This window comes from Meles meles, chromosome 9, assembly GCF_922984935.1.
Source record: "Meles meles chromosome 9, mMelMel3.1 paternal haplotype, whole genome shotgun sequence".
NCBI lineage: Eukaryota > Metazoa > Chordata > Mammalia > Carnivora > Mustelidae > Meles > Meles meles.
The window spans coordinates 111,498,522-111,642,700 of record NC_060074.1 but is presented as its reverse complement, the minus strand read 5'-3'; the positions used below and the strand labels follow the sequence as shown (position 1 = coordinate 111,642,700).

Here is a 144,179-nt window from a genome sequence, read left to right as displayed (position 1 = left end):
ATGTTCACATGCTCTTGAGGGAAATATGTCTTCTAATACTGTTAGGTGGAGTGGTTTGTATATATCTGTCAGGCTTTGTCCATTTATAGTCCTGTTTAGTCCTTTACTTCCCTACTTATCATTTTTCTGGGTGTTTGGTCCATCACTGAATGTGGGGCATAAAATCTTCAACAACTATTGCATAGCTGTCTATTTCTCCCTTTAATTCTGTTAATATATGCTTCATATCTTTTTGGGCTCTGTTGTGGGTGTGTATGTGTTTATAGTTGCTTTATTTTCCTGATGAAGTATTCCCTTTACCAGTATATAATGAGCTTCCTTGTCTTTTGTAAGAGTATTTGACTTAAAGTCTATTAGTCTAATATTAACATATCTACCTCAGTTCTCTTTTGGTTACTGTTTGCATGAACTACATTTTTTCATTTATTTACTTTCAACATATTTTGTTTTTGGATCTAAAGTATGTCTCTTGAAGGTAGTACATAATTGGATCATGTTTTTTTCAAATCCATTGTGCCAACACCTGTTTTATTTTTAAGATTTATTTGCAGGGGAAGGGCACAAGCAGGGGGAATGGAGGCAGAGGGAAAAGCAGGTTCCCCACTGAGCAGGGAACCCGGTGTGGGACTCAATACCAAGATCCTGAGATCATGATCTGAGCTGAAGGCAGATGCTTAGCCAACTGAGCCACCCAGGCATTCCCAATACCTGCCTTTTTTCTTTCAATATTTTATTTATTTATTTGACAGAGAGAAAGGTTCACAACTAGGCAGAGAGGCAGGCAGAGAGAGAGAGGGAGAAACAGGCTCCCCACTGAACAGAGAGCCCGATGCGGGGCTCTATCCCAGGATCCTGAGATCATGACCCAAGCCTAAGGCAGAGGCTTAAACCACTGAGCCACCCAGGTGCCCCGCAATACCTGCCTTTTTATTAGAGAGTTTGATCCGCATATATTTTGTGTAATAATTGATAAAGGAGGACTTACTTCTGCCCTTTTGCTATTTGTTTTCTGTATGTTCTAGATGTCTTGTGTCCCTCATTTACTGACTTCTTTGTGTTTTATTAATTTTTTTACTGTGTCTTTTGTGTTCTTTTGTATATTCTTTTAAGATTGTGGTTCTATGGTGATTACAATTAAAATAATAAATGTATAATAGTTAATTATTATTATTTATAAGAATATAATTTAATTGATACCAGCTAAACTTAAATAACACAATATATAACTCCACCTTCCCTTTTTGTAGTTGTCACAAATTATACCTTTATATATTGTGGGTCAAACAACATAGATCTGTAATTATTATTTTTTTTATTTATTTATTTGACAGAGAGTGATCACAAGTAGACAGAGAGGCAGGCAGAGAGAGAGAGAGGGAAGCAGGCTCCCCGCTGAGCAGAGAGCCCGATGCGGGACTCGATCCCAGGACCCCGAGATCATGACCTGAGCCGAAGGCAGTGGCTTAACCCACTGAGCCACCCAGGCGCCCCAGATCTGTAATTATTTTTATGCATTCATCTTTTAAATCATGTGAGAAATAAAAAGTGGATTTATTTACAAATCAAAAATTCACAAATACTGGTATTTTTATATGCCTGTGTAGTTACCTTTACTGGAGAGCTTCACTTATTTGTACAGGCTTCAATTAGTGCTTAGTGTCCTTTTGCTTCAACCTGAAGAACTTTTTTTTTTTTAATCATTTCTTGCAGGGTGGGTCTACTGGTAATTAACCCCTTAGCTTTTTTTTTCCTTTAAAGATTTTATTTATTTATTTGACACAGAGAGAGAGAGGTCAAAAGTAGGCAGAGAGGCAAGCAGAAAGAGAGAGGGGGAAGCAGGTTCCCCACCAAGCAGAGAGCCTTATGCAGGCCTCGACCCCAGGACCCAGAGGTCACTGCCTGAGCCAAAGGCAGAGGCTCAACCCACTGAGCCACCAGGCGCCCAACCCCTTAGCTTTTGTTTATCTGGGAATATCTTAATTTCTCCTTCATTTTTTGAAGTATAGTTGCACTGGATATAGAATTCTTGATTGACCATATTTCTCTTTCAGCATTTTAAATTGTCGCCTCCTTGGGGCACCTGGATGGCTCAGTGGGTTAAAGCCTCTGACTTCGGCTTGGGTCATGATCCCAGGGTCCTGGGATGGAGCCCCGCATTGGGCTTTCTGTTCGGCAGAGAGCCTGCTTCCCTTCCTCTCTCTCTGTCTGTCTCTCTGCCTGTCTCTCTGCCTGTCTCTCTGCCTACTTGTGATCTCTGTCTGTCAAATAAATAAATAAAATCTTTAAAAAAATAAATTGTCACCTCCTTGCATCTGGCTTTCATGGTTTCTGAGGAAAAACCAGCTGTAAATCTTGTGGTGCTCCATTGTAAGTAATGAGTCACTACTCTCTTGCTGTTCTTAATTTTGACATTGGTACTCTGAGTTTATCTGACTTGGATTTGTTTAGCTTCCTGGATTTTCATGTTTATGTCTTTCATCAAATTTGAGATGTTTCCAGCCATTGTTTCTTCAAATATTTTTTCTGCTTCTCTCTATGCCGGTGTCTCCCATAGCATATATTGTCTGCTTGATTGTGTCCCACAGGTCCCTCAGGCTTTCTTAACTTCTTTTTCATTCTTTTCTCTCTCTCTCTCTCTTTTTCTGTTTCTCAAACTAGACAATGAATTATCTTCCCCAAAGTTTGATGATTTTTTTCTTCTACTTGTTCAGATTGTTGATCTTTAGCGATTTTATTTTTCCATTCAGTAGTGTACTTTTCAGTTCTAGGATTTTTGTTTTGTTTCTTTTACAATTATTATCTTTTTATTGATATCCTGGTTTCTTTTAGTTCTTTTCTCATGTTTCATTCAGTTCTTTGAGCATATTAAAAATAGCTAACTCATAGTATTTGTGTAGTAAATTCAGTATCTGGGCTTTTTAAGGGATTGTTTTCATTGATTTGTTTTGGCCCTGTAAATTAATGATACATTCTTGTTTCTTATTATTTTTTATTGAAAATTGGATATTTGAATATTCTACCATGGTAACTTTGGAACTCAGATTCTTCCCTTCTGTAGGGATTTTTGTTTATGGTTGTTGAAAGCTGCAGTTGACCATTTCATTTGTTTATGCAACTTTTCAAAAAAATTTTTCTTTTGCAAAGATTATTCCTTGTCATGTATGGTATCTGAAGTTACTGTTCCCTTAGTTTATGTTTAGCTAGGGTTTTGAAAGCTATTTCCTTGAATGGCAGGAGTCAAAAAAATTAAAAATACAAACAGCTTTCTCCCCCAAGCTCAAAACAAAAACGAATAAAAAACAATGCAACAACAACAATAAACACTAATCACTTCCATTCTCTCTAATTGACTCTGTGGTATGACAGTCCTTCATCACTTGGCAAGGCTCTTTACTATTCTACTTTCACCTTCATTTCCTGCCTGTATGAAAGATCAGCTGGAGGTGGAAGCTGAGGGTATTCTCAGGCCTTTTTTGGTCATGTGTCCTGCTCTAGATATGTGTATGGATTTCTAAATTCTCCAGTATACATGTGCTTCCAGAATTCCCCAATTTCTCAATGAAACTCTTTCCAGTTTATCCTTCATGGCTATGGGTATTTTATTGTATATCTCAACTGTAATCTTTTCCCCAGAAGATACAAGGCTTTCATTTGACTTATGGCTTTAAGTGATGGTTGTCTTTTTTTGTGCAGGAAGCAATTTCTGAATAAGGGAAAACAGAGAAAATCAACTTGTGTCAGGCCTGCAGGTAGCCTCTAGACTCAGAACAGACAAACACAGCAGTTTAAAAATGAGATCCACTCTGCTCTCTCTGAACCACAGACCTGGATCCCACACTGCGATTGTAGGCTACTTTCTTTAAGACCACTACCAAACTCTAAGGGGGTGGCACATGGCCAGGTAAGATGTCACAACATGTTTCTTTTTTTTTTCAAATTGCCTTTTCATTGACTCAGTATTTATTTGATTATTCAGATTTCCTTAGTTTTTTAATTAATTTCTTTCTCTGTTCCCAGATATTATCCAGGGTTCCATATTATATCTAGACATTTATCTCTTTAGCCTCCTCTTGTCTGTGTAATTTCTTAGTCTTTACTTGTTTTAGATTCTTTTGAAAGTTTTTAGGAGTACCATTTATGTACTTTGTGATATGTCTCTCAGTTGGAATTTGTCAGATGTTTTCCTCATAATTAAACTTTGGTTATGGTTTTTTGAGAGGAAGGACATAGAGGTAAATTGCAATTTCACACATCACATCAAGGATACATTCTATCAACATGAGTTATCACCGTTGATGTTAACATTAATCAACATCAAAGCTGAGATAGTGTTTATCAAGTTTCTCCACTGTAAAAGTTATTTTACCATTACTCTTCCCTATTCCAGCTCCTAGAGTGGTATCTACATAAATGATTTGGAAATCTTCTTGGGAGTTTCTTTTTTCCCTATTAATTTACTAATATGTTCAATCCCTTATTTAAATAAAAATGCTAGTTACTTTATACTTTGGGTTGTAATATAATATTATTGTATTTTGTTGTTTAAATTGTTCTTTATCCATTAGGAGCTCTTTCAGTTGGTTCTTGTGGCATACCCCTGTATGGTTTTTTTTTTGAGCACATTCTTACTTTCTGGTGCTACAGGATGTTCTAGGCACTATAGGACATTCCTGTCCTACTCCTAGAATCAGTCATTTTCCCATTTTTAATTGGGTTTTTGTTTTAATTGGGTTACATTAAAAATATTTTATTTATTTATTTGAGAGAGAGATTGAGAGAGAGAGAGTCAGAGAGAAAGAGCCTGAGCTGGGGGAAGGGAAAAAGAAGAAAATCTCAAACTGACTCTGCACTGAGCATGGAGCCTGACATGGGTTTTGATCTCATGACCTAGAGATCATGAACTGAGCTGAAACCAAGGGTTGAACACTCGACTGACAGCCACCCAGAAGCCCCTTAGTTGGGTTACATTATAAGTGTTTTTTTTTTTTATATATTTTGGAAAGAAGTCCTTTATCTACTATGTGTGTTGCAACTATTTTCTCCCTCTTTGTGGCTTATCTTTTGTTTTTAACAGTATCTTTCACTGAGGAGAAGTTTTTCATCTTAATAGAGTTCAAATTATCACTTTAAACAAAATCCCATGTATTGTGCTTTGGTGTTGTATCTGAAATTCATCACCAAACAAATGTCGCCTAGATTCGGGGGTTTGCCACGCAAAATGAAATTTCTGGGCTTTATCTTGTTCAATTTACAAGCAGAATTAGATGAAGTGGATTACTCCGTCTTGGTATATTTTCTGTGCTTAAATTCTAGGACACCACACTTTCTTTTTTCCCTCCTACACCATGAGCCATTCTTTCTCAGTCTCCCTGCTGCCTTCTCCTTATTTCTTTGATCTTTTTTTTTTTTTAAAGAGTTTATTTATTTGACAGACAGAGATCACAAGTAGGCAGAGAGGCAGGCAGAGAGAGAGGAGGAAGCAGGCTCCCTGCGGAGTAGAGAGCCCGATGCGGGGCTCGATCCCAGGACCCTGAGATCATGACCTGAGCCGAAGACAGCGGCTTAATCCACTGAGCCACCCAGGCGCCCCATTTCTTTGATCTCTTAATGCAGGTGTGCAAGAGAGCTCAGCTTTATGACCACTTTGCTTTTCTATATACATTCACACTCTTAATGACTTTATTCAGTCCTGTGTCCTAAACACCATCTTTGTAATATTGACTCACAAATGTTTATATCTTGCTAGACCTCTTTTCTTAATTACAGATTCACATATGCCTGATTGAACCTCTAACTTGATTGCATCTGGAGCTTAGTTGATTTTAATCCAAACTCTTCGGTTCTACCCCCATGCTTGCATTTCGTAGAATCTTCTCATTTCAGTATGGGAAATTGCCCAGAGATCAGCATTTTCCTGGATGGAAATTAAAGATAGTAGCCATTTATGGAAATAGTCAAGGGCTTGTATGTAGGGGAAATAAGCATTACCTTTTGTAGTTGCTTTCTGTGGTAGATGATTTGCCAAATGACTGCCATTATTCCCTTTCCTTTTTTTTAAAAGATTTATTTATTTATTACACACAGAGAGAGAGAGTGCATGCATGAGTAGGGGGAGGGCAGAGGGAATGTGAGACAAGCATATTCCCCACTGAACAGGGAATCCAGTACAGAACTTGATCCCAGGGTCCTGAAATCATGACCTGAGCCAAAATCTATAGTCAGACACCTGAGCCACCCAGGAGCCCCTATTCTCTTTCCTTTAGATGTGTTCTTGAGTAGTACCTTCCCATACCAACTTCAGACTTGGCCATGTGACTTATTGTGACCAATGGAATATGATGTTGTATAACTTCTGAGCCCAAGCTTCAAGAGGCTTTGCAAATGGCTTCATTCTCATGGATTACTTCTCTGGGAGAACCATGTGAAAAGCCTGGTCTAGTTTAGTAGAAGGTAAGACATAGAGCAGATATGAGCCTTCTTAGCTAAAGCTCTTAAATCAATCAACTGCCAGATGTATGATTGAAGGCATCTTTGAATCTCTAGCGATAGTTGAGTCACTTGATGATTGTAGTCATATATATGTGACCCCAGGCTAGGCAAATAGAAGAACTTCCTGCTGACCCCAAGCCAAATGGCTGACCCACAGAACTGAACACATGAAATAGTTTTTGTATTAAGCACCAAGTTTTGGAGTGGCTTGTTATGCAGCAAAAGATAATTAGAATATGGGATTCCAAACAAATTTTCTTATCGTTAGCATCACACATGGCACAGTACAGGTTTGGAAAATTTTGGAGGATGTGTTCACTTGGCTATCACCTCCTTGGTCTGTGCTATGGGAGCTGAGCTATATTTTTGTTCAAAGAAAATTCATTTCATCATCTTCCTGTTCCCCCTATGATTTAATAAAGACTGCAGAGTTTCTTCCTATACGAATTGGGTCCATATTCCAAAACACCAGCCTGTGAACTTTCTAGTGCCAGTGTATCAAAAAAGGTCCCTTAGAGTCAGTGTGGGGGTGGTAGTGGGACCAGAGGGAGAGAGTCCAGCAAACTGCACAGAGTCTGGTAAATCAGCTTCAACTTCTTTCCTTGAAGAAAGGTCATAAGGCCTTTCTTACTGATGATATCTTCTTCCTTTCTAGGTACTTTTATAGTTCCCATACTGCCCTTCTAGGTGTTGGACTGATTTCTCTACATCATTCATTCATTCTACAAGCAGCTATTGAGCGCCTCCTTAGGGTCAGTCCCTATAAGCCAAACATCACAGAGATAAAAGACTTAATTTCAACCCCAATAAGTTGACAACTAATAAGATTAGTTAAGATCATCTGATTAGTAGAGCAAAAAGATGCATGGAGTATATTCGAGATATTGGAAGAGAGCAGTTAACTAAGACTGGCAATGGGTAGTCAGGAAATGTTCTCAAAGGTGATGGAACCTGGGGGAGTCCAGAATGAAATGGGAAAAAGAGTGGAAGTTCTTCACCCAGAAGGAGATTCTTGATTGATGGGGAAGACACACAGTGCAAATACATAACAACATGGGGAGGTCAGGGTCCCAGTCTCAGCCCCTGGCCACATGTCCTTTGCAGCAGACTTTGCCCATGCCCTTGTGTGGAGCTGTGGTCTGTTGGCTCTGGTTGGTGGCAGTATTCCATTGTAGGGCAATGTGCCATTTCTTATTGGCAGACATCCAGTTGTTTCACATTTAGATATGCTATAGGCAGTGCTGGGATCATCACATTTGAGCATATCGCTTGGTGCATGTATACACATATTTCTGTGATGAATATACCAGGACGGGACTAAATATGTTCGGTTCTAGTAGATACTGCCAAACAGTTTTCCAAACAAGGTTTCATTCATTCATTCATTCATTCATTTATTCATTTTGTGGAGAAACAATCTAATTTCTTCAGTGCTTTAACTGGAATTGTGCAAGGGCCTCTGTCCTCCAGTGGTCTCAGAGAAGCTTCTCATCAGCCCCCAAATCTGCCTGGTGAGCATGGGCAGGACCTGCGAGGGGTGGGAAGGAACGTGGAAGGGCTTTGGAGCCAGAAAGGTCTGGCATTGAATGCTGCTTCTGTCATTGACTCTATGTGGGGCCTGAGGAATCCACATCATTGTCCCCAAGGCTGCTTCCTCATGATGGGGTTAGGGTTAACCATACTCTAACAGGCTCATCGGGCTGTTGAAAAGAGTTAAATGAAGTCATGTGTACTGGGAGCTGGGCAGAGCACCTGCACAAGCTGAGTGGGCAGTGAATGGCCACTGTTAGTAATGTTGTAAATGCTTTCTGCAAGTGGTGATAGAGGAAGTGTGAAGGGCTTCCAGTTAAAGTCATAGGCTGGCCAGCAGTCAAAGCTGCTGTCATAAAGGTCATACACTATAACTCAGGTACTTGAATTGGGAAAGTCTCTGAAGTTTTCCTTCAAAGCCCAGTCCTATTTTACACCAAGTTCTAAGACATTTCTGCTTGTGTTCTCCTGGTTCACAAAGGATTCATAGAAGGCATGGTGATGTGGTGGTGGTGATGGTGGGGAGGGGTCTGCCACCCACTGACATTTAAACAACAGTGAACAATGTTAGCTGGCACTTGGCAAAAGGGAAAAGACCAAAAAAAAAAAAAAAAAAAAAGAGAGAGAAAGAAAACACACATGCCCATAGCCCATGGCCATGCATCTTCTTCTTCAAATACACTCAGTACAGCCATGTTGGTTGGGTAGAAAATCTTAAAAATGCTGTGCAGCCCCTTGGCTTCAGGGCATCCTTGGGCTGGCTGTGTTCATGGTTTTCCTGGTGTTTTGCCATCAGACTCCATGTCCCACTTGGTGCTTCATCTCACACATCTTGTGCTTGTACCAGGCTCTGAACTTATGATCCCTCTGTAAAACCCTCGGGTTTGTCCTTTGTCTCCTCTCACAACTAAGAGTCTCCTGGTGCAACCCCACCTACAGGCTGTCCTGATTCTCCAGTCAGGCCAGGTCATTAGACAGGCTGATGAGAAAAACAACGGTCAGTCTCAGTCTGTATAGGGGAGGGAAGTTGACCCTCACTGACAGAAATGTCCAGGAGAAACACATCATGGTAACCCAGAGAAAAGATCCGCAGTCACAGGGAAGCATGCTGTCGTGTTTAAGGTGGGATGCTAGAAGGCAGGGAATGCTTCGACTAAATAAAAGTAAAAAGAGATAAGAAGGTTTGAATCAATGAAACAGTTTTCTATTATTTGGCTTCTACCTGGTCATATTTGACCTTACAGAGGTATCATGATCTCTAGTCACAATTTCAGAAACTGTGGGCTTCTCCATGGTCTGGGAGCTGCAGGAGGAGCTGACTGCCAAGCAGAATGCTCCTACAGCTTGCATCAGACTGCAACTGTGTGTTCACATGCCCGAGCGTGAGACATCTGATATTTGGGGCCCTCTTCCTGCAGGATCTTTGGATCCTGAAGGAACAAGTCTTGGATATACCAGGAGATGCAGCAGAAGATGATAGGTATAAAGACTGGGTTGGGGACAGGTTGGCAAGGATCCCTTTATGAGGAAACCTCAGGGCACAGGCTGAGGATGGACGTGCTGTGAAATACAGAAGCCCATGTTCCCTCATTAGCTGTATTCAATATCCAGGGCTGGAGGTGAAGTACATTTTCAAAGAGGTGAACAAGTTAATCAAGGCAATTGACTTCTGCTTCTTGGCAGCAAGCAGGATACTGTGCCAGGATAAACAGCACTGACTGCAGGGGACAGGAAGAATTACAAAGGTGGTTGAGCCTTCCCATTGAGCTGAGATAGGAAGCCTGTAGGCCTTTGCTGCCTACACCATACTTGGATATAGGCGTTCTGCTTCACTTCTATGACTGGTGTTTGTAGGCATACCAGAGCACAACCTGTCTCCATGGCTGAAATACAAGCTGAAGCCAGGGCACTCATACAAGAGGGTGTTCCAGCTGGGTTGGGGTGAGGGTGTCCCAGACTTTGTGTGTTTTTGAGGAGACCAGTGAAAAACAGGTAGAGTGAAAGGACTTCCAACTGTTTGTCATAGGTCATTACAAGAAAACCGACTATTTCTAACTATAGCTAATCATTTCTTCAAAGAAAGGGCATTTTTAACACCAAGAGAAAGGAAACAATATCTCAAAATAAAGGATACTGTTTTTGTTGCCAAAACAGACTAAATTTCTGATTTTTGTCTTTTTCAAAAAATTTCTCCAAAGGTCACTGCAAAGTTCATTCTGAACCAGGACAGCTAAGACAATTCAGGCTGTCCCAGAGTCCAACTTCCTGGCCTCAGAAAATTTACGTATCTCTGGGCCTTCACCTCTCTGAGTGTCTTAGGATTGATCAGAGAAATTGAAGCAACAAGATGTGTGTGTGGGTGTGTGTATGTGTGTGTGTGTTCATGCTTGCATCTATGTGTACACATACACATGTATACCAAAGGCAGTCTGCTGGTAGAATCCTGTCTTGCTTGAAATTCCATCTTTGTTCCAGTAATGCCTTTAACTGATTTGATAAGGCCCACCCACACCATGAAGGGCAGTATGCTTTACTCAAAGCCCACCAATTTAAATACTAATTGTAGAAAAACAGAGAAAAACCTTCAGAGGAACACCTAGAATAACCTTTTGATGAAATACCTGGACACCATGGCCTAGCCAAGTTGACACGCAACATTAACCATCACACTCAATCTTCTTAACTTAAAAATGAAAATAATAAATAATCCATTTCACATAGATTGGTTAATAGGACTTGATAAAACGGCACACACAGGCTGCACCAGAAAGCCTGACCTGGCCTCTGAGGCCCAGCTGCCTCTGCTGTCCCTTCTCCAGACTTGTTGAACCCCTGCAGACAGGCACTGGACTCTGAGGTCTGGAAGGTGGGATTGTGTCTTCCTCTTGATAAGCCCTCCCAGAGGCCTGGCCCAAGTACCTCAGCATGCTGTGAGCCATGACTGCCTTGTGCTGTGGGACTGGCCTGACTTCTTTCCTGGATGCCCGACACCTCTCTACCAGTACAGACCTGGGCAGACAGTCAGTATGTGGGGAGTGGATGAAGAACTGGATGAGTGATGGAATTTTGGGACTCCATCTGGGGCTTTACAAGAGCCAGACTCTTCCTGGGGCGCCTGGGTGGCTCAGTGGCTTAAGCCTCTGCCTTCGGCTCAGGTCATGATCTCAGGGTCCTGGGATCGAGCCCCGCATCAGGCTCTCTGCTCAGCAGGGAGCCTGCTTCCCCCTCTCTCTCTGCCTGCCTCTCTGCCTACTTGTGATCTCTGTCAAATAAATAAAATCTTAAAAAAAAAAAAAAAGAGCCAGACTCTTCCTTTGCACCCACCCTTCGGTGCTTACTCCTGCCTTCACTGCCGTCAAGTGGGACTTGTGCTCGGTGTTCTGAGCAATCATAGTCACCTCTCTGAGGCCCCCTCTCCCTGGTCCCACAGCAGCTCCTGTCACTTAAAGACACCAGGTGTCTGCCCCAGTTGACCCTCCATAGTCACCCCCAACTCCAGGAGTCCCATCCAGACTCTTGTCTGGATGCCTCACAGAGGCATGGCATTCCGATTCACCTCAGGGGAACTTCTCCTCTTCCCCAGAATCTCCAGGATCCTCTTCATGATCCAAGACAGCTGCTTTGTGTTGGCCAATAACATGGCTTCCTGCTTTACCAGGGTTTTTTTCCCACCAGGCACCTGGCACCACAGCACCCTGAACCCTCTCTCCATCTTCACCGAGTGTCCACATCTCATTGGAGAAAAGGGAACAGATGACTTCATTTCTTTCTGTCGCTCTCTCCTAGAGCCCTAAATATTGGCAAGTATCCACCCTTCCCCCTCCTTCTGGGGATAAGCAGTATCAGGTTTAAGGCAATCCTCTCCCCTCCCTTCCCAACTGGCCCTTTTTGTCTAGCTGAGCATGGTCTGATGAAAAAAAGAACGTCTATTGTTTTGCACAAGGAGAGTCCAGGGAAGGCCTGGAGTGTTGAAGAGAGGGGATCCAGAGTGACCTGGTAGAGAAAGTGACCACTATGCCTTCGGAGCCAACAGCCAGAGTCCACACCATTTCTATAGATGGGAAAATGGACCCAGAAGGGGGTAGGGTGGGGGGGCCCAGGCCCAGTGCCTCTGCCACTGGAGGACCCCACCGTATTGCTGTAGTTCCTGTGCACAGCGATTGTGGACCACATCTCATGCAACTGTAGTCTTTGTTTGCAAACCTGTGACAGCATGTCCTGGGCCCCAGGCTCTGGGCCAGGCACCTAGTAGACCACCACTCAATAACTGTCTTTAGACTGACAAAGACCATTTTCAGACGGCTGATTCACATGTATCTCCATGTCATGATGGCAGCTTTTTGAGGCAGGGGCTGAGTCGTGTTCCCCCCAGTGTTCTTAGTCTGGCACATATTGGACCCAATAAGTTGCTCTGACGTTGCCATAGCTCTTCTGGGACAAGAAAATTGAATCCAACCAGGACAGAATAGTCAGCCTGCAGACATGAATCATGCACGAGGTGGCTGGAGGACCTTGAGACCTGCTGTGCACTGAAGGGCAGACTTAGCTAGTTTTTCTGGAAAAATCTGTCCTGATGGCTTGCTTGTCATTCCCATGGCAGTTCTTGTGGCCAGCTCTGCGCATGAGGTGCACTCTCCTGACACCTGCTGGGGTGGGAAGAAGTGCTCGTGTTTCAAACCTTCAACCCAGCAGGTCACTGAGTCACTAGTGTGATTCTCAGTTGAAAACTTGATGGTGTCTTCTTTCACGTCTGGTGGCCACTAATGGCTGTTCGATGATACTACACCTGATAACCCTGTCTTCTACCCTCCCTCCTGTAGAGGAGAAGCAATCTACCCAGGGGCAACCGGGTAGAGTCAGGGCAGGATCCCAGAAACTACCCACCCAACTGGGCTTCAAATCAGCTGACATTCTCCAGTAAGCTCCCTGTTCTTGTCCTGAGCCAGGAAGGACCACTGAGCCTGAGTGGGAGCGGCACCCGTCCAGGCATTGCTCAGTTCTGCCATGTCTTCCAGCCCTTCCACCCCCTCGGCTCCAAGCCTGCCCCTTCGGTGGTCCCTGTGCACCTAAGGAAGCTCTCAAGCCTCACAGCCTGGAACCTGGGTTTTTAGAGTTGTTGGGTTTTCTTGCTCTGGCCATTAGCCCATCTTTAGTGTGCTAGTCTAAAGCAGGAAGTGATTCTCATGCTGGAGCTGCTTCAAAATTACCCAGAGGTTCTGATTCAGGATGTCTTGCTTCAAACCAGACATTGCTTCTTCCATAGCATTCATTCCATGTCCCTAAATGTAAGGTCTGTGAGTGTAGAGATCCCTTATTCACTGTGGCAGCTCAGGAGAGGGCTGGACACCATATGGTATTTTTCATAAACAGATGTTCTTAAAACGACCGTAGCTACCTGCAGGGACAACTTGAGGGAATCAGGTCCTAGATGGGCTGGCATGGCCACAGGGCTCTCCTGAAATGAGCTGGCAGAGGCTTGATGTTCAGGCCCATAGAAACTGCTGCCAGCCCCAAAGCAGAGAGTCAGGCAGGCCATATGGCAGGGGGGATGTCAGGCTGGGTAGGCTGATGCCCAGGAGGACAGAGAGAATGGAGCCGGCAGCCTTCCTCAAGACTGCACCCTCCCTGAAGGCCCCCGCTGCTCATAACCCCTTCCACTTCCTTTCGAACTCTGGATTTCAGGGGTATGGTGGTGGGACAAGCAGCCCCTGATCAGATGGTGGAGCAGACAGAGGTCTTCTACCTGATGGTTGCTCCTGGAGACCCCCTTGTCATGGCTGCTGGGCTGGGCTGAACTGAATGTAGAACACCCAGCCTGCCCTGACCTCAGGGCCCCTCTGTAGAGGGAGAGGAAGGGAAGTGCTCACTGTGGGGAGTCCGTCTTCCCTGCTGGCCAGAGCTGGGGCTGAAGGCACTTTTCCACAGCACATAGGCAGCTGCTGCCTGGTATTTACATGGACCCCACAGGCCCCTTGTTCCCTCTCTTTGGAGCTGTGGCCTGTCTGATGGTCACCTTTGTTTTCCTCTGACCACTGTGGCCACCACCCTGACCCTCCCTTTACTTTTTCTCCTTAAGCATGGAAACAGGCCCCTCATTTGTGTCCCCAGTGCATAACTGACACTGTGACCGACATTTCAAAAGAATTCTCTGAGGCTTGGGCCTGGCCGGGGAACTACAACACAGTAGGGGAAAGGGTCACACTGTGTCTTATGCATGTGCACAGAACACCCAAGAAAGGACACATGGGACCTGTGTAGTCTGGGTCGGGGGGAGGAGGAAAGGGAGACTGGCTTTTTGATCTAAATTATTTGAATTGCGCACTTTGGATTTGAACCATATGCATGTATCTTTTTTTCCAACTCCACCAATCAATCAAATAAGCAAACAATAAACAAACAGGCACTACTGTTTCTATTATCTAGAAGCCCTTCATGGGGGCGTCTTCTTATGTCCCCAGGTCACCACCATAGAGAGTCCTCATGGGTCCAATTTTCCAGAACACTCTAAGTCTCCAGAACACTCATGAAGTGTCCAGCTGGCAGAAAGAGAAAGCCAAGGCACCCCATCCTGTCCCCTCTCATACGTACCCTGCTCTGCCCCTAACATTTCCTCAACCCCTGGGCAGATAGCTTCACCACTATGCAGTATAGCTCTTATTTCTCCATCCCTTCCTCTTTAGAAGAGGATTTATGTGTTACTTGCATAACCACAAGTCCCACTGAAGAGTTTGCTTCTGTTTGCAGAGGCCCACGGCCGAAAGCCAAATGAAGACAGTGCTGGCAGCATCAAGGTTGTAGTTTTCCAAACATTATAAGGAGTTGAGGAGGTGGGGGTACTCTGGAGACCTCAGTGTGCAACCAGCTCATTTGACTAATGAAGACACTGGGGGTCACAGAGGAGAAGGGACTCAAACTTGCCTTCCACTTCACCCAGAGCTCTGGTGGCTGTGCGGTGGATGGGGCTCTGAACCTGTCCTCCCTGTCTTCTGGTTCCACCTCCAACTCCACTTCTTGTTAGTGTGGTCCCCTCAGCACAAGTCACTGCGGAGTATTCTTGGGGCAAGTGGGGAGAGGACAAGATCAAAGTCCAACCCAAGCGGAGATGTGCCAGTCGGGAGGTACCACAGCCCTGAAGACATGGAATGTGGGAAATTGTGGAGGAGGAGTGAGTCCCTCCCCAGAGGGAACCCTGTGCTGGGGTTTGTGGTGGGTGCCCACACTGCAGGTGCAGAAGCAAGGGCTCTTGGATGTCGGAGGCTGGAGCTGTCAGCTGGCCCCACAGGCTTGCCAGCAGCAGCCCAGATGGAGCTTGCAGTGCTGTAAGAAACGGGGCTCAGCCAGGGAGTCTGGAAGGCATGTTGGCAGTCCTTGCCAAGGCTGAAATGCTGCACATTCTGCTCTGGGTCTGGGTGACGGTCTTTGAATCAAGTGTGATGACCACTGAAGAAGCATCCTGGGACATCATCCATCCATCTGTTTCTTTTTGGCTTTTCTGTGTCCCTTGGGGGCAGTGTTCTTAATCATGAGTGTTTTAGGAATCATCCGTGGAGTTGTTCTCCCCAGCATTGCCCTGCTGAAATCTACTTCAGGGGTTCTGATGCTGGAGTTGAGGTGACAATTTTGAAATTCTCCCTGGGTGATTCAGGTGTGTGACCCAACAATCCTCAAATCTGCCTCCTCCACACATGTCAGCAGCTGGAGGGCAGGGCTGAGTAGGCTGAGTGCTGGCTCAGAGCTCAGGATTCAGAATCTCCCTTCATCCCCACACCTCCAGCCAGAGCTCCAGCGGCTCCCAAGGTCCACTTGAGCCTGTTGCGTTCACCTCCAACACACGCTTCTCACTTCTATGTTCACCCTTTTGCCTGTGACATTCTTCCAGCTGCAAAGCCTGCTGCTTTTCATCCTAGGGAAGCCTCCCTGGTGACTTCATCTGATCCTTTGACTTCCTGCTGCTTCGACAAACTATGCCCTTGGGTGGACATTTGCCACATCCTCCTTCACAGTTAAGTCAGGTGACTCTCGCCTCTTATCAGGTCCTGCTTTCATTTCCTAGAACACCTAGTCAAAGTGTTACATTTACTGAGCAAATGAAATAGAAAAAATGAAAATGAATACTGGCAGAAAGAAGGAATAAATTAAAGCAGGAATACATGATTGTAGGCCGCCCCAAAAGAGCCACGCTTGCATCTGCCTTCCTGAGCCCCTTCTCTCTTCATGAAGTGGTTGAGACTGGGGGGTGGGGGTTCACTTCATTTAATTTATTTGACCTGCTCAGTGCTCACTGACTGACTGTAGCCAGCTCAGATAGGCCTCGTGAAGCTCCTCATTTTGCCATGTTGGCCCCGCTCTGTCGCTCAGCAGTTGTCCCCCTTCTATACCCAAGCATTTTCTGCTCTCAGGGCACTTGGGGTGACATTCTCAGGCCTGAGGCTCCACAGCCAGATTATCAACGACTCCTGCCTGCTTTTTCCAGTCGGCTGTTGCCTTTGCTAGCAGAGCTATTTATACTTTGTTGGTCAGCTGCCTTGGAACAGTGCATAGTAAGCGGTTTTGTCCCTTGGCTGACTTCTCTGCATGCTGTGTGGTGGAAGGGATTCCGAGAGGAGGTGGGGTTGACAGGGCCCTGGGGGGGAGGGCAGGCACCTGGATCTGTAAAGCTGGAGATGTGCTGGCATCTCACTCTCCAGAAAGTCAGGTTTTCCACCTAAAGTCTGTGTGTTCCTTAACAGATTCGTCTTGAGTCATTTCACTGGGGTGATGACAAGGACCTTGGAATTGGAGTATCCCCGGGTTATCCTAACTGGGTAGTGAGCTAGGTGAAAACCTGGCGGTGGGAAGAACCTGGTGGCTTTGGCAACTCCATGACCAGGTTAGATGCGAGCTGTTCAAATGTGATGCCCACCATCACATTGGTCGTTTTAAGAACATCTGTTTATGAAAAATACCATATGGTGTCCAGCCCTCTCCTGAGCTGCCACAGTGAATAAGGGATCTCTCCTCTCACAGACCTTACATTTAGGGACATGGAATGAATGCTATGGAAGAAGCAATGTCTGGTTTGAAGCAAGACATCTTGAATCAGAATCTCTGGGTAATTTTGAGGCTGCTCCAGCATGAGAATCACTTCCTGCTTTAGGCTAGCACACTAAAGATGGGCTAATGGCCAGAGCAAGAAAACCCAACAACTCTAAAAACCCAGGTTCCAGGCTGTGAGGCTTGAGAGCTTCCTTAGGTGCACAGGGACCACCGAAGGGGCAGGCTTGGAGCCGAGGGGGTGGAAGGGCTGGAAGACATGGCAGAACTGAGCAATGCCTGGACGGGTGCCGCTCCCACTCAGGCTCAGTGGTCCTTCCTGGCTCAGGACAAGAAGTGATGTTCCTCTGTGAGTCACTGCTTCCTTGTTCACTGAAGGGTGAAACCATACAACCCACATATAGTTATTATTAGGGTTACATTGGATAATGTGTTCTTGGCACACGTCATCATACTTAACACATAGTAAACATTGCATATGACACCTTGCCTTTTAGAAACCTTTCCCTCTGCCTCCACCTCCTCTGGCAGTTTGCGGCTGGTAAGAGGGAGGTAGTGACTTCTCTGAAGTAGTTGAGAGGGACTAAGAAAACACATGGTGGCAGGTGAAAAGCCGATTAGTAAAGTCTAATTTTTATGAGTAACAGTGAGAAGTCACGTTGAGGTGGGGAGGCCAACACTGCTAGATAAACAGGATATATGAATCTGTGTTCATGCCCTACCAGATCTTCCTAAGGAAAATGTACCTCTTGGATATTCACTAATTGTTTCCTAAAAGATTATGTTTCTATCTCTTAGATAATTTTTTTTTTTTCTGTTCTAAGAATGAGGAATTTGAAATTCCTGGCCACAAACCTCCAAGGGAAACAAAGTAGGATCTCTGCCTTTCAAAATAAAGCTTCATGTTTTAATTCTTCCTATATAGCATATAGATCCCTGAGTTCACCTTCTACAGGTAACAGAGAACCCTGCCCTTTGTGTACTAACTACTGAACTTACGTTTAAATTATTTGTGCCCACGATATTGATATTCTAGAGCAGATCTTGTAGGACCAAATACCAGAACGGTACACCAAGTGAACTGGGCAGAGTGTGAGAACCAACAACCATTTACTTCCTAACAGTGCCTTCAGCTGTATTGTTTTGGCACCAATTTTGTTTGCTTAATAATCATGTAAAAGCACTCTTTTCTTCAATGAAGTAACATACTCTCTCCCAAACTTCTTGAAATGCATGATCTTCGTGGTCTAGTTGTATATTCCATAAAGAAGCAGTGGAGAGGCTGTGATAAATGGCAGCTGACATAGGGCATTGGGTAGGGAAGTGAAGGGGGAGAAGGGAGGCTGAGGTCAGACAGGAGAATTCACCACCTGGAGTGAGCAGCCATCCTTTGCTTCCAGAAGGCCAGGAGGGACAAAAGCCCAATGTTTCTGGCTGTCCTAATTTTTCAAGAGGACCCAGACATCCAGATATGTATAGGATGTCTCCCAATTTCTAAAAGTGGGTAAGTAATTCAAGAGTTTTAAAAAGTCCTATGCAGGGCCACACCATGAGATCCTCAGTGAAATGTGGAGCTCTGTTCTGGAGGGTCACAGCTGGAGACTTGCCAGTTCCCTCTCCAAGCTTCTCCAAGAGCTATCCACGAGGATGCAGTGTGTGAAGGGCCAGATTACTCTGGTCCTCTATAGAATTTCATTTACAAAACAGGCTTTTCTCTGCTTGGTCCAGGTGGGGGTGGCGGTGGGCAGGCCTGCCTTTGTGCCATGTTGCCTGCGTCACCTTGCTTTGCTCACCATCAGGAGGACTGAAGCATGTGTCCTCTGGGATCAACTGAAAATGCCGCGGAAGTGCTCAGAGTTAGTTTAACTAGAACCAAATGTCCTCATCTATAAAGTGTGTGGGTGGTGGGTGGTGGGTGGTGCGGGCGTTTGTGAAGTCCTGTGATTGGCTCCATTTGGGTGACGTGCTTTGTCTGGACCAATCAACGTGGCCAGTGGGTGAGTAGGGTTGAACAGGGAGGGTTCTATATAAATTACAGAGGAGGGGCTGGCGCTGGCTGGAGCCTGCCCTTGAAGAAAGGAGAGGCTCTGAGCCGCCAGGGTGTGGAATTCCTGATAGTTAGAAACAGGCCCTGCCTGTCATGACTTGGATGTTTTTGTTCTCCCCACACATGTGTTAAATCCATAAGTCTCAGTAGGATGATATCCAGAGATGGGGTCTTTGGGAGGAAATTAGGGTTAAATGAGGTTGAAGAGGAAGAAGGAGTTTCCCTCTTTTCTTCTTAGGTTTGATAGCTGGGTCTATGAAATAAACTATGAAATAAGAGAAAAGATACACAAATATATTAATTTTTAGTATGTGCATGGGAGCATCACAGGAAAGAAAGTAAATACTCAAAAAAAGTGGTGATACTTAAGAACTTACACAGCATCTTAATAGGGAGCGTGGGGGAGGCTGGAAGCCACCGACAGCAGAGTAAATGATTTTGGAGAAGGATGCACCTAAGGAAGGGCCCTTAGAGGAGATGGGAGGTGTGATAGTCTCTGACAAAGTCTCTCTTGTTGAGGTGTAGACTTCTAGTTTCTTCTCCTATGATAAAAGTCACAGTGCTTCCCTGGTTCATACTCCCCTCCCCCTATCCCACCAGCCATGTATGACAACCAAGTTCCTTTGGATGAGGATCTGTCCTTATATAGATAGAGTTAACAGAAAGCATTTACTCTTTTTCTTTTCTTTTCTTTATTTATTTTCAGCGTAACAGTACTCATTGTTTTTGCACCACACCCAGTGCTCCATGCAATACGTGCCCTCTCTATTACCCTCCACCTGGTTCCCCAACCTCCCACCCCCTGCCCCTTCAAAGCCCTCGGGTTCTTTTTCAGAGTCCATAGTCTCTCATGGTTCATCTCCCCTTCCAATTTCCCACAACTCCCTTCTCTCCATCTCCCCATGTCCTCCATGTTCTTTGTTATGTTCCACAAATAAGTGAGACCATATGATACTTGACTCTCTCTGCTTGACTTATTTCGCTCAGCATAATCTCTTCCAGTCCCATCCATGGTATTACAAAAGTTGGGTATTCATCCTTTCTGATGGAGGCATAATACTCCATCGTGTATATGGACCACATCTTCCTTATCCATTCGTCCGTTGAAGGGCATCTTGGTTCTTTCCACAGTTTGGCGACCATGGCCATTGCTGCTATAAACATTGGGGTACAGATGGCCCTTCTTTTCACTACATCTGTATCTTTGGGGTAGATACCCAGCAGCATTTACTCTTTTTCAAATGCTTTTAGCTCAAAATAATTAATACAGCAATGTGGTTTGTTTTGGGGTGACATGTCCTGAATTCCTTCAAGACTGGGAGGATGGGGCCCCTAGATGGAGTCAGTGCCCTTACAAGAAGAGATCAGAGCTTGCTCTCTTTCACTTTCTCCCTCTCACTGTCCCTGTGTCCACTAGCTGAGGACATAGCCAGAACCCAGCCATCTGTAAGCCAGCAAGCCTGTCTTTACCAGAATCTGTCTGTGTTGGAACCCTGATCTCTGGCGTGCTAGCGTTCAGAGCTGTGGAGTTTAAACACAGTTTAAGCCTTCCAGTGTGTTTTATTTTGTTAGAGCAGCCCAAGCTGATTAATACACTGCCCCGGGTGAACTAGACTTGCTTGGAATTCAGCTCTTCAGCAGGAACTAACTACTGAAAATACTTTCTTAATGTGAGGCCTTGCCACTTACTGGCTCTGCCATCTTGGGTGGGTTTTGTTTTGTTATTTACATTCTGAATGTCAGAGCTTTAATTTCTCTAGTGAAGTAACTGTATTTATCTCTTTCCTCTTCACTTTTAATTCTCTTGGAGAACTGTATGAGATAATACTTATAGAGTGCCCAGAATAGCTCTTAGCATATTAAATAGTAGCTTGCCCGAGCTCCTGTTTTAATTATTACTACCATGGATTTTGTTGACATCTTTTTCTTCTGTCCTCATATCTTGGGGGATGATGACAGAGAGCTGGGGTTTGGGTTCTATAAATGATACCAGTGGCCACTGTAATCCACTTCTTTTCCTTGCTTTTGCCTTATTTGCTAACTCAGTGTTACTTTGGAGCAAATGTGGCATTGGTCATTGTGCCAAAGGTCCTGTAGCCCTTTGGGGAGATTGACAGCAGGGTATGCAGAACTTGGTGGAACCATATTTGACAGTGGTGGGGTGCTGTGATTGACTCGTTTCAGGAGAAGTCTTGTCCACTTGCACTGCCGGAGCAAAGCTCATGCTCTCATTCAGCCCAGGTTGGCTGAGGCCCCTCTTCATATTAAGTGGGAAGAAATAATGTTTCTTGGTTACACATCAAGACTGCAGCCCCTCACTTGAACCTCTGAGTCCTGGTAGTTGTGCTCCCAGCCTGCTGGTGTCCAAGAGCCCTCTACCTGCCTTGAGGAGGCAAAGACTGAGGGACATGGGGAATGTCCAGAGTCAAGCACCAGAAATGTCTGGGGAAGGAATTCCAAATAGGCTGAGGCCACACTGGAAAGGGAGTGGCTTGGCTTTTACCTTAAAGAATGAGCAAGGCAGTGATAGGGCATAAATGATCAACCCCCTGTCACTGGGGCTCTTTAGTCTCTGGCCTATGTTAGTTTAATACCATGTTCTGGCTTCTCAGCCCCAAACTGTCCATCATGTAATTTATTTTGTGATATTGAGGTTGGGGCTCTGCAGATCCTGGTTTTGCTTTGCTAGCTCCTGCTTGTCAGGGTTTGCCAATCAGGGCACTGTGGGGAGAATAGGTTCGTTCCTTGTGTCCCGTCAGTGCCCTGTGTCTGCTCCCCTTTCCTGAGAACACCTCCCAGCAGTGCTTGTAACAGAGCAGAGGCAATTCCTCCAGTGTGGAGTTTCCCACCATCCTCATCATTCTCTTAGACTCACCACTCCACCAAATAGCACCCCTCCTTAGATCCAGGCCCCAGGTCCCCAGGACTGTCCTGCAGGCTCAGACACCAGCACCAATGGTAGAAATTAGGAAGTTCAGGTAAAGATGGAGATGCATGGAAACTCTGTGTTCTTTAGTTCCTCAGAATGCAGTGTTTGTTCTGTCATGAATTACGTTTTATGTATGAGTGGGCCTGCTTCTTGGTTCTCTATTCATTTCCATTTGTCTCCTCCCCCTCCTGCCTGCTTGTCTAATTATTTGAAATTTATAATGATTCTTAGGATCTGATAAGGTAAATCTTCTCACTTAATTTTTCTTCTTCAGGAATATCTTTGTAATTCATACTCCTTGCTCTTCTTTCTAAACATTAGAAATAGCAGTTCAAGACACACAAACACAATACAACACAACAAACACAAATCCTCACCACTTCTGTGTATTTTGGTTGGAATGCATCGAAAACTAGGATTTTTTTGATTGAAGAATAATTGACGGACTATATTGTATTAATTTCAGGTGCACAACCTCATACATGTTATATATATTATTGACTATTCCCTATTGTGTTTATTATATCCCTGTGTTTTATGTATTTTATAACTGGAAGATTATACCTCTTAACCTCTTTCATCTGTTTCATCCATAACCCACTCCTGTCTTCTCTGGAAACCACCAATTTGTTCTCTGCATCTGTGAGTCTGTTTCTGTTTTGTTTGTTGTTTTGTTTTTTAGATTCCACTTTTAAGTGAACTCATGTGGTGCTCAATATAAGTGATACTAGTGGACTTTTACCTATTCCTAATCGTAAGGAAACACTTTCAGCTTGTCACTGTTATATATGCTGTCTTTCTTAGTCTGAATTGTTTCATTTGGCAAAGTGCCCTCTAGGTCCATGCATGGTTGTCACAAATGGCAGGAAAAATAATATTCGATTGTGTGTGTGTGTGTGTGTGTGTGTGTGTGCGTGCGCGCCACATCTTCTTTATTAATTCTTCTATCTATGGGCACTTAGGTTGCTTCCATATCTTGGCTGTTGTAAATAAGACTGTGATGAACATAGGGGTACATATCTCTTTCCAAATTAGTGTTTTCATTTCCTTTGGACAAATTCCCAGAAGTGGAGTTGCTGGACCATATAGTAGCTCTATTTTTAACTTTTAAAAGAACTTCCAAAATGTTTTCTACATTGGCTGCACCAATTTACATTTCCAACAACAGTGCACAAGGTTCTTTTTCTCCACATTCTCACCAACACTTGTTATTTTTGCCTTTTGATACTAGTCATTCTGACAGGTGTGAGATGATACCTTACCATGGTTTTGATTTGCATTTCCCTGATGGTGAGTGATGCTGAGCATCTTTTCATGTGTCTGTTGACCATCTGGATGTCTTCTGTGAAAAAATGTCTATTCAGGTCTCTGCCTATTTGTTTAATAGGATTCTTTGTTTTTTTAAAATATTGTTTTATAAATTATTTATATGCTTTGGGTGTTAACCCCTTATTGAATATGTCATTTACAAATATCTTTTCCCATTCAGTAGGTTGTTTTTTTGTTTTATTGGTGGTTTCCTTCACTGTGCAAAAGATTTTTAGTTTGATATAGTCCCATTTGTTTGTATTTGTCGTCCTTGCCAGAAGAGACAGAACTGAAACATATCATAAAGAGCAATGTCCAAGAGCTTACTGCTTATGTTTTCTTCAAGAAGTTTTATCATTTGGGGTTTTATATTTTAGTTTTTAATTCATTTTGAGTTTATTTTTGTATATGGCATAAGAAAGTGGTCCAGTTTCATTCTTTTGCATGTAGCTGACCAGTTTTCCCAGCATCATTTATTGAAGAGACTGTCTTTCCCCCATTGTGTATTCTTACCTCTTGTATCATAGATTAATTGACCATATAAGTGTGGGTTTGTTTCTGGGCTCTCTATTCTGTTCTACTGATCTGTGGGTCTATTTTGTACCAGCAACATACTGTTTTGATTACTATAGTTTTCCTCTAGTATCTTTTGAAATCCAGGAGTTTTGTTCTTTCTCAATATTGTTCTTTCTCAATATTGCTTTGGCTATTTGAGATCTTTTGTGTTTCCAAACAAATTTTAAGATTATTTGTTCTATTTATGTGAAAAGTGCCATTGTTATTTTGGTAGAGATTGCACTGAATCTATAAATTGCTTTAGGTAATGAGGACTTTTTTAAAAAGATTTTATTTATTTATTTGACAGACAGATCACAAGTAGGGAGAGAGGCAGGCAGAGAGAGAGGAGGAAGCAGGCTCACGGCTGAGCAGAGAGCATGATGCGGGGCTTGATCCCAGGACTCTGGGATCATGACCTGAGCCGAAGGCAGAGGCTTAACCCACTGAGCCACCCAGGCGCCCCAGGTAATAAGGACATTTTGACGACATTAGTTCTTTCAGTCCATGAGCACAATATATATAACTGTGATTCTTTAATGTCTTTTAATGAAGTTTCTAATTTATTCCTCTGAACTTTATACTCTTGAGATAATTTTTAGATATTTACAAAAGTGATATTTAAAAACATTTGTTGGTAGTGCATAGAAATGCAATTAAAAAACTGAGCATTTAATAATCTTGCTTAACTCTTTTATTAATGCAATAACTTGGGTTTTGTATATGTACAGTAAAATTATCTCCAAGTAATGACTATTTTGGTTCTTCTTGGCCAATCTTTATAACATTTATTTTCTTGCCTTTCTGTGCCACCTGGGAGCTCCAGTGTGATGTTCAATGTAAGTGATGCTAGTGGGACCTTTACCTATTCCTAATCTTAAGAAAACACTTTAAAAATTATTTAAATCCAACTTAATTGGATTTAATACTATACTATTAGTTTCGGAGTGAATAGAACTCAGTGCTCATTACATCAAGTGCCCTCCTCAATGCCCATCACCCAGTTACTCCATTCCTCCACTCACCTCCCCTCCAGCAACCCTCAGTGTGTTCCCTATAATTAAGAGTCTCTTGGGGGGAGGAGTCAAGATGGCGGAGAAGTAGCAGGCTGAGACTACATCAGGTAGCAGGAGATCAGCTCGATAGCTTATCTAAACATTGCAAACACCTACAAATCCAATGGGAGATCGAAGACAAGAAGAACAGCAACTCTAGAAACAGAAAATCAACCACTTTCTGAAAGGTAGGACTGGCGGAGAAGTGAATCTAAAACGACGGGAAGATAGACCGCGGGGGGAGGGGCCGGCTCCCGGCAAGCGGCAGAGGAACGGAGCACAAAATCAGGACTTTTAAAAGTCTGTTCCACTGAGGGACATTGCTCCAGAGGCTAAACCAGGGTGAAGCCCACGCGGGGTCAGCGTGGCCCCAGGTCCCGCAGGGTCACAGAAGGATCGGGGGTGTCAGAGTGTTGCAGAGCTCGCAGGTATTAGAATGGAGAAGCCGGCTACAGAGACAGAGTCGAGGACTGAACTCTCAGCTCGGGGTTACCTTGAACTGGTCGCGGGCTGGGTGAGCTCGGAGCGCAGCTAGAGGCTGGGGATACGGGAGTGATTGGGTGCTGTCCTCTGGGGGAGCACTGAGGAGTGGGGCCCCAGGCTCTCGGCTCCTCCGGGCCGGAGACTAGGTGGCTGCCATTTTCATTCCCGTCCTCCGGAACTCTACGGAAAGCGTTCAGGGAACAGAAGCTCCCAAAAGCGAACCCTAGCCGATTACTTAGTCCTGCCACCAGTAAGGGCTGTGCAATCCCGCCTCGGGCAAAGACACTTGAGAGTCACTACAACAGGCCCCTCCCCAGAAGATCAACAAAATATCCAGCCAGGACGAAGTTCATCTATCAAGGAAAGTAGATTCAATTCCTAAGACAGCAGCGCAATTCCGGAGGAGGAGAAAGCAAAGCACGGAACTCATGGCTTTCTCCCCATGATTCTTTAGTCTTGAGGCTACTTCAATTTTTTTTTTCTTTTTTCAATTTTTTTTTCTTTTTTCTTCTTCTGCCAAATTTTTTAAAACTTTTACCCTTTTCTTTTTTAACGTTTTTTGACTAGTTTATCTAAATATATATATTTTTTCTTTCTTTTTTATATTTTTTCTTTATTTGTTTTATTTTTAAAATTTTTTTCTTTTTTTTTTCTGAACCTCTTTTTATCCCCTTTCGACCCCCCACAATTTGGGGTCTCTTCTCATTTGGTTACAGCGCATTTTTCTGGGGTCTTTGCCACACTTTTAGTATTTTATTTGCTCCTTCATATCCTCTTATCTGGACAAAATGACAAGGCGGAAAAAATCACCACAAACAAAAGAACAAGAGACAGTACCAAAGGCTAGGGACCTAATCAACACAGACATCAGTAATATGTCAGATCAAGAGTTCAGAATGACAATTCTGAACATTCTAGCCGGGCTCGAAAAAGGCATGGAAGATATTAGAGAAACCCTCTCTGGAGATATTAAAGCCTTTTCTGGAGAAATTAAAGAACTAAAATCTTTTTTTGAAATCAAAAAAGCTATTAATGAGGTGCAATAAAAAATGGAGGCTCTCACTGCTAGGATAAATGAGGCAGAAGAAAGAATTAGTGATATAGAAGACCAAATGACAGAGAATAAAGAAGCTGAACAAAAGAAGGACAAACAGCTACTGGACCATGAGGGGAGAATTCGAGAGATAAGTGACACCATAAGACGAAACAACATTAGAATAATTGGGATTCCAGAAGAAGAAGAAACAGAGAGGGGAGCAGAAGGTCTATTGGAGAGAATCATTGGAGAGAATTTCCCTAATATGGCAAAGGGAACAAGCATCAAAATCCAGGAGATGCAGAGAACCCCCCTCAAAGTCAACAAGAATAGGTCCACACCCCGTCACCTAATAGTAAAATTTACAAGTCTTAGTGACAAAGAGAAAATCCTGAAAGCAACCCAAGAAAAGAAGTCTGTAACATACAATGGTAAAAATATTAGATTGGCGGCAGACTTATCCACAGAGACCTGGCAGGCCAGAAAGAGCCGGCATGATATATTCAGAGCACTCAATGAGAAAAACATGCAGCCAAGAATACTCTATCCAGCTAGGCTATCATTGAAAATAGAAGGAGAGATCAAAAGCTTCCAGGACAAACAAAAACTGAAAGAATTTGAAAACACCAAACCAGCTCTACAGGAAATATTGAAAGGGGTCCTCTAAGCAAAGAGAGAGCCTAAAAGTAGTAGATCAGAAAGGTACAGAGACAATATACAGTAACAGTCACCTTACAGACTAATAATGGCATTAAATTCATATCTCTCAATAGTTACCCTGAATGTTATTGGGCTAAATGCCCCAATCAAAAGACACAGGGTATCAGAATGGATAAAAAAACAAAACCCATCAGTATGTTGCCTCCAAGAAACTCATTTTAGATGGGAAGACACCTCCAGATTTAAAGTGAGGGGGTGGAAAACAATTTACCATGCTAATGGGCATCAGAAGAAAGCTGGGGTGGCAATCCTTATATCAGATCAATTAGATTTTAAGCCAAAGACTATAATAAGAGATGAGGAAGGACACTATATCCTACTCAAAGGGTCTGTCCAACAAGAAGATCTAACCATTTTAAATATCTATGCCCCTAACGTGGGAGCAGCCAACTATATCAACCAATTAATAACAAAATCAAAGAAACACATCAATAATAATACAATAATAGTAGGGGACTTTCACACTCCCCTCACTGAAACGGACAGATCATCCAAGCAAAAGATCAACAAGGAAATAAAGGCCTTAAATGACACACTGGACCAGATGGACATCACAGATATATTCAGAACATTTCATCCCAAAGCAACAGAATACACATTCTTCTCTAGTGCACATGGAACCTTCTCCATTATAGATCACATCCTGGGTCACAAATCAGGTCTCAACCAGTATCAAAAGATTAGGATCATTCCCTGCATATTTTCAGACCACAATGCTCTGAAGCTAGAACTCAATCACAAGAGGAAAGCTGGAAAGAACCCAAATACATGGAGACTAAACAGCATCCTCCTAAAGAATGAATGGGTTAACCAGGAAATTAAAGAAGAACTGAAAAAATTCATGGAAACAAATGATAATGAAAACACAACAGTTCAAAATCTGTGGGACACAGCAAAGGCAGTCCTGAGAGGAAAATATATAGCGGTACAAGCCTTTCTCAAGAAAGTACACAACCTAACCCTACAGGTAAAGGAGCTGGAGAAAGAACAAGAAAGAAACCCTAAACCCAGCAGGAGAAGAGAAATCATAAAGATCAAAGCAGAAATCAATGAAATAGAAACCAAAAAAACAATAGAAAAAATCAATGAAACTAGGAGCTGGTTCTTTGAAAGAATCAATAAGATTGATGGGGCGCCTGGGTGGCTCAGGGGCGCCTGGGTGGCTCAGTGGATTAAGCCGCTGCCTTCGGCTCAGGTCATGATCTCAGGGTCCTGGGATCGAGCCCCGCATCAGGCTCTCTGCTCCGCGGGGAGCCTGCTTCCTCCTCTCTCTCTGCCTGCCTCTCTGCCTACTTGTGACCTCTCTCTCTGTCAAATAAATAAATAAAATCTTAAAAAAAAAAAAAAAAAAGATTGATAAACCCCTGGCCAGACTCATGAAAAAGAAAAGAGAAAGGACCCAAATCAATAAAATCATGAATGAAAGAGGAGAGATCACAACTAACACCAAAGAAATACAGACAATTATAAGAACATACTATGAGCAACTCTACGCCAACAAATTTGACAATCTGGAAGAAATGGATCCATTCCTAGAGACATATAAACTACCACAACTGAACGAGGAAGACATAGAAAACCTGAACAGGCCCATAACCAGTAAGGAGATTGAAACAGTCATCAAAAATCTCCAAACAAACAAAAGCCCAGGGCCAGACGGCTTCCCAGGGGAATTCTACCAAACATTTAAAGAAGAACTCATTCCTATTCTCCTGAAACTGTTCCAAAAAATAGAAATGGAAGGAAAACTTCCAAACTCATTTTATGAGGCCAGCATCACCTTGATCCCAAAACCAGACAAGGATCCCACCAAAAAAGAGAACTACAGACCAATATCCTTGATGAACACAGACGCAAAAATTCTCGCCAAAATGCTAGCCAATAGGATTCAACAGTACATTAAAAGGATTATTCACCATGATCAAGTGGGATTTATTCCAGGGCTGCAGGGTTGGTTCAACATCCGCAAATCAATCAATGTGATAGAATACATTAACAAAAGAAAGAACAAGAACCATATGATACTCTCCATAGTTGCTGAAAAAGCATTTGACAAAGTACAGCATCCCTTCCTGATCAAAACTCTTCAAAGTGTAGGGATAGAGGGCACATACCTTAATATTATCAAAGCCATCTATGAAAAACCCACCGCAAATATCATTCTCAATGGAGAAAAACTGAAAGCTTTTCCGCTAAGGTCAGGAACACTGCAGGGATGTCCATTATCACCACTGCTATTCAACATAGTACTAGAAGTCCTAGCCTCAGCAATCAGACAACAAAAAGAAATTAAAGGCATCCAAATTGGTAAAGAAGAAGTCAAACTATCACTCTTCGCAGATGATATGATACTATATGTGGAAAACCCAAAAGACTCCACTCCAAAACTGCTAGAACTTGGACAGGAATTCAGTAAAGTGTCAGGATATAAAATCAATGCACAGAAATCAGTTGCATTTCTGTACACCAACAACAAGACTGAAGAAAGAGAAATTAAGGAGTCAATCCCATTTACAATTGCACCCAAAACTATAAGATACCTAGGAATAAACCTAACCAAAGAGGCTAAGAATCTATACACAGAAAATTATAAAGTACTTATGAAAGAAATTGAGGAAGACACAAAGAAATGGAAAAATGTTCCATGCTCCTGGATTGGAAGAATAAATATTGTGAAAATGTCTATGCTACCTAAAGCAACCTACACATTTAATGCAATCCCTATCAAAATACCATCCATTTTTTTCAAAGAAATGGAACAAATAATCCTAAAATTTATATGGAACCAGAAAAGACCTCGAATAGCCAAAGGAATATTGAAAAAGAAAGCCAACGTTGGTGGCATCACAATTCCGGACTTCATGCTCTATTACAAAGCTGTCATCATCAAGACAGCATGGTACTGGCACAAAAACAGACACATAGATCAGTGGAACAGAATAGAGAGCCCAGAAATCGACCCTCAACTCTATGGTCAACTAATCTTCGACAAAGCAGGAAAGAATGTCCAATGGAAAAAAGACAGCCTCTTCAATAAATGGTGCTGGGAAAATTGGACAGCCACATGCAGAAAAATGAAATTGGACCACTTCCTTACACCACACACGAAAATAGACTCCAAATGGATGAAGGACCTCAATGTGAGAAAGGAATCCATCAAAATCCTTGAGGAGAATGCAGGCAGCAACCTCTTCGACCTCAGCCGTAGCAACATCTTCCTAGGAACAATGGCAAAGGCAAAGGAAGCAAGGGCAAAAATGAACTATTGGGATTTCATCAAGATCAAAAGCTTTTGCACAGCAAAGGAAACAGTTAACAAAACCAAAAGACAACTGACAGAATGGGAGAAGATATTTGCAAACGACATATCAGATAAAGGGCTAGTATCCAAAATCTATAAGGAACTTAGCAAACTCAACACCCAAAGAACAAACAATCCAATCAAGAAATGGGCAGAGGACATGAACAGACATTTCTGCAAAGAAGGCATCCAGATGGCCAACAGACACATGAAAAAGTGCTCCACGTCACTCGGCATCAGGGAAATACAAATCAAAACCACAATGAGATATCACCTCACACCAGTCAGAATGGCTAAAATGAACAAGTCAGGAAATGACAGATGCTGGCGAGGATGCGGAGAAAGGGGAACCCTCCTCCACTGTTGGTGGGAATGCAAGCTGGTGCAACCACTCTGGAAAACAGCCTGGAGGTTCCTCAAAATGTTGAAAGTAGAACTACCCTATGACCCAGCAATTGCACTACTGGGTATTTACCCTAAAGATACAAACATAGTGATCCGAAGGGGCACGTGTACCCGAATGTTTATAGCAGCAATGTCTACAATAGCCAAACTATGGAAAGAACCTAGATGTCCATCAAGAGATGAATGGATAAAGAAGAAGTGGTATATATACACAATGGAATACTATGCAGCCATCAAAAGAAATGAAATCTTGTCATTTGCGACGACGTGGATGGAACTAGAGCGTATCATGCTTAGTGAAATAATTCAATCAGAGAAAGACAACTATCATATTATCTCCCTGATATGAGGACATGGAGAAGCAACATGCGGGGTTAGGGGGATTGGAGAAGAATAAATGAAACAAGATGGGATTGGGAGGGAGACAAACCATAAATGACTCTTAATCTCACAAAACAAACTGGGGGTTGCTGGGGGAAGGTGGGATTGGGAGAGGGGGAGGGGGCTATGGACATTGGGGAGGGGAGGCGAACCATAAGAGACTATGGACTCTGAAAAACAACCTGAGTGTTTTGAAGGGTCAGGGGTGGGAGGTTGGGGGAAAAGGTGGTGGGTAATAGGGAGGACACGTTTTGCATGGAGCACTGGGTGTTGTGTAAAAAAATGAATACTGTTACGCTGAAAAAAATAAATAAAATGGAAAAAAATAAAATATTATAAATAAAAAAAAAACTAAAAGCAAAAAAAAAAAAAGAGTCTCTTATGGTTTGCCTCTCTGTTTTCCTCTTATTTTATTTTTACTTCCTTTCCCCTATGTTCATCTGTTTTGTTTCTTAAATTCCAGCTTGTCACTGTTATGTATGATATTAACATATCAGGTTGAGGAATTTCCTTCTATTTATAGCTTGCTGAAGGTTTTTATAATGAATATATGCTAAACATTATCAAATGCCTTTTTTTGGTGTCTAACAGATAAGTCCATGATGTTTTCCTTTTGATATGTTAATGGATTATTTCTATTCATTGATTTTTTAAGTTAAAGTAACCACACATTCCTATAATAATCCAATGTTGTCGTGACATATAAGTTTTCTTACCTATTGCTGGACTCAGGTTGTTAATACGTTTTTAAGAATTTCTCACACCTATGTTCATAAAAAACAAATGGCTTATAATTTTATTTTTTTATACTGTTGCGGTTGGATTTTGGTGTTCAGTTTATGCTGGCCTAAAAATGAGTCCATTGCATTTTCTCTGGAAAAGTCTGAGTGAAATTAGAATTGTGTATCTTTTAGATATTTGGGATAGTGCATGGTGAAACTCCCTGTATCAGGTGGTTTCTCTGTGGGGTAGTTTTAACTATTGGTCAGATTTTTTTAATGATCACAGGACTACTCAGAATTTCTGTTTTTTAATTTTCCTCAATTAGTTAGTTGTGTTTTTCATGACTTGAACATTTTATCTAAGTTTTCAATTTTACTGGTATAATGTTTCTCATAATGTCCTTGTATTGCCTTTTTAATATCTGGAGGATTTAGAGTTATGATTTCTGTTTTATTCCTAAATTATTTATTTAGGCCTTCTCGCATGTTATTCTTGATTACTTGTGCCTAAAGTTTTAAAATTGGTCTTTTCAAAGAACCAATCTTTGGCATTCTTTTTCTCTCTATTGTATGTGTTTATTTTTTTTTTAGTTTATTTATTTTTTTCAGCGTAACAGTATTCATTGTTTTTGCACAACACCCAGTGCTCCATGCAATACGTGTCCTCCCTATTACCCACCACCTGGTTCCCCTAACCTCCCACCCCTGACCCTTCAAAACCCTCAGGTTGTTTTTCAGAGTCCATAGTCTCTCATGATTCGCCTCCCCCTCCAATTTTTTTTTTTTATAAACATATAATGTATTTTTATCCCCAGGGGTACAGGTCTGTGAATCACCAGGTTTACACACTCCACAGCACTCATGATAGCACATACCCTCCCCAATGTCCATAACCCCCTCCCCCTCTCCCAAGCCCACCTCCCCCCAGCAATCCCCAGTTTGTTTGGTGAGATTAAGAGTCACTTATGGTTTGTATGTGCTTATTTTTTTATTAATTTTTTTCAATAAGCAGAAAGTGTTTTTATTTATTCATTCTTTTTAAGTTTTTATTTTATTATTCCAGTTAGTTAACATACACTGTAACATTAGTCTCAGGTGTGTAATACAGTGATTCATCACTTATGTAAAACACCTGGTGCTCATCATGATAAGTGTGCGCCCCAATCCCCAGCACCTATTTCACCCATCCCCCACCCACCTCCCCCCGGTAATCATCAGATTGTTTTTTGTGATTAACAGTCTGTTTCTTGGCTTGTCATTCTCCTTTTTTCCCCTGTGCTCTTTTGTTTTGTTTCTTAAATTCTCTATGAGTGAATTCATCTAGTATTTGTCTTTCTCTGATTGACCTATTTCACTTAGCGTAATATTTTGTAGCTCCATCATCGCAAATGGCAAGATTCCATTCTTTTTTATGACTGAGTAATATTCCATTATATATATACCACTTCTTTATCCATTCATATATTGATGGACACTGGGGTGTTTCTGCAATCTGGCCATTGTAGATAATGTTGCTATAAATATATAGGTTCATGTATCCCTTTGGATTAGTATATTTGTATCTTGTGAGTAAATACCTAGTAGTGCAATTCCTGGATCATAGGGTAGTTCCATTTTTAGCTTTTTGAGGAAACTATGTACTGTTTTCTAGAATGGCTGCATCATTTTGCATTCCCACAAACAGTGCAAGAGCGTTCTTCTTTCTCCACATTGCATCATCGCCAATGTGTGTTATTTCTTGTATTTTTGATTTTAGCCATTCTGACAGGTGTGAGGTGATATCTCATTATAGATTTGATTTGCATTTCCCTGATGATCAGTGATATTGAGCATCTTTTCATATATCTACTGGCCATCTGTATGTCTTCTTTGAAAAAAAAGTCTATTAGTATCTTCTGCCCATTTTTTAAGTGGATTATTTGTTTTTTGCGTGTTGAGTTTGGTAAGTTCTTTATATATTTTGGATACTATATATTATTATATAGTATATATAGTATTATATAGTATATAATATAGTATATTTTATAGTATTATATTTTGCATATATAGTATATATATAATATATAGTATATATATTATTATATAGTATATAATATAGTATTATATTTTATAATATTATATTTTGGATACTAACTTTATATATTTTGGATAACTAACCCTTTATCAGATATGTCATTTGCAAATATCTTCTCCCATTCTGTAGGTTGTCTTTTTTTTTTATTTTTATTTTTTTTTGTAGGTTGTCTTTTAGTTTTGTTGTTTCCTTCAGTGTGCAGAAGCTTTTTATTTCAATGAAGTCCCAACAGTTTATTTTTGCTTGCGTTTCTCTTGCCTTAGGAGACATATCTAGAAAGAAATTGCAGTTGATGTTAAAGAAGTTACTGCTTGTGCTCTCTTCTAGAATTTTTATGGATTCAGGTCTTACCTTTAGGTCTGTAATCCATTTTCAATTTATTTTTGTGTATAGTGTAAGAAAGTGTTTCAATTTCATTCTTTTCCATGTTGCTGTCCAGTTTCCCCAATGCAATTTGTTGAAAAGACTGTCTTTTTCTCATTGGATAATCTTTCCTGCTTTGTCAAAGATTAATTGATCATATAGTTGTGGGTTCATTTCATTTCTATTCTTTTCCTTTGATCTATGTGTCTGTTTTGTGCCAGTACTATACTTTCTTATTTTTCATTAATTTCTGTGTGTTTATCTTTAGTATACTCTTTTTTTGCATTTTCTTTAGGTATGTTTCATTGTTCTTTTTAAGTCATATGTTTATTTAATTAAATTAATATCTTTCTTGTTCTTAATATGAATATTTAAGACTATAGATTTCTATCTATATATTAAATTAGAATTCCATTACATTTTAATGTGCAGTCTTTGTTATCTTCCAGTTTGAAATGTTTTCTAATATCCATTGTGATTTCTTCTTTGACTTGTGCTATTCAGAAATGTCATTGAATTTACATACAGTAATATCTTTGTTTGTATTTTCTTTTTTAGATTTTTTTTATTATGTTCAGTTAGCCGAGATACAATACACCATTAGTTTTTTATGTAGTATTCAGTGATTCATTTATTATTCATTTCTAACTTAATTACATGGTAGTCAGAGAATCTAGTTTGGAGATACCATGATATCAGCCCTTTACAAGTATTTGAGACATTTATTTTTTTGTTTTTGGTCTTAATATGTGGATAACTTTATAAATATTCTACATACACTTGAATAGAATGTGTATTTCTTAGCTGTTGAATGCTATGAATATTAATTGTCTATCTATCTATCATCTATCTGTTATCTGTCTAGCTCTGTTTTATCAAGATTTATGTGTTTTTCAAATCTTTTATGTGTTTGCTTTTTTGTTTTTATATTTTGCTTGATTAAGCTATTCCTAAGACGGTTGTGTCAATATCTGCTAAAATAATGCTGAATCTGTCTGTCTTCTTGTAGTTCCATCAACTTTTGCCTCATATATTTAGAGACTATATTTTTACATGCATACAAGTTTTTTTTTTTTAAAGATTTTATTTATTTATTTAACAGAGAGAGAGATCATAAGTAGGCAGAGAGGCAGGCAGAGACAGTGAGAGGGAAGCAGGTTCCCTGCTGAGCAGAGAGTCGGATGCGGGACTCGATCCCAGGACTCTGAGATCATGACCTGAGCTGAAGGCAGCGGCTTAAACCACTGAGCCACCCAGGAGCCCTGCATACAAGTTTTTAAGTGTTATATTAGCTTTTGTGGGAATCAGATATTTACTTGTCTTTTTTTTTTTTTTTTACTGTTTTACTTTTATCTTGTGTGTTGTTTATAGTGGTTTTCCTTTTCTATTTTGACAATCTTTTTTGTAGTGGAGAATTTAATAAACTTACATTTATTGTATTTCTGATAGAATTAGATTGATTCCCAATAACTTCCTTTGTGTTTTCTAATCTTTTCTGTGTTTTTCTTGCTTTCTTTTGAATTGATTGCATATTTTTTCTCATTCCATGATTTGCTTTCAGCTTAGAATTTATACATTTTTATGTAATGTTATTTAATATGTATATTTAACTTATCAAAGTCAAAGTTTAATTAATATCATTGTCATTTTCCCAAGTAATGCAATACCCAAGAACATTTTAACTTCCCTTTCTAAATATGGTGTTGATACTCAGTATTTTAGTCAAACCATATTTTTAACTTCATAAGACATTATTATTGTTTTATAAAGTATGCATTTATTTAGGTTTACTTATACATTTTTCACATATTTTGTTTATTATTTACTTTGCATCTTATAATTTCCATCTGAGATTCTGTCCTCTGCCTGAATTTTTTAGTGGGGGGGAGGGTAGAAAGAGAAGTAGAGAAAGAATCCAAAGCAGGCTTCACTCTGGATGGTGACTGAATCTTACCATCTGGAGATCATGACATTAGCTAAAATCAAGTGTTAGACATTTAATCAACTGAGCTACCCAGAGTCTGCTGAATTATTTTAGAATATCTTTTAGTGAGAGTTTCTTGTTCATCTAAAAATGTCTTTCTCTCATCATGTTCTTGAAGGTAGTTTTGATAAATATCCAATTTTGACAGTTTTATCTACTTTTTCTTTGAAAGTATTATTTTAGCTTTTATGGCTGCCTTTTTTTCTGTTGAGAAAGTGTCTGTCAAAGTAATTGTTAGGATCCTTTGGAACTTAATCCATTTTTTTAATCATTATTTCTAATACATTCTTGTTATATTCATTGTTTAGCAGTTTCACTATGATGTGCCTAGTTGTGGGTTCCTTTCATTTTCCTTCTTGAGAATCCTTGGGATTCCTATATTCTGAAGACTGGTGTCTTTTAATAATTCTGAAAAATTGCCTCTCTCTGTTTCTCTCCTCTCTTTATAGAAATCTGACTAGATGTATATTAGATCTCCTTACTGAATTCTCTATATATCTTTCATCTCTTAACCTCTTTTTCCATTTTTTTTGGGGGGGTATCGATTTTTCATTTCCTAGATGATTTTCACTCAGTACTTTGTAGGCAATCCATTGCTTTCTGATTTTCTTAGCTGTTGTTAGGATGTCATCTGCTAGCCCAATTTTTATTCTGTTGGAGGCAATCTCTTTTTCCCATTCACTGTGATTTTATTAGGATGTGTCAGGGTGTGAACTTACTTTTGCTTATCCTTCTTGGTTCTGAGGACCAGTTGTCTCTGAAAGGCTTTCTAAACTCTGTGTCTCCCTTTCTAGGTGAATACTTTTATTTTCTATTACTTGGCCAGATTCATCTCTGAGCCACAAGCCGGTGCCTCTCTCTACCTCTATTCCTTTTCTGATGCCACAGAAACATCTTCCTTGCTTCTGAGGCTGCTTTCTCTCTTTTGGGCTTTACTTCATATTACTATATGATGGATCTAAGGAGGGAATTAACTTGTACCATCTTGATTGGACCATGACTTCTAAAAGTACATAAAAATAATATTAAAAATAAATTAAATGAATTTTCTATGCTGCATGATCTTGGGGCCTTGATTTCCTTTGTCACTTAATCTGAAAAAGGGGTCCAGGCTTATATGCTATAGTGTTTTTGTGTTGGTGGATGCTAATGTGTTAGTAGGTGAATGTTAAGAAATTACCCAGGAAGAGAGGGTGAAACACCCAGGGAACATATTTGCATGCTATTAACTTCTTCTCTGGAGATAAAGTATTCTTTTTAATTCAGGATTTTTAAAAAGTAGTGGGAATTTCCATGGATTTGGCTTGTGGAAGGTGAAGAGTCCATCTTGCCCATCTGTCGTGACACGAAAAGTGATATTTCTAAATTTCAAATCTGGTTAGGCCTCTCCCTGCTCAGAGTCCTCCAGAGGGTCCCACTGATTATTGAGCAAAATGCACACTCCAGAGGGTCCCACTGATTATTGAGCTTGATCCTCAAGGCTATTAATGAGCATTCTTTTAGGACTCTGGGCACACCAGATCCATTTCTGCTCGTCACCCTTCTCTTTCTGAGATTCTCTTTTGTTAATTCAAATGCTGATAACTCAGTAATCTCAGTAATTACTACTTATTCTTTCAGACTAACAAGCAGAGTTCTTCCTCCAGGAACCTTTCCTGACCAATTTCTCTCTTCTTTTCTACCTCTTTCTTTGCCTTCCCCTGCTTCTCTCTCCCATCACACTCTCTTGGGTCATGTGTGGAAACATCCTGGGGTCCCCTCTGTCTCTGTATTCAGTAAGCTGTATTGACATTTTCAATTTTCTCTATATTACTGCCTACCTTTGTGACCTCCTTAATTCGTCCCTGTAGACCAAGTGTACACATAGAAGCAGGCACATAGTAGGGTCTCTGTATGTGCTTTGTGACTCAGAATGAAGGCATGTTCTCCTACCATGGTATACAAGTGGTGCTCTGCCATCGTAGGGCTCCAGGGTTTTGTTTTGTCATGACCCATGAACAAAGTTCCCTGACTTGGCTACTGGGCAATATCATTTTCAGGGTTTTCCATTATTCTGAGAATTGAGCATTGCATCTAGCTAGAATGTTTCTGGAAGGCAGTACGCTTCCCTCCTCCAGTGCCTCAACCCCTGCAGACATCCCGGGGAAAGCAGGGATGTCCTGAAGGAATAGATGCCTTGTGGAATATTTCTGAGAATCTGTTTGCCTGGCCTCTAAGAATTTGATTGGGAAAACACTTACCTCAGTTGGAATAACTGCTAGTTCTGTGGATAGAGATGCTGACTTGACTGGGTCAGGGTTGCAGATGAGCCCACTCACCTCATGCCAGACAGAGAGGGTATCTAGGCTAGAGCAAATCTCCTGCAGGCTCACAAGCCCCATGTTCCTAGAAACTCAGTGCAGCTCTTTCATTTCAGAATCAATACCTTCTGAAAAACTGTGTGGTGATTAAGTGAATGGGCTGAGGCCTGGGTTCAAATCCTGACTCTCTTCATGTCATGTTATGCAATCTGGATGGCCTTCTTAACGTCCCTATATCTCAGTTTCCTTACCTATAAAATGGAGTCCTACCTCAAAGGACTGTTGTGAGGATTAAATGAGTTAATAGATCATACCTAGTACATATTCAGTGATTAGAAAACTTAGAAAGGTTAGTCATAGCTCATTTTCAATGTATTGTGTTTTATCCAACAAGACCTTACCTCATCTCTCCTTAGTGTCCCCAACTGTTCAGTGAGACAGCTGGACTGTATAACCTCAACTGTGCCTTCTAGCAACAGGAGCCCTCAATTGTCTTCCACTTGTTAGCTTCGTGCCCAGTGCTTCCAAACATGGATGATATGTTCATAGACTAGTATGGCTAGGCATTGATCTAAATCACTTTTCACATGGCCTTATTTCTGGTTTGGACAATACTCTTGCCCTGTTTCTCTATTTGGCTCTAAAGACTACCCTTTCTGGGGTGATAACCTTCACTAGGGAATTCATAGAGGGATTTGTAGCCCGAGGACTCAGGGAGGAGGGTGTTCTGTAGAATACTCTGAATTTTATAGCGGAGCCAATTCATGGCTGAGGTTCATTTAATTTATACTGCTTTTTCCTCCCCCCTCCTGATTGTGTATTTTTTGTAGAGGACTTGGAAAAGCCCTTGATAGGAAGGAAATAACAGAAAATGATGACTCATACCTCTTACTGTTTGCTGTAGACCCCCTGCTTCTCTGGAGGAGCTGAGCTCCTCTGCAGTTGCTGGGATAGACGTCTGGTTTGCAGGTTCTCAGTGTGAACTCACATGCCACAGTGTGGACCCCTTGACAGGAGGTACACAGTGGGACAAGGGAGCCTATGAAGGTGCCATACCCTGAGAGTGAAGAGGGAACAGGCCACATTGAAGCTCTGGTCTTGGCCTCCCTAGGGTGAGGAGTCTCAGAAAAGCTTTCTTGATTCCTGTTCTTCTCTCAATGGTCTTAATACCCGTTCACATGCAGGTGGGCTTTCCAATCTCACCTGTGCCTTTTTAGCCCGACTGAGTTGCACTGGGTATATTGTGTAATTTAGTGTTTTCACTTAACATTATATCACAAGCATTTCCTGAACTTATTAACAATTCTCTGTAACATCATTTTATTGCTTCAGAATATCTAATTGCAAGTCCACATCATAATTTTTTTTTAACATTCCCCTAATGATAAACACCTAAGCAATTTTATATTTTCCTTACTGAAAATAGAGCTATTATGGGCACTTTTTAACTGAAATCCTGGTGTGCATTTCAGGATATTTTCTCAGAATAGACTTCTAGAGATAGAATTTCAGGGTCAAAGAATATGAACATTTATGAGATTCTTGGCACACTGCCAGAGGGACTGCCAAGTCTGCTCCTGCCAGCGTATGCCCATTGTGCCCTTGGTGGCTCTGGGTAAGCTTCTTTTAGATAATCTCTGCCTTAATTAATAAAATAAAATGGATATACATATTTCTTTGATTAGTAATTCAGCAGTACATTTTTTCCTCTTAGAATCATTTTTCAATGGCAGGTGATTAATAATAAGTGGGATAAACAAGTTAGAGAACTTCCTTTTACCTCCCTGGGGGGAAGCTGCTGGTGGCTGCCAAGAATTCCAATTCAGCCTGGCTGTTGAAACTCTCTAGCTTTTTTATTTTGAAAAGTGAACATTGTGTGTGTTGGGGGGGAAACTCTCCATATAAGCAACTCAAAACACATTTTTGGCATGGTACATTTCAACAGGGTATTGAAAAGGATGGGAAAAACTCATGGTGGCAGTTTTCCAAACATCACACATTAACACCTCTGTCTCAGGACCAGCTAATTCTGACAGCTCCATGAAGAAGGGAGGCTAGGACTTTTCTCCTCTTTTTACTAATGAGGAAATATAGGGTCAAAGAGACAAGACTCCTGATTCTGTTCCATGTCAATTCCCAAGCACGAACTCATCTTTCTCAGCTGGTGAAAAACAACTGCAAGGTGCCAGCAATTCACTTCAACTGTCAAACCACATCTGGGTTTGGCTCAGGCTGCCGGAGTGAGGTGTGGAGGTGATGGTGAAGCCAGTCTGGCTCCGGTCGGAGAACAATGTAATCAGTTAGCAATACCTGCCAGGGACACAGGGAGTGGGAGGATTTCACAAGTGCCCACGACTGCCCAGGTGTCAGTGTTACCTGGATGCTGGAGTTGCATAGTTGCCAGTATGGCACGGGTGCTGGTATTTACCAAATATGTGGACCCCACCTCCCTTGGAGTCTCCAAGATCCCATTTTCCCTCTCTCAGGAAAATTAGAAGGTTAAACATAAGTACACAGATTGGTTTCTGTGACCTTGTCTGGTCCCTGTCTACTTATTCTGCCTGTCTTCGAGCATAACCTCTTTTCTGTATCACAGTCCTATGTGGGCCAGAATGGGGTTCTGATCTGAGAAAGATTTCAGAGCTGCGCCTTTGTAAAGTAATGAAGTCAGAAATGTCTTCCTTATCTACCTTCCTGTCTCTGTCCCACCCTGCACTACATAAACATTCCTCAGCACTCCATTCTGCTGTCCCATCTCCAGGCTCTCATGCTCTGCATCTCTGACCAGAGATAGGATGCACAGAGGATTAGGATTCCCTTTGTCCCCCCCCCCCCCGCCCCCCCGTGCCTAGAAGGATGTGTGTAGCAGAGGGCTTTGCAATGCTTCATCCTGAAGAATAAAATTTGAACAATGGAATTTCTGACTTATTCGAGGTTAAAAATTTAGGTAGAAAGCCTTCCCATGGTATCTCAAGTGCTATATGGTCAGGCTTTAAGAGGTCGCCCTTCTGAATCCATTGCTTTTCCCTCTGGGCTTGTTGTCAGTTATTTTTTGTCTCAGAGGAGATACAGGTGTGACTATAGGATGCTGAAGGCTTTGGTTCATTCCATGCAGATTTTAGTGACAAAGGCTGATGAGCAGTCTACGTCTACAAACCCAACATATCTAGTGTGAACTTCCCCTCCAGGAGCTTTAGGGTTCTATATGCATGACATCCCAGAACCAGTGTGGGAGTCAGGTGAATTCACAATTGTTTCGAAAGAGGATTTGGCTTCCATCCCAAGGGATCTGTTATAAGGTGCTTTTCCCTATTCAGTCTTCAACAATTCCTAGGCCACATTTCTCCCCAGAGCACACCTCTAATTCATCTTCAACACTGGCTACCAACATGATTTTCAAACCAGACATCTGTGTCCCATTTCCTTCAAGGGCTTTCTACCACCTACTAGGCAACATCCAAACTCCAAGCATGACAGCCAGGCTCCTTATTACCTGGTTCTTTGCAGTCTGTGGGTGTAGCCTCACCCTTCATGACTTCTACAAAGACTACATGCCCCAGGAACAGCAGCACACTGGAAGTTTCTGGGCTCACCTTTATTTCTCTACATTTCCCACCTCTATGACTGGTTGACTCCTTCCAAACCAGGCTCAGAGTTCCTTCTCCAAGAATGCTGCCTTGGCCTCCCTACTTTAATGTACTTCAGTATTCTTCTACTGTGGACTCTGTGCAACTTAAGCTGTTTTAATGCATTTCCTACTGTGATGAGTGTCCTCCAGAGCAGCGCGGGACCTTGCTCACCTTGTCTCTGGCATGGCGCTTACCACTTGGGATAAACTCTGAGTTTATCAGAGAACATTTGTGGACTGAATGAAGGTGTGTCACTGCCTAGATGCTGAGGTCTGGATGCTCGCCATCATTTTGTCCTAATGTCTCCACTTGTCACCCTTAGAGGACAATATCTGATGAACAGCAGCTGTGAACGAAATGGTCCTCCCCTGGAGGAAGGAGTGGTCTGCCCCTGGGGCATCTAAGGGGGACCACAGAGGGCTTTATCTTCAGAGAGCTGAATGTAAAAGTTTTTCTTACTTTTTGACGTGGAAAGAAAAAGAAGAATTTCAGCTATTTGAAAAATAAAAGGTGGCCAAAGTGTTTGGTTTAAAGTTAAAGACTGGGTAGGGGGGTCCACATCTCTTAAGCATCCTTGGAGATCTATAGTGTTGGCAAGAGAGACCTCTTGATCACTGGATGACCTTAGAAATAGAAGCTGGAGAATTCCATCTAGCCTTATTGTCAGGGCTCTAGATTTATGAGTTCACCCATGAACTAAGACATTCCCATAGTGTATACCTCTATTTGTTCCTGTGACAGTAAACCAATAAAATCCAGAAAACCTGCAGCCATATCTCTCTGGGATTAGCAAAAAGATGGAGAAAAGTTTTCTCCTTTAAACTCCCTCATGTGCCTTAAGAAGCACAATATGCTTTTTGGTTGGCTGGTGACAAGGTAGAGTTACTTTAATGTTCTCCAAGCCCAGCTACTTGGCACATTGCTTGGGTTTAATGTATGTACATACTTACTCAACAAATATTGAGCACTCACAGGCAGCAGGCACTGTTAGGTAGTGTCTACCTTGTTGGACAATGCTCCATGGGTCTCTCAAATTTGTCACATCTTGTGAGGAGTGAACTGGTTGTTCTGGGCTATCTTTGCAAGGATGTTTTTATAGCAAGCAGCTTTGCCTTTCTCCAGAGCAGAGAGGCAAGCATGCTTACTGTCCATCAAAGAGGACTCTGCTTCTCTTAGCTCAGGTCTCTTCTTCTAGAACTCAACCTACCTTGTGGGTAAGCGTCCAGCAAGGACCATCTACATTACTGATGTGGGGCTAGGGGACAAGAAGGGCTGACACGAGCGTGTTGATGTTCATGCCCTAGCTGTGAGCAATAAAGACCTCTGTCCTGTGTCTTCTGTCAACATCCGTGGAACTGTTACAGGTTTGGCTTACCTCACCAGCAAGCAAAATCTCAGCACCTTCATATTTCCTGACCAGCTTATATCGTTATTGAATTTCATATTCAAAATACCCTAAAATTAAAATATCTTTACTTCATTTCATGGATTAGAACTGAAACAGAGAAGTTAACTCTTCCTAGGTCACAGAAGTAGTTAGTGGTAGAGAGGAGATTTTTGCTCAAGTCTGTCCAGTTCCAGAACCATGGATTTCCATAACATGTTGGTTCAATTGCAGATGTGAAGGTGCCTGTAGTTCTATGTGTGGTACTGTTCCCCATGTTCCCTAACCCCTTGGCCACTAAATGAGCTCTATTGCTATAATGATAAAAAAGCTCCAGCAAGGAGTGGAAACCAATTGAACAGCATCTCCTCCAAAGGAACATAAACAAGATATCATCAGGAGTGGCTTCCATGAAAGAAATTCTCTGATACTTACATAACAGTTGGCTCGAAGCTCTACTTACTGCCCTTTCTTCTGATGAGCACATGAGATCCATTTCCCCATAAGCAGGATGGGCTGAGTCATGTGAATTTCATACAAAATGATGTGTAGCTGGAGTAATGGGCATGCTCCAGGATGACAGATGTCTCCAGCCCCTTCACGGGGTCCAAACCTTGATAAGCCTATAGAAGCTCCCTTGTACATTTCCACAGTGCATTTTTATCTGTGCTGCTTAATTTGATCATTGCCTTAGCCTTATGATAGTGACCTGCTTCTCTGGTGGCCTCCATATGGTCTGTAGCACAAAGCCCCATTTCTTAGCCTAAGGGCCCAAGATCCTCTGTGGTCCAGCCCTAGTCTACTCTGTGGCCAAATAAAGTTTCCTTTCCCATCTGAAGCCTTCCTAATCCATTCCATACCTTCGGTGGAACTGGCTTCTCCTTCCATGGTGCTCACAGTTATCTGTATCCCTTCACTCACAGCATCTGTAACTATGGGCTGAAGACACTGACATGTTCATCTTCTCCATCAAGCCATGGGCCCTTGAGGCAAGGCCAGCTATATCTAGATACACCACCCATGTCTATCTCTCAGTTTGAAATGTCATCATTAAATACTCTCATGTGGGGCTGAAACACTTTTGAAAGGCGCAAATCACCCCAGGAGTAAGTACAGATGTTTCGCACATGTTTCGACATGATGGGAACTATCTGATCGATTTCTTCCTTGATAAGACTGACCTGGATGCCAAAATTCATGGGCGTTAGTACATGAATGAGATGTGATCAACCTGAAAGTACTTACTGTCTTTATCTTGCTAATCATCCTGCAGGGGGCCAACAGTTCAGGACTCCACTTGGTCACTGACTCCCACCATTGAGAGCTGCCTCTGTCCCAGGCAGCCCTTGCTAGGGATGGAGATGTTGGCACAAGAGCCCTGGTCATTGTTGGCAGGGGCCAGGCCTGGAGTGCTCTGACCCCAGCACTGGGTCATTTCAGGGTCCTTGAGCCCCGGTGCCATCTGCTCTTGCTGATGCACAGCCTGCAGAAGGAAGGAGCCTCCTCTCTCTAGCCTGCTAGTCAGACAGGCCTGGGGTCAAATGCTCCGGTGGCCATTAGAAGCTGTGTGACCTCCAGAGATCACTCCAAGCTTTCTGAGCCTCAGTTTCTACAGGGCTGAAAGGTGGATGAGGCCACTGGCCTGCAAGGACTGTGGTGAGGACAAGAAGAGCACATGCAAAGCAGCTGGCATTTCATACAGAGTATGCTAGCTCCCCTCCCTCTTCTTCTAGCCCTCCTCTCCACTTCTCTCCCTTTTCTTTCTCCTTTCTGCCTTTCCTCTCCACTTCCCTCTGTCCTCAAGAGCTTTTGGAGAACTGGTGCATGCATTCGTGCACATTTGCCCCCATCCGCATTTGTGGCAGACATGCTACCTTGTGACTCTATGTATCATCCTTTGGGGGAGGGACTCTATGCATCATCCTTTGGGGGAGGGATCAAAGATAAAGAAAGTGTGCTCCCTTCCCCGATGGTGCACCATTTATTTGCATACCAGTGTGTTCTAGATGCCTGTGGGAATGTGTATATGCATGTGCTCACTGGCCTGGTGCTTTTGCCTCTGCAGTTGGCCTGTGAAGCTTCCTCCTCCTGGGGGCATCTGGATAGGCCACCTTGGATGAATCAGCCTGGCAGCATCCATGTCTCTCCTGTGCCTGGTTCTGGCTAGGCCTGAGGGCTGAGACCAGGCTGTGCTTCAATACAGTCTTCTAGGACATTGGATGGGCACGGAGGACAAGGACCAGGGAAGGAGGTGCCAGTTCTCAGAGAGTAGTCAACACAGGTGGCTCCAGGGCTTTTGTGGAGGATGTGGGGAGGAGTCACCAGCATCTTTTTCCAGGACAGACATCTGTGGTGGCATCAGGGGGCCCAGGCACTCTGGCTTCATCCTTTTCCTGGAGACTTTTTTTAAAGCAAGACATGCCTGTGTATGGGTTCTGGGAGCCTCTTCTGTGCCCACTGGGCAGTGATCTGTGCTCACAATCCTTCAAGATGAGTCCATATGCCCACATTTTCTCAAAACCCTGAAGTGATGTCACAACAGGAAAGGATGTTGGTAGTTAGTTAGTTCAGTGTTTCCCAAATATGTTCTGGGAACTCTTGGCCCACAAGTGTGTGAAAGGTGTTTTTGGGAAGAAATGGGGTCTCTGGAAATATACATTTGAGGAACGTTGCATTCATCCTCCTATCCTCCCATACTCCAAGAGTCACTGCACACATTGGAACACTAAGGATGCCTGAAGCTTCACACAGCTTTAACTTTGCTTAACACTGACATGTTACACATTTATTTGCACAAGGAACATCCTTTTTGTTTGGGCAGTTTATCACTATTTTGCCAGGCTGTTAGTTTATAGATTAGAGTTTGGGACATACAGATAGTTGTAGCTAAACGCTTGATTTTATAGATGAAGTGTGGTGGGCCAGCGAACTCTGGTTACTCAGGGGAAGGTCTCACCTTTTGGCTATCCTTAGCTTCTTTTCTTCTATTTCTCCCCCAACACCTATGACAACCCTCGAACAGCCAGCTATTTTGCTTGGTGGCCGTTTGGGGCAGAACTTGGATCCTGCTCTTCTTCTAGGGGGAATGATGGAGGACCTTTTTGCTGACTCCCAGTTGTAGAAGGTGCAGCCCCAAGAGATCTGAGTCACAGAGGGTTCCTGGCAGCCTGGGCTGTAGTCTTAAACCTGGACTTGCTGGCCTCTGAGTGACTGCTGAGTTGCTGGGAGTCTTAGAAAGACCCTTATAAAGGACGATGGTTAGTAAGTTCATCTTCTCTCCCTGTCACTCATTTTAAATGACAATTACTCTTCTGGACATGTTTAGAAGTGGTGTAGTAAGGAACTTCCATTATCGATATATATGTACTGCTTATCTAGCACCAATTATTGACTCTGGATGGCAGCACTGAGCGCCTGATACACTTGTTCCTGCCACCAACCCTGAGACTTGGTACCGCAGGGGTTCAGAATGAGTCCCTCAGCATGGGCCAGTTTGGCACGCAGATTATTTTGAGCTGGAAAGAATCAAGGCCCAAAAGAATTGGAAGAAACTCTTACCTTCCCCTTAACTGCCCAAAAGAATTGAGACAGAGGACCTGCTCCAGGAAGGGAACTATCGCCATAGATAACTACATTATGATATATCCAGAGGAGGTGGACAGGGAGGAGTTTAGCAAAGTCTGTGTTAAAATTCCTCTCTGTGTCCCCATGGTTCCTGAGGGGCCCAGCCAACATTTCTTTACCAAGCATTTGCTCTTTTCCACATTCCTATGAATGGACCTTCCTTCCCTTCAAAATCCCAACCACCTACCCTCTTCCCCTTAGTCAGGATGGTAAATATACCTCATCTTGCCCGACTGTTTTTGGAATCCCATGTTAATGTGGATTCTCAGGATTTATGAAATTAAATTTGATTTTTCCAATCTGTTTCATGTCAACTTGATTCTTAGACCAGCCAGAAGGATCTTGAAGAGCAGAATAAAATTTTTCCTTCCAACCCTACCATGGAATCATGTCCATCTGAGGGATGAGAACACTGAAGCCAGAAAGGTCAAGTGAGTTGCCCAGGTTCCCAGGACCAGGAAAGGGCCCAAACCCAGAGGGACGGCACTCTGCAGTCTATGCTCTAGCCACTGTTATTAAGGGAAGGATTGGTTGACTCATAGTTATTTAACAGGTGTAGTTTTTCTAATATCACAATTAAAAAAAATCAATGCTTCAGCCAGTGTCCTGGCAGCTGGTAAGCCCATTATTTCTAGGGGAACATTCCACTCTTACATTTGTTTCATGAAGCTGGTGCCTGCACAGGGAGAAAAAGAAATCTTGTCACTGGGCACTCCTTCCCTCAGGGCCCCAGGAACCCTCCACTGGCTATGCTGAGGGCAGGACAATGGGGCTGGAGGTGGATGGTTCCAGCCCCACCCACGCAGACTTAGCGGAGAACACAAAGTCGCACCTGTGAAATGCAAGGCCTGGGTGGTGGTTATCTTTCCCTAGACAATTACAGGAACGCTGTTTGACTCTGAATGCTTGGTTACATTTCAAATTTATTTCCAATCATTTAGAGCTGGATCAATGGGAGACAAAGGTGCCTTTTAGCTCTGGCACCTGCTGTTCCCCCCAAATGTCAAGGACTGACATTTGATGCCATTATCCCCAGTCAGCTTACAGATGACTCACTTCCTTGCTTCCCCAGTCCTCAGGCCCACCCACCCAGCAAGGACTTTCACACCATGCTGATAACAAACTGCACTGTCCAGGAGAACCCAGACTTTCTCCCTCTGGCAGAGCAAAGGCAGGCCTCCTGGGTGACCACTGCATCCCTGGGTGCCTGGGAGAGGCCTCTCGTGGCTCGGTTCCTTCTGCCCTCTCTCCCCCCAGGCCAGCACCTAATGTTCCCAGGCCAGGTGCATATCTTGGGATGAGGTGGGCACTCTCATGATCCGCCTGGTGGTACAGATAGCAGGTGGGGTTGTGGGGTGCAGCTTCTCTCGTGGAGTTGAAGGAGGCACTGGGGGAGGTGAGGCCTGGTGCCCCTCAGATGAAGTACTCCTTTGTGCTGTTGTCACCTGTGTCCTGGAGGGAGGGGTCGTCCTGCAGGTCTGCGTCTGCGCTCTCAGCAAACTCTGTGCCCTTGGCTTCATTGGTGTGGTACGTCCCCTTGTGCCTGTACATGTAGCGTAGCATGACGACGAGGAGGCAGATCAGGATGATGGCTACAGCAGCGATTACGCCTGCAGGAGGGAAGCAGTGCATGGCTCTGTCTGAGACAGGCTTGTGGGAGGGGGTCAGGACACACAGGGCTTGTGGCAGAACAGACACTCTGCTTCAAGAAACACCAACCTCAGACAGGCTGCTTCATTCCTGTCCAGTGTGCACTCACCCTTATCTGTGCCCATCCGAGTTACCCCTCTCTCCCCACCTGCTCCCCCTCCCTCCACTCACTGTGGTGTAGACTGAGGCTGGAAGAGGATTCCAGAACTGACCCTCACTCAGGGACGCTCAGTCTACTGAGGAAGACAGACCTCTGTGCATAACTTGCAGAATGAACTATGTGAGTTTATCTAAAACCGAGGGGTTCATGAACCTCAGGACTTTCAGTTTTAAAACCAGAACAATCCCAATTGAGAAGTGTCCTGGGGCACGAGACTTGGTGCTGAAACCAGGAGAGTGCCCAGAAGGCTGGGCCCCTGTGGCTGCCCCCTGTGCACTACAGGGGGGTACAGAACAGGGCCATGGGAAGCCCTTGAGTCAGGCTGGACAGAGTGGGGTTCACTGCTTTATCACCCTACCTGAGCTCCAGCACATTCTCCAAAGGTGAGGGCTGCATGAGTCTGGCTGGGGAGCAGTGACCAGCCAGGCGAAAGACTAAAGAGGGAGAGGATTCTGGAGGACGCCATATAAAGGCATGGGGTGTGGGTGGAAGTCAGGCCTTCATTTCTGTGTGGGCTCATGAGCAGTTGGGAGAAGAGACTTGAAATCTGGGCAGTAGGGCCCAGGTCATTCAGAGCCTGGGAGTGCTGGGGGGAGGGGGACGCTGGCAAGTTTTGGAGGGGCTTAGGTCCCTCATGTAGCCTCACCCTCGTTCAGGCATTTGCTCTGAAGCCTCAGGCAGGTTCTCCCTGGGGAGATCCCTCTAACCCTCCTGGCTTGGAGGCCCAGAACAGCTCACCTGCAATGATGGCGATGTTCGCCCCCAGAGAGGGGAAAAATGGGCCAGGGTCGAGTTCTGTGAACAGAAGAGAAGAGCCTTAGTGGGGAGAGAAAATCTTCCCATACTTGGCGTCACCCCAGCCTTGCCTGCACCCCCTGCTCACAGGCGCACTGCTCTTGAGCAGGCCGAGTGGACAGGAGGCAGTGTGTGCCTGGCCAGGCTTCTGGCTCTGCCTGGTCACTGGCAGGTCTGGAGAGAACGTGTGAACCACTGTGGAAAGCACCCAGTTCTGGCATCTCTGCAACCATGCGAGTGGGATGAGGGATGGGCTCCTGCCCTGGGCAGACCCTGGGTAGGCATGCCTGGTGGTGGGCATGAAGGTGGGCAGTCATATGCCTGGTGCCAGCTCCACCGGACTTTCGGCCTCAGCTTTTCTCACCATAATGGTAAAAACAGACCATTTGTGAAGTGTCCCCACATGTGGAGGGTCTGTACATGCCAGGTGTTGGTTTAGTTGCCTTTCACCCATCCCATCATGTGGTCTTCGCAGCCGTCCCATGACGTGTGTGGTATTATAGTCCATTCCACAGCTGTGACCCTGAGCATCAGAGAATGACATGCCCGGAGTCACACAGCTCGCCCAGTGGTGGGCCCGGACTTAGCTCACACTTTCACCTCTGGGGTGTACTTTCTCTTTTCTCTCTTGAAGATGCCCCTCCCAGGAGGGCTCCTCTCTGGAGGCTCCTCCCAGAGTCCCCTCTGTGGTCTCTGATCGACTCTTCTGTGGGAAGGGCCGCCTGGGGTGCTACCAAATTATTGAGTGTGTTTTTCCACAGGGCTCTGGTCTGGCCGCAGGGCCAGCATCTCAAGGACAGCAGGCACCTGCCCATCACCTCCAGCAGCTGCACAGAGGGTCTCTTCTCTCCTCTGGGAGATGAGTGAGAGGAAGGATTTATTAGACCACAGAAATATCAGTGTTAACATGGAAATCCCATGTTCCCATTACAACGGCTATGCATATTAAAACAGAGAAGGCTATTTCATAATAGTCCTTTCCGCTCAGATAATCACTTTAATTATAGTCGGATGAGGTCATTCTCCCTAGCGCAGCTTCCAGATGCCTTGTTCTGACAAGAAATCAGCTGTGATGCCAGGAAGGACGGTGCGGGGAGCCAAGCAAAGGCTCCGGGCTGGAGATAGAGGAGGAGAAGAACAGCCTGGAGGGCAGAAAGAGGTTAAAAGAGGTCCTCAGGTCAGCAAGGAGAGCAGGCACACAGCAGGAGTCAGGGCAGCGGTGGGGAGGGGGAGGCAGGAGGAGCAGTCAGGTCAGCTTCTAAGTGCTTCACCGCAGTGAGAACTGAGGCTGGAGGGGCAGGAAGTTCAAGCAGCATCGGACTCTGAGATCTAGGGTGGACAGGAGCAAGCTAGAATTTAGTATCAAGTGCACAGAAGGTGCTCCATGGACACGCACTGAATGATACCGCAGAAGGAAATGCCTGTGCGCGTGTACGCACCCACACAAGTGAGCGGATTCAGACACTAGCCTTGTAGACCTTCCTCAATCACGAAGCACCTCATGCTTCAGTAAGAAGAAAGAACGGCCCCTTCCTTCAGTCTGTGAGGACGGTCACCGAAGTTCAAATATCTGGAATTACCACTTGGAATGTCCCAGGCCAAGACCGGCATTTCTTATGCCAGTTTGTCCAACCCAGTCAGGGAGAGAAGGGACTCCTGTTCCGTTTTCTTTAAAAAACAATTCACAGTGGATCACCACGTGCCAGGTACTGCCCTCAGCGTTTACCAGGTTTTAACTCATTTAGTCTCCACGGCAGTCTCATTCAGAAGCAGTGACTATTTTTCCCATTGTACAGATCCGGAAGCTGAGCCCCAGAAAAGTGTTACTGTTTTTCCTGGATCATACAGCTGAGAGAGTCAGGAGTCCACCAACTCAGGCCGAGGCTGCCCGGAGTCAGTGTGCTTACCCCTGCAGGCACTGCCCAGGGAGGGTTCTGGGTTGGCAGCTTCAGGAATAGATGAGGTATTTGGCTTGAATCCCTTGGGGTGAACTTCTTAGCTTGTGTTTGGAACCCTGTACCCAAACCCATATACTGGAACACCGGAAGCCCTCCCAGCAGGCCAGTGGCCTGGGAGCAGGAGGGACCTCTGAGGGGTCATTAGTTGAGCCCCCAGCAGGGCTCCCTCTGAACTCATGCACACTCAGGAGCACAGTGGGCAGGAATGCCTGATCTCCGTGTCCCAGCCCTCCAGCTGTGTGAAGCTGAATTTGCACACCGTGAGTGCCCCCAGACACTTCAGCATGACAGGAATGGCCACAGAGGTCAGAATCGACACAGAGGAGGCAGCTCAGGCCTGTCTGGGAAGATGGGGATGGTACAAGAAGTGGTTCTCAAAGTGTGGTCCTAGGACCAGCAGCATTTCCTAGGAGTCTGCTAGAAAGGCAAATTCTTGGGCCCCATCTCAGACCTGTGGAATCAGAGGCTGTACTCCGCAATCTGTGGTCACAGGCCTCTAGGTGGTCCTGATGATTGTTCTGTGTTGAGGACTGCTGATGGATGAGGAAAGCTCCCAGAGGGAAGTCCTTATGATTGGCCCTTGAAGGATGAATGAGAGTTTCTGCACAGACCGGAGTGTAAGCATTCAGAGCAGAGAGGGCAGCACCCAGAACAGTGCTCACCTCTCCCGAGCCCTCACTTCCTCCCTGAGTGTCCGCTCACCATCCATGGCGCTGAGGCTCCGGAAGCCTGTGCTTTGATCTCTCACCTCTGGAGATGGTGGGGTGAGGACCATCATTGGCTCTGCTCCCTTGTCCTGCTTCCTTTTAGCCAGCAGCAGTGATAAGGGACATTTGGAAAGGCTAGCTGGAATGAGCTGCATCCCGCCCAGGAAGGTGACAGGTTAGTGTACAAGCAGATTGCGACCCTTGAATGAAAGCCCACCTCTAGCTGGGGTTGAAGGGTGAGTATGTGATTGGCGTTAGCATCATTCTGAGCCCAGGAACTGGGGGAAGGGGATTAATGGGCAGCCTTAGTGGGTGCATTTATGGCAAAGCAAGGTGTTACTTATGGCTAGGCGTGGGACTGAGATCAGAAGGAAGCCACTGTGTAGCCCTCAGACTGGACAGGCATGGGAGCCCTCCGCCCTTCTGTAGAGATCCAGGGTACACTGTGATTTTCCTTCTTGGCTCCCCTCAATGTTGTAACGCTCCCCACCAGAGCGAACACTCTACAAGCCCCAGAAGCACACTGACCCCAGTGTGCACAAGCCCCAGAAACACACTGGCCACAGCTCTATGCTCCACATCGGGCTATGCTCCTGGGACCCAAGAACAGTTGTCGAATGGTATTTGAAAGCCTGGTCCCTTCGGGGGAACCGAGAATCAAACCGCACTTTGCATTGTCCACCTTGTCGTGAAGACAGCTTTTGGTTCAAGTCTTGGCGTGCATTTCACAGCAGGGTATTCAGCAAAGTACTTGATACTGACTGGCTCTAGCTTCTTTGTATGTAAAACAAGTTTAGCAATACCCCCCATGGGAGGGATTAGAAATGACATTTTACGGTTGTGGTCACTACTTTTTTAAAGAAAGGCAGACTGGGGGAGGCCTGGGTGGCTCAGTGGGTTAAGCCGCTGCCTTCGGCTCAGGTCATGATCTCGGGGTCCTGGGATCGAGTCCCACATCGGTCTCTCTGCTCAGCAGGGAGCCTGCTTGCCTCTCTCTCTCTGCCTGCCTCTCTATCTACCTGTGATCTCTCTCTAAAAAAAAAAGAAAAAAAAAAAAAAAAAAAAAAGAAAGGCAGACTGCCACATGTGGCACCTCACTTGGACGTGTCTGGAGTCTTGGAAGCGTGACCATGCTACAGTCCCCTAAAAATAGTCCTCGAGAGCTTGACTGAAGGTTCCAGCAGGGGAACTCAGCTACTCACATACCTTCGACTGAAGAACCGCCCTCCTCTATCAGGGAAGGTCGTCCTCTTCTACCAAGGGTGTGGCTTTGGGAGGGAAGCACAGGGAGCCCCGAGGAAGGAAGGGGACACCTCCTAGATAGCCAGATCCTCCGAATCAACCCTGGCCATCAGCAGGGTGACAGATGTTGCAGCCAGATCGCCCTCACATCCCGTCACCACTAGCTTGATCCCATTTTTATTATTACTCTGCTTTGCACATAATTCAGGGCCAGTCAACGAAGTGACCTGCTAACAGCTGTTGTGAGTCCAAGCATTGGATGGATGCTGGTCATGGATTCCCAGCACAGTCTTGGCTGAAGTCAATCACCGTCTGGGTGCTGAGTGTCTCTGTGTTCCCAGCAATACCGTAGGGATGGAGGAGGTTCCAGGAAACAGAATGCGTCTCGAACCTCAGGGGGCTTATGGTCTCCCTGGGAGATATGACTGTGACATACAACTTATTTAAGTTAGTGTTGTCAAACAGTAAATCCCAACCCACTGGTGGTCCCAACTAGAGGGAGTAGGGTGGGGAGAGAGAGAGAAGTAGAGGAAGAGAGAGAGAGAGAGAAGGAAGGGGTGGGGAGAGAGAGAGAAAGATATTCAGAAACCATCAGGCCCTATCATAGGCAGCCAGGGGAAATACTGTTTGGTGGGGCTTTGAGTTCACTTGTGCGCATACAGCAGAAGCATCCGCCATACTGTTTGGAGGCCGTGGCTTAGACCACAGCACTGTAAGAGGGAATAAAACAAATCCCTAGTCCTGCAGTGCTGGTTCCAGTAAGCCCAACTACAAGCAGGCTGATAGCGAAGAAAGCACGGCTTCACCCTGACAAAAGCTGGTATGGCTACGGCAGTAAGGTGGCCATGTTGCGTGACAGCTCTGGGCTTCTGAACCCCTGATATGGCCAGCCACAGTCCTCACCACAAGGCTGGGGCCTGGGTCGTGTGCCAAGTGCAGGGATAACAGATGCTTCCTGTGAGCTGAGCTGGTGACTCTTCAGAGGGAGAGGAAAAGGAAGGGGCTGTTATAGCCCCAAACTCCTGTTCAGGGAAGCTGCCCTCCCATGGGGGAGGGGGTGGGATGGTGAGTGGGAGGAATGCTCCCTGATTATGGAGATGAGACCACATAGCCTGGGGTTCAGCCTTGTGAGCCTCTGGAGTAGGAGAAACACTCTGCAGGTTCTCAGTGCATAGAAACTCTGGGCAAAGTTTCTGTGGAAGCTCCCTCATTGAATCCTGCAGCAAGCCTGCAAAAGGGGAGTTTCCTCCCTCTTTTAACTCACAAATAATGCAATGCATGCCCAAAGAAATCAAACAACATGTCAAAATCTCACGGCCAACAAAGAGCAGAACCTGTGTTCGAACCCAGGACTCCGTAGTACCAGAACGGGTGCCCTTCAAAGCCCTGGCACTGGCTTTTCTCCTGTGCAATCTACAACCCGCGCAATCTACAACCCGCGCAATCTACAACCCGTGCAATCTACAACCTGGCTGTGGCCACACACCTGCTGATTCTACATGGGGCCCATAGGGTGGCCAGCTGTCTGTCCTCCGGTGGAGGGCAGCAGGGCACACAGGTGCTGCCCCTCGTTGGAGGTGACATTCCCAATTCCAGCTGGCAGTTGGGCACAGCCAATGGGGTGTAGGACATTAGCAGCAGCTGGACCCTGGGTGTTCTCAGATGTTGACAGAGAGCAGTGGTCAGGTGCTGGCTCTAGAGACACAGGTCGACCCTCTGGGACCACCAAGAATTTCCCTTCTTCTGTGTTTTCTGATGAAGCTGTGCCAGGAGTTTTGTCTTTACACCTCTTGCCCACCCCTAATGGTTCTTCCGTGTGCCTCAGGAGTTATGGAGGAAGAGCCCGCTCCCAGCTTCCCATGCCCACCTGGGCCAGCAAACGCATAAGAATTCTGGCCAGGGCAGAGCCCTCTGGGGAACTGAGTAGTTCGAGTCAAGAGGGAGAATGCCTTTGAACCAGGATGCCTAAGTGTTGTGGGAAGAGGAATATTATTTCAGTTTTAAAGCCACGAAGGGGAACAGAGGTTTGCCGTCGTCCTTGGAGAGTTCCCACAGTGACAACCGTGTGGATGACAGACAGCAACGCAGAGGGGCCACACCACCGCCTGATGACTCGCCAAGCTCCAGGCTGCTTACCCAGAGCATTCCATTTCGAAGAAACTACAGATCTGGTTAGAAAAGTCACTCTCCAGTGGCCATGACTTTGCGTGAGTCTGATTTGGGTTCAGGAGGACAGTGGTTGGGGGAGGCAGAGGAAACTACGTGGCCGCGGAAAGGTCTCCTTGGCTCCCACTGGAGTTTCTTCTTCCTGTGCTAGATTCTTGCCTCCAAGTTCTTAGCCGGTCAAGCAGAAAGCAGCCGGCAACTGACGTTTATTAACGGACTTTTCTTTTTGGGTAGGACAAAGGTCAACCACGTTTCCTTTTCTTTGATGGTTTGTTGTTATCAGACTCTGAAAGGATATGGCATTTAAGCTACAACTGGGGAAGAATTGGTCTCAGGATAGTAGCTACAAAATAATAAATGGATAGCTTATTATTCACTGTCTATCCCTCTCTCTTGCAAGCCATCAATGTTGGCTGAGCAGGTAGCATTTACCTAGCCTGGGGATGTGGAGAAGATGGGCTGTGCCCCCAGGGAGCTTATGACTTGGCTGAGGAGATTTAATATATTTATGTGAAAAGAGACTGCCAACACTGTCTGTGTGGTCAAGTGTCAAACTGAGCAATAAAGATATGCCTGGGAGTGTGGCAGAGGGGACTCAACCATCAGACTCAGCCACAGGATTCCCAGGCTCTCCGACAATGCGGGTGCTCATGATTCTGTTTGTTTATTTTTCTGTCCTCAGCCACATTTCTCCAGCACCGACTGTTTTGCAGCAATGTGCTCTCTACTTGAGCCAGGGCCTTCACCTGGAAGGAGCTTACTGGGTAATAGAGGCAAAGGCATGTAGGTAAGTTTAGAAAGAGTAGCTCTCTGATATATTCAGGAATGGCTTCCTGGAGGAAGAGGGGGCTCCCAAGACGGACCTACTGAGACGGTGAACTGGGCAATGCCAGCAGGGGAAGCAGGGCGCAGTGGTGAGAGGACGCGGGGTGCAAGTCCATAGCAGAGTGGTCATGACTTCTAGGTGGGGCAGGAGGACCTCTGTGTGGGCCTAACTGCTACGGTGCCTGGTCATCGTGTGTCAGATACAAAGCCCCATGACATCGGACTACACCTAGGCTGGAGGGCAGAACTTCTCTGGCAAGTTAGCTCACTTCTTGGAGCTTCCTTCTACTTCCTTTAGAGATAAAACCTCTTCCTGATAGGGCTAGAGGGGGCTGATAGCTAAGGCGTGAGTTCTCAGTCTGAGTGTGCATCAGTATTTTCTGGGGGATTTGTCATACCACAGATCACTGCACCCACCTCGGATTCTGACTCAGCACACCAAGAGTGGGCCCGAGAATTTGCATTGTTAATTATGTTCCCAGGTGCTGCCGATGCTGCTGGTCTGGGAGCCTGTCTTTGAGAACCACCGAGCTCGTGACAGTGAGAGTGACTTACAGATCGCGTGCTCAGTTCCAATGCTTTCACACGCCTCCTTTTTGCAGGCAGGTGATATAAGCCTTCAGTAAATGGAAATTGTGGGGGGATGGTCCTCTCTTAGCCATGAAAATAAGAAGTCACACTCCCAGCTGCCTGGCCTCTGAGCGACTCTGAGCTTAGTGTCCTTTCTTTCCGGAGGCAGCCGACGTAGTTTCAGACGTGGCATAGCGGTTCCTGTGACAATTTGTCACCTGTGCTGGCCTCCTTGCCTGCCCCCGTGACTGCAGCTGGGTGAGAGGACGGAGGGCCCCATGCCAGCATCTGGTAGGTGCACTTGGCCTCTGATCAATGCCAGATCAGAAGACTAGTCTCTGTGCCTTGTTCTTTGGAAACTTTGAAAGTCTCAGCTGCCCCCTGGATGTCCATTTGTATACTGAGTGTTTGCAGTGAGACCTATGGAAGGACAAACCACCTCTGCCGATGTTTTTCAGTATCCCTGGGCTCTGATGATGCAGCAAGGAAGTGGTTCTCCAAAGAAAGGTGTTTGGGCCACCAAAGTGGCAAAGGAATGGATGCTTGCAGCTATTTTGAGAAGCCAAGAGGGCATGGTGTATCCCAATCAGCATTTGCTTGACTTCCTAGCTCTGAGCTCTGGCAGAAGTGACTGGAGCACAGAAGGCCCTGGATACACTTATCCCAGCCCCAGCTCCATCCAGACAGGGGAGAGTGAGGGCGCAGGAAGGCTCCGTCTGCCAGGCTCGTGGCTGGGTGCCTGCCTACCTGCATACCTGTGGGGTGTGCACATTGGCTGTGTCAACCAGGCTTGGGAGTGAACAGGTGAAGGAATGAGGCCAGAGCAAGGGGCAGTCCCACAGCACGACTGAGCTCCTGCCTCCCCACGCCTGGACTGTCCTGGGGAGTGCTGTGGCCTTTCTAACCTCACCTTCCTCACACGTGAAATGTGACGGCACAGCTATGCAGGCTCCTCGTCCGGTAGTGTGCGGCGAGCACTGGGGCAGTGGCCAGCACAGGCTGCCTGTTGGATCGTCACCATTGTCCACAAGGTCAAAATAGCCTCCAAGGGAGAGTTTAGAAAATGGTCACCTTTGATTCTCTTGTATACTGTTTGGCAAATGTGTCACCCTGAGAATCAAAAATTCCATTTCTAGTATGATCCTAGTCAAATCATCTGAAAAGGGAACAAAAATTCATGCTTAGGAAAGTATACTGCAATTTGGTTTAAAATAGAAAGTAAAAGAGAGAGAACAATCTAAATGTTCTACATTAGGGAATTGGTTATGTAAATTCAGACATGCTTATGTGATAGAATATTATGCAGTTATTGAAGTGACGCATGGAAATCCTCAGTGACAGGAGGAAATGCTTGCAGTATGACTTAAGGGGGGAAAAGGACCCTGTAAATAGGGAAATGACCCTGAATCTCCTCCTGGTTAGCTTTGGGCTAGAAATGACCCTGAATACTCCTCCTGGTCAGCTTTCGGGTGGAAATAACCTTGAATGCTCACCCTGGCCACCATTGTCTGGTTCTTCATTGCTCTAAAGCCTTTTTGACCACAACACCTACACTGCATCCACGCTTCCCGGGGTTATCAACCCAGCCCTGGATTCTACCTCTTTCCACCTGAGCTAAGTGGCCAGCTAGACCCAAGACAAGCTTTCCACCTGGGCTTGTCTTGTTAGCTGATCTGTTCAGGAGAGCTCCGTGAGCTGGCATGGGGTTGCCGTCACTACTTCATGTTGTTTTGTGGGGAAATAAGATACACATGGACAATGGCAATGCTTTGTCAGCAAGTTTATACATTCTCTCATCCAGTTAAGCCCATGGCTGTTCAATGCAAGTACTCAGTCACAATGTAAATTTCTTTCTGCTCTTCTACAGGTAATGCCTGCTGCGGGCAGGCCCTGAGTTGAACAGGTGTGGGAGGAGGGCACTGTGGTGTAGGAGAGGCAGACGGGGGAAAGGATCAGGCTGTACAATGGGGACACAGCTCTGTCCCCCCTCTAAACTGTCAGAACATGCTCTGTGTAGCTGCTCTTGGCTGGGGACTGCATCGTGGGTTGATTCTTTAACTTTCTAGTCCCTTCCGGGGGAGTCCAGTCGACAACAAAAGCTTTGGTCTCATATTCATTTTAAAGCTCCTAAGTGAAATAAGCTAGTCCTAGAAACACAGATACTGCATGATTCCACTTACACGAGGAATCTAAAATAGTCAAATTCATAGAATCCAAGCATGGAATGGTGGTTGCTAGGGGTTGGGGGTAAATGGGGACTTGCTAATCAATGAACATAGTTTCAGGAAAGGAAGGTGGAAAGCTCTAGAGCTGTGTCATATCGCACTGTGTCCACAGTCAACTGCTTGGTACCCTGGAACATCGGTTAAGTGGGTAGGTCTCATGGTAAGTGTTCATACCATAATAAGATAAAATGTTTTTAAAAAAGCTCTCACTGTGCTCAGCTTGCCTGGCAGGGGAAAGAGGGCCTTGCCTTATCTCCTTAATTCCTCTCTCCCCACCAGTTCTGAGTTCGGCCCCTCCAGAGCTGCAGTGGGAAGGAGATGCGAGGCCAGGAGGAACCATCTTTCTACCTAATGGGTGACATGGGTTGTTTGGTGTTGGGGGCGGAGCCCTGGACTGGGAAGGCTCTTTCTGAGGGTAGGGTGATGGCCTCTGGGAAGAACTGAGGTAGGTGTGTCCATCCCTGACCCTAGTGGGCCTTGAGTTGACGGACCCTTCAGCAGGCCCCTGTCCAGACTGGATGGAGCTCTTGTGAGTGGGCTGCTTTGAGGATGGTTCACACCCAACTCCTCTGGGCCTCCTCCTGCAGAGCAGGGGAGATTTAGGATGTGTTGCCGCTCCCCCTACTGCACAGATGGACGCAGAGCCAGCTTCTCTGTGGCATCAGCCCTGCATGCTCTGGGGACTTTCTTGGGTCCTCTTCACTTGGCCAGAGGTGGAGAGATGCTGAAGGCCACTTAGAGAGACAAGGACAATGCAGTGTTGTATTCTCCCACAATCGCCCTCAGGTGCTCAGGGTGGCTATCTAGCCTCTCTGAGACCACAACTTATGGGAGACCATACTTGTCCCCGTGTGGACTCCACTTAGGATATGTCTAGTGTCTGTTTAGAATGTAAGTGTTCTACCGTTCCCTTTCCTTAGCTTTGACTTTTTATGGAAATTCCTGTATTATTTTTATTAAATATTTTATTTATTTATTTGAGAGGGAGAGAGAAGAGAGAGAACACACACATGAGCAGGGAGAGGGAGAAGCAGATTCCCTGCTGAGCAGGAAGCCCAACATGGGGCTTGATCCCAGGATCCTGGGATCATGAGCTGAGCTGAGGGCAGACGCTTGATTGACTGAGCCACCCCGGCACCCAAAATTCCTGTATTATATTACACACAAGTACACAGACACACACACAGCCCTTCAGGACCTGCAGTCCTGTAGGGCCCCTCTTTGAGCTGATGCAGCTGCTTCTCAAAGGCATGGGCCCTACCACTGATGGTGGGTTGTGAGCGTCCCAGCTATGTCTGTTCTAGCCCAAGGTCAAGCACATGGATGGTAAGCAAGATCCATAATGGGCAAAATAATTCTGTAAGGAGCTCTCAGTGAGGCATGAGGCTCAGAATGACAGCACACCCAGAAGTGAGCCAGTGATAAGTCTTCCCAATCCTGATTTCAGGCACAGGGACTTAGTAGGACCTGATCTTTTCAGCTTAGGAAAGAACAGAGGCTGGTGTTCTAAAGTCTTTCTCTGCAGTCACCCTGGGCATCTGGATGCCTCTGAAGCTTTTCTGAAAACAAGGTCACCTTCCCAGACTTCCCCAGACCTTCATGGGTCTGCAAGGCCTTTGTGTGCTCTCTTCTTCACACCCTGAGGCCTGGGTTTCCTGTCATGCCTCCACATCCTCTACTTCCCCGGGGATCCCGATTGCCCAAGGCTCTCTTTTCCTACTAGAAACGCTCCTTTCTTGATGTGGATAATGATGCCATTGCCACCAATTGGGGGCTCATTTTCTAATTGCATGTGCTGTTCCTATTTCTCAGAAGAATCATTGAGAAGGATGTTATAATGCCTCTCACTTTACAGTTGAGGTAACTGGGGCTCAGAGAGGTTGAGTATCTTGCCCGAGTTTACACAATGGATAAGTTCTGGGGTTGGAATCCAGGTCTAATTCCAAAGCTCATTCCAGAATCATTCATCCAACGAAAGTCTCTGAATGGCTACTGTGTTCCTGTTCTAGAGCCTGAGGATCTCACAGTGCATAGCACTCTCCATTCTAGAGGAGGGAGCAGCCAATAGCTCATGAAAATGTGGATCCATGCTACAAGGCGTGGTGGTGATAGATGCTGTGAGACATAAAGAAGGGAGAAGAGAGAGAGAGTGATCAGGGAGGCCTTTCAGAGGAAGTGCTTTTGGGCCGTGCTAGAGACTGAACATTTGCATCCTCCCAAAATTCATATGTTGAAAGCCCTCACTGGGATGGCATTAGGAAGTCGGACCTTTGGGAGGTGGAGCCATCATAAATGGGGTTAGTGCCTTAATAAAAAGTCTCTGAGAGCTCCCTCACCCCTCCTGCCATGTGATGACCCAGAGAGAAGATGGTCATCTATGAACTGGGAAGCAGGCAGGCTCTCACCAGATACAGCATCTGTCAGTGCCTTGATTTTGGGTTTCCAGTCTCCAGAACCCTGAGTAAAATGTCTGCTGTTGAAGTCTTCCAGGCCACAGCACAGTGCTCTGTGGTAGCAGCCTGATCCCATTAATACAGCGTGAAGCAGGGAGAGGACGAGCCTTGCTCATTCTGAGTCTGAAAGAGGAGCGTTCCAGCTGCACATCGGCCAGTGTGAAGGCCGGGGCAGGCTGGCTTGGTGCGATCTGGGGTGAGCCAGAGACTGTGGGCCTAGAAGGTGTGGCACTCTATTGTGGAAAGAAGTATGGCTTCCATCCGAGAGGGGTGGGAGGCCAGGGAGGGTCTCCTGCAGGACTGTTTGGGAAGTTTCTATCTGAAGCCATGTCACCATGGCTGCCGTGCTGAGGAGAGATGTTGGGGTGAGGATGGGACCGCCACAGTTGTGGTCCAGGGACGTGCCTAGGCCTGCACAGTGGTAGTGCTGGTGAGAAAGGATGGAGGTATTTTGGACACGTCTGGAACTGGAGTCAATAGGAGTTACTGCTGGATTAGATGTAAGGTGAACAAATTAAAGAAGGAAGGAAGGAAAGAAAGAAAGAAAGAAAGAATGAAAGAAAGAGAAAGAAAAAAAGAAAGAGAAAGAAAGAAAGAAAGGAAGGAAGAAAGAGGAAGGAAGAAAACAGAGAGGAGGAAGAGTCAAGGGTTTGGCCCCAGCAGGAAGGCCAGGCTGCATTCACTATGGGGGGAGGTAGGGGATCACTAGGGTTGGGGGGGGGGGTGCTGCTATGCCCAGAGCATAGGCACAGGATAGGCCACTGTGCACAGGGCCTGGGGTTCAGGGGAGAGGTAAGGGCTGGAGCCCCAGCTGGGGCTTCCAGGGCCTCGATGGCATTAATAGCCAAGGGCAGGAAGAAGAGGAGAAGAGCTGAGCCAGGGGATTTCCACAGGGCATCCTGGGAGGGAGCAGGAGAGGACTAGGAGGAAAGCAGGGAGCACTGTATCAGGAACATCTCAGCTTTCCCTCTGATGCTGGCCAGGGCTGTCTGGGCTCCTTACCACTGTACCTTTGTGTGTGTACTAGACCCATATCTTACTGGACTCTGCTGAGATCCTCCCTTCTCCCCTGCGTCACTGAATCAGTCCCCCCACCAGATCACTTCTGGCAGCATGACCATCCCAAATTTAAGAAAAGGAAAACCTCCCCTGATACCCTGTCTCCCTCTTGCTCCTGGCCCCTTTCTCTGTGCCCTTCATGGTAAAGCTCCGCTAAAACATTCCAGTACATGCTTTTGGTATTTGAAGAATTTTTCTCCAGTGAGATAAACTGAAACAGAACCTTCTACAGAATGTGGGAAGCTTGGAGAGAGTGGAGGCAGGGAAAGGTGATGGTTTGCTGGGCAGCACACTGGGGCTCTGGCGGAAGCACTGAGGTGGGGCTGGTCCGTGTGCGTGTGAGTGTGAAAGTGTGCAAGCATGTGTTTGTGTGTGAGTTAGTGGGGTGTGCTTGCAGCCATGGGCATGTTTGGGTGCAGGCATGCAGCACGAAGGAGTTGGATCACCTCGGCTCAGCCAACAGGAGAGAATAAGAAAAGACGAGAAGAGCATTCAGCCCAAACCAGCTGGGTGACAGCAGTGGACAGATAGCTCAGAGATTTGGTCCTCCTGGAGTTCACGTTCTAGGGAAGAAATGCAGATGATGCAAAGGAGAAATTCATAAGCTCTATAGTGTGCTAGATGGTGCTAAGAGAAACAATGAAGCAGAGAAAAGGGTGGGGCTCTGGGGGAGGGGTGGGCTGTAAGTTTAAACAGTGCAGCTGGGAGGGCATAGGAAACAGGTGGCACATGGCTGAGGTCTGACCCAGGCAATGGGGGGGGGGGGTGAGGGTATCTGGGGAACAGTGCTGTACACAGAGGGACCAGCAAGTGCAAAGGCACCAAAGTGGGAGCAGCTCTGCATATTTCAGGAACAGCCAGAAGACCAGTGTGGCTGTGGCGAAATGAGCTGTAGAAGACAGGGTTGGAGCGTGAACTGGGGCCATGTAGGGCCTTGATAACCCTGAATGGCCACCAGGTCTCACCCTGAGGTAGATGGGAGCCATGGGAGGATTCTGAGAAAAGGAGTGACATGAACTGAGACGTTGACAGGATTACACTCTGCAGGGGAAGGGGACCATGGCAGGCTGTGGTAAAACCCAGGGTGGAGAGAATGGTGGCTTGGACTCCAGTGGAAGAGGTGAGAAGTAGTGGGCTTGAACATACTTCCTAGCAATTCCTGGCAGGAGTTGAGGTCATACAACAAAGAGCCACAGCACTGGGCTGCAGAATCTGAGCTGCAGAAGGGAGGTGAGAAAGGAAGGGAGGTGGCCAGGCTGCAGGGCCCGGGGAGCCTCTGGGCTGAGGAATTGCCTGAGTGGAGACATGGAATGGACATGGGCAGGAGCTAGGAGTGCCGGGGACTTAGGAGCGGAGGGTGACTGAAATGGAGACTGGGGTCATTCTTAGTACCCCCGTCAGTGAGTGACTGTCGGAGCTAGTGGCTGATGCCAGTCGCAGTTGAGGTAAGTCACCTTTGAGGGTGAACGGCATTAAGAACGACAGTGGCCACGTGTGTGAGAGAGGCGGCAGAGGCAACGGCCTCACTCCAGAGAACAGGAGGTGTGCTTTCTAGAAGCAAGCCAGTAACAGGGCCTTGGAAGTAGCCTCTGTTTCCACTCTGTGCCAGTGGCACAAGAACGTGGGAGAGAAACACAGTGCCCTCCAGGAGCCAGGCTGATCTTCCCCCAAGGGAGAAGAAGCTGAGGGAAGGGGGCTTGGTGATGCAGTCTGGAGGCTGAGGGACAGAGACGCCAGGCAGCGCTGAGGGCCTGGTCAGGGGGAAAGCCCTGCGCCACAGAGGAGAGCGCTAGGGAACTTCGTGTCCTTGGCGTCTGTGTGTGGGAGGTCAGGGGCCCTCGTAGAGCTGTGCCTCTCTATTCCATCCAGCTGCTCTTTTCTCCCCGGTCATTCAGTCCCCAGAGGGACCCTGTGATGATTCAGAGCTAAGTCTGTGGCCTCTAGGCTAGAAGGGGCCTGAGAAGCTGAGTCATCTGTCCCTTCTCCCTGACTGATGTTGGGGCACGTTAGTATGTCGAGGCAAAGGCCTGTTGGTTCTTCTGCTGAAGATCCAGTTCAAGTTCCACTGCCTGACATTTCAGAACTTCTGGATGCCTACAGCCCTTATTTCAGGTAGAAATCCTCTCAATTTGTCCTTAATCTTTGTTTTTCATGTTCCAGCCGCCAGGCTGGAAGGAAGCTCCTGGGAGGACTGAGTGCTGTGCCGAGTCTCAGGCCCTTTCCAAACTCCTGTTCTGAAAACAGGTTTAGATCATGTCTCCTCCTCTGGGAAGCCTTCTGTGACTTCTGCAAAGGGCCTGTGTGCTCCTTCCTCTATCCCTGCAGAAGGTAGCAAACTTTCTCATAAATATTTTAGGCTATACATAGACCACATACATTCTTCTTTGTTTGTTCTATTCATTGGTTTGTTTGTCTGCTTTTTTACAATATTTAAAAAATGTAAAAACCATGACTCTATCAAAACAGGCCAGAGGCTGGGTTTAGCCTGAAGGCTGCAGTTTGCTGAACAACTTGTTCAAGTCACCATTAACCTGCTTTGCAGTTGTCTGTCTCCACACTGATTTTTAACTACTAGAGGGCAAGGACTGTATTTCATATACCTCAACGTCTGACACATGCTACGTGAACCAGTAAGTGATGTTGCATAAAATATCCTGACATGTCCCAGCTGACTCTTTTATCATTTTTCTGCACACCTGCCTCTCACATGTTAAATAAATAACCTCCTTAAGAGTCTCCAAGTCAGTCATTAAACAATCCCTCCACAGATGCACACTAAGCTTTCAATGATATTAATGGACGTCATTTATTAAGCTCCTGGTATGCAGCAGGCCAGTGTAGAGTCCTGGGAACACAGAAGTGAAGCCAACAGACTGTGTGTGAGTGTGTGTGTGTGAGTGTGTGTGTGTGTGCTCACACAAGTGACTCAGGTACAGGTCACTCAGTCTCTGCACAGCCCAGGGTCACACTGACGTGCCCTCTACTGTCCCTGCTCTCTAGCTGGATCACATGCACTAATCCTTACCACTTCTCTGGAGGACTTAATTCACTTAAAAAATCATATAATTGCATTTTCAGCATAATTAGGTACCTAATTACATGACTAAATGTCCTCGATCAGGCTGCATGTGTAAATAATGGTGATTTAGTTAGCCATGCTTTGTTATTGGCTTTCCAGAAGGCTCATCAGTTGGTGAACAGGATGGAGAAAATGTTTTTCTCCTTCCTTCACCGGGCTTGACAGGCAGGAGCGGCAGAGCTTTTTTCTATTAGGAGAGGAGCCGGGTGTTGAGGAGAATAGGAGGTGGAGGGGACTCCTATTGCTTGGGGATCTTGATTCAAAGCCTCAGGGAAATCCTGTCAGGTGAGGGCATGAGTGCCTGCATTCTAAAGACAGACAAGACCACTTGCCCCCAAGAACTGCCATGGGAGGCCAAAGTGGCCCTGAGACAGTGGAACCTCCAGATTCCACACCAGAAGGGTAGAGCTGTGGTGAGGATTCTAGAAGGAAGGAAAGCCACAGGAGTAGGAGGCATGCATGGCTCCTCTTCCATTCCCTGGAACAGTTCTCCTCCTCTTAAGCCAGTGAGGGCATCTACACCAAAGGAGGCAGCTTTCTCCCCATCCTGGGCTGAGGTGTGCTGAGGCTCACTGTTCTTACATATGCAATGGATCATGAGAGAACTTACCTCAGAGGACAGTTGTGAGAAGACATGAGATGAAGCACATAGATGGCACAGTATGATTTAATATGCAATTCCTGTTAGCTAGTATCATGAATGATACTGTAGTGGTTTGTTTTTTAAGCTGGACTAGTGTTTGAAAGGGAGGGTACATTTTGACCTATATACTGGGAGTATCTTGCTTGGGAGCAGTGATGAAGAGAAGGGCAAAAGTACATCAACACACTGCTCTACAGAAGTTATCTTAAAGTGAATGAAGGGGGCGTTGTGATGCATAGCACAGGGCGAGTGGATTGTGGCACCAGAAAGGTATGGCTATAGGTCCTGGCTCCTGAGTCCCACCTGCATATGACTGTCTCTCATGCTCAGCTAACTCAACAATACAGAAGGATGTACCTTCATGGCACCAAGAGACGCATTGCCCAACACAAGCAAGCTCTTCTTATCATTCGCATTTATTCGAGTACAACTCCTGCACATGTATGTGTTCACACATATGGCCCCTGGATGCAGGGCCCCTGTGGGGGAAGCAGAGGGGTACAGTGCTTGTGACTTCAGGAGTAGGGAGTCCTTGTTTATCTCCTGGGATAGCTGGGCTTCCAGATGCTTCCCACTCTGCTGTTAGTCCTCCTTTGTCCTCTGGGTATCAGAGCAGAAAAGGGGCTTCAGGAAGTCACCAGTTCACCTCATTTTGTACCCAGCACCACGGCCAGGAAGCTGGCTGCCCCCAGTCAAGCCCCGGTGCTGTGTTTGTACTCAGGGAGGAAAAGCTATTTCTCTTCACCACACCTGACCCACCACCCCTCCACCCCATCCTCCCACTGTATTTCTGGCTGATGAAGACACTCTATAATACGTCTCAATCCATCACCCTGGCATCTCCTGTTCTGTCTTCCCAGCCCCCCCGTTCAGGTCTTGTGATTTATATTTCCCCAACATTAATCTTTTAAAAGCAAAGAAGCTATAAACACATACATAATTCTTCCTCCTGTCAGTTGAAATCCCATGACACAAATCAACTGCCATCTAAATTAAATGTTTCTTTCACAGAAAGTGATAAATGCCCTGGAGACCAATCAAGAAAGCCAACAAACTTAGACTTTGTTTCACTTTGGAATTTTTCAGGTAGTATGGCTAAAGTCCGATAACTGGTTATATCTCATAACCAACAGGAGTGGTGAATTGGATGTTTTAATACAGCTGATATGGACAGGAGACATTGTGCATCTTTCCTCATTAGGGATCTTAGCTTATCAAATGCAGGGTTGAAATCTAACACATGATCTTAGGGGAAAAGGGTAAATACAGACAAAATATACTATTCTATCAGATCAAGTGACAGAATGAAAACAGAGTTACTAAAAGAGACATCAGCCTGTTATAGAGTTGGATCTGTTTAACTAGTTAGGATTAGGGCTCCCAGATATGTCAGATGGTCTAAGAGCAGATTTCAAATAATTTTGTCTTTTTTAGCAGAGATGGTTTCATATTTTTAAAAATGCAATTTTTAATTCTACACCTTTCAAATACCTATTTTGGGGGGAAATATAGAAGCTATGTTTTTAGGAGAAGGAAGGAGAGATAAATGCCTAAATCCGGTACATATCTTGGGTTTATTTTCCTCTCTTCCTTTTCCGTGTCTTATTACTTCTTCCACAGTCACTACCACATTCAATATCATTAATAAACTTCATTATTCATCTCATTATAGGAAGAAAAGAGTCCTTTTTTTTTTTTTTTTCCTTTTAAGATAGAGAGCAGAGATCATGAGTGGGGGTGGAAGGGTAGAGGGAGAAGGAAAGAGAGACAATGATGGAGGCTGATGCTGGGCTCGATCTCAGGACCCTGAGGTCATGACCTGAGCTGATATCAAGAGTTGGATGTTTAACTGCCTGAGCTATTCTGGTGCCCCAGGAAGTAGGTAATCTTAAAGGTCAGGTTAAAGAAACTACATCTTCTCTTGTAGGCCATGAGCAGATGAGAGATTATGAAAAAGGAGATTCTCTAGAAATTCTGAAGTAGTACAGGGATGGAGAGGAGAGCCTTTTCTCTTCCAAGTTTAGAAGAGCACTTAGAAGCCACCAAGAAAGGATCAGCATGACACAATGAGAGGCTAGCAAGGCTGAGAGTAGTGGACATGAGCAGAAAGGTGTGAGGTGTGTGTGTGGGGGGGAGGTCCAGCAAGTTACACTTGACAAGGCATCTGGAGGGTTTAAGAATTTGAGGTTCTGACAGGAGTGTGATTAGAAGTTAAGTGAAAAAGATGGTGTGATAGAAGAGGTAGGAGGATTATGAACAGTGATTTATTATTTTGTATTAAAATATATACAGTTAATGAATAGCTTCCATAATTATATAATAGCTTCCATATATAGTATATATAATAGCTTCTATAATTATATAATAATATAATTATGCAAAATAAATGATTACAAAATAAATAAATCACTTAGAGTATTAAATATCAGGATGTGTTTCAGATCTTAAAATTTACATAAAAAATAGGTTTTTGACCATTGTGGGAAGCATCCATGTGTGGTTGGGATGAACGAGTAAGAAGGGGATCTTGAAAATGTTTGAAATAAGGATGGTTTTTAAGACTAGGAGTGCTCCATTTACCCAGAGGGCTTTTCACCCAGGCACCTGGTCTGGGAGTTGAGGCACTGAGTATGTAGGTTCTTCCCTCAAAGCAAGAGCTTCTTGTTTGTGGTTCTCAACTCTGGCTGCACATCAGAATCACGTGGGACCCTTTAAAAAACACCCATGCCCAGGTCCCATCCTCCTGGAGTTGACAGATAAAATGCCGAACACCAGTTAAATTTGAATGTTAAATAAACAACAACAAATTTCTTGGCATAAGTATGTCCTACATAGTGCAAGATGGCTCCAGAGACTATTTAGTTCTTTGTCAGCTCACAACAGACTGGTAGGGGAATGCACCTGGGGAGAGCCCTGAGATCTCTTGGGCATGAGCTCAGAGCCACATACACAAGCCAGCCTGAATTTTCACATTATTATTTCATGTGTTCACATCCCTCCTGCCTGTCATATGTGAGTCCACTGTATGTCACATGGATTCTAATTCTACTTCCTACCTCCTGGCTTTTGGCTCATGCTGTTCCCTCTGCCCGCAGTTCAGTCCTCCTGGGTCCTACCTCATGAATGAATGTCTACCCATCAAGGAGAATGTCTGTCCTGACCTCCCAGTGGAAGTGACTTCCTGTTACTATGCACAGATTCACCAAGTATGTGAAAACTACTCGGGATGCAGGGAGGGTCACGGCATCTTTGTCTCGGTAACCTGGCATTTTGCAAAGTGGCTTACACATAATAAGTCAGTGGTCATCAAAAGCTTACTGAGAGCGAGGTCTTCTCAGAAGACCGGATTGAAATGTAGCAGGAAAAAAGCATCCAAAAGAGAGCTTCTGAAAGCAGTAGTGATTGCTAAAACAATTGCCAAGTACCTACTAGGTGCAGGTGTAAAACTATCTTTTGAATTTATCTCTCCACATTGCACAGAAATTTTATGTACACCAATCCTTCGGCTAATCATTAGAGAATGATTACAGTGATGGTTTGGTTGGTTCCAGGGAAGAGATCGGAGGAGGCCTCCTTTGTGTCCCCCCAATCCTGGCTACCCTCCTGCCCTTAGCCTTGATCTCTAGCTCTTCAGACTTTGTCAGCCTTGGTGTCTGAGAGTTGCTCATATCTTGATATTCTAGTGATATTCTCCTTGAGCTCAGTCTCCAGGTCAGGGCACACCACCGGCACAGTCCCAGTTTGGGTATCTGTCAGGAGCTGCAACTTGCCCATGAGTCTGCTTTGATGGAGCCATCCTGGCAGGTCGTCTGAAGGCTCAGGCCTCAGGCCTCCCAGAGGACTCGAGGTTGGCTCAAACCATAGATGTAATCCCGATACCTGCATGGGAGGCACCAGGTCCATTGCCATGTCCACGTCCCTCAAAACTCTCTACCATCCCCTTCTCCATCAGCCCTCCTTGCCAAACATTTACCCCCAATTGCTCCTCATTGGGTCCTGCTGCCTATGGCCACCAGGAGTCTATCTGGTGCTTAAGAATGGAGAGAAGCTTCCTGGGTCTCACTGTTCCTGTTTCTGAGGGGTTGGGCCCTGGGGTTGGGTCTGAGAAAGCAGGTGGTGAGCGGCTGGGCCCGGACCCACTTTATCAGCCCCAGGCCCACCAGGCAGGCACCAGATCTCCCTGCAACTCCCTGATAAGAGGCTCAGCTCAGCGCCTAGAGTCTTATCAGAGGCAGGCCTGGGTGAAGGTTCCATTTCCTTCAGTGTGAATAAAGGGGAGGGAAAAAGGCCTGGGAAGAACTATAATGTCCTGGCACTCAGACACAGTCAAGCCGGCTACCTGCCCGTGAGTCCGGGCCCTACTGGTACAAAAGGAGAGGAGCTCAGGACAAGGAATCCCAGGCTTCCCTATGCAAGAGTGAGTGGGGAATCTTATGCCCACTAGGTCTGAAGCTTACAGAGACATGAGCCCAGTGAGGGTGCATGCTGCCTTGCAGCTCTCCTGACTCGGGTGTCTGTGTGTATGTGCATGTGTACTGGGGGGAAGCAGGGAGTGTTTAAACTTGAATCATTTCCCCCTTAGAACTGTGGCACATAAAGCACATGGTGTCATAGACAGAGGCGCACTGCCTGCCCACCCATGAGGCTGGTGCGTTGCAGAGGTTGTGCGGTCATTACACCTGACTCCTAGCGCCGGCTCCACCGTGTGCTATGGGTGTGCCCTCGAGACAGACTTTACATCTATCCCAGGAACACTCAGGATACTGAGCTATGTGAGAACCCTAGGTTCCTCATCTAGGCAGGTATGTAACAGTGCTGTCCTTCCCGGTGGGCACATGAACAGCCTGCCCGGGCACCCAGGCACAGAGAGAGTTCAATAAATGCTAACGTCCTGCCCACCCCGCCCTCCTCCGCTGTACCAGGCTGGGTGAGGACAGGGTTAGATAGGAAGTGTGAATGGCTTTGCTATGTGCCAGTGATTCCAAGCACAAACAGTTGCTCAGGGGGCCTGATTTCCAACAGGGTCCTCAGGTGGAGATGAGAAGCCAGTCACTCCCGTAGAAGCTGGATTCTCGTGCCGGGATCATATTCTCTGAGGGGAGGAGGCACACAGGATGAATTTGTGTGCATGTGTTTAAGTGGCTTTGGTCACTTAACTGAATTGCTGTTTGGACTGCTTATCAGACTAAACAGAAAAGTGTGCAAATATAAAGCAGGTGCAAATAACCTCTTAACATCTTTCCCATGCTTATGACCCTGACTGTTAGTGTGGCTGGCTTGCGGGGAGAATTGCATCAATTTCGATCTTGCACACGGGTGGTAGGGTGGTGGGGGGAGAGCCTGAGGTGGTGGAATCCTGGGCTCAAACCTAAGCTGTCTGAGCCTGAGCTGGTCTCTTCAGTTCTCTGATTTCCAGGGGAAGGAGCCTGCACTTCTGGTCCGTGCTTTCATTCTGCCAGCGAAAACTAGGTGAGGCTGAGTATGGCTTGAGGACCTCCTTCCCCAGCAAGGTGGCAGCTTGAACATCAGGGACAGCAGGGTGGACCTCCTTTGTCCACACTCTTTCATGGTTCTCTCTTCACCCCCTTCTAGGCCAGACCCTCCACTGCAGGGGAGAAGGTTGCTGCACTGTGCTCTCTGCCGGGTCGGTACCCACAGAGCTTTCATGTACCCAGAGCTGCAGGTGAGGGGCTGATCCACATCCTTTTGCTCCCAGCTTCCCTGTGAACTGCAGGTACATGGGGACCTGGGGCCTGCACTCACACTTAGTCCTTGCAGAAAACCTTCAGACCCAGAAGATGCAACTAGCAATGTCAGAAAGGCTTCTGGAAGCTGGCCTCTGTGTGTACGGACACCTGTGCACTCAACTAAAGCATCTCTCAGGACAGCTGAGGACAAATGGGGGGTCTTGGTATTACAGTACCCCCTGTCTCCCATTCCCCTGCATTTCAGGCACTCCTCCGGAATTCCCTAGCTTCTTCTGCCTTCCCACTCATTCTCACCACATGCCATGGTTCCAGGTCTTTGCTCTTAGTCTTTTGCTGAAGCATTAGCTGAATGCTCAAGGGCTCCTCTCTCAGGGGCAGGAGCATTCTACCAGGAGGTTTGGAGGTCCCAAAACTTGGGAGGATTATGGAATTCCAGCTGCTACAACAGGTGCTGGGAGATAGTCCCATTGTCTTTCTGCTACCTCCCCTGTTGGTCTTTGTCTCTTTCTACTTCCCACCATTCTCCTCTAGTCATACTGCCTCCTCAGTGTTCCTTGATCAGGCCAGGTCTCCTCCTACCCCAGGGCCTTTGTACCTGTATTTTGTACTCTCTCAGATATTCCTTTTTGATTCCCTGGCTTCTTTTAGGTCTTTCTCAAACATTATCTCTCCCAATGAAGACTTCTTTGGCCATGCTCTCTAAAACGGTATCTCCCTCATCTCCCTCACGTCTCTGGGCTCAGACCTAGTTTGCTGCAACATGGCTAAACCTTCCAAGAATGTCAGATTGTGGGTAAACATAGGACCCTTTATGGTGCTTCCCTCAGGAAAATGGTGAAGAAGACTGAAATGAGCTGGTATGCCATGTACACTTGCTCTTTCTGGGGCAAAACCAAGATGAAAAGGCAAGCTGTGGGATCTGGCATTGTGTCTCCTGCATGGAGCCCGAAGCTGGTGGTGCCTGGACCTACAACCCCACTTCTGCTGTCACAGTAAAGTCTGCCATCAGAAGACTGAAGAAGTGGGTGCCTGGGTAGCTCAGTTGGTTAAGCTTTCAGTTTGGGTTGTGATCCCAGGGTCCTGGGATCAAGCCCCACATCAAGCTCCCTGCTCAGCAGGGAGCCTGCTTCTCTCTCTCTTTCTCTCTTGCCTGCTTGTGCTCTCTCCTTCTCTCTCTCTCTCTCTCTCTCAAATGAATAACATCTTAAAAACAAAACAAAACAAAAAAAGAAGATGAAGGAGTTGAAAGACCAGTAGAAGTTCCACCACTTGAAACACTGCCAGCCTATAATGCAGGAATTAGTTTATGTAACAAAACAAAACAAAATTAAATAAAATGGTACCTCCCTCATCCCTGGCCTTCCTTATCTCCTTTCTTGACTTGATTGTCTTCTCTAGCACTTGGCACTATCTGATGTATCGAGCATTATCCCCATGTGTCTAGTATCTATCTGTCCAAACCCCATAGCATATAAGTTCCTTTTTGTGATCACTGTTAGTTTGTTCATTGTCATATCCCCCAAACCTCACACAGTTGGTCTTCAACTCATGGTCATGGGATGTGATTCCTGGCCTACCAGCCAACTGGTGGTGGTATAGGCAAAGAACATGGGTGTATACTCAGGGACCCTACGACTGAATTCGGATCCACCATTTTATAACTGGTCAAGTGCAGACTCACTTCTGAGTATCCAACTCCAAATCTGAAAAGAGAGGTGATAACCTCCTGAGGGGTAGGAGGTTTCAGTAAGGTCTGGGCAATGCACCTGGCCCAACACCTGTCATGTGGAGATTTATCCCTCTTCCTTGCCTGGGCGGTGGGTGAGAAGCACTGTTTTCTGAACTTGCGAAGTTCAGGCAGGCCCCGTAGCTGTAATCCCAGGGGGAGCCTGTGTGTCGCCTTTCCTCCCACCCCGGTCATGTTGAGAAATGAGGATTTTCTGCAGGGCAGCAGCAGAGCCCCTAGTGCCTGTACTGACAGAGGGGTGACTAGAGGACAAGAGACAGTGAAGACCACAAGAGGTACCCTCTCCTTGGTGGCCTGGGCACTAGCAGATCAAGTGATGGGAACAAAGGCACTTTGTGTATCCATAGTCTGGCCCACGTGGGCCTCCCTGGTTGATGTCTCGTTCTTGATCTTGACTGCAGGTCTTTCCTCCATGGATTCTTATTCATCAGGGGTGGTGGTATCCCCAGAGAGAGGCTATAGGCCCCACATGGGCTCTAGGCCTGGAAGTTGAGCCATTAGAGATTCTCCTGTTAGTTTAAGTCAGGAGTTGAGAAACTTTTTTGATAAAGGGCCACATGGTCCATAGAGTAGGCTTTGAGGGCCATATGGTCTCTGGTACAAAAAACCGGTCATAGACAAATGAATGAGTGCAGCTGTGTTCCAATAAAACTTTATTTATAAAAACAGGTGGCAGACTGGATTTGAGGTATGGGCCTTAGTTTGCAGACCCCTGGTTTATGTCTCTATACCACTGAGTCTCTCTCTTCCTGCTCAGACTAATATTTACTAAATATTTTCCTCATGCTAAGCCTGGGCCTTTTCCTTTATCTTCTCATTTTCTGCCACAGGGAGGAAGCCACTGAATGGCCGAGCTGCACCTTGAACCCAGGTCTGTCACTCTGGAATTTTACCTGTGCAAGGCACAACTATTGGAACGCAGGCACACTGTCCACTGCCCTGGCCACTTTCTACAGATTACGAGTCTGGTGGCACGTAGGGCTCATTGGATCCTGGACATACTGTGGGGTGGTGAGTACATAGCATCAGGGGCACAGAGGCCCGAAGGGTGAGATGACTCTCCCGAGGTTGTCCTCCCAGCTTAGCCATGGAGCCAACAGTAGCTGGTGACATGGCAAGGAGGGGTGGGGTCCTGCCTCTGAGTTAACCCTTGCATAGGGTCAAATCCATCTGTGCCAGTGAGGGCAGTGGGCTGGGCCTCTCTGACGTGGCTCTGTGTACCTTCTCTGGCCAATTACACTGATTGTCCAGGCCCTATCACAAAGGGACTTCCCGGGGAATCCTGAGCCCTTGGGGCCTTGGGTCCCAGAATAGGATAAAGGGCCACAGCTGGCTGCCTTGTAAGGGCTTGGTGTAGGGAGGCCAGAGGAGGTCTGGGAAATATGCTGCCGCAGTCTGAGCATCCCTGAGGGAGGCACTTGTGGCTCGGAAGGAGATGCCACGGTTTGAGGTGGAGGAGAACGGTTTGAGGTGGAGGAGAACGGTTTGAGGTGGAGGAGAACGCCACTCTGCACTCATGCCCCCTTGGGGAAGGCCCTCTCACGGGAGCTCAAAGGAGAAGCATGGGGGACCCTGGAGGCAGGAGGCAGGGCAGTGAGAGGTCAGCCTTTTATCTGCCCAGACATCAGACTTCTGTTCCCACAGCCCCTGGACAACTAGGGCAAGATAAGGCCAGGAAGTCAGATAATTGTGCCTCCAAGGCAGTGCAACTTCAGCATTGGCTTATCCCCAAAGCTCCACCCTGGAAACAGAGGGAAGAAAGAACAGTGAAAAGAGGCAGGCGGAGACCAAAAGCCTCAGGAAATAAATGGCCCAGAAGTGCTCTTGAATGGGAAACACAGCCTCAGGGTGTCTGAACTTTGAAGGAAAACTGTGGATTCTGTCCTCCTTTGACTGTCCTCCAAAATGGATTTTGACTTTTTCCAGCATTGTTTGCTTTCTCAGTGAGTGACAAATAGCATTTCACTCAAATAAGTCCTTTAAAAGCAGCATGTTCCAAAAGGGGTTTTTGGAAGCTCCATGATTCTTTTTTTTTTTTTTTTTAAAGATTTCATTTATTTATGACAAAGAGATAGCGAGAGAGGGAACACAAACACAGAGGAGCTGGAGAGGGAGAAGCAGGCTTCCCGCGGAGCAGGGAGCCCGTATGGGGCATGTTCCCAGGACCCTGGGATGATGACCTGAGCCAAAGGCAGACGGTTAATGACTGAACCACCAAGGGGCCCTGGAAGCTACATGATTCTTAAATAGGAAATGTCCTGGGGGTAATTACCAGAGCCTGATACAAGGAAATGTACTTAAAAAGCTCATTTGAACCTTCTTTCCCTCCTCCTGTGAAAGAAAACTTTGTTCTCCTTGGAAACTCCTTATATTCTGCACCTATGAATGGTGGTGGTGTGCAGGGGTTAAAAGACAGCCTAGGGTTGGACACCGCCAGCTCAAATCACAGCCCTGCCACTCACAGCAATGTCCCGTGTCCTGAAGATGGAGGTGCCTTCCACAGCAACACCCTCACAGAGAGGGACCCCAGCAAACATTGGCTCAGTTCTTCAGACAGGCCGGATCACCTGCATAACATGTGTGCCCTGCACATTTACACAGTATTGTTCCTTTATACATCTTTCCGTTTGTCTTTACCAAAGTCATTCCCCAAAGTTAGAGCATTCTCAACAATCAACACTGATCACTGACAGCTTATTTCTTCAAGCATAAAATCTTAATCCAAGATAAAATTATATCTAGCGAAGTAGAAATTTACCATAATTTAATATTACCTACCAACATTAGGTAATATTAGGTCATAATTTACATTTGGGGAATTATATTACTTTAAGTTGTTCTTTAGATAGCTAGATATCTATTTAGCTTGTTCAGTGAATGATCACAAGACATAGGCAATTTGATCTGCAACCTGAATTTGTGTGATAAGAAATGTCTCCCTAGGAGGAGTGGTTGCTTTTTTTTTTTTTTTTTTTTCTCTGTTATGTAGTGTGTCTTGCTGCTCCAAGAAGCCCAACAATGGTTTGAGGGCATGGATCTTATCTTATACTTTATTTGTCTCTTCCTTAAACCCTAGGACAGATGAGGAAGATGAATATTTCTGTTGATGAACCAGGAATGTATATGGTATTGAATAAAAATTTGTGTATAAATTGCTTTCATAATCAACTCTTCTGTTTAGTTTCCTTTCCTAGTTCTCAGATTTTCTTCATGGAGTCTGAGCGTTGGGTTCTGAAGTGTGATAAGATAGAGTCAGGGAACTAATTGGTAGAGTGATGGACACGTGGGCATACATTACAGTTTGGCTGTAGGCAAACATTTAGCCACAGTGAGAACATTTTATGGCTTCATGGAATGGAAATGCCAACAACTGAAGGATCCTGAGATCCAGGCTCCCAAGTATCCTTGATAACCAACAGTGCCTGGACATCAATGAACCATTCTATCTTAAGCACCAAGCACCAGGCAGGAAGGAGTTCGCAGACTGGGTTACATGAAGCCCTTGGTGTCCAGCGATAACTTAAGAGTGAACCATCACAAGAAGCCCCTGGAGTGTGGTCACCTGCCTCTCATCCTCAACTTGACTACATTAGGTAGGCTTTTATCACTTTCATGTTTCCAAATTTCATCTAAGAATTTATTTTGTGGAAATGTCATTTCTGCTGAAAATAATTGCAGTGGAGATTTGTAGCTGTGACGCCACTGTGTGTGTGTGTGTGTGTGTGTGCGTGCTTGGGGGAGACCCTAGATGAAAAGCTACTTCTTTTGGAGTTTCGGGGATACGTGACCTTTATCCCAGAGGGGCCTGCAGAGCTGCATGCAGCTGAACCTGGCGTGGCCAGTGGCCTGAAGGGTATTTTGAACTCCTTTGCCCTCTGATGTTCTTGGGTCTTGCTTCCCAACTAGGTTGAAGATCTTTTGCAGAGAGGGTCTGTATCCCCTGTATCTCCTGTGCGGTCCCTTGTACACAGGTGGTGCTCGTTGGATCAAAATCAAAGTGCATCAAATTGAATTATGGTAATCTGGAGGGGTGCTCTGGACTGGATTCACCAGAAGCAGATAAAAAGCCAAGGGCCCATGGCTTGTGTCACCTGCTTCCCAAGGGGTCCCTGAAGACTTGGGATTTACAAAGGGACCCCCAAATGATGTGACAGGCTGGGAGTGAAGAGGGGCAGGTACAGGGCTCAAATCTGGAAACCAGCCCTGAATCTGGTACATGCAGGTGCTGCGTCAAAAACCTGCCCAAGGGAAGGTGGTTTTTATTAATGGACTGACTAATAGATTGTTGTTTTTGTTCATAGACTCTGGGTGGGCTCAAGGGGGGACGGCATGAAAGAGGCAATGCTGAGCCCAAACCCCAAATCACCAAAACAACCTTGTGGACTTCTTTAGACCTGTGTGTCCCATGAAGAGGGTGGTTAAGGGGATGTGGCCTGAACATTTCTCTGACTTCCGATAAGATCACAGACAGAAGAGGCTTTGAGAAGCAAAGCTGCCGACAGATAGTCAGGAGTGCTGCAGAGATACCAGACTGAGGCAAAGAGATGCGAGCTGTGTCTGAAAACGGGTAGCACAGGAAAAGTTTCAAAAGTATGCCCGAGGCCAGAGATGCTGGAGGCAGCACGTCTCACCTTGGTTTCCAGCTCTCTCTCTGAGGTCGGTAGGGCCCATAGACTAAGTGTCTGTTCACCCTGCCCCAGGCCAAACTAGGACCCAAGAGAGCTCCTCCTTGCCTTGAACCTGGTGGTGACACCAGTCTGTTGCTGAGGACTGAGAGCAAGTGGTGAAGGGCGTTTGTGCATGCATGCTGGCACCTGTGCATGAATATGTGCGTGTGCGTGTGTGTGCGTGCGCGTGTATGGGAAGGTACAGGACAATGTAGCACCAGCGTCGGTTTCTTCCTTTCGGTGACCCTACGGGCCCAGCATCAGCATCTCAGCATCACGCTCATCCTGCCCCTGACTGAAGAACCTGAAGAATGAGTTTCTGTGGGACAAAGAGTGCACTCCCAGAGGAACCAGAGACCTGGGTCCCAGTCTTGCTCTACTTACTACCCCTGGCTGCTCGAATTCTTCTAAGTCACTGAGCTCCTCTGAGCTTTACTTTATTTTCTCTCAAAGAGGGAGAGTAGTCTCTCTTGAATGAAGGTGGGAAATGGATATGAAAGGACCTAGCAAAATGTAACACACAGCACAGTAATGGTCCTGTGGCTTGCAATCTCTGAACAAAAGACAAAGCCGCTAGCCCAGGGGTGGCTGTGTGGTGCATTTCAGCAATTGTCTGGGGACTGCTGGGGTCTCTATTGTCTCCAGTGTCCTTGCAGTGAACCTCAGAGGCAGCTGCCCACAGCTTCCCCAGGGGAAAGCGAGACCTGTGTGTGGGTGAGCCTTGGCAGGCAGGGCTCTCACAGGCACAACCCTGCCCTTGTGTGCCACTATGGGCATTTCATTAGCAGCTGCTGGGGCCGGCAGTTGTGGGCCAGCAAAGGAGGGTAGAGCTGAGCACAAGTGGCCTGGGGTGGGTGGATAAAGAAAGGCCTTTTCTTCCGAGGCAGGAGAGTAACCTCAGGGCTGCGTAGGGCTGAGCAGAAGGGCACGGGGTCATGGGCAACCTCCTTCCAGCATAGGGGGTGCCGCATCCCACAGGTGGAGGGAAACACACCTAACTCAAAGCAGGACCGTGCCAGTGGTATACAGTGAGGGCCTGGAGACACCATCTCTTGAACCTCATTTTCCATATTTCTAAACTGGAATTAATAGTATCTGCATTGGTGCAGCGTCTCCAGGGTGAAAACCAAGTACCACGTATATCCTCAGTGGGTATGGAGTAGGACAGAACGGACCCTAGCAGCTGCTCTCCACACCCATGGCTTTGTGCCTGTGTGACGAGCCGCACCATCTGGAGTGATCCACGCAGCTCCAGGAGACTCTTCGTGTCCCCACCCTCAGCCCCTGGCGGCCCCCTTCCCTGGTCCTTATCTTTGCCCAGATCTCTCTACCAAACTGCCTTCCAGCTGTCACCTGGATGTCCCACAAGTATCTCAAAGTCACTTCTGCTCAGAGAGAATCTTCCTACCCCTTTCCTCTTGGTCTTGTACAGATAATTCGATAGTGAACACAAATTGTTTCTGTAATAATGAAACAGGACAAAGAAAACCTATTTTTTTAAAAAAAAGATTGCACTTATCTATTTGACAGACAAAGATCACAAGTAGGCAGAGAGGCAGGCAGAGAGAGAGGGGGAAGCAGTCTCACTGCTGAGCAGAGAGCCCGATGCGGGGCTCAATCCCAGGACCCCGGGGACCATGACCCGAGCCAAAAGCAGAGGCTTTAACTCACTGAACCATCCAGGGCCCCTTTTTTAAAAAAAATTTTAAGTGAAGATCAACTTAATTATATGGCTTTAAAAAAGCCAAGAGAGTAAGAGAAAGAGAGAGAGAGGGAGAGAGGGAGAGCGCGAGTGAGTCCTGGCTCCCCATAAGCATTTACTTTGATGGAATCTCCTGAGGCCAGAGGTAAAGGGTAGGCTCAAAAACAGCCCTGGCAGCTGGCCACCCCAGGGGGCTCGGCAGGATTATGCAGGACTGCCAGGGGAGTGTAAGGATTCCAGGTAGGGCAGCCATGAAAGGTCTTCAGTGTGCTGGCAGCAGAACAGAGTCCAGTAGGGAGAATGGTCATGCAGGGACCAGCAGGTATCCAGCCCCTTGGCCTCCAGTGCGCTGAGCCAGACAGGGATGCTGGGTGACCTTCCTAGGCCTGGGTGCTTTGCGGATCCCTTCTCCCCCAAAATATTAAAAGTCTTATTTTATAGTGGTATTGGTCTAAAGACAAATGTAATGTTTAGTATTAAAAGCTCGTGTTTTGTTGTTGTTGTTGTTCCTTTTGATTTTAAAAGACACATACATTTTTTTGGTATCTCTAAGAGCACCATGGGTCCTAACTACTTGCCTACCGTGCAGGTTAGCCCTGGCTGAGCCCTTCCTAGAAAAACCCCAGTACCCATGAGCATGCGTGTGAGGGGTCGGCTGTGGCTCTCTGCAAGTCACGTTGGTTGCCTCTAGGGTTTCGGTATCATCATATGCAAAACAGAGATAAAAATACCTCCCGTAGGGCAGCTAGAGGGTAAAATGAGATAATTTATGGGACATGAAGCCTACTTTTTACCCTTTGAGTCAGGGAGATAGTCACCACAAGGGAGAGTGGGTCAGGATAATTTACAGAATTTGTACAAAAGGAAAAGAAAAGAGATTATGAAATTAAAAAAAAAAAGAAGATTACTCAGGATTTTCAGCCATAGATGAAATTAATTCACTAAAATGAGAATTTTGGTAGAAGCTGAAGGAGAGCAATTCACACGACAAGTCAGTCTCGGTACAGCGGAGGAAACAAAGTCCAGGTTTCCAGCAGGAGTTCAGGCATGGGGTGTAGGCTGGAAGAGAGGGGTGGAGGGAGTCCTCCCAGGAGAGAGCAAGCATCTGGCAGAGTTCTCGCTGTCAACCTGGATGAACAGTAACATGAGGAAAAGAAAGAACTGACCCAGGAGGGAAGGCACTGAAGGGTGCTGGGTGAACCAGGTAGGGGGCTCCATGTGCACACAGGTCAGTGTGAACAAGGAGTGCAGGGTAGGATGGGGACAGGCGGGTGCGATGAGCCAAGAGGGGCTCTGAGGCCACTGGGTGGGTTGGGGGGTAGGTAGGGGATGTAAATATGGGGACCCATAGTACTCTGTGTAGACAGGCTTGGCTTGCATTAGTTGGACCTCCACATTCACTCATTCTTTCAAGCATTCCTTCACTCACTCATTCAGTGTTTTTAAAGAGCCTGTGCTTCCCCATGGAGAACAAGACAGCTGAGCCCCCAGTGTTCAGATGAGGCTGGTGTTCAGATAAGTCTAGGGGAACAGGGATGTCCCCCCAAGTACCATGGAAGGAAACTGGCTGCAGAGGGTAAAAAGTTTGCTGGAGCCACAGCTGGTGTGAGAAATCACAGTGGCCTTTGTGTGTTCTCTGGGCTGCCTCCTTGCCCCCTCTCTGTACCCTAGAAGCATGAAGAAGCCCATGTATTAGGGGCAGTGCTCACCGCTCAAAAGGGAGCAGCTTGTCTTGCCCTGGCTCTCCAGACCTGGGCAGACTGTGCCATCCCATCCTTGCTCATCAAATATGCTCATATTTGATCCTTGCTCATCCTATGCTCAGCAAACAGGGACAAGGACTTGGCAGCGGGAGTGAGCCAGCATTCACTTAGTACTCAGTAAGTGGCAGAGATGAACATGTACCAGGCACTATACTAGGAATTTTATCTAGAATAATACATTTAATCCTCAGAACAAACCCCTAAGATAGAAATGATTATTATCCCCATTTAGTGGATCAAGACTAGCTGTAGAATTTTTGGGACCCAGTACAAAATTAAAACAGGGGATCCTTTACAAAAATTAAGAATTTCAGGACAGTGATCGCAGAGCATTAACAGAGCACATGTGGGGTCCTCCGAGAGTGGGGTCCTGCATTACTGCATGGGACAAAGTCAGCCCTGTCCTGGAGGATGAGCTGAGATGCAGGAGGCCTGGCAACACGTTTAAGGCCATAGGCAGGTCAGAATGGGTTCAGACTCACACCTAAATCTTTGAATTGTAAATCTCATCGTCTGATGTCTTCATTACTAGCAAATTGGTGCAAAGTGAATTTGAGCTAAATGGTTGCTTTTTTTTTTTTAGCTTAATTTTTTAAAAATTTTATTTATTTATTTGACAGACAGAGATCACAAGTAGGCAGAGAGGCAGGCAGAGAGAGAGGGGGAAGCAGGCTCCCTGCTGAGCAGAGAGCTGGATGTGGGGCTCAATCCCAAGATCCTGAGATCATGACTTGAGCCAAAGGCAGAGGCATTAACCCACTGAGCCACCCAGGTGCCCCAGCTTAATGGTTTTTAAAAAGTAGAAAGGGGAACCTGAATATGAAGCCTGTGGTTGTTGAAGGTGGTGTGCATGGTTTTAGCATTTGATGAGCCTCTAAAGAAAAAGTACAATTTCATAGCCAGTGGACTTTTCTGCCCAGTGAATACAGAAATCACAGCCTGGGGTCCAAAAGAAAAGGCAGGCAGACATGACTACATAATCTGGTTTTGAATTAGCTAACCATAACGTCCTTCACCTAAGACTCTGGTGAGATTATATATGCCCACAGCTAAGATGTGAAGTTTCTCCATTCCAGGAGAGAATTTTCCCAAGGGGGAGAAATGACAGTGCTGGGGCCTGGAGCTGGGCGGCAGCTACACACGTGAACCCTCTTAAAAATGTGATGCCAAAACAATGAACACTGTTATGCTGTAAATAAACAAATAAAAATAAATATAAAAAAAAATAAAAATGTTTTACCCTACAAAAAAAAAAAATGTGCACTGCTGCAGGGGGAGGGGGAGCAAGGGGCTCCGGCTGTCTGTGCCCCCTACAAGTGATGCGCTAGTCGGAGCTTCCCATGCGAAGTGGAAGTAGAAGGCCTCCATCTATGAAGGGTGCAGTAAGATGACTCGGTGGCCTTGCCCAGGGTCTGCCCCCAGGAGCAGCCTGAAGGGCCGGCTTCCCCCTTAGGGACCTAGAAAGGGTCTGGAGTATGTCCACTGAGCCCCAAATAGTATGTCACCCACAATGTTTTGACAATAATCAAAAGAAGGTGTGGCTTTAACTACAGAAGGACTTTGCTAGAGAACAGAAACAAGAGAGAATCTAATACAGTAGCTTAAAGAGCTATTAATCGCAGTTGTTTGAAATTTCCAGCCTGGTAATTCCCTGCCATGACTGGTTCTGATGCTTGCTCTATCTCTTCAAATTGTGTTTTTTTGCCTTGTAGCGTGCCTCATACTTTTGTCGACAGCTAGACATGATGCAATGGGTACAAGGAACCACAGTGACGTGGCGGCAGGGTGGCGAGGAGGGGAGGAACCCGTAACCCTATCAGCAGGTCTGTCTTTCCGTGAACCTGCGCTTCTGGGCTATGAATTCATGAGGGTTGCTATTCTTTTTTTTTCACCCCTTAGGTGGGACAGGATGGGCTGGAATTGCGAGATAGGTTCTGATTATACCCAACAGATTAGGCTTGGTTACCTCGACTGACTTTGAACGATGTAGGGGGTTAGCGGTCCTAGCCCCCTTCTTCCCCAAACAGCTGAAAATCCACGTGTACCTTGTGACTCTTTCCAAAACTTAATAGCCTGCTGTGGACCAGAAGACTTACCAGCGATATAAACAGTCTATCAACATATTTTGTATGTTATATATATTATATACTGTTTCCTTACAATGAAGTACGCTGGAGCAAAGAAAATGTTAAGAAAATCATAAGTAAGAGAAAATACAATTACAGCACTGTGCTGTATTTATTTTAAAAATCCACATGTAAGTGGACCCACAGGGTTCACAGTAGTCCAAGGGTCAACTGTGGCTTCCACTGAGGCAGGCCTGGTTCAGAACAGGTGCTCTGGTCTATTTCAAGATGCATCCATTTTCCTTCTCCTGCTAGAAGTTTGAGGGGATTGTCCTCTGATACATACTGTGGGAACGAGGTTGAGCTCTAGGAGGTGAGTCTCACAGTATTGGGGGGATCTGCTATGACCCAGTCCCCTTGGAATTTCTAACTCTCAGAGTTGTCCACACCGAGCCTCCAGCAATTCGGTCAATCCTGGAGTCACTAATGAGAGGGGGTGAAGATGTCAGGTCAGGAGAAAGGGCAGGCACAGTGCTCCGTAGGCGGGTCGTAAGTCCTGCTCTGCTGCTGTCGCCTGAGCCACAAGATGTGGGGTGTGACAACCCCGCCTGTTCTCTGGGAGTCATGCAAGGGCCCTGCTGAGCCCACCAGCCTGTGACAGAACCCCATGTCTTGGACTCGGCTCCTGTTGGCACAAGAGGAAACCTGCTCTCATCAGCATGTGCCATGCCATGATTTCGCACACTATTTATACTGGAAGAATGTACAAAACCCAAAGTGCCTAATAATGAAGGGCAGGGGGCCAGAACTCCCTCACAAGGTCAGATTCCATGGCGATCTCTGGGGGAGACTATGAAATAAGAATCAGTATGGGAGTGGGAGAGAGCGAGGTAGTGAGTGCTCGGGCCAGCAGCCCTGATTTCAGAGTTTGTTTCCTTTTGACTTTCTGTCCATTTTAGCTTATTATTCACTGACCTCCATGTATACGCCAAGTTCTGGGCACAGCTACTGAGTGTATGATTTTTAAAAGGTGTTTCCAGCGTGTGGAATGGACACAGGCCTGGGAGCATTCACTTCTCTGTGCCAGACCCCAAGCAGGGGGCATGTAGGGTGATGGAGTCCCCTGGGAGGTCAGAATTTCCAGGAAAGGGACAACTCCAGGAATTTGTTGGTGCTGCAGTGTCCTTAGGGTCATGGTGAGTGGTTTTCTGGTGTTTAGGGAGGGCCCAGGGAGCTTCAAGGAATAACCCAGGTCTTAGGGGATGAGCAGGAGTGAGGGAGCAGGCAGTGTGTGTGGGTGTGAACATGCGTGTGTATGTGTGCTTGCATGTGTGTTCACGAGCGCCCAGAGAGCACTGCAGGTGAAGCTGGAGAAGCTGAGCCGTCCTGGGCGTCAGGAAAGGCCATAAGAGAAGGTTCTAGAGGAACACCCTAGCAGGCTGTGCAAGGCATGACGAAGGGCAGCCGCTGACCTGGTGTGGGTCAGGCCCAACTACAAAACCGTGGGCAGTGGTACACTGAGGTCAGAACACAGGCCTGGCTGAGGAGCCGTGGGGTGGTTGGTAGGTTCTGAGAATCTGTGCCACACACAGGTCCTCTGTGGGCAAAGCTACAGTGCAGTTTCCCAGGCACAGCCCCCATGGTGCTGGGTGGCAAAATGTCCTGTCCACATGCACCCTAAGTACCCCTTGGTTAGCCTCTGCTGGCTCTGGGGTCTGACAGCCTATGTCCACAGCCCTGTGCCCTCAGTGCCTGGGAACCCTGGGGTAAGCCATTCCCTGAGCCTCCAGTGTTTCCTATGCGAAATAGTTAAGAAACTGCCCATGGGACCAGGCTGAGGAGAGGTGACCCAGGCAAGGCCTTACTAAAGTGTTTGGCATCTAGGTATTGATATTCTTGTTATATTATCAAAAGCAAAAACAGCAGCTGTCTGTAAGGGAGACTCTAGAGATTAGCAACACCCGCAGGCCAGGTTTGCTTTGATAAATTCTGTTAACAACAACAGCCACAGATACCGCTATTCCTGGGCAGGATGCCAAGCCCTTATTCTCTTGTTCATCACATGACTCCTGGGAAGAAGCTGTTACTATTCCCACTTTCAGATGAGAAAACTGAGGCTCTGAATATTGTGTGCCTCCTCAAAGCCTGCAAGTGTTGGAGGCGAGTCCAAACCCAGGTCTGACTCCTCAGCTCTGACCATGGGGCTCAAGCCCTGCTCTGCCTCCAGGTCACTGTAAGAGAGAGGACACCTCATAAACTTCTTCCCTGGCGGTGGGGGGGGCCTTGGAGGAAAGGCCAAGAACAGGTACTTCTCAGAAAAAGAAAGACAATATGTTGTGGAGGTATGAAAACATGCCCAACCTCTTCTCTCTCTCAGATAAATAAATAAAATCTCTCAAAAAGGGGGGAAGCACTTGGGTGGCTCAGTCAAGTTAAGTGTCTGACTCTTGATTTCAGCTCAGGTCATGATCTCAGGATCCTAAGATGGAGCCCCAGTCCCCAGTGTGGAGCCTGTTTGTCCCTCTCCCTCTACTCCGCCTCCTGCTTGTGCTCTTTCTCTCTCAAACAGATAAATAAAATCTTTAAAAAACAAACAAACAAGCAAAAACCATGCACAACCTCACTTATAATTACAGAGGCACATTCAGAAGTGACAACATGTTTTACTTGTCAGATTTGCTAAGATGTAAACTGCACAGTGTGAATGAGGGTGTGAGGAAAGAATGGCTTCCACTGGCTACTGGTGGGTGTTATGTGGGTGTCGTGTCATGTGACCTTTTAGAGCGCAATTTTTTAGTATCTACCAACATTTTAAATGTTCACACTCTTTGTCCCAGAAATTAAATCTGTGTGTGTATATTTATCGTAATCATATACAAACACATATATTTACACATATATGCGTAAATACATAAACCCTACTTAAAGGGATGTAATCACAGCACTGTGTCTGGTTTAAAAAAAAAAAACAACAACAAATAATGACTGTCCACTATCTAAATGTCCATTGGTGAAGGAACTGCTTAAATAAAATAATTAATTCATTCATATATTCATGCAATTCATATGCATACAGCCCTGAGAAGAATGAGTTAGTCTATATATGATGAAAAATTCTGATCTTCAGCATATATTCTTATGAAAAAAGCAAGATGCAGTAGAATATATAAAAGAAGTTTCATTTTGTAAAACAAAAAGTAATTGTATATACATACACTAGTTCTAGAAGCTTCTCATAAATCAATAAATTGCTCTCAAAGTGGGATGGTATCATTTTCTTTCCTATTATTAACTCTTGATTCATTGTTCAGATTTGTTTTTAGCTTGTACTCGTTGGGTCCATTGTACTCACAGTCTCTGGAAGGAGTTTTGGATGCGGCTGCAAAAGGCCATTTGAAATATGTACCTATATCTGCCATCCAAAAGAGGAGAACTGATATGGCCTGCCACCTCCCTCTGCTGCCTCTTCCTTCTCATTGTAGATGGGCTGATGTGCTTCCACTGCAAACACAGAATACCTCTTATCCCATAACCCTCTGTTTCCCAAGGTTCACTGCAAGTCCCCAGAAATCGTTGCCCAACCATGGGCACCCTTGGAAAGGTCCAGCTGCTGATGGTGCCAATGCCATGTGACTCCTACTGCTGTGGATATCTGGAGGGGTTGAGCAATGGTTGAGATGGAATTTCATTTGGCACTTAATGTAATCCTTTCAGTTTCTGCCAGAAGCAGTGAAATCTATATAAAGTTGACAAACCTGACTATCTCCTCACTAAGCGTTGACCCCTTCCATCCAAGGGCAAGGCAGTGGATTTCTGCACATGACTCATTTGCAGTACCTGGGGCATTCAGACTTACGGGAGTTGGCTGAGACCAGAGGGATAGGGCAGGCCTGATTGGGCAGGAGCAGAGGGTCTTCTCCATTCCAACCCCTGCTTCGGAGAAGCAGTGATGTAAAGTGAGACCGGATATAGACACATCCTGCCTGAATTAGCAGCAAGAAAGAGGGCTCCAGGGTTCTCTTATAGCAAAGAGCCTGCTGTAAATCAAATCCTAAGGGTAATCTAGAATGGTATGCAAGTAAGGGCTGCATCCCTGTGAGCTCCGGAAGGGAAGTGTCTGCAGCCGTTGGTCAAAGTCTGAAACTTGAATCCTAGAGAACTGCTAGAGAGAGGGGACAGGGGTAGGGTTCCTGGGGAACAAGCCCGTCCTCTCCAGCCAGGGTAACGGCTGCAGGCCTGCACTTCCTCAGCGCCTCTACCGGAATGATTACAGTGGCTTTGCCTTTCAACCTGGCCCAGACACACACATACTAAGTTCACTCCCCTGACTGACTCCCACACACGCACAGAAACACACATGCAAGCACTAATGCACATGAGCTTCCGGACCCACTGTGGTGTAAAATGAAAACAAAAATGCCTGACATTTATCGAGCCCTTAGTATGTGTCAATCTCTGTGCTGAACCATCTACAAGCTCTTAATTCTCACAACCCAAGGAAGAATACCCTATTATTCCCATTTTGCAGATGATGAAGCTGGAGCTAAGAGAGGCTAGCTTGCCGCAGGCACCAGGCTAATGGGTAGCATATCTGATCCCACAGCAGGCAGCGGGGCCCTCACTCCAGGACTCTCCTCCTCCCGCAGCACCCAGACTCGCTGAGTACCCTCACGGGCACAAGCGTGGGCATGCAAACACAGGCACCTAGCCACAGTCCACTATGCTCAAGGTCTGCTGGTGAGGCCACACAACCACCTGGATTTAAACGACTTGTAAACGAGTGTCTCTAGTACCCATGTTATTATCATATTAATTACCTAACGTGATTACACTGTAGACTCAGAATGTCTCCCTTGACAGTATCTAAGGACCAGATCTACCCAGGGTGGGGGTAGAAGGCATAAACATTCACTGTTTTAAAAAGGAAATTTTAGTTTTTTTATTGCAAAAGCCCACTGGCTGAGGAGGGCGTAGGGGAGGCCTGGCAAAGTTTCCCAACATCCTCACAAAGAAGCTCAGGGTATAGGATTTCCCGTCAGCAGGAAAGCATGTGCCCTCTTAAAAAGAAAGAGGAATTACAACGCCCCAAAAGGTCAAGGCGAACCGATGCCTCCGCCATGTGTGTGTCCCTCCCCGCGCCCAGAGAGTGAGTCAGGGCATCGGCGGAGTTTACTGAAGTTTACTCCGAATCCGCCCCCGCGTCCTGGGCCGCCGAGCAAAGAGCATACGACGTCCTCTCCCTCCCAGTAGGTCCTTCACTTACTAGTCCAGGGGCAAGTTCCTGCGGCACAGACTCGGCGGCCACCGCACAAAGACGCAGAGAGCCGGCGGCGCGCGGGGCGGCGGTGGCCCGGCGGCCTCTCCAGGCCCCGGGGCGCAGAGCCGGGCCGGGCTCGGGGGCTCCGGGCGCGATCCGGCGACGCCCGGGGCCGGGCTGCGGTCCCGTCTCCGAGCCCGAGCTCCCGGCCCCCGTGGGCCCGGCCAGGAGTGGGGTCCCGGGGACCCTGCGGAGCAGCCGACCCCCACGGGCGGCGGGTACTCACCAAGGTTGGGCCGCGACGTGCCATTGACGCTGTTCATCGCCGACGGGTGCGGGGCGCCGGCGGGACCAGGGGCCGAGGGGACAGCGGAGCGGTGGCGAGGGTCGCGCCGGCCGGCTCCTGACCCTCAGTGGCGGGGAGGAAGCGGCACCTGTGTCACGCTGCTCTGGCGCGGGCCGAGGGGAGGGGCTCCGGCCCGAGACCGAGATAGGCAGACTTCATTTATTTTTTTTCTGCAGACTTGGCTGGTGGGGTTTCCACCCTTTTCTTAGTTTCTGTCTGTCTGTCGGTCTGTCTTTCTTTCTTTCTTAACACACACTCCCGCCCACGTCTGAACTCTTCTCTGTTCCAACTTTCCTGCGCAAGAATCACATTTTTCTAACCACGTTTCTGTTTCCATCTGCAGCTACCAGACTCAGAGGTTGTGGTGAATTCCCCTGTGTGTGGACTGAAAAACTCCCAGATGTGACAAGAGGGCCTGTCCCAGCACTGTCAGGGCCGGTGACCAAATAGGGGCAGACCCATTTGAATCTTGGCTGGCTGCTCGGCCACTCCAGAGCAGGGTGGCCTCTCACCACTGAGGGTCCTTAGTGGCCTGGGAAATCCCTGCACGGCTGGCCCCTCCAGGGCGCTGTCCCAGTCTGTGGGCTAGTGTTTGGAAAAGATTCTTAGAAAAAGGGATTGCTTGGACAAAGACCACGTGATTTATTTGGATCACTTCTGTCTGAGGCTTCCAGACATAGCAGAGTTTGTAAAGTCTTCACTTAGGCAGTTAAAAACTTGAAGCGGATTTTGACACTCTGGTTAGTTAAATGGAGTCTACCTACATCGCCCAGAAAGAATGCTATGTTATATGTAGCATTTTATCTCTTCCCGCTCCATGCCAGAGAGAAGGGCAGGGAACTTGAGACCATGGCACCTCTGTTTTAAATCTCGGACCCAAGAGACACCCTGCAGTTCTCATGTCTGATGGCTGGTCCTTCCTGTGGGGCTTTTCGTTGTTGACTTGACAGTCCTCCAGGGCACTGCTACACCCTCCTGGCTTCTCCCAGTAAGGTTGCTCTGCTGCAGTCCCAGGGCTGCATTCCAGATGTCTGCACATTGTGTGTGCCCTTGGGAGTCCCATCCAGGTTGAAGGCAATGTAAGGTTGCCCCCTGGAGGTGTGCAGCACAGACAGCTTTCCCAGTTCTGTGTGGGCTGGACCAACTCCGGGCATTATTATTAGGACTGCCTGTTTGATACAGTGGGCAAGTTTTCATCATTCTCTTCAGTTAGTTAATGAAGAACTTGACACTGCTTGTCAATATTTAGTGAAACTTCCAGGGTGGACATATACATGTTGTTGTGAAGGGAACTATTTACAGAACACTCTTGACCAGGTGTGGAAACTTTTGAGTCTCCATTTCTTCATTTAGAAAATGGGGACAAGAACACTTGAATTCCAGAGTTTTGCAGAAGCAATGTCTATAAGATAACAGAGTAGGCATTTACTAGAAATTAGCAACAGTTCAGCATTTTGTTTTGTAGCACTTATAGATCCATGTTGGCTAATAGTATCTCCTGTTTCAGAATTCATAAATTAAACAACTTCAATTATCTAAAATGCAACTGGGGAGGTGGAAGGAAGCCAAAAGAGCCAGTAGGTAACCAAAGGACATGTCTCCGGGTTATCGCACCTCAGTTATGGGAAGACTTCTCAAGGCTCACTGACAGGCAACTGGCCTTTAGACATAATCATAGGATGTCTGCTTATGTCATTTCTCAAGGCAGGATGGGTTAAAAACACCCAAATATAACAAGAATTCCTTACAAGGAGGAAGCCAAACAACTAACTAAAGAAAGGTAGAAAATTCCATAAACGATAAGGTTTATCATTTTATTTATTATACAATTAAAGCTTCTTGGATTCAGCCATAAATGGAGGATGTGCTAGATCATGGGCTGGCAAGAAACCAGGGCTTTAGGACTCCATCTCGGTTTGAGTCTTCATTGCCTTCCATGAGCAATGGAAGCTCACTGCTGGCATTTTATTTAACTTCTCTGAGCCTCAATTTTTTCATCTGTGAAACTGGAACAACCTGCAAAGTTAGGTTGTTGTGACTAATACATTAGATTATAATGTGAGGGGTACCTAGGTGGCTCAGTCGGTTAAGCGTCTGCCTTCAGCTCAGGTCATGATCCCAGGGTCCTGGGATCGAGCCCCGTATCAGGCTCCCTGCTCAGTGAGGAGCCTGCTTCTCCCTCTCATGGTCCCCCCTTGTTTGTGTTCCCTCTCTCGCTATGTCTCTATGTCATAAATAAATAAAACCTTAAAAAAATGTGATAATACAACGTCTTACTCAGCAAATAGCTTAAAGATATTAAGTTTAAGTTATTGGAGAGATTGGTCCCCTTCCCTTGATGGGCACGCTTATAGTAAGGATCCAAAGCCATTCTGAAAAGAAGATAAATAGGGTTTAATGGTGAGTGGTTGTTTAGCTTATAGGGAAACATTTGGTATTTTAGAAGATTTAACCATGGAAGTGTTTAATTTTAAAGAAATGAGGCACATTTTAAGAAGGCAAAATAAGTCTATGAAAAATTAGCTTATATGGTAAAAGTCTGATGTTGAATCATAGAAATGCAGTGTGTCTTCCTGTGTTGGATGCTTATTAATGGGGTAGCAAGAACTCAGCTCTATCTTATAACAATAAAACCATTATCTCATTTAATTCCCATAAATACCATCAAAGAGGATATTGCCAAAGGCCCGTTTTAAAACTGAGAAAATGGAGGTTGGGAGCAGTGACAAGAATTTGTCTGAGGAAGTGCAGCCAGGGCTGGGACTCAGTTCCAGCAGTCTCAGCAATGTGTGCAGGATGTGGCTGGTGTAAGCTGCTGAGCTCCCCACAGAGTGACAGGGTGTGATGGAGTCCCAGAGGGGAATTTTTACTTCCTTCCCAGAACTACATCCAGCAAGGGTTGCCCATGAGAGGGGCATCCCTGCCCACTTCATCCACACCAAGACAAACACATACTCAGTGCTTGTTCCTTCTTGAAGGGGCCCCACTGCAATCCCGGTCTGTGAGCTCTTACACAGAGAGGCAGGCAGATTTTCCTTGGATCCTATAAAATCTCTAATTAAAAGTTTTGCCCTGTATCAAAGTGATAGATGTTCTTCTTCTTCTTCTTTTTTTAAAGTAACGAAAATGTGAAAAAAAAAATCCCAAACTCTATCAACTGCTCATAATATCTTAGCACATTCAGGTACATTTTTTTCTAGTCTCTTAAACACTTGTGGACATTTGCTTTATACCTCTGAGATATTACTGAATATGTGATTTTAAGTGCTGAGTTTTCTACCAAACATTATACCATGACCATTTTCCCATATAAAAGTACAAAAGCTCTTCAGTTTGTTTTAATTACTAAGTTGCTTCCTTTCTTTGCTATGATAAACCATATGAAAATAAATATATGCCTTTCATATTTTTACCTTAGCTTGTATTCCAGTAATGGAACAGCTGGATCAAAGGTTATGAGACTATGTTTCAGGCTTTTGAAACGTTCATGAGTTGTGGCTGTAACAATTTATATTCTCCCCAACAAATTGTTCATCTCAGAGCCTCTTGCCAGAATCAAGCATTAGATTTTAAATATTGATAATTCTCTAGATGGAAAATATGTAATTATTTGACTTTGCATTTTCTTGATTACTAGTGGGATTCAATGTACTGTCATATGCTTATTTAGAAATTGCATGTTCTTTTGGGTGAATATTTTGTTCATGCTGTTTCTCATTCAGAAGAGCGGTTAATGTTTTTCTTATTGATTTATTTGAGTTCTTTATACACAAAAGACAACAACATTTTTTCATGTGTATTGCAAATATTTTCTCCTTGGGCCTTTTTCTGGTTCTTTCTCATTAGCGCAGAAACATGGCTTAACTTAACTGATCGGCAAGTTGGAAGCTTTTAAGAAAACCAAACTGTGGCTCTGCATATTTTAAGAGGAGAGGATAGAGGAAGCGGGGCTTTGGTTGGTTAAGGCTCCTACAAGCTGTGAGTAATGAGGAGCATGGGGTAGGAATAGGGAGGGTCGGGTCCTGAGAGATCGGTGAAAACAAACTGTGCAGCCGTGGCCAGGAGCCTCTCCCCTTTCCCAGGGACACAGAGATCTTGAGAAGAATCCATAAATGAGGAGGTTTGAAAGCTGAGAGAGAGGAGACTCAATACTTCCTGCTAGGACTGAGGCGCTAGGACCTCTTCTTTAGACTTTGCTAAAGTCTGGCTCTCAACACGCCAGGTAGAAAACAGCACCCAGGGTCAGTGAGGTTGTGGACTTAGGTCAGACCCAGAACTGCAACCTAGGCTCCTAACTTACAGTGGTACCTCATCTTGGGGTAGATCTTAAGGATCCAGAATAACTTGCCTCTGGATGCTTTCTAACAGTATCTTTAAGAGAAGAAGGACAGCAGAGAAACCCAGCAGGAACACCAAGTGGTCTGGGATAGTTTGATGTGAACCATAAGCAAAATCTCATGTGTTGGTGACAGGTCTGAAAGTCCAGCTGTATGGACTATGGTTAAGAAAAGTGAGAAAGCTTCAAAGTAAGGGTTAGGGGTGGGGGGAGGAAGGAAGGGAGAGAGAGAGAATGAGTAGAAAACCCAGAGATGTCAGGATGGGGTTGGCTTGAATCTTGGGCAGAGAAAAGTCAGTAAAAAGGACACAGCATGTAAGTTAGCCTGGGTGGTTCTGATACTTTTGTAGATTTAATGATTTCCCAGAGAAACACATCCCAGCAGACACAGGAATATACAGGCAGTAACAATCCTCTGAGCAACTAGAATGGGCCAGAACTGGTGCTATGTTGGGTCCTCCTATCTGAGGGTATTGCTATGTCACAGCGCCCTTACAGGGTGGATGGTACCTTGCTTAAGTCTTTTTTTTTTTTTTTTTTTTTAAGAATTTATTTATCTATTTGACAGAGAGAGACACAGCGAGAGAGGGAAAGCAAGCAGGGGGATTAGGAGAGAGAGAAGCAGGCTTCCTGTTGAGCAGAGAGCCCGATGCGGAACTCGATCCCAGGACCCTGAGATCTTGACCTGAGCCGAAGGCAGAGGCTTAACACACTGAATAAGCACCCAGGTGCCCTGTTTTAGTCCCCCACCCTTTTCCTTCTTCATTTTATAGAAATGGAAGCTGAGGACCAGAGAGGTGAGGTAGCTGCTCAAGTTCACACGGGTCCTCAGGGACAGCTCGAAGTCGAATGGGGACTGTCTAGCCCTCAATCGCTGCTGTGAGGGAGATGCTTCTAGTTCAGTCTCCTTGGCCCCCCTCCTTTGTAACCCTGTCCCTAGAAGACCCCCGTGTCTGGGTTACGACTCAGCTTGATGCGGCTCTTGCTGGAGGCCCCGAGACACAAGGAAAGGAGACATGGAGTTCCTGAATGAGTTTCCAACAATTCCCATCAGAACATCAGGAGATTAGTATCTCCCAGCAAGCAGAAAGTGAGTTACTAATGTTCAGAGAGCCCTGTTAGGGTCACGGCCCTTCCCCTTCAGTGTAAGTTGTTGGTGTGAACCTGAACTAAAAATTTACATCTCCAGCTACTGCCGGCTGAGGCCTGGGGCCCTCTAAGAAGAGCCAGTTTCTTCCTTAGACCCTTTGTTGTGGCTTTTATTCTCGTTGACTAAGAGAAGGGAGGGATTTGGGGTATGTTGCTGTGACAAAGAAGGGAGAAGCAGAATGGTAATTATATTTGCCAAACTTTTTCTATGAATGCTACATATTTCATCTCATTTAATCCCCAGAACAATTTCATGAGAAAAGAAAGAACAGGATTTGAGGTCATTAAGCATCTGCCTTTGGTTCAGGTCATGATCCCAGGGTCCTGGGATCAAGCCCCACATCAGGTTCCCTGCTCAATAGGAAGCCTGCTTCTCTCTCTCCTAATCCCCCTGCTTGCTTTCCCTCTCTCGCTGTGTCTCTCTCTGTCAAATAAATAAATAAAATCTTAAAAAAAAAACAACCCAGGATTTGAAATGTGGCAGACATGGCTTCTCATTTCTGACTCAGCACTTGCACCTTTGCTAAGTGACTTTGCCTCCTAATTTTCCCACGTCACGATGGGGTTAATGACTCTTACATCTGATGCGCTCTGAAGGGTTCTTCTTAGAGGCTCATACATTTATCAAGAGTATTAAAACAGAGACTTCATAGCACTAAAGAAATAAGTCAAAATATCATGTGGAACACACAGAGAGACATAGACACTCACAGAGGGAAACAGTCATGCCAAGGCCACAGGGACACAGGGGACTGTTTATTTATCTCATTATAAGTTCCTTCAACTGCATAGCTCAAAGACAATAGACTTAGCATATTTTGTACCATTTCTTCCCATTGTCACGAGCAGTGTAAGGAGCTGCCAAACACTTGGTATTTTGAGCCTTAAATTTACTTAGTTTGATATGTAGGAGTATTTCACTGTGGTCTTAACTGGCACAAATAAATACATCAGATAAAACGATCAGTGAAGTTGAACGCCACAAGAAATTGGAAAGAGTCCACGGGCAGTGTGTGGGCTTCTAGAATGGTCTTGATATCTATCTTTGGCATGCACTTAGTAACACTGCTCAAGATACTTTCTCTCTTTGATCTGTAGCTTGCTTGTATGTGATATGTATAACATATGTATAACAACTCTTTCTTTGTAGATGTGTGGTGAGAGTTACAAATGATACATATACGTGACTGAAGTGTCCTGGGTAGTCCATAAATAGTTACTTTTTTTCTTATTATCTTTACTCATTGGGTGTTAAAAGTCACCAAAGCATAAAAAGCAGACAGAGTTCCAGGAAATTGTGAGGAAGCAGCCGGGGCCTTGAGACTTAACTTTTTTTTTTTTTTTTTTTTTAATATTCAATTCATTTATTTGAGAGAGAAAGGATGAGCAGGGGAGGAACAGAAGGAGTGGGACAAGCACACTCTGGGCTGAGCGTGGAGCACAATGTGGGGCTTGATCCCACAACCCCGAGAGATCTTGACCTGAGCTGAAACCAAGAGTCTGATGCTCAACCGGCTGAGCCACCCAGGTGTACCAAGAGTTAACTTTTGAATGACTCCCTGTGATAGTTTGTATTATTATCCAGTAAATATTTACTTTTCCCTTCCCCGGAAAAAGCCCTGTATAGTGCCCCACCCTATGGATATTGTGTTTGGTCACGAGATTTATTTTAGCCAATGGAATGTGAGTGGACATGACCTAAGCCATATCCCCGTGGAGGCTTGGAATGAGTTTGCATGGTTTGGCCTGACTTCTTGTCCCTGTCCTCCACCATGGGAAGAGCATGTGCCTGGTAGCTGCTGCTTCTTCAGCCTGAGTCGTACTTTGGAAGCCCCACCGGCTCTTACTATGCCATTCTGCGGTCTTGATTCGGCTGTGAGTGTCTGTGTTGAGAATTGCTGACAGTGATGACAGTCTGGATCACATCAGATTTCCATTGTATATGGCAACAATAAAAAATAATAAACATGAAATAGATTTTCTTTGCAGGCAGAAATTAATATGACAGTGGACAGATACTCTAATATTCATCCCTGAAGCTGTTAGTGCGTGTTTTCTCAGAAACAGGAAAAACGAATACAAGGATCTTTCTGCTTGAAAAGAGGAAAAAAAATTGAAAGGAAGCGGCACTAATTTACTTATAGTTTTCTCTGTGCTAATGAAACTTACAGGGTGGAAATAAATTCCACAAAGAATCTTGAAGCATGGAAAAAAGATCAGAATATAGGACCATTTTCAGAACAGGACTGTTTTCAGAGCAGTAGGCATTAGACATTAGATCTAGTGTGACCCTCTTATCTATTTGTCATGAGGAAAGGTTGATACTTGGTATGAGGAATCACTTATCCTCCCACCCACCCACCCACTCAACTATTCATCTACCCTCCATGGATCCAATCATTCATTTATTGAGCTAATTGTCCACTGTGTGCCAGACACTATGCTAGGTATACAGGATACAGGGAGGAGTCAGACATAGAGCTGCCATTAAGAAAAGCAGAGACAAGCACTGGAGAGGGACGCTTGACAGAAAACTCTTACAGAGTGCTGTAGGTGCTACTGGATATCTGGGTAGGACTCCTTCTCTGGCAGGCTGGAGCAGAGTGCACCGTGTTCCTACATCATGTCCAGACTCTCAGAAACAGACTATGTCTTGTCATTCTTTCATAAGTCCTGAAGCAGTTGGCACAGTGGAGCACACAGAGATGGCAGACGATTGAAGTTACGTGGTATGAAGGTAGTAAAACCTTCTCCCACACTTACCAAACTTTAGGGCTCTGGCTAGTCTACCCCTGTGGCTTCGTCCTCCCCTGGGCCTTTATAACCACCTGGTTCCATGTCATTGCCCTATACCCACCTGGGCAACACTCTGATGTGTGCCTGATATTTTCCATTCATCCGTTCCTTTTAAAATGCTTGCCTCTTCTACTTAGTGTTTGAGGCAAAAACAAGCACCACATTCCCTTTTTAGCTTTAGTGTCCTATTGCAACTACCATTTAGATGGGGAAATATCTATTGCCTCTATGTCATCTTGACAATTACATGAGTTAATACACATAAAACACTAAGAAGTATATCTAGCAAATTGTGAGCTCTCAAAAAATGTATTGATATTATTATTAATATTATTATTAACTAATATATCTTTGTGTGCTTATTTGAAAATTTCTGAAAGACAGAGCCTTAACAATTGAATTGCTGAATCAAAGAGTAAATAAATTTGAAACACAGAGATACCTGACAGCTAAGTATTTTCATTTCTACTGCCCCAACTTATGAAAGTCCCAGCTTTACCACCATGGATCAATAGTGTATTAATTTGTAACTCTTAATGTAATATATGAAAAATACCTCTTACTCCTACTTTAATTTTAATTTTTTGATTAAAAGTGAATCTGCACATTTATTAGACTTATTCTTGTATAGCTTATTTGTGTTCTCTTTGTGAATTGCCTGTTTAGAACTTTTGTCCAGTTTTTCCTTGTGGTGATTCTCTTTAATCTTACTGATTTGTTAGAACTCTTTATATATTGTTAACAACTATTGAATCTCATCTGATGGGGGTTGCTGAAGATATGCATATGTTAGCACCAGTAGAATGTACATTTAAGATTAGTGCACTTTACTGTATGTTAGTTATAATAGGGTGACACACTTTTAAAAATAGGAAATCAAACAATATAAACAGACCTACAGAAAATTCAGATATTGCATTTATTAGACATGAACTCTATAATAATATGTTCAAGGAGTTAGCTGACAAAATTTTATCAGGAAACTGATGTGAAAAATTTTACAAGGAAACTATAAGAAGTTTGTATGAATGTCTAGAAATAAAAATATAATAACCTATATTAATTAAGAACTCAGTAAAGGAGTTTCACAACAGATTGGACAGACTTGCAACAAAATTAGTAAGCTGGAAATCTGGTCACTAGAAAATAGACTGAAGCATGGAGAGAAAAAAACATGCAAAATACAGAAAAAGAATATAAGACAGATGGAGCATGGTGAAAATATATGACAATGAGTTACTGGAGTGCTGGGGGTAGGGGGGTAGAAAAGAGAATGAAATGGGGTAGAAGCTATATTTGAAAAACGTCATGGACAATAATTTCCCCCAAATCACAAAAGACATCAAGTTATAGTGTCAAGTGCTTCAGACTTTAAGCAAAATAAGTGCTACAAATAAACCTATGTTTAAACACATCACAGGAAAAATACTGAGAAACAAGACAGAGAATTTTTTTTAATTTTAAAATTTTTTAATAAGCATATAATGTATTATTAACCCCAGGGGTACAGGTCTCTGTGAATCGCCAGTTTACACACTTCACAGCACTCACCATATCATATACCCTTCCCAATGTCCATAACCCCATCCCCCTCTCCCTACCCCCCTCCCCCCGGCTACCCTCAGTTTGTTTTGTGACATTAAGAGTATCTTATGGTTTGTCTCCCTCCTGATCCCATCTTGTTTCATTTATTCTTTTCCTAACCCCCACCCCCCAACATTCCATCTCCACTTCCTCATATCGGGGAGATCATATGATAGTTGTCTTTCTCCGATTGACTTATTTCGCTAAGCATAATACCCTCTAGTTCCCTCCATGTCATCGCAAATGGCAAGATTTCACCTTTTTTGATGGCTGCATAGTATTCCATTGTATATATACACCACCTCTTCTTTATCCATTCATCTGTTGATGGACATCTAGGTTCTTTCCATAGTTTGGCTATTGTGGACATTGCTGCTATAAACATTTGGGTGCACATGCTCCTTCGGATCACTATGTTTAAATCTTTAGGGTAAATACCCAGTAGTGCAATTGCTGGGTCATAGGGTAGCTCTGTTTTCAACTTTTTGAGGCACCTCCATGCTGTTTTCCAGAGTGGTTGCACCAGCTTGCATTCCCACCAAGAATGTAGAAGGGTTCCCCTTTCTCCGCATCCTCGCCAGCATCTGTCATTTCCTGACTTGTTAATTTTAGCCAGTCTGCCTGGTGTGAGGCGGTATCTCATGGTGGTTTTGATTTGTATTTCCCAAGACAGAGAATCTTAAAGGCAGCTGAGAAAAAGGGCACTTTATTTTCAAAGGAGCAATGCGTAGACTGAAAATTGACTTCTTTTTTTCCTACTGGCAGTGGGATTAAACTGGATATTCTTTTTGTCTGTATATATTTGAAATGATAAGCAGAAAAGTAATATGAAGGTATTTGTATTTAGGGGAAATTCCAGATATAGAGGTTACAATTATACGCCAGTGACATGGCCCTTCTTTGAAATGATTTTCCGTTTCATCTCAACTTTGCAAATTATCTGTACATTTAATCAGCCCTTCTTTTCTTTAAAAAAATAAAATATATATATAATCAATTACACTGTTTGTTAATAGTTCAGAAAACCTGTTGGCTCTTCTTTCAAGTCAAAGCCTCTTAGAAAGGAGACCTGTCAGTGCAGGAGGCATAAAATGACACCCTGTAAGTCTAACAGCAGCTTATGTGAAAACTAGAATAAGTGCCAAGCTTCAAAGGCAACTATTTTGAAGGGGAAAAATGCTTACTAGACAAAAATACTATAAAATGTGAAACTTAAAAAAGTGACTTTAAAAGTTAATAGACTTTATTTTTTAGAGCAGTTATAGATTCACAGAAAAATTGAGAAGATAGTACGGCAAAGTCTATATACATCTCTCCTTAAACAGTTTCCCCTAATTATCAACATCCTGCATGACTGTGGTATATATTTGTTATAATTGTTGAACCAATATTGATACATTATTATTAATTAAGGACCGTAGTTTGCATAACGTTTCACTCTTTGTGTTGTACATTTCTATGGGTTTTGACAGATGAATAATGTTATGTATTACCATGACATTATCATACAGAATAGTTTCACTGTGTTAAAAAATCCTTGGGGTCCATCTATTCATCATCCCCAAATACGTGACAACCACTGACCATTTTTGTCTTTGTAGTTTTGCGTTTTCCAGAATGTCATATAGTTGGAACCATACAGCATATGTCGCCTTATCACATTGGTTTCTTTCATTTAGCAACATGCACTTAAGCTTCCATCATGTTATTTCATGGCTTGGTAGCTCATTTCTTTTTATTGCTGAAAATATTCCATTGTGTGGATGTACCAGGTTATCCACATATTGAAGAATATCTAAGTTACTTCCAGTTTTTGGCAATTATGGATAAAGTTGCCATAAACATTTGTGTGCAGAGTTTGTGCAGGTATGGGTTTTCAACTCAAATGGTAAATGTGTAGGAGACCTGGATTACTTGGAAAGAGTTTGTTTAGTTTTGTAAGAAACTGATAAACTGTCTTTAAATTGGTTGTATAATTTTGGATTCCCAGCAGCAGTGAATGAGAATCCTTTTTCACATTTTTGGCAGCATTGGGTACTATCAATTTCTTTTTTTAATTTTAGTAGTCTTAATAAGTGCACAGCAGTATTTTCATTGTTTCAGTGTTGAGCCTTGTTTCATTTACATATTTGCTATCTCTACACTTTCTTTAGTGAAAAGTTTAGTGTCTAGGTTGTTTGCCCATTTTTAATTGGTTGTTTGTTTTGTTATTGTTGAGTTTTAGAGCTCATTGTATTTTGGATAAAAGTCCTTTATCAGAGATGTTTTTCAAAAATTTCTTCCCAGTCTTTGGCTTAACAGAAGTTTTTTTTACTTTTAATAGAGCCCAATTTAGCATTTTTTCTTATATGAGTCATGACTTTGGTATTAATATCGAGCAACTCATCTCCAAACCAAGGGAACTTTGAATTTCTCTTATGGTATCCTCTAGAAGCTTTATAGTTTGGATTTTTAAATGAGGTCTATGATCCATTTTGAGTCACTATTATTTTTTTATGTTCAGTTAGTACATAATTAGTACATAATATAGTACATAATTAGTTTTTGATATAATGTTCAATGCTTCATTAGTTTCCTATAACACCCAATGCTCATCACAACATGTGCCCTCTTTAATACCCATCACACTGTTACCCCATCTCCCACCCACCTCCCTTCTGTAACCCTCCGTTTGGTTCCTAGAGTCCAGAGTCTCTCATGGTTTGTTTCCTTCTCTGATTTCATCCAATTCAGTTTTCCCTCCCTTCCTCTGTGGTCCTCTCTTACTCTGTTCTATTCCTTATGAGTGAAACCATATGATGATTGTCTTTCTCTGCTTGACTTATTTCACTTAGTATAATCCCCTCAAGTTCTATCCATGTTGATGGCTGAGTAATATTCCATTGTGTATATGAACCACATCTTCTTTATCCATTCAGCTGCTGAAAGACATCTTGGCTCCTTCCGCCGTATGGCTATTGTGGACATTATTGCTATGAATATCAGGAGGCATGTGCCCCTTCTGTTTTACTACGTCTGTATCTTAGGGATAAAAACCTAGTGCAATTGCTGGGTTGTAAGGCCGTTCTATTTTTAATGTCTTGAGAAGCCTCCATGCTGTTTTTCAGAGTGGCTGTACCAACTTGAATTCCCATCAACAGTGCAAGACGGTTCCCCTTTCTCCATATCCTAGCCAGCATTTGTTGTTTCCTGTCTTGTTAATTTTGCCACTCTAACTGGTCTAAGATGATGTCTCATTGTGGTTTTTATTTGTACTTCCCTGATGGCTAGTGATGTTGAACATTTTTTCATGTGTCTGTTAGCCATTCGTATGTCTTCTTTAGAGAAGTGTCTGTTCATGTCTTCTGTCCATTTCTTGACTGGATTATTTGTTTGTTTGTTCATTTGTTTTTTTGGGTGTTCAGTTTGATAAGTTCTTGATATATCTTGGATATCAGAGAAGTGTCTGTTCATGTCTTCTGTCCATTTCTTGACTGGATTATTTGTTTGTTTGTTCATTTGTTTTTTTGGGTGTTCAGTTTGATAAGTTCTTGATATATCTTGGATATCAGAGAAGTGTCTGTTCATGTCTTCTGTCCATTTCTTGACTGGATTATTTGTTTGTTTGTTCATTTGTTTTTTTGGGTGTTCAGTTTGATAAGTTCTTGATATATCTTGGATATCAGCCCTTTATCTGAAATGGCATTTGCAAATATCTCCTTCCATTTCATGGGTTGCCATTTAGTTTTGTTGACTGTTTCCTTTGCTGTGCAGAAGCTTTTTATCTTGATGAATTCCCAAAAGTTCATTTTTGCTCTTGTTTCCCTTGCCTTTGGAGACATGTCATGAACGAAATTGCTGTGGCTGATGTCAAAGAGGTTACTGCCTGTGTTCTCCTCTAAGGTTTTGATGGATTCTTGTCTTATATTGATATATTTCATCATGAGTTTACTTTTGAGTATGGTGTAAGAAACTACAGAACACTATGAAAGAAATGGAGGGAGACACAAAGAGATGGAAAAACATTCCATGCTTACGGATTGGAGGAATAATCTATACTTCCAATGCCATCCCTTTCAAAATACCATTGACATTTTTCACAGAGCTGGAACAAGCAATCCTAAAATTTGTATAGAACCAGAAAAGACCCTGAATTGCCAGGAGAATGTTGAAAAAGAAAAACAAAGCTGGGGGCATCACTATGCCTGACTTCAAGCTATATTACAAAGTTGTGATCATCAAGACAGCATAGTATTGGCACAAAAACAGACACATAGATCAATGGAACAGGATAGAGATCCCAGAAATGAACTCTCAACTCTATGGTCAATCGCTCTTAGACAAAACAGGAAAGAACATCCAATGGAAAAAAGGCAGTATCTTTAATAAGTGGTCCTGGGAAAACTGAACAACCACATGAAGAAGAATGAAACCGGACCATTTTCTAACACCATACACAAAGATAAACATTCTATATTCATTAAGTTTCAGGAATTTTTTGTTGAGTTTTTGGGGTTTTATACATTGACAATCATGTCATCTGCTAACAAAGACAGTTTTATTTCTTTGTTCTAAATCTGTATATCTTTTTCTTATCTTATTTCATTAACTACCAGTACAATATTTAATAGGAGTGGGGGAGGAGACATACTTGTACTCTGTCTTAGGTAGAAAGCCTATAGTTTCTCAACATTAACTATGATGTTATGAATAGAGTTATTTTTATAGCTTTTCTTTGTCAGATTGAAGGAGTTCCCTCTAAGTGAGAGGTTGGATTTTTGTGGTTGTTGTTTGTTTTTAATCACAAAGGAGGGTTATATTTTCCAAAAAGCTTTTCTTGGATACAACAATATGATTTTCTTTAGCCTATTGATATGATGAATCACATTAATTGAAATTTTTGAATGTTGAACCATCTTCCCATACATAGAGTAAATCTTACTTGGTTCAGGTGTATAATTTTGTCTATACTTTGTTAAATTTGATTTGTTAGTATTTTGTTGAGAGTTTTATTGAATTTATGTTTATGAGAATTTTCTTGTAAGTTCACTATCTGGTTTAAGCATTAGAGTAATGATGACCTTATAGCTTCTATTTTTTTGGAAGATATTGTGGATTTTCTTCCTTTAATGTTTGGTAGAATTCATAAGTGAAACCATCTGGGACTGGCACTTTCTTTTTTGAAAGTTTAATAATTATTGATTCAATTTCTTTAATATATATAGCCTTATATATGTTTGTACCTTTCAAGGAATTGGCTCATTTCACTCAAATTTGTGAGCAGACAGTTCATAATATTGCTTTATTTTCCTTTTAATATCCATGGAATCAGTAATAATAGTTTCTCTTCCATTTCTCATATTACTAATTTATGTGTTCTCTTTCCACTACCCCTTTAAGTAGCCTAGTTAGAGGGTTGTAAATTTTTTTGAAAAAAAAAAACAAAAAAAAAAAAACCAGATTTTGATTTTATTGGTTTTTCTCTATTATTTCCTGCTCTCAATTCCTTGATCTCTGCCCTGATTTTATTATTTATTTTCTTCTATTTGTTTAAGGTTTTTATTGCTTTTTTTTTCTCTAGTTTTCTAATGTGGAAAATTAGATTATGGATTTTAGGTTTTTTTTTTCTTTTCTAATGTATGCATTTAATGCTGCAAATTTCTTTTTAAGAACTGTTTTCTACAAATTTTGATAAGCTGTATTTTCATTTTCATTTAAAAATATTTTAAAGCTTCTCTTGAGACATCTTCTTTAATTCATGTGTTTAGAAATATGTTGTTTAATCTCCAAGTATTTTGAGATTTTCTGGCTATCTATGCCCTTACTGATTTCCAGTTTAATTCCATTATGGTCTGAGAGCAGGTATTGTACGATTCTAATTCTATTGAATGTGTTAAGGTATGTGTTTTATGTCTCAAAATGTGATGATCTTGATCAATGTTCTACCTGAGCTGTAGAAGAATGTATATCATGCTGTTGAATGAAATGTCAATTAGATCCAGTAGATCAATAGACCTGTTCAGTTCAATTATGTCCTTACTGATTTTCTGTCTGCTGGGTCTGTCAATTAATGATGGAGGGATGTTGGGGTCTTGAACTACAACAGCAGAATTTCTGTTTCTTTTTGCAGTTCTATTGGCTTTTGACCCAGAAATTTTGATGTTCTATCGTCAAGTATATACCCATTAAGAATTGTTATGTGTTCTTGGAGAATTAATCTTTTTATCATTAGGGACTTCTTCCCTTTCTTCATGATAATTTTCTGTCCTGAAGTCTGATTTGTTTAAAATTAAAATAGCTACTCTAGCATTCTTTTGATTGGTGTTAGTTTGGTATAGCTATCTCCACCCCTTTACTTTAAATCTATTTTTGTCTTCATATTTAAATTAATTTTCTTATAGACAACATATAGCAGTTTTCAAAAAGAACTCTCTTCAGAAGTCTTTTAATTTGTACATTTAAAATATTAATATTTAAAGTAATTATTGACATAGTTTGGTTAATATCTACCATATTTGGAACTGTTTTATTTGTTGCCCTTGTTTTATGTTTCTATTTTTTTTCCATTCTTTTTCTTCCTTTTCAGTTTTAATTGAGCATTTTTTTGGTTCCATTTATTTCTTCTCTTGCCATATCAATTATACTTTTCAAATTTTATTTTAACAGTTTCCTTAAGCTGTTTGTTTGTTTTTTGATTTAAAACTAATTCATTCAAGTCAACTTTCAAATAACACCGAACTGCTTCCTGGACAGTACAGGTAAATTGTTTGTTTTTTTTTTTTTTAATATTTTATTTATTTGACAGAGATCACAAGTAGGCAGAGAGGCAGGCAGAGAGAGAGGAGGAAGCAGGCTCCCTGTGGAGCAGAGAACTCGATGCGGTCGATCCCAGGACTCTGGGATCACGACCTGAGCCGAAGGCAGAGGCTTTAACCCACTGAGCCACCCAGGTGACCAGTACAGGTAACTTATAGCAGAGTATCCTCAATGCCTCTTTCCCTTCTCCTATGACACTGCTATCATTCATTTCACTTATCCATAAGCTATAATCACCCAATAAATTATTGCTATTGTTACTTGTAACAAACGGTTATCTATTAGATCAATTAAAAATAAGAAAAATAATGGATTTTATTTTTATTTACCTTCTTTTATTCCTTCTCTAAAATTCTTTACTTCTATATATAAATCCATATTTCTGACCTATATAATATTCCTTCTTTTGACAAAATTCTTGAAAGATTTCTTGCAAGGCAGGACTGCTGGTGACATATCGTCTAGCTTTTGTTTTTCTTTTTTTTATTTTCTACTTTTCTGAGATAAGTATGCTTATTTCTTATTCATGTTTGAAGGATAATTTCACTGGGTTTTGAGTTTCAGGTTGAAAAGGTTTATGCATATATAACTTTTCCAGTTAACATCTGCAAGCATAAATGACAATGATCTTAGTTTATAAATTCATCAGGGTCAGAGCAATTGACCAATGTCTCTTTACTGCTAGGCTTACCAACAGTAAATTACAGATGAATTAGTGTCCTTTTGTTTCTTTTCTCTCACTCTCCTTGTCCAGAGACATTTTTGTTGTAAAGTTTCAGTGCAGCTCACCTCCAACCAAAGATAATCTTTTTGATAAGTAATCAGTTGCTCTGAATTTGCTTATAATTATAACCTATTTAATCACAGAAGAACCCCTGCAGAGGTGGAGTTCAAGGTTGCATACAATAACAGGAGATCACAGTTTTGAAGTCTAGCACAGATTAAAAACCATAGATGTACCATTTATATAAGACACACACTGATTGTCTCTTAAACTACATATTGACTCCTTATGAACATTATTTTTAAATAAATTAGTGCATCTAGGACAATCAGTCACACAATTCACACAGCCCTGAAATTTTTTTCTTTCAATAGCTTTAAATATTTCACTCTATTGTCTTCTTGCTTCCATGGGTTTTGGAGAGAGGTGTGATGTAATTCTTATGGTTGGTCCTCTGAAGGTAATGTGTTTCCCCCCAATTCCTCGGCTCCTGGCTTCTTTCAAGACCTCTTTGTGTGTTTTGTTTTCGTTTTTGTTTTTCAGTTGGAATATGATGGCCTGGGTATGTTATTGACTTATTTCTGGAATTTTTCCTGCGTGGTGTTCCCTGAGCTTCCAGGATTTGTGGTTTGCTGTCATTAATTTTATTTTATCTAATTAATTAATTAATTAATTTTTTAAATAACTAGGTGAATCTTTTTTTTTTAAAGATTTTATTTATTTATGTCAGAGAGAGTGAGCAGAGACAGACAGAGTGGCAGGCCGAGGCAGAGGGAGAAGCAGGCTCCCTGCCGAGCAAGGAGCCTGATGCGGAACTCGATCCCTGGACACTGGGACCACGACCCGAGCCGAAGGCAGCCGCTTAACCAACTGAGCCACCTAGGCGTTACTGCTGTCATTAATTTTAAAGTATTCCTTGCCAGTATTACTAAAAACATTTACTTTGCTCCTTTATTTCTTCTGCTTCTGGTATCCCTATTATACAAATGTCACACTTTTTGTGATTGTCTCACGGTTCTTGGATATTTTGATCCATTTTTTTTCTCCCCACTCTCTATTTCTTTTTGTGTATTAGCTTGAGAGTTTCCTCTGGCACATTTTCAGTCTCACTGGTTCTTTCCTCAACTCTGTGCAGTCTGCTGCTCATAACATTCAATCTGGCCTAATTGAGTTCCTTTTCAGGAAATGCTGTGTTGGGACCATGAGAGAATGGGCAAAGCTGAACAATATGAAGACTGGAAATGTCATACTACCACATATGACTGTGCAAACTGTCCACAGAAGGAATTTGTACGCAGAAAGGGAAACTGAAGCAATAATGAAGACTACAGGGGAAGGGAAAGAAGAGAAGTCATGAAACATCAGGATAATGCAGCCATCTTGCAATCATGAGGGAGATGCATCCTGTTGGCAAAATTCATGCACCAACAATGGAAAACAGAAAGGTGGGGGGGGGGGGGAGGCTCCCTGTAGACATTTTTAAGTTGGCCAATTAATCCCAAAACTTCTTCTATCAAAAGACTTCCTGTTTTATAAGCCAATATATTTCTATATTCAATAAGCTATTTTATTTAGTTGGGTTTTTCCATTACTTAGAGACTATAGCATTACAACTGATTCTGTTTGAAGAGAGTAATTTTCATTCTATGTGACTTCTATTGAGTGAAACATTTTCTCCTTTGGATACTTGTTGGGGAGATTTCTTCTATCCTGAGAAACTAGTTTGGATTGTCTCTCAAGTAATGGTAAGGCAGGAGACTTCAGCTGGTCTTCTGAGCTATAAGTCCCCTATTTGAAACTTCGTTACTTCTGCCTTCTCCATCCTGTGAAATTTTACTCCTCCCTCAGAGCCTCAGTCAGCTTCCTCCTTCTTGTAAAGTTTTTCCTTATGACTCTAAGTGACAACAAACTCTTTTAATAAATTCCATGGCAGAATTGCAGTCAATAAAATGACCTCAATTAATAATTTAAACATCATTTTCTCATGGTTATATGCATATACTTTCTGTTTTCAATGCTGTGTACAGTCAAAATGCTCTCAGCGGCAAATAACACAATACACAACTAACTCCTACAGAAATTTATTGTTTCTTTTTTTTTTATTTTTATTTATTTGACAGAGAGAGATCACAAGTAGGCAGAGAGGTAGGCAGAGAGAGAGGAGGAAGCAGGCTCCCCGCGGAGCAGAGAGCCCGATGCGGGGCTCGATCCCAGGACCCTGAGATCATGACCTGAGCCGAAGGCAGCGGCTTAATCCACTGAGCCACCCAGGTGCCCCGAGAAATTTATTGTTTCTTTAACAAGAAGTCTAGAGGACTTCAAGTGATAGTGTAAGCATCTCAATAATGATATTAAAAAGCCAAGCTCTTTTTGTTTTCTTTTTGTTCTAACATCCTTTGCACATTTCATTTTTGTTTTTATGCTTATTGCCTCATGGCAAGAGGACAGCTGCAACTCTAGTCAACCTCCATGTTTCTCTCATAAGAAGTTCAGAAGAAAGCTTCTAGTTTGATGCCATCCTGAACCCATATTATGCTTTCTTTGCTCTGCCTTTGTAGCATGTTGCCTTTGACCTTGAGCTTGTCCCTTCATGGTTGAAAGATGGCTGCAGCTGCTCCAAGATTCTCAGGTGAGACATCAATGGTGAGAGGCCAGAAAAAGGAATGTTCCTTCCCTAATTCTCCTTGAAGGATATGGAGCACTTCCCTGGATGCCATGTAGGAGGCTTTTCTTTATATATTGTTAGCTAGATGTTCTTACTCACTAACAAGAGGAATAGAATTATAAGCATTGGATTGGGGTGGAAAGGGACCTTACCTTCCCTGAAGTATGTGGCCATCTGTTAGTAAAATGAATAAGGAGAGAAATAAGTAAAAAATTTTTTGCCATAGAAAACTTCCCTTTTCCTAGATATTGAAAAAAGAGAGGCATTAAAGTTGCACAGTCCAGATTTTTTTAAAGTTTTTTTAATACCCAAACATTGCAAATACTTTACAGTAAACAACTGTATATCCATCCTGTAGACTCTGTCTTTACCGTTTCACTATCCTTGTTTTATCGCAACCTCATCAGCTTTCTTTATCCATCCATCATTTCAGTTTAGTTTTTGGTACATTTCAAAATAAACTGCAGGCAATGATATGCTTCATCCTAAATACTTTAGCATGCATATCACTAGAGTTCAGTCTTTTGTCTGTGTTATTTTTCTTTTGAAATGCAATTTATATATGGTGGAATGCATATATTTTCAGTGTACATTCACTGAGTTTTGGTAAATGCATGCAACATATAACCCAAGTAATCCAAACAGCTGTTGAGTTATAGACCATTAACATTACACGAATGTTTCCTTGTGATCCTTTCAAGTCCATCCCCACCTCTAGGCTTTCAGAGGTAACCACTGTTCTGACCTTTTTCCACATAAAGTAGATCTTTCTATTCTATAACTCCATATGACTAAAATAATAGAATATTTTCTCTTTTGTGTAAAGCTTCTTTCAAGCAGTATAATGCTTTTGAGATTTATCTATCATATTTGTGTAGTAGTAGCTCATTCATTGTTACTCATGAATAATAATGCATTGTATGAATATACCACATTTTATGTTCCTACTATCCTATTAATGGATATGTGGAGTATTTCTAGTTTTTGAAAGTTATGAATAAAGCTACTCTGAAGATTCTTATCTAATTCAGTGGAATTGGTATAGTTAGAATCAGAATTTGATGGCTTATAAGGTAGGAATATGTTTAAATTTTGTAAGACATCGTTGGAATTTTTTTCCTAAATTGTCTATACATTTTATAATTCCACTAAGAACGTATTATGGTATCAGCTTTTTGGCAATGTTGTAGAAATCATATAACCTTAGAAGTGTGGGTTTATTTCTGGTCCTCTATTGTATTCCATTGATCTATTTGTCATTACTTACACAGCTAGCATACATTCTTGAATAATGATTTTTTAAAATTATTTTTATTAAAATATAATGTATGATTTGTCACAGGGGTACAGGTCTGTGAATCATCAGGCTTACACATTTCACAACACTCACCATAGCACATACCCTTCCCAATATCCACCACCCAGTCACCCCATCCCTCTCCCACAACCCCCAGCAACCCTCAGTTTGTTTATGATATTAAGAGTCACTTATGGTTGGACTCCCTCCTGATCCCATTTTGTTTAATTTTTTCCTTCCCTACCCTCCAACCCCCCCACCCTGCCTCCTAAATTCCTCACATTAGAGAGATCGTATGATAATTATTTTTCTGATTGACTTATTTCGCTCAGCATAATACTCTCTAGTTCCATCCATGTCATTGCAAATGGCAAGATTTCATTTCTTTTGATGGCTGCATAGTATTCCTGTGTGTGTGTGTGTGTGTGTGTGTGTGTGTGTGTGTGTATACACACACACACATACCACATCTTCTTTATTCATCTGTTGATGGACATCTAGGCTCATTCCATAGTTTGGCTATTGGGAACCCTGCTGCTATATACTCGAATAATGATTTTTAATAGAAAATCTTGACATCAGAAAACATTAATTTCTTAATTTCTTCTTTTTCAATGTGCTTTGGGTATTTGATGTTCTTTGCATTTTAATATATATTTTAGGATTCGCTTATTATCAATGTCTCTAAAAAAACCTGTTAAGATTTTCATTTGGATTTCTCTAAGTCTATAGTTCAATTTGAGAGGAAATACATTAAAAACATTGAATTTTTTAAAAAAAGTCTTTTTAATCCATTAACATGGTACATCTTTCCATTTATTTAGTTATTCTTTAATATCTTTTAGGTCCTCTTTGCAGTTTCCAGTGTGGAGGCATTAAATATCTTCCATTAACTTTTATTTTTAAGTATTTGGTTTATTTTAATGCTATTGCAAATGGAGTTAAAAAAACTCCTTCTCTGATTGTTTATTGCTAATTATAGAAACCAGATTATTTTTGTGTATGCTCTTTTACCCTGTATACAGCATTGATAAATTCATTTATCAGGTGTGTAAGTTTTTTATAGTTTCTGTTTTGTGGTTTCACTAGAGCTTTTTATATAAACAATCATGCTGTCTGTAAATAAAGGCAGATTTACCTTTTCCTTTCTAATTATGTGAATTTTATTTCTTTTTATTGCCTTATTACACTGGCTAGGATCTCCAGGTAAAATGTTAAATGATGTGATGAGAGCTAACATCTGTGCTTTGCTCCTCATATTACATAGAAAGCTTTGAATCTTTCACAGTTGGGTATGATGTTAGCTGTAGGGTTTTAGACGTTCTTAATTAGACTTAGAAGTTTTCTTCTATTCACAGTTTTCTGAGTTTTTCTTGGCAATGGAACTTGAATTCAGCCAGTTTCTTTTTTTCCTGCACCTATTGAAAAAAATCATACAAATTTTCATTATTCCACCATTCTCATCCTCATGGTTATCTGAGTCAGGTGTCTCCAGGCTCCTGCTCACAAGAAGAACAGACACAGGGGAGGGCATTTGCAATGGAATGGCAAAGTTCTACTTTATTGGTAACTCTTATCAGATGCCCAAACCCAGGTACTGCTAAGGATCATGGGCAGAGTGACCCCATATCCCCATCTGTAACTCAATTAGCACACAATAGGGGAGAGCAGAAGCTGATAGATAAGAGGAAAGAAACCATCCAGCTTCTATTCGAGCTCTGCAGTGATGGGAAACTCACTAATGACTATAGCAGCCAACTTCCTCCTTACAAAATTCTGAAATGAAGTTAGCCCTTTGAGTAGGCCCAGGTCTGTCTCTGCTTATGGCTTCTGCCAATTCTTTTGTTTTATACCAAGAGAGTTTTATATCAAGAGAGTTTGCGTTATTTTTATACCAAGTTTTATACCAAATTTTATGTGTAAGTTTTATACCAAGAGAGTTTGTGTTATTTACATTGAATGAGCTCTAAATCATTTCATTCTAAAACAAGTGATGCTAGTCTACCACTTACAAGACCTCAAGAGTCTTCTCTTCCTTATCTAAATAAGCCCAAACACTCTGGCCTGGTAGCAGTGGTCCTGTATCAGAGGGAGAGGAAGACAAAGAGCCAGGCACATTGGAGCTTCATGCAATTTCAAAAGCAGGCACAGAGACCTCACAAGGCAGCAGAGAAGTTGGCTACTGACCAAAGTCCAGGTCCTAAGATCTGCACCTGTCATGGCAGTTTCTGCCTTCTTCAATTACATCAGCTTTATCTTCAAGCTGGTTTCCACTTGATCCTGAAATAGATGCAGTAATTCCTAGAAAAACAGAGGATTCCCTTCACTCAATAATAACTCTTTTGCTGTTTTGCTATGTTTCCAATCACTTTTCATTTCTCGGGGTTAAGGTATGGCTATTTCCAATGTGCAAATCGAGATTTTGATAAGACTAATAAATGTTCACATTGATTAATTAGCTGGAGGAATTGCAGACAAGCATGGCCATATTAGGTAATGCTTAGTAATTATAACCTTAGTGTGATTCATTTTCTTTAAAAATGAGGCTTAGGGATGTTACAAGATTTGAATAATGCCACTAAGCCATTTGATAACAGAGCTATGCAATCTGTGCTTCTTAACACAGATTGGAATATTGGGCTTGGATGTACACATTTGTTCATTTGTGCTTTCCCTTAGGTATGTGGTTAATGTCATAGCTTGAAAAAGTGCTAAGAACAGGCCATGCAGACATCTCTTTGCAGGATGCAGGGAATTCTCTATGACTAAAACAATAACCTCCTCAATTTTACTATGGAGCTGTGAGGTCAGACAGACCTCAAGTTTAATCCCACTTTCTTCACTTACTGATCTTTGGGAAGTGATTTAGTATCTCTGAGCCTCAGTTTTCCCATCTGGATAACAGAATATTTCAAAAGCCGGGTTTTCTCAATTTTAACATTATGGGCTATTGGACTGGAAAGTTTTTATTATGGGGCAAGCTGTGCTGTACTAAACATCCTGTGTCGACAGAAGTTTAGCAGCATCCCTGGCTTCTTTCCATCAAATGCCAGTCGCACACTGCCCATACCCACAGATTATGACAACCCAAAATAGCTCCAGGGATGCCCTCATATCCCCGGAGAACACTACAGCAAGTATTAACTACTGCATATTCAAACCTTCACACAGTGCCTGGCTCAGTGAAACCATTCACAGGTGTTAGTGTTACTACCTCTTCCCTGATCCCCACACCCTTCACCCTTGGTCAATTCCATCTACCATCATTCCTCTATTCTGAGACCCTGCAGTCATGTCTGTGAGAGGAGAGATTTGCTGGGTTTGGATCAGCTCTTCGATTCTGCTTCTTAGCCACTGAAATGGATGAAAATTGAAAGCATACTTGATGGTGTCATTTTCAAAGCTGCCTCAAATACTGCATTTCCCTTCACAGTTTAATGGACTCATTCACAAATTGTAGGTACAGCTAAAAAATAACATGTATTATGCTCAATAGCTGTGATTTTATTTGTGGGGGAAGGCCATGATTTTTTTTTTTAACCCAGAAGCAAATGCATGGTTAAAATGTGGATTTTGGGTGCAACCAGCAGACTTGGGATATAGTGCAGAGAAAACTGAGCCAGTATAGGGCCACTGATTGCTGAGCGTAGAACAAAAGGTCCACTGTGGAAGGATTTCGAAGCTCCTGATAAAAATGCAGTCCCCATGAAGTGGGGACAGTGAAAGATGAATGTCCACATATAGGTAGAGGTTTTGATTTTCAGGGTGGTGGAAGAAAGATCCACACTCAGGATGACTGAATGAAGGGTGCTCTGAGAAGTGAATGGAGTGGTAGTCAGAGCTCTTAAGGTTCTCAGGGAAGTTCTGAGGGTCAGCCTGCCTGGAAAATGGATTTGGGACATGGGTGGACATCTGGCTCTGGTCATTAAAGCAAAAGTATTGTTCTGGGCTCATCCATCACATTCTACCCAGGCAGGGGCAGATCTGGGGTGTGATTTTGAAATCATGGTTGTGATGATAAAACTAGAAACCAGTTTGGAGGAAAAGCCTCAGGCAGTGGGTGCCTGGCCTAATCTGGACATCTCTGTTTTTAATAAATCTTTCTGGAGTCTCTGGTGGGTGTGCTTTGTGTAAGTCTCAGAAGCGTCATTAATACTGGAGGGCTATGTACTTGAGTAGCTATTTTGTGCTGGGTTCAGCCAGTAGAAGACCTTCCTGACAGCTACATATCATGCAGCAAGTATGTAATTCAGCCTTAAAATGTCTAGGTGTATATTTTTGTACTTATATCACAGATAAGAAAATTGAGTCTCAAACAAACAAACAAACAAACAAACAAACAAACAAACAAACACCCAATGGTGATAAGCTATAAAGAGTAGATTCAAACTTAGGTCTGTTTTCTCTCCACTCACAAAGGCTATGCTAAGGCTGTCTGGTTGGTTGAGAAAGCCCAGTTTAAACCAGATTTCAGGTAAGGAGAAGCTTGTTCCGTGGGGGATAATATAGCCACGCATATATACCCAGTGCATCTCTATCCTGAGCCACCGAGAGTCTGCTCACAGGTTCTTCTGAGACTCCCCAAACCTCTGCTCACACTTTAAGCATTAGCCATAAAAAGGTCCTGCGATTCTCAGTCCTCAGTGCTGGCTTAAACAGGCACCTGTTCAAATGCAGATCCCAAGACCCTAGCCTGGTGCTTCTGACACAGTGGGCATGGGGACAGGACACCTCTGGACAAACCCATCTATGAAAAGTTCCCAGACAGATTGGATATGCCACCGGCTCCCATTCACATCCTTTTCTCTCTGTGTGGGACACCTCTTGCCACCCCTCACCCCAGCTGAGTCCTCCTTATCCTCAGTTCAGATCACCCCTCCAGCTGACTCAGTAGATTGAGCTTAGAGCACCTCCTTGGGCTCTTAGCATCGCCCACCTCAAATTTTAATTTCCATCTCAGCAGGTAGTAAACCGGATATTGAAATCATGTCTGCTTGTTGATCTCTGCTACTTTCTAGGAGAGTGGCTCTCCACTGGGGGTGATTTGGTCTCTCATGGGACATTTGACAATGCCTGGAGACATTTTTGATCGTTACAACTCAGAAAGGGGTGCTACTGGTCTCCAGTTGGTTGAAGCTGGGGATACTGCTAATCATCCTTCAAAGCACAGAAAAGAACAAATGCAACAAAGAATGACCCGTTTCCAAATGTCAGTAGTGCTGCAGTGGAAAAGCTTTAACACCAACCCCCTTCTCTCTGTTTACTAGCTGTGTACCCCAAGCAGGTTTCTCCTCTTTTCTGTGGCTGGCACCTCCTTCTAAAGCATGGGTTCGCTGAAAGCCCCTGCTACAGCTGTAAGAGGATGACATGAGTTTGCACATATAAAGTGCTTATAACGGTGCAGGGCAGGCAGCATGTCAGTGACTGCTCACTGGACACACAACACGATTCCCAGTGGAGTGTAAGGCCTCTGGGGAGTCACAGCCCTGCTGACCATGTTCTTTGCAACATCCCCTCTGATGGACTTCCCCAGCCTGTGAGGACCCCTTTCCTCTGTCCCATGTTTACATTTCAAACTCACCTGGCCAGTTGGGAGTTGACCTTCAGTGGGTTTAACCTTGACTTACTGGTTAACTCCCCTCCAGTAAGCAGGGCAGGTAGATAATGACTTCAGAGCCTCCACGGTGGATTTATTTAGGTTATGTAGGCTCCTCCTTCCCACTCCAGGCCTGTTTGGGGGCAGACGTTCTGTGACCCCTCCCCTGGGTGCCATGGGTGCCTCTAGCCCCCTTCAAATGTGCCCCGAGGCCTTCCTCTTCAGGCCCTTGGCTATACCCTGGAGATACAAAGCAAAATAAGACATACGCTACGTTTGTCTATACGAAACTTGCAGACAAGCTGAACATACCCAATAGGTGTCAGTGTTCACAACAGGACACCTTCTTAGTCATCAGACTTCTAGAATCTGGGTCTGAAAGTCTGGAGCTGAAAGTCTGGCTGGACAAGAGGATGCCAGCTCATAGCCGCTGCCACTCTGTTGGATAAGCTACCGAATGTCTTCGTAAATATCACACTCGCAGCAGCTCTGGGGACAGTTTATACTGTCTTCCTTTCACTGCTGAGAAACTACAGCTTGGAGAGGTCAGTAACTTGCTCAAGGGAGAGGGACACGGGAGTGCCTCTTTTTCCACACGTGACAGTAAAAAGTGACCCCCACTTCACCGCCTACCTCTTCCTCCTCTTGTGCTTGGGCATCTTGGGGTCCTCCTGATCCTACCAGTCCTTCTCTGTGCCTGGTGGCCACCCATGAGCCCATGAATATGTCTGTCTAAAGGAACACACCATCTGTCCTACCCCAGTCAGCCTCGGCCATACTGGCTTGTCATTTTACCTGGAAGACAGTCTGGCCCTTGCCTCCAGGGGTAAACTGCTTCCCTTCACTCACCTACGCTGTTGATCTGGCTGGTTTGTTCAGTGCTCCCAACCTTGCAAATCATTGCCCAGGGTTGTCTTCCGTGCTGTCAAACCTGCTTATCTGACGAGGAAGGCTGGAGGAGCCAGGCTATAAAATTAAATGAAATTACTGCAGAAACTAGGGTGTTGCTGACAATGAGGTGGAATTATAACTTGGAGAATGGCAAGGGAGGTTTATGACACCCCAATGCTTATCTGCAAAGTCATTATTCAAAAGGCTCCTGTTTTCCCTAATGTCCATGCTTAATATCATCCTTTGCCAGCTACAGGGGGCTAACTGGCCTCTGCATAATGTTTCTCAGGTGAATAGAATTTGAACATTAGAGGGTCTCGGTTTTAACTAGCTCAATGCTGTCATTAGATGGATAGAGAAGCTGAGACTCATAGAGGTATTGAGGTTGCCTCACTGTTCCAGAATATGTGAGTGACAGAAGTAATCAGTCAACCTCAGATCCCTTGGCTCATAGTCTGATGGCCCTTTCCTTGCCATTTTGGAACATTCTGTAATATAAACAATTGTATCCACACACCACTGTGAATTAGTATTTAAACCCAGAGCTAGGAAACAGGAGTGAGACACTAGGGAGAACAGGGTTGCAATGAGGTTTTAACCATGTTCACTGTGTCACATTCTCTCCCTCTGCAAGGAACTCCCAGCCTGAGCCAGACCTCAAAAACCCATCCTTGCCACCCAAATCTTACACCAATAAGCACTTTTCTTTTGGTGTCATTTTTTTTTTCTTCTTCTGGATCTTAGGAGAACAGAAAGCATAAGGCACAGTGCCTGCCCTCAGTGAGTTCTGAGTCTACTGGGGAAGCAGGCAAGTAAGCAAATTACCTTCTAAATGGATGCTCTCTGCAAAGAGAAATGTGCAGAGAACTGGGCGGGCAGAAATGCTCACAGGAGTAATTGTTACCGGTGGCTGTCTGGAAAAGCTTCCTGGAAGAACTGTTTCCTGACCAGGAAAGCATTCTAGCCTGGTGTGACATGGACAGCTCATTACCCTGAACTGTGGCTTTTCTTGTATACTGTATTGCTTCTTTCCTTGGTGTGATGGACAGCATCTTGAGGAATAGGACAAGATCTTTCCTTGTACATTTTTGGGTCTTCGTCTTCTCATAGCTCAGGTTCATATACGTTTAGGTGCTCAAAATGGAAGGATCAATGGTGTAGATTGTAGAACATGGTCTCGGGCTCATCGTATGTCAAATGGAGATGACGATGCTTACCTTGAAGGGTCACTGGATTTTAAATCCTGTGAAGCTCCTGGAATAGTTCTTGGTGTAGAGAAGCTGAGTGCTTTAGGTACTGTTGTAATGTACCTTCCTTTCATGGCAGTATGCATGCGGTTATTTACAGCACCTAAATCCATGTTTTCAGGGTTGCAAAGTTTTTCTTTTTCTTTTAAGAAATAGCAAGTCTGGTTGGGGCGCCTGGGTGGCTCAGCGGGTTAAAGCCTCTGCCTTCAGCTCAGGTCATGATCCCAGGGTCCTGGGATCGAGCCCAGCATGGGGCTCTCTGCTTAACGGGGAGCCTGCTTCCTCCTCTCTGTCTCTCTGCCTACTTGTAATCTCTATCTGTCAAAGAAATAAATCTTAAAAAAAAAAAAAAAAGAAATAGCAAGTCTGGGACTCTTTCACAAAGCTGTTCTGGATTAATGGGAACAGCAGGGGGAAGAGCTACCTGCATGGGGTGTCTCTGGTGGCACTCATTGCAGAGGAGGTGGAAAACCAGCCTCTGTCCTCCTCCAGGCAATGAAATCCTGCTGTGGGACCAGGTGCAGTTAATCTCCACCAAGCTTTCTGGTTTTGGGGGATGTATGGTGAGATTTCAGTCTAATGAGCTTTCAAACTTAGCTGGAATTTTTAGAAAATGTTGTGCATGAGATTTAATTCATGATGACCTGGAATAGTTCTGACCAAATCAATGTTTGTGGAAGAAGAACCCGTGTGAAAAGCATGGATTTTAGAATTGCAGTGGGTGGATTCAAGTTCTAACCTAACCACATAGAGATAGAGAGATTTTGGCAATTCCTTAAGCTCTGAGTCTCAGACTCCTCATCTTCAAAATCAGGATACAAACACTGACTGTGCAATCACTGTACGGATTGTATGAGATTTCATGTGTACTTGGCTCACAATGCCAATGACCCCACTACCTGTGTCCTCACAGGAAGGCTTGTCATTTCCTTATACCACTAATGATCAGTCCCTCCACAGGCTGGCTAGCAGAGGATGGTCCCCGAGCCCAATCTTGTACTAGGCCTTCTCTCACATGTCTCAAATGTGTTCTGATCCTAAGCTCTGGATGAGAGAGAGCAAGCTTTGGAGTCCCTGTCTCAGCATCCTCCATGTTGGCAGGAGGACCTGGACTCAGCATGTGTTCCTGGCCGCCCAGACATACACTAAGACATACCAACACCTCTAGGCTTTTCTAGTCTCTTGCAGTGAAAAGGCACTGGTTAAAAGGGAATTTTCAGGCAATAATACGATTAGCTTTGAAAAGGGTTAGGCCATTCCATTGCAAGAAACGTTTAAAAAAAAGCTAGAAACCAAAACAAAAAACTAATCACCCTTCTAATTTTAGGTTAACTTTGCCTATGGGATCCAAGATGGGTGTTTTTTTTTGCCCATGGTCACCTCTCCTCAGAATTCAAGAAACTCCTTCAATGATCATCTATTTTTCTTCCCAGTGACTCTTTAAAAAAATTAATTTGATTTAACTTAATTTAATTATTTAATTTTTTTCACTGTTCCAAGATTCATTGTTTATGCACCACACCCAGTGCTCCATGCAATACATGCCCTCCTTAATACCCACCACCAGGCTCACCCAACACCCTACCCCCCTCCCATCCAAAACCCTCAATTTGTTTCTCAGAGTCCACAATCTCTCATGGTTTGTCTCCCCCTCTGATTTCCCCCAACTCACTTCTCATCATTCCTTGGACCTGACTTCAAGGATTTTATGGAGTCAAGATAGAGACAAGCAGGTGTGACTGAGCTGTAACAGGGAGGCACTGAGTCAGGGTAACCTCCTAGCTCCCTTCTATGACAGATTATAGAGAAAGGCTCAGCACCACAGAAACAACTAGAGAATTACAAATTGATTCATTTGAGCACCTTGGAGATGCCTTATGTGACATTCTGACCCAGTTTTTCAGGCAAAAAATAGTCCTACAGACAGGTGGTGAACATATGAATGAGAACAAACTATAAGCCCTAAATGTAGAAACTCCTTCCCAATTTTTCTCCTAACACAGGTGCCCTCGCCTCACAGAACTTGTCTTTCACAAGTGGCTTTTTTAGATTTCAGAAAATCCCTAAAATTACCAGGTTTTCATTGCTTCAGTTATAACTATGAATAACTTAGGGAAAAAAATGTTCTGGGTGAGGGAGCTGTGGAATTAGAGCTATCTGTAGGTTTCATAAGGATCATTATATGTTGGAGCAGGAATAATTCTAACTGGGGAATTAAGTTATATGGATGACAGTCCATGTCCTGCCTCCTTTCTGGCTGGGGAAACTGGACCTCTGAACTTTTCATATATGAATGAGGGTATCTTTCACCCAGTATCTCACAGAGATTTTCCGATGTCAAAACATTGTCTACCTCATTTACTTCAGTGACTATTAATGTATTTCCAAGAATCCATTTTAACATAATTTATTTAACAGTTCTCTTATTGATAGCTGTCTTTTATTTTCTATCAAAAACAATGGTCCAGTGATCCAGCTTATCTATGATTCTACGGAAAGTTCGGACAGCATTATTTTAGGATAGCTTCAAAGTAATTGATTTGCTGATTAAATGACAGGGACATTTAATATTTTATTTTTTTCTACAAATTGTCTCCCAATGATGCTGTATTTACCTTACACTTTATCTGCCTCTATAGTTCAGTTTATCACAGCATAGCAAGCTCTACGTTACCACGTCCATTTCAAAGATGAGGGGCACTGGAGTCAGAGAGGTTAAGTAAGGTTTCGAAGGCATTAAATTCTCCAATGGGGATTTGACCGAGGTCAGTTTCTGTTTGTTTCCCTGTCCACGCTATACAGCTTCTCTCCGGGTTACTGGTTTTCATGACCCATGGAAAATAAGAGCTGACTAAAGATGGAGGGAGAGAAGGCGGCAGGGATTCTGGAGAACACACGTTAGGATTGGAAAAATAACATCATGGGATCCGTGTAAGGCCACAGCTATCCAAACCTTTTTCTTTTATTAAATATTATATAAAATAATATTTATAAAAATGCATAATAAATGTAAAATAATAATACAACGAATGTCAACATATCCCCCACACAGTTTAAAAAACAGAATATTACCGTGATCTTTGAAGCCCTGTGAGTATCTCTTTCTAACCCCATCTTCTCTTTCTCCAGAGGTAGCCACTCTACAGAATACGTGGGTTTTTTTTCCCTTGCATTTCTTGTTTAACGACTGTGGTGTGTCTATAGCAGGGCCACCCCATAATGCTCTAGAGCGCATGCGCTGTAACCATCCAGGACTTATTTACAGAAGGGGTGCAGCCCACGGCTGGCTCAGCTCTGACTTGCAGCCCCCAAATAAAATAGTGCTTAGTGCTACGAATTTTAAATTTTATTTAGATGAAATTGTACCATATGTACTCATCGGCAGCTTGCTTTATGCTGCTCAGTGCACTCGTCTGAGAGGGAGTCACCAGATGCTCATGGCTGCAGTTCATTTATTTCCCACTCTGTGCAGTACGGTGTGGTACCAATGTACCAGTCTCTATGCATTTTCCTATCTTAGGGCATTTGGCTTGATTCGGAGGTTTTGCTATTGTACAGTGCTGCTATGAACATTTTGTAGATATTTCCCAGAGCGTATGTATGCATGTGCTTCCATGCAACCCTAGGAATGGAATGCCTGTATCTTGAAAGTGCACAACTTCAATTTTCCTAGATAATGCCAGATTGTTACCCCACAGTACTGGATGGGTTTTCTGAACATCCCTGCCAAAACTTGATTTTGTCAGACGAGAAATTCTGCCAATCCAATCGGTGTAAAATGGCATCTGATTGTGGTTTTTAGTTGAATTTTCCTGATTAATCATGAGTTGAACTTTTTTTTCATATTTTCATTAGCCATTAGAGTTTTTCTTTCCCCGCCCCAAAGTATTCTTTCAAGTCTTTTGCACATTTCTCTTTTGCATTACCTTTTTCCTGTTGATTTATAGCAGATTTTTTTTAGTAATTTTATTCTAATTCTTTGTCAGTTATATATTTTGCAAATATGTTTTCCCAATTTGTGGCTTATATACATTTTTACAGTGGTTTCTTATGATGAAGAGAAGTTTTTATTTTTAATATGTTTACATTTAGTTTTTCTTTATGATTTGCCTTTTTGGAATCTTAAGAAATCCATTCCTATCCTGCAAGTCATAAAGGTAGTTTTCCATATGGTATTGTAAGATGTTTATAGCCTCATGTATACATTTACATCTTTAAAGCATCTGGAATTAATTTTTATGTATAGTATGAGGTAATACTCAATTTTTTCTTTTTTTTTTCTCTCCTTATGTGGATCACTGATTGTCTTAGGCCAGATTATAGAAAAGCTTATGCTTTCCCCTATTGTACATCACATTTTTCATAGGCAAAGATCTGTGCATGGGGCTTTCTCTCCCGCTTAGTCTGTGTACTAAAGCATCAGTCTTAGTTATCATGACTTCTTTCTTTCTTTCTTTTCTTTCTTTCTTTCTTTCTTTCTTTCTTTCTTTCTTTCTTTCTCTTTCTTTCTTTCTTTCTTTCTTTCTTTCTTTCTTTCTTTCTCTCTTTTTAGCGTAACAGAATTCATTGTTTTTGCACCACACCCAGTGCTCCATGCAATACGTGCCCTCCTTAACACTCACCACCTGGCTCCCCCACCCTCCCACCCCCTGCCCCTTCAAAACCCTCAGACTGTTTTTCAGAGTCCATAGTCTCTCATGGTTCACCTCCCCTTCCAATTTCCCTCAACTCCCTTCTCCTTTCCATCTCCCCATGTCCTCCGTGTTATCTCTTATGCTCCACAAATAAGTGAAACCATATGATAATTGACTCTCTCCATTTGACTTATTTCACTCAGCATAATCTCTTCCAGTCCCGGCCATATTGCTGCAAAAGCTGGGTGTTCATCCTTTCTGATGGAGGCATCATACTCCATAGTGTATATGGACCACATCTTCCTTATCCATTCGTCCGTTGAAGGGCATCTTGGTTCTTTCCACAGTTTGGCGACCATGGCCATTGCTGCTATAAACATCATGACTTCTTAATAAATCAGGTGAGGTAGGACTCCTTACCTGGGTTCTTCTTTAGGGGTATGTTCAGGACCTGAGCCGAAGGCAGAGTCTTAACCCACTGAGCCACCCAGGCACCCCATTCCAATACATTTTAAAAACTGAAGAATAAATGAAACAAGATGGGATTGGGAGGGAGACAAACCATAAATGACTCTTAATCTCACAAAACAAACTGGGGGTTGCTGGGGGGAGGTGGGATTGGGAGAGGGGGAGCGGGCTATGGACATTGGGGAGGGGAGGCGAACCATAAGAGACTATGGACTCTGAAAAACAACCTGAGGGTTTTGAAGGGTCAGGGGTGGGAGGTTGGGGGAACAGGTGGTGGGTGATGGGGAGGGCACGTTTTGCATGGAGCACTGGGTGTTGTGCAAAAAGAATGAATACTGTTACGCTGAAAAAATAAATAAAATGGAAAAAAAAAACTGAAGGTTGGAATTGGATTTGCACTGAACTGTGTATCATTTTGGAAATAATTGGTATCTCTAAGCAGTGCAGTTTTCCGAGCCATGAAAATGGTCTAGTCCTTCATTTATTTGGATCTTCCTTTATATAATTTAGTATAGCATTATTTGTTTACAGAAAACAAGATTTTGTGCTAAATTTATTCATAGGAACTTTATAATTTCAAGGTATTTAAATGATATTTTATTTAATTATAGTTTGAAGATGTTTGCCATGTTGTGTATATATTTAAATCAACCTGTGTTAAATGCATTTTTTAATTCTAATAATTTATCTGTCTACTTTAACAATTGCATTATCTACAGTTTCCTCTCTTCCTTTCTTTCTCTTGCCTCCCTCCCTTCCTTCCTCTTTCCCCACCTTCCCCCTCCTTTCCTTTCATTCTTCTTTTCCTTCCTTCCTTTTCTCTCTCTCACTCTTTTTTTCATATTCTTTGTACTTCTTTATCTTATTGGTTGGTAAATCACCAGCAAATGTTTAGTAGAAATGGTAATAACAGGAACCTTTGGTTTTCCTGTTCATAAAGGAAATGATTACAGCATTTTATTTATTTGTTTAGTACGATGCTTGTTTGAAGGTGTTTGTGGATATATTTTGCCAGCTTTAGAAAATTCACTTCTACTTTCAGTTTGCTAAGTATTATTAATTTTTAAATCATAAATGGGATTTTTTTTCACTGAAAAAATACTCTTTTTTAAACTGTTAACATAGAACTTACCCAAACTGATTTCTATGTTAAATTATACTGCATTTCTACTGGAATATTGTGTTACCATTTTTATACATTTTGGATTCAGTTTGATAACATTTATTTGACTTTATTTGCATAAATTTATGAAATAAGTCTATGATTTTCTTTTCTTATAAAATGAGTTGTAAATTTTTTTCACTGTTTTATCCTCCATAATAAAGGTTTAGGATTACTTGTCCCTTGACAGAACTAATAGGGACAAACCATTGGAAACCCATATTTTCTTTGTAGAAAGACATCTAGCTGCTGATTTATCAACTATTTATAGGGTTATTTACATTTTCTATTTCTTCTGGTGTTAATTTTTGTTATATTTTAAGTAATCTGTCCATTTGCTACATCTTCAAATTTATTATCGTAAAGTTAGTCATGAAATATTTTTACATTCTGCAAATCTGTGGTTATATGCATTTGCTTTTCCTAATACTGACTATTTCTTCCAATTAATGTTACAAAGTATCTGTTTTTAATTGGATTACTCTCTGGTCTATTTTTCTTTCTTTCCGTTTATGTTGTAATCTCTCAATTTGGATTCTTTGCTCATTAAATTTCAATTTTTTTTAGTTTTCTAATATAAATTATTAAGTTATATATTTCCCTCTAAATACTGTTCTAGCTGAATTCCACAATTTTGTCAAGTTGTAATTTCCTTGTTGATCAATTGGGTGTACTTTTAACAACTATGATTTATTTGATCCATAAATTATTTAAGTTGCATTTTAAAAATAATTTTCATCTTTTCTTATTGCTTTCTAATTTGTAAGAGTATAAAGATATAAGCGAAATTCTAATTTTTAAGGCTATCAAGTATTTAAGTTAATCTTTTTTGTTATTGATATCTAACTAATTATATTAATTTTTTGATGTTTGAATTATGGTCCTGTTGATCAATATTTATGTTGCCCAATATTTATATATTATTTACATTTTCTACTGGGTGTGTTAAAATGCTAGCTAACTGTGTTTAAGCTTACTAGTTGCATTATTCAAATTCTGTTTGTAAATGCTGATTATTTTTCCTGATATATCTTTCTTTTTTTTTTTTTTAAAGATTTTATTTATTTCTTTGACAGAGTAGGCAGAGAGTCAGTGGGTTAAGTTATTTTTCTCATGGAACATTCAAAGTATTATTCCATTGTCTTCAGACCTGTATTTGCTTTTTGGCATTCCTTTATTGATAATCTGTCTTTTCTCTGAAGATTTTTAAGATAGTCTCTTTCTCCCTTTGGTACTGTGCAGTTTCACAGTTACATTTCTAAGTGTGGGCTTTATTTTTAAAAAAATTTTTATTCTACTTGACATAAATTTGCTTTTATAATGTAAGCAGTGATGTCTTTTATCAGTTCTGAAGTAATTCACTCATAGTTTTTCTTTTTTTATTATGTTATATTAGTCACCATATAGTACATCATTAGTTTTTGATGTAGTGTTCCATGATTCATTGTTTGAGTTTAATACCCAGTGCACTCATAGGTTTTTCAAATATCTCTCTCTATCTCTCACAACACAATTCTGGACCTCCAATCAGACAAATACTAGACTTCTTTATTCTCCATGTCTTCTCATCCTCCTGTGTTATTTCCTGACTCTGGGATTCTAGACTGCATTATAGAAAACTTTAGATCTAGCTTTTGCTTTCTTAAATATCTCTTAAACTTCTAAAATTTTTATGTTAAAACCATCCATTGTGCTCTTTAATTGTTACACATTCTTGAGCACCCTGGTTTCTTATCAGATGGTTTAGATATTTTAATAGTCTCTCATTATTTGTTCATCTTCTCAAACACTATTTTTTTCTTTAAACCCATTAAATATACATACTTTACATTCTTGCTGGTAATTCTGAATCTGAAGTTGGTATAAACGTGTCATTATTGCCAATTCTCCTATTGATCACTGCCAGTTCTCACTGAGTGTGCCTGTTTTCTGTGTGTGTGTGTGTGTGTGTGTGTGTGTGTGGTTGTGTGTGTGTGTATTTTAACTGTGAAATCAGAATCCTTGGCAGTTCATTTGGAGGGACTCTACCAAGCTTGTGCTGAATATTTGCTTTTACTGCTTATCTGGAATTGATGTTTTAAACTGAGCTTTAAACTTGAGTTTTTTCAGACCTTTCAGGTAGTGTTGACTTATGCTGCAATTTGAGTGAGAACAAGATTTTCTTCTTAAAGATTTTGTTTATTTATTTGTGTGTGTGTAAGAGAGAGAGAGAGAGAGAAAGAGAGAGATCTGAGAGAGCACAAATGGGGGAGAGGCAGGCAGAAGGAGGGACAAACAGACTCCCCGCTGAGCAGGGACCCCCCCATGTGGGGCTCGATCCCAGGACTCTTGGATCATGACCTAAGCTGAAGGCAGATGCTTAACTGACTGAGCCACCCAGGCACCCCAAGAGAACAAGATCTTGTTAACAATTCTCAGGATAGATTTTCTTTCTTTCACTCAGTGCTGTGACTCAGACAGGTATGTTTCATTATTTTCCTTCTGGTAGATGTAGGTCTGAGTAAGTGGCAATCAGTGCAGAATATATGTTTATTCTTGTTCACATTTACAGTGAAGGTGTAGCACTTTGGGTTCCAGCTTCATGGAATTAGGCTTCTCACCTTGGCAGAATCCAGGCATCGTTTCATGATCCCTGAATCCTGCAGTGTCATTAATGGACACTTAATGTACTCACGGAGAAAGGTTCTTCTGTGTTTGACTTGACTCTTTCAGTTCTGGATTTCTTTTGGCTTTTGGTATTTGAATTATTTTTACTTTTCTGCCGGATAGTCAATGTATTAAAAAATAAAATCTCAATATTTTGTTCAGCATTTTTACTGTTTTCTTTTTCTTCCTCATTTGGAAGGTTAATAAGTACTTCTGTCCTCTCACAGTATCTGAAATACAAGTCTTGAAGTAGGTCTGAATTGAGCACTTACTATGTGCAAGACATTGAAAATCATAACATGTAAATCTGATAACTGACTTCAGAGAGCTTATAGTCTAGCTGTAAGCAGTAAGAAACATACCTGAAGGAAGTAGTGAGTGTAAGGCAGGCTAAAATTAATTTCTGAGGTCTGGACAGTGAGTGTGAGCATTATCAGGGCTCAGAAGAGAGGCAGAAGTCTCCTCTAGAGACTAAGCGGGAGAAAATGGGCTTGAAGCATGAATCTTGAAGCAAGAATCGCTATAGGCAGAAGGGCAAGAAGAGAGAGCAAAGACAATGTGGAAGGCATTCGGTAGGAAAAATTCATATGATAGCCCAGCTTTGGTAGTGGGGTGTTGAATGGTAGATGCTGAATATACTTTCTCATGGGCATAGGCCTGGACATAAGACCAATGTGTGATTGTGGGTAGAGTTGATGTCCAGGGTGGAGAGTCTGCATCTCTCTTGCAGGCTTTTGGGAAGAGTTCTAAGTGGAAAAGCCACAGGAAGGATGGACTGGAGCTTAGGGCACGCTCTGGTGGCCCATGAGTCAAATATAGCCAGTAGGTGTCCAGCAAACCTAGTTTGCTGAGAACATTTGATTACTTTTCCATTTAACACTCATCAGGTCCTAATTAGAAATCCAGATGCATCTTTTCTTGAATAGTTGGACCCACGACTTACAGTTCTGTGGGCAACCTCTGGCTGGGGAGAGCAGCACTTGCCCTTGGGTTATGGCAGGTGTTCCTGGCTCTCTAGTTCCCACTTTCTTTATTATCTAGCATGTGTTAACTTGCAGGCATGTCCATGGCTCTTGTTTTTCTAATAAATCTGGAATTGTGATATTCCTTATTTGTATATCTCTATTAAAAGTGTGAAGATGAAGAGACTCAAGTGTCCATATTCTCTTACTCAAGTGAATACTATTCTTACTTACAAGAAAGTATCTAGATCTAAAGATTACATCTTAAAATACAGTTGTAGGGAACAATACGCATAATTTGTTTACATACCCTCCTTTGCTCTTCCTGAATGAGACAGAGAAGAACTGGGAACAGTGGGGAGCAAAGCGGGGTTGAGTCAGTGACTCAGGTGTGGCTTGTCAAACCCATGTAAGAGCAGTGTCTACCCTTGAAGACAAGACACAAGTCTAGCGGCAGGTGCACACCGATGGAATAAAATTGTCCCTATGAGGATTTCTACCCCACAGGGCCCATCAGTAGTGAGTGCTCACCTCCAGATATGCAGTCCAGAGACGGTGAAGGCCTACCCAGAGCCAGACCTCTACTCCAGAGCCTCCCTCTCCCTCACATCCATGGACTTCTTAGGACAATTGATTAGGAAAAAGGACCATCAACATTTGGAGAAGGAGGTGAAATCTAGGAAGAAGGGGTTTCTGGGCACTCCTCTGTGGATGGTTCCCCTCAAAGGTAATAGTACATACTTGCAAGTGGCTTGTCTCTGGAAGGTGTCACAAGGTTGGATATGGGATTTATTTAGAAAAATGGAGTTAGGCAAGGTTTTTCCTCCACTTAATTCCAACAGGAGTCACACAAGTGATTGCTGAGTGCAAGGTACAGTTTTTCTATGGGGGAAGGACAAAGAAGGGAACGTGCATTCACTCACTGCCACATGCTCCATTTACTCTGTGTCACAGCCCTCACAGTGGCTATAGCTGTCATCCCATTGGACAGACAAGGACAGGGCTGGGCAGGACTCTGCACACACAGCCCACCTAAATGGGACCTCTCTAACCCCAACCCATCCACCTTCCCCTTCCACACTCTGCCTACCAGGGGATCTGCAGACCAAACTCAAGGTTTGAAAAGTTGTTACATAAATTTGACTTGCTTGTGAGAACTGATTGAGTCAATTGTTTTACTATGGGAGAACTGCCCCAAACTGCTTAAAAAAAAAAAATAAATAAACTACCCTTTCCTCTTTTTTTTTATACACCATTTTTTTATTTGTTTATTTTCAGTGTAACAGTGTTCATTGTTTTTGCACCACACCCAGTGCTCCATGCAATACATGCCCTCCCTATTACCCACCACCTGGTTCCCCCAACCTCCCACCCCCCGCCCCTTCAAAACCCTCTGGTTGTTTTTCAGAGTCCATAGTCTCTCATGGTTCATTTCCCCTTCCAGTTTCCCTCAACTCCTCTCCTCTCCATATTCCCATGTCCTCCGTGTTCTTTGTTATGCTCCACAAATAAGTGAGACCACCCTGATCCCCAAACCAGGCAAAGACCCTACCAAAAAGGAGAATTTCAGACCAATATCACTGATGAATATGGATGCAACGATTATCAACAAGATCCTAGCAAACAGGATCAACAGCACATTAAAAAGATTATCCACCATGACCAGGTGGGATTCATCCCTGGGTTGCAAGGTTGGTTCAACATTCGCAAAGCAATCAATGTGATAGAACAAATCAATAAGAGAAGAGAGAAGAACCACATGGTCCTCTCAATTGATGCAGAAAAAGCATTTGACAACATCCAGCATCCGTTCCTGATGAAAACGCTTCAAAGTATAGGGATAGAGGGAACATTCCTGAACTTCATAAAATCTATCTATGAAAGACCCACAGCAAATATCATCCTCAAAGGGAAAAAGCTTGCAGCCTTCCCGTTGAGATCAGGAACACGACAAGGATTTCCTCTTATTTTTTTTTAATGTGGTTTTTCTTAAAGCCATGTGGCACAGATTGAACATGGATATTTACTTTTTAGAAGATTGTCCTTGGAGAAGAGGAGCGGAGACAGAGAAAGAGTGAAAGATATTTACTGAAAATGAACCAATTTAATAGGAAACTAATCACTTAATTGGTGTTTTTTACTTGGAGACTCTTCTGATTTATGAATATGTTATTCAGGAGCCCAGGGAAAGTCTCATGACTGGGATCCTACAAGCTTATGGGACACATTTCATGAAGAACAAATGTCTTTAATTAGGAGTGTGAATGTTAACGGAGTCCATAATTAGCTGTTTGCAATAAACATGCTCTGTTAGTGACAGTCTTTGGAAATCCAAGGAAGCGACATTGCCACCCATGTTTGCATGTGTGTTTATTTTGTGGAATGAGATCTGAATCCTGGAGGAAGATTCCTTCTTCCAGAGGCTCGGTGGACTAGTGAACTCAGTTTGTTCTTTCTTAGTGTCTAATGTTTCGTTCCTTCTCTATTCCATATGTTCATGGAGAACTCTCCATCTGGTCTCTGGGACTGGTCACTCTTAGCTGACAAAGGTTAGCAGGTGGAAGGGGATATGCATCTATTGAATACTTACTGATTGCAAGTCATTGCCCAGAACTCAGCACAAAGTTAATCTCTTTTCATTTTTTTTATTTTTTCCCTTTTTATTAATTTTTTCAGCATAACAGTATTCATTCTTTTTGCACAACACCCAGTGCTCCATGCAAAACGTGCCCTCCCCATCACCCACCACCTGTTCCCCCAACCTCCCACCCCTGACCCTTCAAAACCCTCAGGTTGTTTTTCAGAGTCCATAGTCTCTTATGGTTCGCCTCCCCTCCCCAGTGTCCATAGCCCGCTCCCCCTCTCCCAATCCCACCTCCCCCCAGCAACCCCCAGTTTGTTTTGTGAGATTAAGAGTCATTTATGGTTTGTCTCCCTCCCAATCCCATCTTGTTTCATTTATTCTTCTCCTATCCCCCTACCCCCCCATGTTGCTTCTCCATGTCCTCATATCAGGGAGATCATATGATAGTTGTCTTTCTCCGATTGACTTATTTCACTAAGCATGATACGCTCTAGTTCCATCCACGTCGTCGCAAATGGCAAGATTTCATTTCTTTTGATGGCTGCATAGTATTCCATTGTGTATATATACCACAACTTCTTGATCCATTCATCTGTTGATGGACATCTAGGTTCTTTCCATAGTCTGGCTATTGTAGACATTGCTGCTATAAACATTCGGGTACACGTGCCCCTTCGGATCACTATGTTTGTATCTTTAGGGTAAATACCCAGTAGTGCAATTGCTGGGTCATAGGGTAGTTCTATTTTCAACATTTTGAGGAACCTCCATGCTGTTTTCCAGAGTGGTTGGACCAGCTTGCATTCCCACCAACAGTGGAGGAGGGTTCCCCTTTCTCCACATCCTCTCCAGCATCTGTCATTTCCTGACTTGTTAATTTTAGCCATTCTGACTGGTGTGAGGTGATATCTCATTGTGGTTTTGATTTGTATTTCCCTGATGCCGAGTGACGTGGAGCACTTTTTCATGTGTCTGTTGGCCATCTGGATGTCTTCTTTGCAGAAATGTCTGTTCATGTCCTCTGCCCATTTCTTGATTGGATTGTTTGTTCTTTGGGTGTTGAGTTTGCTAAGTTCCTTATAGATTTTGGATACTAGCCCTTTATCTGATATGTCGTTTGCAAATATCTTCTCCCATTCTGTCAGCTGTCTTTTGGTTTTGTTAACTGTTTCCTTTGCTGTGCAAAAGCTTTTGATCTTGATGAAATCCCAATAGTTCATTTTCGCCCTTGCTTCCCTTGCCTTTGCCGTTGTTCCTAGGAAGATGTTGCTGCGGCTGAGGTCGAAGAGGTTGCTGCCTGCGTTCTCCTCAAGGATTTTGATGGATTCCTTTCTCACATTGAGGTCCTTCATCCATTTGGAGTCTATTTTCGTGTGTGGTGTAAGGAAGTGGTCCAATTTCATTTTTCTGCATGTGGCTGTCCAATTTTCCCAGCACCATTTATTGAAGAGGCTGTCTTTTTTCCATTGGACATTCTTTCCTGCTTTGTCAAAGATTAGTTGACCATAGAGTTGAGGGTCGATTTCTGGGCTCTCTATTCTGTTCCACTGGTCTATGTGTCTGTTTTTGTGTCAGTACCATGCTGTCTTGATGATGACAGCTTTGTAATAGAGCTTGAAGTCCAGAATTGTGATGCCACCAACTTTGGCTTTGTTCTTCAATATTCCTTTGGCTATTCGAGGTCTTTTCTGGTTCCATATAAATTTTAGGATTATTTGTTCCATTTCTTTGAAAAAAATGGATGGTATTTTGATAGGGATTGCATTAAATGTGTAGATTGCTTTAGGTAGCATAGACATTTTCACAATATTTATTCTTCCAATCCAGGAGCATGGAACATTTTTCCATTTTTTTGTGTCTTCCTCAATTTCTTTCATGAGTACTTTATAATTTTCTGTGTATAGATTCTTAGTCTCTTTGGTTAGGTTTATTCCTAGGTATCTTATAGTTTTGGGTACAATTGTGAATGGGATTGACTCCTTAATTTCTCTTTCTTCAGTCTTGTTGTTGGTGTACAGAAATGCAACTGATTTCTGTGCATTGATTTTATATCCTGACACTTTACTGAATTCCTGTATAAGTTCTAGCAGTTTTGGAGTGGAGTCTTTTGGGTTTTCCACATATAGTATCATATCATCTGCGAAGAGTGATAGTTTGACTTCTTCATTACCAATTTGGATGCCTTTAATTTCTTTTTGTTGTCTGATTGCTGAGGCTAGGACTTCTAATACTATGTTGAATAGCAGTGGTGATAATGGACATCCCTGCCGTGTTCCTGACCTTAATGGAAAAGCTTTCAGTTTTTCTCCATTGAGAATGATATTTGCGGTGGGTTTTTCATAGATGGCTTTGATAATATTGAGGTATGTGCCCTCTATCCCTACACTTTGAAGAGTTTTGATCAGGAAGGGATGCTGTACTTTGTCAAATGCTTTTTCAGCATCTATTGAGAGTATCATATGGTTCTTGTTCTTTCTTTTATTAATGTGTTCTATCACATTGATTGATTTGCGGATGTTGAACCAACCCTGCAGCCCTGGAATAAATCCCACTTGATCGTGGTGAATAATCCTTTTAATGTACTGTTGAATCCTATTGGCTAGTATTTTGGCGAGAATTTTTGCGTCCGTGTTCATCAAGGATATTGGTCTGTAGTTCTCTTTTTTGGTGGGATCCTTGTCTGGTTTTGGGATCAAGGTGATGCTGGCCTCATAGAATGAGTTTGGAAGTTTTCCTTCCATTTCTATTTTTTGGAACAGTTTCAGGAGAATAGGAATGAGTTCTTCTTTAAATGTTTGGTAGAATTCCCCTGGGAAGCCGTCTGGCCCTGGGCTTTTGTTTGTTTGGAGATTTTTGATGACTGTTTCAATCTCCTTACTGGTTATGGGCCTGTTCAGGTTTTCTATTTCTTCCTGGTTCAGTTGTGGTAGTTTATATGTCTCTAGGAATGCATCCATTTCTTCCAGATTGGCCAATTTGTTGGCGTAGAGTTGCTCATAGTATGTTCTTATAATTGTCTGTATTTCTTTGGTGTTAGTTGTGATCTCTCCTCTTTCATTCATGATTTTATTGATTTGGGTCCTTTCTCTTTTCTTTTTGATGAGTCTGGCCAGGGGTTTATCAATCCTATTGATTCTTTCAAAGAACCAGCTCCTAGTTTCATTGATTTTTTCTATTGTTTTTTTGGTTTCTATTTCATTGATTTCTGCTCTGATCTTTATGATTTCTCTTCTCCTGCTGGGTTTAGGGTTTCTTTCTTGTTCTTTCTCCAGCTCCTTTACGCGTAGGGTTAGGTTGTGTACTTGAGACCTTTCTTGTTTCTTGAGAAATGCTTGTACCGCTATATATTTTCCTCTCAGGACTGCCTTTGCTGTGTCCCACAGATTTTGAACTGTTGTGTTTTCATTATCATTTGTTTCCATGAATTTTTTCAATTCTTCTTTAATTTCCTGGTTGACCCATTCATTCTTTAGAAGGATGCTGTTTAGTCTCCATGTATTTGGGTTCTTTCCAGCTTTCGTCTTGTGATTGAGTTCTAGCTTCAGAGCATTGTGGTCTGAAAATATGCAGGGAATAATCCTAATCTTTTGATACCGGTTGAGACCTGATTTGTGACCCAGGATGTGATCTATTCTGGAGAAGGTTCCATGTGCACTAGAGAAGAATGTGTATTCTGTTGCTTTGGGATGAAATGTTCTGAATATATCTGTGATGTCCATCTGGTCCAGTGTGTCATTTAAGGCCTTTATTTCCTTGTTGATCTTCTGCTTGGATGATCTGTCCATTTCAGTGAGGGGAGTGTTAAAGTCCCCTACTATTATTGTATTATTATTGATGTGTTTCTTTGATTTTGTTATTAATTGGTTGATATAGTTGGCTGCTCCCACGTTAGGGGCATAGATATTTAAAATTGTTAGATCTTCTTGTTGGACAGACCCTTTGAGTAGGATATAGTGTCCTTCCTCATCTCTTATTATAGTCTTTGGCTTAAAATCTAATTGATCTGATATAAGGATTGCCACCCCAGCTTTCTTCTGATGCCCATTAGCATGGTAAATTGTTTTCCACCCCCTCACTTTCAATCTGGAGGTGTCTTCGCGTCTAAAATGAGTTTCTTGTAGGCAACATACTGATGGGTTTTGTTTTTTTATCCATTCTGATACCCTGTGTCTTTTGATTGGGGCATTTAGCCCATTAACATTCAGGGTAACTATTGAGAGATATGAATTTAGTGCCATTAGTAGCCTGTAAGGTGACTGTTGCTGTATATTGTCTCTGTACCTTTCTGATCTACTACTTTTAGGCTCTCTCTTTGCTTAGAGGACCCCTTTCAATATTTCCTGTAGAGCTGGTTTGGTGTTTGCAAATTCTTTCAGTTTTTGTTTGTCCTGGAAGCTTTTTATCTCTCCTTCTATTTTCAATGATAGCCTAGCTGGATAAAGTATTCTTGGCTGCATGTTTTTCTCGTTGAGTGCTCTGAATATATCATGCCAGCTCTTTCTGGCCTGCCAGGTCTCTGTGGATAAGTCTGCCGCCAATGTAATATTTTTACCATTGTATGTTACTGATTTCTTTTCTCGGGCTGCTTTCAGGATTTTCTCTTTGTCACTAAGACTTGTAAATTTTACTATTAGGTGACGGGGTGTGGACCTATTCTTGTTGACTTTGAGGGGGGTTCTCTGCATCTCCTGGATTTTAATCCTTGTTCCCTTTGCCATATTAGGGAAATTCTCTCCAATGATTCTCTCCAATAGACCCTCTGCTCCCCTCTCTGTTTCTTCTTCTTCTGGAATCCCAATTATTCTAATGTTGTTTCATCTTATGGTGTCACTTATCTCTCGAATTCTCCCCTCATGGTCCAGTAGCTGTTTGTCCCTCTTTTGCTCGGCTTCCTTATTCTCTGTCATTTGGTCTTCTATATCACTAATTCTTTCTTCTGCCTCATTGATCCTAGCAGTGAGAGCCTCCATTTTTGATTGCACCTCATTAATAGCTTTTTTGATTTCAACTTGGTTAGACTTTAGTTCTTTAATTTCTCCAGAAAGGGCTTTAATATCTCCAGAGAGGGTTTCTCTAATATCTTCCATGCCTTTTTCGAGCCCGGCTAGAATGTTCAGAATCGTCATTCTGAACTCTTGATCTGACATAGTACCAATGTCTGTGTTGATTAGGTCCCTAGCCTTCGGTACTGTCTCTTGTTCTTTTGTTTGTGGTGATTTTTTCCGCCTTGTCATTTTGTCCAGATAAGAGGATATGAAGGAGCAAATAAACTACTAATAGGGTGGCAAAGACCCCAGAAAAATGCGCTGTAACCAAATCAGAAGAGACCCCAAATTGTGTGGGGGGGGAAGGGGATAAAAAACAGGTTCTGAAAAAAAAAAAGAAAAAAAGAAAAAAAAAAAAAAAGAAAAAAATTTAAAAAATGAAACAAATAAAAAAAATATAAAAAAGAAAGAAAAAATATATATATTTAGATGAACTGTCAAAAAACGTTAAAAAAGAAAAGGGTAAAAGTTTTTTAAAAAAATTTAGCAGAAGAAGAAAAAAGAAAAAAGAAAAAAAATTGAAAAAAGAAAAAAAAAATAAAAAATTGAAAAAAGAAAAAAAAATTGAAGTAGCCGCAAGACTAAAGAATCATGGGGAGAAAGCCATGAGTTCTGTGCTTTGCTTTCTCCTCCTCTGGAATTGCTCTGCTGTCTTAGGAATTGAATCTGCTTTCTCCTTGATAGATGAACTTCGTCCTGGCTGGATATTTTGTTGATCTTCTGGGGGAGGGGCCTGTTGTAGTGACTCTCAAGTGTCTTTGCCCGAGGCGGGATTGCACCGCCTTTACCGTCGGCCGGACTAAGTAATCGTCTCGGGTTCGCTTTTGGGAGCTTCTGTTCCCTGAACGCTTTCCGTAGAGTTCCGGAGGACGGGAATGAAAATGGCGGCCTCCCAGTCTCCAGCCCGGAGGAGCCGAGAGCCTGGGGCCCCACTCCTCAGTGCGCCCCCAGAGGACAGCACCCAATCACTCCCGTATCCCCAGCCTCTAGCCGCGCTCCGAGCTCACCCAGCCCGCGACCAGTTCAAGGTAACCCCGAGCTGAGAGTTCAGTCCTCGGCTCTGTCTCTGCAGCCGGTTTCTCCGTTCTAATACCTGCGAGCTCTCCGACACTCTGACACCCCCGATCCTTCTGTGACCTTGCGGGGCCTGGGGCCACGCTGGCCCCGCGTGGGCTTCACCCCGGTTTAGCCCCTGGAGCAATGTCCCTCAGTGGAACAGACTTTTAAAAGTCCTGATTTTGTGTTCCGTTCCTCCGCCGCTTGCCGGGAGCCGGCCCCTCCCCCCGCGGTCTATCTTCCCGTCGTTTTAGATTCACTTCTCCACCAGTCCTACCTTTCAGAAAGTGGTTGATTTTCTGTTTCTAGAGTTGCTGTTCTTCTTCTCTTCGCTCTCCCATTGGATTTGTAGGTGTTTGCTATGTTTAGATAAGCTATCGAGCTGATCTCCTGTTACCTGATGTAGTCTCAGGCTGCTACTTCTCCGCCATCTTGACTGATCATCCTCTCTTTTCATTTTTAAAACAATTTTGTTAGAAGTCTAAAACTTCTAAAAGTATTTGTCAGGATTTGGTGTTACCAAACTTTAATTTTTGCAGTTTTGTTTGATATCGCCTTGTGGTTTTAATTTGCATTTATGCGATGAACAATGACATGTGCTAATTGGATATTAATATATCTTATTTTCTTAAGCATCTGTTCCAATCTTTTGCTAATTTTTATAGGGTTGTTTCTCTTCCTATTATTGTCTTTATATATTCTACACATAAGCCTTTCTCAGTTATGTGTTTTGTGAATGCTTCCCATTTTGTGATTTGTCTTTTCATTTTCTTAACTATGTCTTTTGAATAACAAAATTTTCAGTTTTGATGGAGTTTAATATATTTTTTTTCTTTTATGCTTTTCATTTTTGTATCCTTTCTAAAAATTCCACCTTTACTCAAAGGTCATGAAGATATTCTTCTATATATTTTTTTTCAGAAGCTTTAGTCTTTTAACATTTGCATTTAAGGCAATGATCCTTCTCGAATGAATTTTGTGTATAGTAGATGTAAGGTCAAGATTAATTTTCTTTCTATGGGTATGTAGTTGTTCCAAGGCCTTGGCACCTTTGTTGAAAGTTGATTAATTACAAGTGTGTGGTTTTATTCCTAGACTCTCCTATTGGAACTCTGGACTCCATTCCATTTTTAATATTGACTATTCTTGTGCTAATACCACACTGTCATATTATTGTATCCTTAAAGGAAGTTTTGAATTCAAGAAGTGTGTATTCTCCTACTTTGTCCTTTTTTCAAGATTTTTCTGTCCCCTGTAAATTTTTTAGCTTTCTATGTAAATTCTATAGTCAGCTTTTCAATTCTATGGAATAGAATTGGTTTATGGAATAAACCATATGGAATATGAGGTTTTCAATTGGGATTGCATTGAATCTGTATTAAGCTCTGGAGAATTAGCACATTAACAATATTCAGTCTTACGATCCATGACCCTGTCATGCCTCTCCATTTGGGTCATCTTTCATATGCTTTACCAATGTTTTGTGTTTTGCGGTACATGGGTGTTGTACTTTTACTAGATTTATTCTTAAGTATTTTTTGGTTTTGATGCAAGTGTAAATGACACATTTTAAAATTTCATTTTTCCTCATGTAATGGTATGTGACAATCAGGGTTCAGTCAGAGAAGCAGAATTGAAAGTAATATAGATTGAGGAATTAATTACAGTTATTGGACTTTATGCAGTTATAGGAGGTTGTTAAGCAGTGCGTAGAGCTGTTACCTCTGTGTCTGGTACAGGGCTTCAGGTATATAGGGCTGGTGGTTGGACAAGGACAACAGACATGGAATGGAAGAAATTGGGAATGATCCAGAACCTGTCATAACAAAATGAAACTGTCTCTCACTCCTTGGACTGAATTGTGTCACCTCAAAATTCGTGTGTTGAAATCTTAACCCCTAATGTGACCATATTTGGAGATAAGGCTTTTACAAAATAATTAAGGTTAAATGATGTCATAAGTGGGGGTCCTAATTTAATAGGATTGGTGGTCTTGTAAAAAAAGGAAAAGAGAGAGATGTCTCTTTCTCTCTGCTATGTGAGGATACAAAGGGAAAGCAGCCATCTACAAACTAGGAGGAGAGCTCTCAGCAGGAACTGACCCTGCTGGAGCCCTGACCTTGGACTTCCCAGCTTCCCTTACTGTGAGAAAGAAATTTCTGTTGATTGAGTCCCTCAGTGTACAATATTTCACTATGGCATCCTGAGCAGACTAAAACAGCCTCCTATCTTTATGATTCAAATGACTTTCAGGATAAGTTTATGTCCTTCACTATGCAGCTGCTCACACAATGGACCCAGGATTTGTAGAACTTTGGTGAAAATATTGAGCAAGCTGCAGAGGTTGTAGGTCCTGCTGTTGCTTCCTCCAACAAAGTAGGCTGGCAGATAAACAGCAACATGTATGAGCTCTAAAAGCCCCTTCCCTCTGTTATATTTCTGGTTATAAAAGTGGTACTATTTCACTTCCATCTTCAAAATATATAAAATTCTCTTGTGGTCCTCGAATCGTTTAGCTGACGTGACAACGCACCATCTGGTGCTAGCAAGCAGATGTCCAATCTAAGGTTTTGTATTGACATTTCATCCTATGACTTTTGAAGTAGACTTATATAAAATTTTAGTTTTGTTGATTCCTTTGGACTTCTACAGACAACCGTCTCTCTGTTAGTAAGGAAAATATTACTTCTTTTTAATAAGAATGACTTTTATTTTTCTTGCCATATTGCACTAGCTAGAAGCCCCCACACCCAGCCCAATACAGCCCAATATTGAATGAAAGTGGTGAGAACAGATGTCCTTATTCTTGAACATACAGGAATATTACTTGGTCTTTTACCATCAAGTATAAAGCTGACTGTAGGTTTCACATGATATCCTTTATCACCTTAAGAAAGTTCCTTTCCATTTCTACTTTGCTGATAGTTTTTATTAGGGGAAATGATTGAATTTTATCAATGTTTTCTATGTATTAAAATAATTTTATGTTTTCTCATTGCTTATTATATTTTATTCTTATTTGTTAATATAAAGAATAACATTAATTTTAGAATATTAAATCACCTTATATTCCTGAAATAACCCTTAATCGATCATATTGTGTTGTGCTTCTTAAAGATTGTGAGATTTTATTTGCTATTATTTTATTAAAGATTTTTGTATTCAGGTATGTGAACGTAATTGGTCATTATTTATTTGTTGCTGTTTTTGGTGGTATAAGAACTATGTTGGGGGGCGCCTGGGTGACTCAGTGGGTTAAAGCCTCTGCCTTCGGCTTAGGTCATGATCCCAGGGTCCTGGGATCAAGCCCCACATTGGGCTTTCTGCTCTGCAGGGAACCTGCTTCCTCCTCTCTCTCTGCCTGCCTCTCTGCCTTGTTGTGATTTCTCTCTGTCAAATAAATAAAATATTTAAAAAAAAAAGAACTATGTTGGATGTTGTGGGTTTATGCTGCCCTAATACATTTGGATAGTGTTCCTTCCTCCTTTGCTTTCTGAAAGTGTCTATGTAAAGTTGCTATTTCTTCCTTAAATGTTTGGTCTAATTGACTAATGAACTCACTGGGGTCTGAACATTTTGACTATGAATTATTTTCCTAATGTATATGTTTATGTTTACTTATATTTTTACTGTAGGTCACATATATCTCTATATCTGTATTTGTCTGCATATATGTTATAAATGTCTTAATAGATATATCTATTTAAATATATTATTTCTTCTTTTTTCAGGTAAATTGTGTTTTTTAAAAAATGCCAAATTTATTGGAATAGTTTTAACCATAATATTCCTTTATTATGTTTTGAGTCTATTTGAAATAAGTAGTGATATCCCTTCTTTTACTCCCCAAATTTATAATTTGTGCTTTTTTCTCCTTTCTCTGGATAATTCTTTAAGGGTTTAATCAATTTTATTATTTAAAAAAAGACTTTTAAAAATCACATTAATTTTTCTATTTTTTGTCTCAATTTATTTTTTGCCTCTTTTCAATATTTATTTATTTTTGACAAAAATTATATATATTTAAGGTGTACAACATGGTGTTTTGATATATGTATACATTGTGACTTGATCACCACAGTCAAACTAATTAATACATCCATCATCTTACATAGCTACATTTTTTTTAAGTGTGTGATGCAAACAATTGAGATTTACTATCTTAGAAAATTTCGGGAATAAAGGGCGCCTGGGTGGCTCAGTGGTTAAGCCGCTGCCTTCGGCTCAGGTCATGATCTCAGAGTCCTGGGATCCAGCCCCGCATTGGGCTCTCTGCTCAGCGGGGAGCCTGCTTCCCTTCCTCTCTCTCTGCATGCCTCTCTGCCTACTTGTGATCTCTCTCTCTGTCAAATAAATAAATAAAATCTTAAAAAAAAAAGAAAATTTCAGGAATATAAAATGTTACTGCTAAGTATAGTCATCATAGTGTACATTAGGTCACTAGACTTACTCAACTTATAACCGAAAGTTTATACCCTTTGATCAATATCTCTCCTCCTCCTAACACCCTAGCCTCTGATATCCATTACTCTACTTTCTTTTACTATGTGTGTGGCTTGCTTGTTTTTTTTCTTTCTTTTCTTTTTCTTTTTTTAGTTTCAGAGGTAGGGTTAAGTGATTCTTTAGTTGCATATCACACCCAGTTCTCATTAAAGGGGGCATTTGATAAAATGGACACTGAGTGTGGCTCTTTAAAAAAAAATATATATATATATATATATACATATATATATTTAGGATGCCTGGGTGGCTCATTCACTTAAGCGTCTGCCTTGTGCTCAGGTCATGATCCCAGGGTCCTCTCTGCTCAATGGGAGTCAGCTTCTCCCTCTCCCTGCCACTCTCCTGCTTGCACTCTCTCTCACTGTCAAATAAATAAAAATATTTAAAAATATATATGTATATATTTTAGATTCAACATATAAGTAGATATGTTATATCTGTCTTTCTGTGTCTGGCTTATTTTACTTGCTATAATATCCTCCAAGTTTATCCATTCTGTTATAAATGACAAAATTTCTTTCTTTTTAAAGGTTGAATAATATTACATTGTATACTTATATATCAAATTTTCTTTATCCACTCATTTCTTAACAATGCTTAGGTTGTTTCCATATCTTGGCTATTGTAAATAATATTGCAGTGAACATGGGAATACATATAACTCTTTGAGATAATAATTTTATTTCCTTTGGACATATACCCAAAAGGGGGATTGCTGCATCATACGGTGGCTCTATTTTTAATTTTTTGAGGAACTTCCATACTCTTTCATAATGACTGTAGCAATTTACATTCCCATCAAGTGTATAAAAGAGTTCCCTTTACTCCAAATTCTCATAAGCACTTATTTTTTGCCTTTTTGATATAGTCATCCTAACAGGTAGGAGGTGATATCTCATTTGTGGTTTTGATTTGCATCTCCCTGATGATTAGTGATATTGAGCATTTTTCCATTTACCTTTTGGTCTTGGATGAATATCTATCTATTCAGGTGCTTTACCCATTTTCTGTGTTGTTTTTTGGCTATTGAGTTGTATGAGTTACTTATGTATTTTGAATATTAACCTTTATCAGATATATGGTTTGCAAATATTGTCTCCTTTCCATCAGTTGCCTTTTATTTTTGTTGATTGTTTTCTTTGCTATGACGAACCTTTAATTTGATGTAGTTCACTTATTATTTTTTGCTTTTTTCCCAGTTTTTTTTTTAATCAATTCCAAAAAATTATTGTCAAGACTAATGTTAAGGAGGTTTCCCCCCAATTTCCTGTAGAAGTTTTAGCTTAAGTCTTTAAATCCATTTTTAAAAGTCTTTAATCCATTTTGAGCTGATTTTTTTCCCAATGTGTAAGTTAGGGGTCCATTTTCATTATTTTGCATGTAGATATTCAATATACCCAACATCACTTATTGAAGAGACTAACCTTTCCCATCATGTATTTTTGGCACTTTTTTGGAATTAGTTGACTGTATATCCATGGGTTTATTTCTGGGTGCTTTGTGCTATTCCATTGGTCTATGTATGTGTGTTTATATAAGTACCATACTGTTTTGGTTCCTATATCTTTGTAATATAGTTTCAAGTCAGGAAGTGTGATGCCTCCAACTTTGCTTTTCTTTCTCAAGATTGCTTTGGCTATTTAGGGTCTTCTGGGGTTCCATAAAAAATTTAGGACTTTTTTCCCCATTTCTGTGAATAATACAATTAGAATTTTGATAGAGATTGCATCAAATCTGTAAATTGTTTTGTACAGAATGGACATTTTAATAATATGAGTTCTTCCAATCCACAAAATAAGATACATTTTATGTGCTTGTGTTTTCTTCAGTTTCTTTGATCTATGTTTTATGGTTTTCAGTGTACAAATTCTTCACTTCCTTGGTTAAATTTATTAATTA

General features: G+C 43.2%; 1 protein-coding gene across 1 annotated transcript; it reads right to left on the bottom strand.

Annotated features, from left to right (window-relative positions):
* Window positions 1–48,258: 48,258 nt before the first annotated feature.
* Window positions 48,259–90,649, bottom strand: GYPC (glycophorin C (Gerbich blood group)). Its single transcript, XM_046017969.1, has 3 exons — window positions 90,081–90,649; window positions 49,901–49,957; window positions 48,259–48,962 (listed from the first exon to the last, which is right to left on the bottom strand). The coding sequence occupies exons 1-3, from the start codon at window positions 90,115–90,117 to the stop codon at window positions 48,766–48,768; spliced, it is 291 nt and encodes a 96-aa protein (XP_045873925.1). The 5' UTR covers window positions 90,118–90,649; the 3' UTR covers window positions 48,259–48,765.
* Window positions 90,650–144,179: the final 53,530 nt, after the last annotated feature.

Coding starts and splice junctions, on each gene's coding strand:
- GYPC (XM_046017969.1), bottom strand. CDS start 90,117: ATGAACAGCGTCAATGGCACGTCGCGGCCCAACCTTG. Junction 49,958..90,080: donor CACGTCGCGGCCCAACCTTG/GTGAGTACCCGC, acceptor TTCTGTTCACAG/AACTCGACCCTGGCCCATTT. Junction 48,963..49,900: donor GAACATCGCCATCATTGCAG/GTGAGCTGTTCT, acceptor TCCCTCCTGCAG/GCGTAATCGCTGCTGTAGCC.